Genomic DNA, 144,179 nt, shown 5'->3' with positions numbered 1-144,179 from the left:
GTACCTTTATACAGAATAGTAACTTATAAATTATATTGTCAACTTGGAATATGCCTTAGGGTTTAAGAGCCATAAGTGTAAAGACTCAGCACAGAAAAACAGTAAAAATAAGGACAGGTATGAAAGAAATTTTAATTAGCCCAGAATCATATTTTCCCACAAGAGACTGACAGCAAGATCATAGAGAACACAACCAGTCAAAACTCCTGAATGGCTGGCAGGACACAATCTGGATTGCAGCTCAACATTTAAGATGAGGGCTTAAAAAAAAAAAAAACACTCATGATGCCAAGATTTGGGTCTCAAAATGTCATCCCCTGTGAAATGGAAACTAGACCTTTCATGCAGGAATGGCTGACTTGATATCTGGAGCATAAAATGTACAAAATGAGTCTGGAATTTTTTCATGCCAGGAAGCAAGGAAGCTATCGCACATTAAGACCTAGAAGTTAGCCGGGCATGGTGGCGCATGCTTGTAATCCCAGCATTCAGGAGGCTGAGACCAGAGGATCACAGTTCGCAGACAGCCTCAGCTACTTTCTAAGCCCTTCGCAACTCAGTGAGACCTTGTTTCAAAAATAAAAAAAGACTAAAAGATAGGGCTGAGGGTGTAGCTCAGAAGTACAATACCCCTGGGTTCCATCCTCAGTACACAAAAAATAAAAAGACCTAGAAGCCAGTCAAGAGGGACTCCAACCAATCAAAGACGCTTTATTTATGCATGGGGAAATCACCGTGCCAGTTATTTATCTATGGCTCTCATTTCCAGGTCTACTCTTTGAACCTCTGCATGTGATGCTACCTAGAACTGTGCAAAGCACATTTCACAGATACCACTGCCCACTGGTTTCTTGCTGAGTTCTTCCAATAGGAGATACCAGAAGAGATAAGGGAGTTTCTTTAAAGATTTCCAACACGCTACCTTCCCTTTGTGCTCCCAGGTTCAGGGAATCTGACCTATTTCTTTGCATCCCCTCTTCTGAAAATGAGTCCCGATCTCTAACTCACAGGTTAATGGGGGAAGAAATCTACTCATGTTCTGGCTATTTAAATTGTCTTGGCTCTCTCTAATGATGGTGTTATCTTATGGCTATTAATTATATTAACTATTAACTTAATTGTTCTTAGTTATAAAACAAGTATAAAGAATTTTCTGCAACATTTGTTTCTGTATTATATATTTTCATCAGACATGACAATCCTGGAAAACTGTCTGCATTTAGACATCATACAAGGCTTCATTTTTATAATTGCACACTTCAAAGACATTAGCAAGAACCACATTATTCATCCCAAAACACTTTGTCCTAAATGGCTGGCCGCTTGCTTTTTTCAACTCCTCGATGGGGTGAATATTTTTAAAGTAGCAAAACTATTTCAAGTGGTTTTAATACTAGCTTATTTTGTGAGCTACACTCCCGGTTCCTTTTTTATTTATTGTTTTAGAACAAGGTCTAACTGGATTCAAACCTGCAATCCTCCTGTCTCTGCCTCCCAAGTACTGACTGAGATTATAGGCATGCACCACCATGCCTGGCTTAATATTAATTTTTAAACAAACTGGGAGATACCTTGAAAGCTCATTAAATTACACTGCTGTCTACAGAGGGGAGATGTTGGGTAGCATCTTCAAACTCAGGACTAAATTGCTGTGTTTCTTCTAGATGATTAAAAAAGACATTAAGATATGAAATGGTGTTGAGAAGTTGGAGGGAAAAGGTCCAGAGATTATGAGCTGTCTGTGACTTTTAGTTCATTTCTCCAGGTCAAAAGTCACAGGTTTAGAATTTTTGAAAACCATCAGCTGCTTTCTTTCTTCACTGAAAAAGTCCTAAATGGATCCATTCTGGGACTTTCCTCTGGCTCAGATGTCACCATGAATAGAATGTCACCCAAGCCCCATGACTTCTCTACTAGAGAATACACTTGAAAAAAAAATGGCTCCCAGTAGGCTGCCTGATCCATTTCTCTGACAGTCTCCATGGGCCTCTGGCCTCTGTGATTACCTGACTCGCCACATTAATCAGTGGTGACACCACGCCACTCCAGCCGCACATCCACATGGGTTTGTGCACCTGAACCACAGTATCAAGACAGGGAAGAGAGAAGACCTGGCACAAAACACTTCTGCAGCCTCTGCTCTCTTTTCATAGATGAATTAAACAAGACAGAATGGTCTGAGTTCATTACACTGTTCATAAAACTCTTTGATGTCTCCCCAGTTTGATTCCAAGCAAAATTCTAATTCCTGACAGTGGACAGGGAGGCCCTATCCATCTGGTCTCCAATGAGTTTTGGTTGCTTCTTTTTGTTCCTCAAAGAGACAAGCTCTATCCCAGCAAGGAGCCCTGATATGTTCTCCTCCCTCTGTCTAAAAATCTCTTCCACAGTTCTTTGCAGGATGGCTTTTTCTCATACATTAAGTCCCTAAAAAAAAAAATCCATGTCCTCAGAAATTATCACCTAGCCATCTTATCAAAAGAGGCCCTGGCCTGGCACACTGCCTTAAACTTGCAGTTCCACCTACTTCAGAAGGATTAGGCAGGAAGATCACTTGAACCCAAGAGTTCAAGTCCAGCGTAGACAATACGGTGAGATCCCATCTTAAGACAAAGAAAATAATGGTCCCACACCATTTCCATCACAGCTTTGTGTACTCTTCCGAATACTAATCATGGATTGTAACTATATATTTAAAAAATTAAAATCTTCCCTGCTAGATGGTAAGCTCTGTGAGAACAAGAACCATGACCAGCTAGCCTAGAGGTCAATAGACAATTTTTCTATAAAGGACGAGATAGTAAATATTTTAGGCTCTGCAGGTTACACAGTCTCTGCTAACAACCACTCAACTCTGCTGCCATGGTATAGAAATAGAGAACACTCATAAGCTAATGAGAGTGTCTGTTCCAATAAAACTTTATAAGATCACATGGTAGGCCAGATTTGGTATACGTGCCATGGCTTTCTGATAGCTGTTTTACCCCCACTGTTATATCCTTCATGTAACACCTATCACATAAACACAGTTCACTGGGTGAGAAAATGAGTGAGTAAGTGAGTGAATGAATGAATGAATGAATGAATTCACTGGATGAGGAAGGAAGGGAGGGAAGGAAGGAGGGAGGGAGGGAGGGAGAAAGGAAGGAAAGGAAAGGAAAGGAAAGGAGGAAAGGAAAAGAATAACCCTACCATCAGCTTAATGTTTAAAGGAGTTTCGACATCAGGGTTCGACATCTTGCACTCAAAGTCCTTCCCCTAGTTGATGATTTCATTCCATTCTCTTTTTCACTGTTTCCCGACCTGACTTTCATTTACTGCTTGACAAGAGGCGCTCTCCTTGAGCGTCACTAAATCTAATCTGGGCGGTTTTCTTTAGCTGCTGAGTGATGCCTGTGATTCATCTCTCGTCGACGTGGATGGGACGTGGACATTTTTGCTCTTATCAGCGCTACTGCAGTGTATTCAGCAGTTGGCTGCATAATGTGTTTTTCCAGTGAGAAGAAAGAAATAAGGAAGGATTGTGAATTCTGTATATGAAAATCAGTACACTCTTTTTGGATAGCACAGTCCTTCTAGGGGGTGTGTGTCTGTCTGTCTGTCTGTCTGTCTCTCTCTCTCTCTCTCTCTCTCTCTCTCTCTCCCTTTCTCCCTTGGGGACTGTCTTGTGATTTCTAAGATTTGATATTGCTTCAAATTAGACCTATTCCATGATGCCCAACTACCCACACAGGCTCCCAATGATACCCCATGTGTCTCTGACCCTACTTTAGCCCCATTCCAGGGGAGGCTTACATAGAACTGTTTTGGAGGAACAGTGGTAGTTCTCTGAGGTAGACAGTTTGAGATGGCTCCCAGTGACCCCCACTTCCCAGTATCCACACTATTGTGTGACCCCCTCCCACGAGTGTGGCCTGGACTTCATGAATTGCTCTTAATGAATAGAAAGTGGAAAAGTGTTGAAGGTCACTTTGAGATGGGGTTACGAAAGGTTATGAGTTCTGCCTTGCTAGCACTCTCTCTGCTTGGTCCACATGGTCTGATAGTGCCTGCTGCTGCCAGGTTAGGAGCTGCATTTCTTCATGCAGCAAGAAATCAAGAGAAGCTTCTGCTGAATAACAAAAAGAAACCAAGCCCCCATCCAATAGCACAGAAAGAGCTCGATCCTGCCAACACCCAGGCGAGTGAGCCAGAAGCCCTGCGGTGACACCAGTGCTGGCAGACACCTTGACGCAGCCTCTCGAGAGACCCAGAGCCAGAGCATCTGCCAAGTCACACCCAGACTCCCAGCCCACAGAAACCGCAATATAACAAGTGCTTTGTTGGTTCTTTAAAAATATTTTCCAAGCTTCTAGTCTGTGTTTCTACCAATATAATAGACTTTACAATCATTTGTTCCTTCCTTCACTCAAATGAATGTTGGCTGAACCTATAAAAACAGAATCTAGTAGCCACTGAATTTCAGTAAGTTTGTACATTTGCTCTAGTATTATTTCTCTACGAGGGAGACCTCTTGCTATACACACATGTTCTGCTATAGGTGTTGTTGTTTTAAGTTCTGCTATAGGGGTCATTTGTTACCCAGCAATAGATAACTACTACATTCTCTCTACTAAGATGCCATCCAGGCATACTTGTAGAGGGTGTTGGTGCCTCCCCTGTATTGCAAGGGAGTAGAACTGCCTCTTCTCCCCATTGGCACCCAAAGGATTCTCTAGTTGGGGGAAGGATGAACACTCCCTCCCATCTTCATATAGTTAAGACACTTTCTCCATCACTACAAATCTTCTTCCTGCCTATATTTCTTCCACAACACCTCTAAATTACACTGAAGGCTAAACTTTTTTGAAAAAAAAAATAATGCTAGAAAGACTTGCTGGTGACTTCTGTTTTGTGCCTTTCTATATCCCTCCTAAGAGGCAGTGCCATTCAGGGCTGCCTACCTGCATTAACTGGGGAGGGGAATTTAATGTGTTCATGTGATGTGCTTGATGTTATCCAAACGTAGGAACACTTTGCATCTTAGATTTCTATTGTTATTATAATATTGCTTTTCAAACAAATAAATAAGCCAACCACAGTCCTCTCAGCTACATTTCTGACTCTTGAAGTCAACATTGCATAAACTTATCAAAATAAAAACCTTATTTCTCATTATTATGAAGGAGGAATGGGGGCGAAGAATGCCAGACCCGCAAGGTCCCCCTCAAAAGATTTCTATGGTCAAATAAGTCTGGGAAATACAGCATTCTCTACTGTCTCTCTTGGAGAATTATTGTACCTATAAGCAGAAAACAAATAGAAGACATTTTTTTTTCCCCACAGTACTGGGGATGGAATCCAGGGGCATTCCGCCTCTAAGCTACATTCTCAGCCCTATCTTTTAGTCTTTTTTTTTTAAACAGGGTCACACTGGGTTGCAAAGGGCTTCACTAAGTAGCTGAGGCTGCCCTTGATCCGTCATCCTCCAGTCTCCGTCTCCCAAATGCTGAGATTACAAGCATGTGCCACCACACCTGGAATTAGAAGGCTCTTATAAGACCTCCCATCACAAAATTTTGGGTACCCTAAAATTTCTAAGACACATTTAAACACAAAGTGCCCTCTTTCTACCCACTGGCCTCCTGTGAAAAGCACTTTTAGAAATAATCCAATGCCTGAGTCACCGAATGTAGTGTACTCTCAACCTTCCATGTCTTCCCTAGAATGCACGCTGGTCTTGAGAGGTCCTTCTCCTGATAGTGAACCACTCATTGCAAGTTAAAGCTCCTCTGTGACCCTGACCACACCCTGATAGAGCCACCTCCTCCAGCCCACTTCTGGGTCATGGTTGCATTCCATATATGTAGTGGGACTGAATCCAGAAGCGCTCTACCACTGAGATACAGTCCCAGTCCTTTTCATTTATTATGAGACAGGAATTTTTTTTTTTTTTTTTTTTTTTTTTGCGGGTCTGGGGATGGAACCCAGGGGCATTCAACCTCCAAGCTACACCCTCTGCCCTATTTTTTTTTAATTCTTTATTATGAAACTAGGTCTCACTGAGTTGCAGAGGGCCTCACAAAGTAGCTGAGGCTGTCCACGAACCGCGATCCTCAGGTCTCAGCCTCCCAAATGCTGGGATTACAAGCGTGCGCCACCACGCCCGGCATGAGACAGGATCTTATTAAGTGGCTGAGGCTGGCCTCAAACCTGCCATCCGTCTATCTCAGCCTCCCAAGTAGCTGGGATTACAATGTGCACCACTGCTCCCGGCTCCTCATACTGTATTAAAGCAAATATTCCCATGCCTCCTCCCTTCATAGGTAGCTGCTAACTCCACACGGAGCTGTGCTGTGTCCTGGCCCTTATCCTAGCATCCGGCAGTCTTACATGGCCGGAGAATTTTATTCAGCTGATCTCACTTGGTCCCACGCCCACCTGTGATCACCTCCATCTTCTGTGGGCGGGCTGAAACGAGGGAATGGTAGACCGAAGATCTTGAAGCCAGTTTATTGATTTCTATGATTTGTATCATGCCACCAAATTATTTTCTTATTAGGTAGATACACAGCAAGGGTTCAGGCGAGAAATGAAAAAATGACTTATAATCAGCTGGAAGCCAGGCATGGTGGTACAGACCTATAATTCCAATACTTGGGAGGCTGAGACAGGAGGATAGCAGGTCCGAGGCCAGCCTCACCAACTTAGTGAGACTCTCAACAACATAGCAAGACCTTATTTTGAAATGAAAAATAAAAAAGGTTGGAGGTGTGGCTTGGAGGCCAAATGCCTCTGGGCTCAATCCCTAGTAACGCACACACACAAATGGAGGGCCTTGAAGGAAAATCAGCATAGAAACCATAACAGAGAGACTTCCCTTGGAGACTACAAGCATGGGATTGCAGTGTGACTTCTGAAAGGCGACAGCTACTTTTTAGAGTTTTCTACCTTTGAGTTAATCCCAAACAAAAAAGGAGCCGGCATGACTGGCTCTGAGCGTGGCCTCGGTCACGCACCACAGGGCAAATCCCTCTAATGCTGTGTGACTCGGGGCTGGGGATTTGTTCGCCAGCCTCCGCCCTCTTTGTCCGTCTTCCTCTCCCTTGTCAGAGCCATCTGACAGCCATAGCCACGGAGACACTCTTCTTTCTCTTCGGATTTGCTTCCTTCTTGCTTCACGGGCCCCACTGAGCCGGCACTGGCTGTTGCTTCCATCCGGCCCATCAGTCTCGCTCTAAAATTGGTTTTATTTCTTGTATTTGTCTTATCTGAGGTTCTCATTACTTGGATTTCTCTTGCTCATGCTTAAGAGTTTATCATATTTCCCACTCAGCCGCCTGCACCTCCCATCATCCATCTTCCCTGTTCTCTCCCACCCCTGGTCTCTCGTGGAGTTTACCCTTCACGGATGTCTTGTTACTGATATGTGTCATTTACTTTGGATCTTTTTAGCAAGGCGCAATTCTTCTTCTTGTTTTATGTGGCATTCTTTTTTGTCTTCTCTCAACAACTCATTTTCCTTTCTCCCCGTTTTTCCAGTTCTCACTCCCGGTGTTTGATTGGGGACAGGTTTGCTGAATACCTTTCCCAAAATTGTGTATCTGCTTTTCCCTGAGTTACTGTATGCAGGAACAGGGAGGCTAACCACACTCATTAAACTGGAGGAGTAGAGCTGGGCGTGTTGGTGTACCTCTGTGATACCAGTATTTGGGAGGCTAAGAAAGGAGGATCACAGGTTCAAGACTAGACTCAGAATTTATTGCAACTCTCAGAAACCTCATGAGACCTTGTTTCAAAACAAAAAATAAAAAGGGCTGGGGGTGTAGCTCAAAAGTAGAATGCTCCTGGGTTCAATCCCCAATAACACACACACACACACACACACACACACACACACACACACAAACTTAGGAGTAAATTTCACAGAAAGAATCCTGGACCCAGTTCTTATTGCAAACACTAAGGGTTTGTTGCAATAAAAGAAGGTCAGCATTTTGAGGCACAACCTTCTTACCCACAGTGGGGTCATCCACCCCTGTGGTAGGTGTTAGTAAGAAATGCATTTTTGAGTCAGGAGAAACACCAAAACCCTTCTATGCCCAAAGCCCTCAGGTCTCTTATCCTTCAACTCTGAAGAGGTTCCTTAAGAGTTTGGAGTAGGGAAGGTCTGATTAAAGTCATGAAGAATGCAGACCTGGAACCTTCAGGAAGGAACTAGATCCTTGAGGAATAGGACTGTTCAACCCACATCTAAGAACAGAGCTCTGCCCCTGGGGTTCTGGCATGGTCTGGGCAGAAAGCCCTGGTCCCTAGTCTCCCTGAGCATGGCACCAATCTCGTGCCCTAGCATGTAAGTTAGGGTCTCAGGTTCTGGTCTGGTTTGGAACACTGTCTCCACTGGTTACTGCTTACTCCTCTTGCTGAGTTCCAGGCTTCTCACAAATAAAACACCAATAACAATTAACTATGGGGGGAAATGAAATCATTGTCATGAAGCAAAGTGTCCAGATTTCTTTACTAAGCCAGTTTTCTTTACTAGGCATGTGGGGAGGAAGTGCTGTCCATCAACAACATAATAACAGCTTCGATAATAATAACACTTACTGACATCCATTGACTGTGCACTAAACATCAGTGTTCTAAACAGTGCGCCTGTATTAACTCACGTTATCCCCACAAGAACCCTACGAGGATGATACTCTTCCTATCTTCACTGTATTGATGAGGAAACTGAGCAAGTGTAACAGTGCACCCAGGTAGCCAGCAGGTTTATAGTGGCACCAGGGAGCGAGGCAGCTGTCTGCATAGAGAGCTGTTGTTCTTAGTCACTCTGTGTTGCAGGAACATTCTCACTGCTATTATCCAAATACCCGACCAGCACCACTCAGAGGAAGAAAGATTCACTGGGGCTCATGGTTTCAGAGGCTTCAGCCCACAGGCTCAGCTCTGGAGCATAAAAGGGGCAGCAGTGGCAGTGTGCACCAAGGGGCACTGCTCTCACATCACAGAGGCAGGAAGAGAGAGAGAAAGGGGAAAGGGGAAGGGGCATAATAGAGTCTCCAAGGCCACCTCCCCAGTCACCTACCAGCCGCACCCGACCTGCCTACCTACAACCCAATGAATCCATTCAAATTATTGATGAGAAAACTCATGACTCAATTATTCCACCTGTGAGCGTTGTTGCATTGCCGGCACAGGAGCTTTTCCAGGGGACATTGCGTATGCACACTTTAACACTTGGCTAGCTATCTTTGCTTTCTCTCCAGCCAGGGGAGAGGCCCCCTGCTCGGTGAGGCCCCCAGATAACGGGGCGCTGGAAAGCTGCCACTTTTGTCTCTTTGCATTATGCGCTCAAACATTCTGCCATTGTCAGAACTTCTCTCCCCCTCACAGGCACATTTGCAACAATTAGGAGGAGCTTATTATTAAACTCTTATTAACTCATTATGAGAATTTTATTTAAAAAAAAAACTACACTGCTTAAATTAGCCACGTCAACCGTTATTTCTTACTAGTCTCTGACTCCCATTTGCTGGCTGAAATAACGAGTCACGTGGTCGAGATGGCATATAAATGGCACCGAATGGCTGCAATTTCCCCCAGTGTGAGGGGTTAATAGCATTCAGTTATAAACAGGCTTGAGCTGATGAAGTCAAATCACGCTGTATATGGTTTAAGCTTCTGCACAGCTTCTTTTGAGCATTTATTTGTTCTCAGTAAACATTTTTCAATACACAAATTCCCAAGTCCTACAGACAGAGTTCTCCAAAACAGAATAGTTCCCGTATCAATTACGATTTTTCTTATTGCAAGTGACAGAAACTCAACTGGACCAACCTGGGCCAAAAGCAGGGAGAGGGAAAGTGATATTATGTCTGCAAGGAGCAACCAGGAGCCTCCTGTGCGGTTCAGCCGCTGTTGGGAGCAGAAGAGCCACACGGTTGTTTCTTAAAAAGTTAAGCAAACACTTAGATACAAAGCAGGCCTCCTCCCTCTGCTTGTGTCCCCAGGAACTTTGAGAGCCCATGTGTCCATACAAAGTCGTACCCAGATATCCATGACATAATTATAATCATAGTCAAAGCTGAAAGAAATAAATATCCAACAACAGATGAGTGGATTAAACAATACAATATTATTCAGTGGGAAAAAATAATGAACTATTGATGCATAGAACAATGTGAATAGATATGGAAATTATTATGCTGAGTAAAAGAAGCCAAATCAAAAAGGAAAGAGTTTGTATTGGTTGATTCCTTTTATATGAAATTCTGGAAAATAAAAGCGACTTAATAATAACAGAAGGCAAATCAGTGGTTGCTGGAGTTGGAGGTGTGGGAAGGATTATAAATGAGCTTGAGGAAATGTTGGAATGCTATGGATCCCTTCATTACCTTGGTTGAGATCTGATGAATATATAGTCTTCAAATTGTACGTGTAAAATATGCATAATTTATTACATGAAAATTACAACTCATTAAAGCTAAAAGGATAGGGGAGGAGATATTGTATTATGGAATCAATATGCTTGTGTCAGAAAGCAGAATCAGGGATGAGTAGAAACAAGAATTCTTAAAGCAGCAAGGGACTCTGTGCCTTGATTCTCTTCTGGTGCCTGGGCACCTCTGCAAGGTGGCTTCGCTCCAGTCCACTGCCCACAGTGGAGGACGTGGTGACTGGAAGCCCTGCAAAACATCCTAAGGGCTCAATAATCAAAAAATTAAGTCTTTCCCCTCCCAGCTCCAGCTGGAAAACATCCCAAAGATGAATTCTCTGTGGCCAACTACCATCGTGTGCTCTCCTTCAGGGAAATCACAGGGTCAGGGAAAGGAGAAATACGGTTGGCCCGATTTAAGACATTGCTGATGCCTCCGGTTAGGATTGGGGTCTATTTCCCAGACAGAGGCCCAGACATGGTCACAGAAGGGAATCATTGTAAGCCAAGAAGGTACTCTAATTTTTGTCTACCCTCTTTAAAATGGGTGACAGTGTGTGCATTTAAACGTGATTTTTAATGGTTGTATTTGCACACACTTATATGAATGAAGAAGAGACATATTCACTTGAAACTACTGATTTTTTGTGTAAGGCTGGGAGGAAGCTTTTGTGTTATCACTTAGGAGTGATCCAGGGAGGCTCTTTCCATGTGAGGTCCTAAGTCAGAGATGACAAATCAACAGCCTCTGTGTCTTTGCTCCTTTGCTCCTATACCCAAGGCAGACATCTAATAAATCAAAATGCTCTTTCCCACTGAACCCAGACCTGGTCTCAGAGTCACCTTCAGCCAAGTCTTTCCTACATCTGAAACCAATAAACCTAGCTGCCATCCTTCTCATAAGTAGCCTCTCCGTTTACCTTGGGTAGAGCTGTCATGGCTCCCATTCTTCCTTGAGCCCTCTTCTCATTTCTTAGTACCCCGTACTCACTTGTCAGTTTCCTGCCTATTTAAGAACCCCAGGGTATGGCTCCTCCAAGATATGACCGCCTACGAGCACTGTGACTTTGAACTAGTCACATGAAGTCTCTGTGCCAATGTCTTTACATGGACACTGGAAATAGTCAAAGTGCCTACCCATAGTGTTGATGTGGTAATGATTAATAAATATATATATATATATATATATATACACACACACACACACAGTTATGCATTGCTTAATGATGGGGATACATTCTGAGAACTGTATCATTAGACAATGTCATCACTGTGTGAACATCACAGGATGCTCAAAAACCTAGATGGCATAACCCACTGCACATCTTTTGACTATGTGGTATATGCTAGATGTAAAATATTAAGTCTGGTATTTGACACAAAGCTCTTATCTGTGTTAAATTCTATTCTTACACTGGATTACTCTGAGTCTCTCTTTCTGCCTCAATCAAAACTTAAATTGTCCTTTGTTCCATCCTTCATGAATCTGATAAATTTAACAGACAGCACTATTAAGGATGGTATAACCCAGATGGAAAGGCCAGGAAACTCTCTGGAGAAATGATGGTGGAAGTCCAGTTTGAAGAGCTTAAGGCTAATATCCCAGCCGAGAGCAGACACATCTTTTCAGGAAGAACCACACATCCTTCACACAGCTTTCTCCTTCTGATCCAGGTCCCCTGCCCATCCCCACAGTGCTGCCTACGGTTGAGGCATGACTTCCCCTTCAGTCTGCCATTACACAAGCCCATCATCTCATCAACACACTCAAAGTCACCTAATAGGCATTTCATAATCCTGTCAAGCCAACAATGCAGATTCACCAACACGGAGGACATTCCACACCTAAACTACAACCTCCTACAAGCACATCTCAGGTTGCAGCTACACTCCTGGGAGGGGACCAGATGAAGGTGTGATATCAGAGAAGGGCAGAGCTTCTGAGGGACCCCTGAGAATGTAGCCTGCCCCCTGTGAAGGATGGAGATGAAAGGGAAGGCCTCAAACCCTTGAACCCAGGCCACCAAACTCCCCTGCCTCTAAAAAATGGACAAGCTGTTTCTCAGGACACAGATGCAGAGACCCAGGACCTCCCCTAAGATGACCTTGAGAGCCTGGTGGCATAAAAGTCTCTGATGAGCAGAGAACAAGAACAGGGCCTCGCAGAGCTAAGATAGAAAGCAAGAGGTGTGACGGCAGCTGCAGAAATGACCAGAACTGCTTATAGTCCATGAAGACCACCATGCCAGCTACAGACTATTCCACCAAGAACATCAGTTATAACCACTCAGACCTTGTTTCCCCATATCCCAGGGCACTTAAATTCCTTCTGGTCCACAGAGAGGCTGATTGGGGCACTCCTCCTGTCTTCTTGTCTGATGATCTTCAATAAAGTGTGCCCTTTCTCTCTCCCCGCCCCTCTCTCTCCCTCTCCCTCTCCCTCCCTCCTTCTCTCTCTGTCCCACCTTTATGCATATCTACTAGTTTTATATACAAAGACCAGCCAGCCCTTCCCTCCCTGTGCAATAACACCTTTCATCTGTTTTCTTTTACCCTACCCCTCCTCGTTTTCTAATCCATTCCACATGGCTGGCTAACATAACACATTTTATTAATTTTCTCTTTGCTAGGAGACATATTTTACAAGCACATTGTTAATTCTCCTTGGGGCCCGCGGGTTATTTATCAATGTAAAGAGGGTATATTCACTTCCTCTGGCTGCAGTAACAAATTTTCACAACCTTGGTAGCTTAAAGTCATACATGTTTACCTTTTTATACTTCTGGAAGTCAGCCATCTGAAATCAGCTTTTTCTGGTACCAAGTCAAGCTATCGGTAGGGCCATGGTCCCTCCAGTAGCTCTACAGATGGAGAGTTCATGCAGTTATCTTTTCTAGCTTCTGAAGCTACATTTCTTACAGTTCTTGCCTTCTGGATCCTCGGTCCATCTTCAAAGCCAGAACTTTAGTGCCTTCAAATCTCTCTCAGCCAAAGCTGCCACATCACCTTTGCTCATCTCTGTAGTAAAATCACTCTTTTCAGTCTCCCTCTGCACTTCGACTGCATTTAGGGCACAGGGAGAGAATCCAGGATAATCTCTCTATCTCAAGATCCTTAACTAAATCGCATTTTCAAAGTTCCTTTTGCTGTAGAAGGTAACACTCATAGGTCCCAAGGACTTGGGCCTGAATATCTTTGGGGATCATATTTAGCCTTCTGCACAGGGATTTATAAACCTTTCTCTGAACCTCTAGAGAAAGATTTATTTACTGATTGATTTTCTATAAAACGACTGTAATCTGGAAGAGAGAAGCTGCCCAATGCTTCTCCAGCTCTGATTAAAAGGTCTCCTGGAGCCGGGCGTGGTGGCGCACACTTGTAATCCCAGCGTTTGGGAGGCTGAGGCAGGAGGACCGCGCAGGTTCAAAGGCAGCCTCGGCTACTTAGTGAGGCTCTCAGCAACTTAGTGAGACCCTGTTTCCAAATAAAATATAAAATAGGTCTGGGAGTATAGCCCGGAGGTAGAAAAGCCCCTGGGTTCCACCCCCAGTACCACACACACACACACAAAAGGTCTGGTTCAAGACCCATAGAATTGACAGATTTGTACTTGAAGAGCTCAGGCATTCTGTCTATCAAAAGTCACACTGTAAGTGGAGGGCTGGAATGAGAATCTAGATCCCTCCACTCAGGTTCTCTGTATTCTTTCAATCTTTAACTGGTAATCTTGAACCATGGCTACAATTAAAATCACTTGGGGAGTTTGTAAACAATGTCTATGCCTACAACCACTTTGGACCAATTAAGGCAGATACTCTGGGAATGTTCTCTGAGCGTCCATATTTTTTAATCATTCCTGCAATTTTAAACTGTGACTAGAACTCAGGACCATTTGCTCTGAGCTATAATGTTTAACTATGGGTTGAAGGAACAGAGGAGGAAGAAGACAGCCAATGAAGAAAGGAAGGAAGAGAAGGAGGAGGAAGATAGTAAAGGGAAAAAATAAGAAGGAAAAACTGACTAAGATGTCAGTGGCACACAAGACCATTTTGCTCATAAAAAAGAACAAGGTACAAAATTCTCAAAACTTACAAAATGCACCAAATGGAGAAAAAGAGTGATTTGCATTACAAAAAGATTTTCACTTTTGTATAAAGATTCCCTCCTGGGGTCTTTTAACAGATATCCTTTTTGTTCATCAAGTGCATATCTGGAGACCATTAATTGCTTGAAAGAGAGTCTTGGGTGATGGTGGTAGGGGTACCCGTGCAGAGGTTTTAAACATTAAAATGTTTGATGCCACTGCGGGTTGATGATTAGCAGAAATGAAAATCAAGAACATCTCAAATTATAGCATGGAAATGAGGAAGCGTGTCTTAATCATCCAGATTTGAAACGTGTCTCTCCTCAGCATTGCTAGCTGCACCTGTAAGCTCGTGACTATTAAAGAAATTAGCAGGGAAGTCGGGAAAGTGGAATTAACACCCGACCAAAGGGCCTCCAATAGCTACCTTTCAGCCCTAAAAGTCCCTACCCTCTATGTAAGGAGATGTTTTCCCATAAGTATCCTGATAACAGAATGGTCCATCCTGGTTCTTGGTGGTGAAAGGAGTGAGGGAGGGCAGGAATAGGGAAATGCACACTTCCAAACAACTGAACCGAAAGAGATTGGACATGTTTCCTGTCAAAGATGAATTAATGCCTCACACCATTAAAATTCTTGTCACTTTGTCAAGCATTCATAACCTCTGATTTCACCCTAGAGCAGTTTGAGGGGAAGAAAGAAGCCAAGACAAGGAGAGGAATGGCCAGAGACAAAGTAATGTTCACATCCTTCTTAGAGGTGCAAGATCTTGCAAATAAAAATACAGGCTGTCCAGTTAAACTTGAATTTTGGATAACCAAGGACTCATTTTTAGTGTAAGAATGTTCTCAATCTTGCATTGGATAAAGTTATATTGAAAAATGATGCACTGTTTAGTTAGATGTGTGACTATCTTACATCTAATCTAGCAACACTAGTCCTGCTCGACCCCGTACTTTGTTCCTCGGTCCCTGGATAAAGGCCCATTCTGAGTTTCCCTTCATTTGATTATGGCAGGCCACTGTGGAGAAGTCATGGTGGATCCTTTAGGACATGTCCTAACACGAGCAGGAGGCACTTGCCAATATTTGCAGCGATTCTTTTGTGTAGCATACAAGGGGCAAAAGCAAGGTATGAACTTCCATATCCTTGGTCCAAAGCCCTGCCCATGTCTTTAATCGTTTCACTCCGCTTGCTTGTATTAAATACCCACCCTAATTTGGTGCTGTTTGAGGAACTGCAGATTTAGCAATGAATAAAACAGACCAAAATCCCAGCGCCCATGGAACCCAGATTCTAACTCAGAGACAAAGACAGCCAATATTTTAGGTAAATAACTTATATGTCAGAAAGTACAAGCATTATGGGAGAAAGATGAGAGAGAGAGAGGGAGGGGGGAGAATGGGTGACTAATGGGAAAGGCTACCCTTTCAGAGGCTTCCCCTACAGGGATGGACCACCCGATACCTGCAAGCCAGCTAGGAAGCTGGTCATGTGGAAGCTCAGCCCACAGGTGCCTCCCCCTAGGACTTGGACTCCGAACAGAGCCTATGAGGACAGCTACCCCAGGACACATGTGTGGCTAAGCCCAACTTGGCAGCATTTTCAGGATGACAAGTGTCCAAGGTAACGCCACAGCAGGGACTGTGGACGGCTGGTCCCGCGGCCAAGTGCCAGCCAGGCCTGCTTCCTCGACTTCCTACTTATTGTCTAAGCTGTGAGCCCCTCTCTGCTTAATTCCCCTGGCCTTTCTTCTATCATGTGTACACCTAGGAGGAACTCAGACCAGAATACTTCTGCTGATGCGGGGAGGGATCAAGTAAATTATATGCATTGTGGTTTTAGAGGATTCTCTATTCTCAAAAGTTCAGCTTTATTAACACAGTCCAAAGAAACATTATAAACCACCTAAGCTTTCTCCCCCAGCACACTGCCTCCAGGAGACAACAGAGATGATGAAACAAGTGCCATTGATTATTATTATTTGTTCTCCAAGAGGGGTAGCAGGGATAAAGACAAATGTGTCCCCAGCTATACTTGTTTGGACACAAATAAGCAGAAACCAGACAGGTAACCAGGAAACCAGTTAGGCTATTTCAAGCTTCTCGTCCCTCAGTAATGAATTATCTTATGCGACCTGATGATGTCATAATTTTATGAATACCCCCAACCTCGAACAACCAAGATTTTATATTATTTCCCTCCTCTGCCAAATACACAAAGAAAGCAAGGCACCAAAACAGGATCTGTGCAGTGGGAAAGAGAGCTGATTTCCTTCCCATCATGGGACCTCTCAGCAGGTAAATATTGATTACATTTTCCTGGTGCCTCGAGCTATTATTTCTGATACGACTGTGTGCTTCCAGATATGAATTTTCCCCTTTGCTTCCATGGGGAGATCAGAGCGAGGAGGAAGTTTTCCCTAAAGGAGCTTGGCAGAAAGGCACCTTCTAATTGCTAGCATTTAATTCACATCTCCAATACCAGTGTCCTTGTGAAATGACACAAAGCATCCATCCTGAAGATAACTCTACACTGTGTACCACCTGCAGTATGGGATCCGACACCACATCGGGCCTGACCCAGAAGGCAGAGGAAGGCTGCAGAAGAACATGCCAGAGTCCCAGGGCTGTTGGTGAATTATTGATGGAGCTTCCAGGACCTGCTGGATGGCGGAGGTGGTAGGGGCAAGAAGATGGAAGGCACATTGTACTGGAACTGGCAGGGGCTGGTGATTAAGCCTTCAGATATAGACATGGTGTCGACACTATTGCCAGCATGTTGGCAGATGCCTACTGTCTTATCCTGCCTTAAGCAGAAATGTGTTTGAGGCGAAATGTAGGCAGAGTCCTCCGGTGTCCTCTCCTCACACCAGCTCTGTGGTCATGAGTGGGAGGAAAGGATGGATGTTCAGAATGCTTATCAGGAGAAGCCCCAGCTGCAGGGCCTGCATGCCCACCAGGCTCCAGTGTTCACAGAGAACTGAACAGAATCAGGAGTCCAATGGAAGTGCTAGCCCTGCCTCCAATTGGGCTCCTCTTAGCACCACGGAGCATACACCTCAGAACAAGTCCTCAACTATGGGGCTGCATGAACCCAGTGTTTATCCACTAGCTCCACCTGCCATGGGTGTCCTCCAGGGACGTTAACTCCAGGTTGCCCGTTGCAACCCGAGCCTCTGCTCCTGCAGCCAGAAAAGAAAAGCCCTCAAAAAGACTGTTGCAGATAGTTGAAGAAAACAACCTTTGACCTGTAAAGAAGGGTGCCTGAGAGACATGCGTGGAGCAGAGAGAGCATCTCTTCCATCCCTATCAGTGTACTTGGTGGACATTTTATTATTACCATTACTGGTAATGGTATTGGTACCTTGTAAATATACATCAGAGAGAAGATCAGAGTGATAGAGTCATACATGCACACAGCACTTGAGCTATTTTTCTCATTAGGTCTCCCCTTTCATGTACCCTCCCCATATCCCCTTTCAGTATTCTACTAATAACTCTCCTCAATTATCTGAAGTCCTCTTTGTTTCTTAATTTCTCTCTAGTTTCCACATATGAGTGAAAATATATGACCCTTCCCTTTCTGTGACTGGCTAAACTCAATTAGCATAATGTTCTCGAGTTCCATCCATTTGCCTGAAAATGACATGACTTTAATCTTTTTATGGCTGAGTAAAATTCCATTGTGTGTACATACCACAATTTTATAAGTCACTCATATATTGACAGACACCTAGGCTGGTTCCATAATTTTCCAATCCTGAATTGTGCTAGTATTAATACAAAGGTGCACGTGCCTCAAGCAATCAGGGAAATGCAAATCAAGAGGACACTGGGATCTCATCTACTGGGAGCTATCCAGGTAGAACGTCAATCATCAAGAATATAAACAAGCCAGGCGTGGTGGCACGCGCTTGTAATCCCAGCATTTGGGGAGCTGAGAGAGGAGGATCGTGGTTCGAGGACAGCCTCAGCTACTTAGTGAGGCCCTTTGCAACTCAGTGAGACCCTGTTTCAAAATAAAGAATAAAAAAAAATAGGGCTGGGGTGTAGCTCGGAGGTAGAATGCCCCTGGGTTCCATTCCCAGTATCTCAAAAAAGAGAATATAAATAATAATAAATGCTGGTGAGGATGTGGGGAAATAGGAACCCTTATACACTGTTGGTGGGACTGAAAATCAGTACAGCTGCTTTGGAAATCAAAATACTAGAAGTGAGGCCACCACATGACCTACTATACCACTCCTGGGGACCTTCCCAAAGTGAATCTTCTGTTCCCCATGCGTGTGTTGACTTCCATGTTGTAGGTTCACGTGCCCCAAAGAACCCTAACTAGAGAGAAAGCTTATGCAAGATACTTAGCTTTCTGGCCCAGTCTTCCCATCAGACACATGAGAAAGTAGGGCCTCCCTAACTGTCTTGCAGGATTTTGATGAATGTGATGATGGTACTCCATTTCCTGCCTTGCCAAAAGTTATTCAGTGATGGAAGACTAAGGCCAAAATCCTCTGTGTGGTTCACAGGGCCTCCCAGGGTCTCATCCTCCCTTCACCCACACCCCTCTCTTGCTGCCCCCTTTTTGACTCCCCTGCCTTGCCCTCACACCCATTCCATATGCTCCATCTTCAAAGGCCATCCCTTCCTCTTGAGAGTCCCCTTATCCCTTCCCACCACGAAGCTTTGCGCATGTGAGCTTCTCTGCCTGGGATGCTTGCTGTCTCCACCAGCACCCGTATCACCACCCCTGTGGCTCACCTTGCTGACTCACAGCCTAATGGAGTCCTCGGTGCAAATGTCACACCTTCATGGAAGCCTGGCTGGATGGTGCGATCCTGAGCTCACAAGCCCCACACACCCTCTACGCATCAGTACAACGTCACCAGAGTACAAGGGAGCAAATCCATCAGATGCCTAAATAATGGACCCAACATGGACCTGACATCTCATGTAAGAATGTGTGCTAAGCAAATACTTCAGATGCATATAAAAAAGATCAAAGGTATTTATTTCAGCATGGCTATATAGAAGGACAGGAGGGAGGGAAAGTAAAAGAGACCAGGAAAGTATGGAAAGAAATTAATAGCTAGCACTAGATAATTGGTTAAATATGCTGTGGAATACTATTCAGCCCGGGGAAATAATGATGATGTATGTTATATTACTACTTTTGAAAAATGGGTCACAACATAGTATTTGGTACTATACTTCTCTGTAAGTATGTTCAGTGGTATTGAATGATTAGGGGGACGTCATTGCTTGAGTTTTATGTAATCTAAGTTTTCTACATCAAATTTAATACAAGGGTTCAATTTGGAGGAAAAACAATAATGTTGGCACACCCATCCATCCTAACAAATTGCTCTTTCAGTATTCTGCATTTTCCCCTTGATTGCAAGAAAAGAAATTACATAACTGGGATTGATCACAGGGAAGCCGAGCTACCCAAGTCAGGGAAAATTAGATGCTGGTTCTACTTTTCTGCTCCTTGACCTATATCTTTGCAGTGATTCCTTCTCCATCACCCTCCCTCCCCACACACACTTCCCTGCAATTCCAAGTCCCACTGAGGTCAAATCGAAAAGGGAGCAGAGAAAATCAAACCTCAAGCTGAGAGGTACTCTACCCTGCATGCTCATTGGTGATCCCCCAAGGTTATAGTTAATCCCGGGCCCCTTAGCTCCCTCACATCTGGTCCCTGGTCAGGACTAGCCTAAAGAGTTAACTTTTTTAAAACAGATCCCAGGACAGTCAGAACCAAAAGGAGATAAGCATATGTTTGTGAAGCAAAAATTGTCCTATATGGAACAGAGTCAAAATAAATCAATAAATGCAGTTTCAGACATGCACTACAGAAACTGTTAATTACTGGTATTACCATTGATAACTATTCATTTGAGACTTTTGTGCAGTAAAGGCAATTGCTGAGTCCTGTTATATAACCAAAATCAAGAGAATTTACAAAGAAAGGAGAGGGAAAAAAATGTTCTCAGCTGAAATTCAGACAAAAGGACTGAAGGGAAATGAGACAAGTGATTGCTGTGGGGATTTACTGCGACGAATCGGCTCTGAAAAGATACCGACCTGCCCAGTTTCATCCAACCATCACCCATCATCACACAGTTGAATTCTTTGCATATCAATTTAAGCGAAAGAGTCCAAATAGAGACCCATTTAAGAGACTTCTCCACAATCAAAAGGTTTCCTCCTTATCAAAAGGGATTTGGTTCTTAGTTAAGTCCTTTGAAAAAAATATACTACATATATATGTCCACAGAGCTTAATAGTTAAGAGAGAGGACTCTGGAATGCCCAGGACCTGAGTTCAAGATCTATTTCTGAGCATCTTCCTTCACAGGTAGCATGAACACAATATGACCTCACAGGGACATGCAAATCTAAATCTGTGTAAGGCACTCCATCAGTCAGTGTCTGACTGGGGAAAGGAACCCATTTGCACGTTTAGAATAGCAGCATTTGAATGCTGGGAATTAGTTGCACTGGTGACAAAGGACCGAGATGCTGAACCGGACACTAAGGCAACCCCATTTTAATGCAGTACTTTGAAAAGTCTGGATTTATGCAGAGAAAAATTCCATGATAAAAGACGTCAAAATTCTACGCAAAGAATCCAAACCTGTATTTGCACGAGTTAGCACCAGTTGCTTCATCCTGGCCCTGCTAGAGGTTGACAAGTAGAAGGAATCCACCACAACTCCCAGAGTGAGGGAGCACGTACATTCACTATGCCATACAACCGTCACTCCTATCTAGTTCCAAAGCATGTTCACCACTCCAAGAGAGAAAATCCCATACTCCTTAAGCAGTGGCTCCCTATCCTTCCTCCAGTCACTGATTTCTGTCCCTATGAATTTTTCTGTTCTGCCCAGTTAATATAAATTGAATCATACAACATATGACCTGCCTGTGGCTTAGCACATTTAGCATAATGAACATTACGGTAGCATAATGAACATGGTATGTCTTTGTTCTCGCTGGTGCCAGAACCTCATTAATTTAATTTTTATGGCTGAATAGTACTGCATTGGGTGAGTATAGAACATTTTTTACACCCATTCATCATTCAATGGACATTAGAGTCGCTTCCCGTCTGGGCTAATGCTGCTCTGAATATTCTTAAACATGCTTTTGTTTGAACAGCTGTTTTCTATTCTTTTTATTAGAAACCTAGAAGTGGGACTGCTTGGTTATCTGATAGTTAAACCTATGTTTAAGTCTTTGAGGAATTACCTAATATAGCTTTAACAGCTACGAGGGCAATAGAGTATTCTCTCTCCAGAAAGGTCTAGAAAAGCATGGTGGAGTTTTAACAGCCCCTCTTTGCTCACATGTTCATCCCTGAGCCAATCACTGTGGGCAGGAAGATGGGACGCCCTTATCGATAAGGATATGTGAGGGGTTTCATGACCCAACCAACTGAGAAACCAAGAAAAGTGGGGTTTGTTTTGTGGGTTTTTTATTTTAAATTTTGTTTCACTTTACATAGATAATGGCTATTTTAAATACACTTTCGTTAGTGCATTTCAATTATACATCATAAGGAGGTATAGAGTGTTAGGGGTGTACATGCACACAGCATGTGTGCTTCCCTCCAAGTCCCACCCTACACCTCCCCCTTCTCCATACATGCCAATGAGATTGGTATTGATAATTTCAAATGTGGAGATAACATTTTTTAACTGTTGCCTTCATCACGTCTCCTTTCCCTCTTCTCCCTCACCTAACCCTCCCATTGATCCACTGAAGTCTCTACTCCTTTATCTAAAATTTCTTTTGTTACCCAATTTGTCTCTAGTTTCCACATAGGAGAAAAAAAAACATACAACGGCTCACTTTCTGGGGCAGGCTAATCTCACTTAACATAATATTCTCGAGTTCTGTCCATTTTCCTGAAAATTTATATAATTTTGTTCTCCATTACAGTGGAGTAAAATTTGATTATGTGTATCTACTACTGTTTTGCAATATATTCATCTGTTGATAGACACCTAGGCTGGTTCTATAATTTGGCTACTGTGGATTGTGCTGCTATAAACATGGAGATACTATAATATAGTATACGCTATAGTATTCTGACTTTACTTCCCTTGGAAAGATACCTAGGAGTGGCATATCTGGGTCCTATGGTGGTTCTATTCCCAATCTTCTGAGAAACCTCAGCACTGGCCTCCATCAAGGACATACTAATTTGCAATCCTACCAACATTGTACAGTGGTGCCTGTTTTCCCATATCATTGCCATTATTTATTGTTGTTTGTATTTTTGTCCTACAGAACATCAAAGTGGTGATAACAGAAGAGAAAGAGATTCTGACTGATAAAAACAAGAAGCAGCCACCTCACCAAGGAGGCAATAAAATAACTGCTTTTGACCACATCATAGGAATGCATAATGGACCTCTGTTGAGCGTTTAATATATTGACAGTACTGTGCAGACATAATATATGTTAACAGAGTTGTCTGGCTAGAGAGGTACACGAGTTCTTACGTATCTCTCCATTGCACAAATGAGAAAAGTAAGGCTCAGAGAATGTAAGTAACCTGCCTGAGGTCACACTATCCGAAAGCCCCCAGGTCTCCAGGGCTGCGTAGCCTAGCCTTTCCCCTACAGCGTGCTGGTGTTTCACTCAGTCACAGGCATCAGACATGAAGCAATCTGGAAGACTGCTTGGTGGAGGGTGAATGCCTTAATATTCACCACACAGCACCAACATGTGCATGCTCACCTGCGCACCAGATGCGCTCATGCACAGTTCCCAGAGGCATAAGCTGAGTGCATCTTTCTCCCTCCCTCCCCCTCTCTCTCTCCCTCCTCCCTCCCTCCCTCTCTCTCTCTCTCTCTCTCTCTCTCTCTCTCTCTCTCACACACACACACACACACACACACACACACACCACACCACTTAAAAAGCAACGGGCATTCTTCCTTTCTCTCATTGCAATTGCAATCAAAGACTGTCCCTTATAAGCCAGTGGACCTCTGAAAGCTATCAGTACTCTGGAAACAGACTTGGGTACCGTCTCCATCACACAGTGGGGCTCATGTTTTCCTCAAAGAGTATAGAAATTAAACGTCATTCCCAAACATTTTCAGGGCCATCAGAAGTGAAACTTCAGTTGTTGAGTCCTATTATACTTCTCTTGAATATCAAAAAACAAATCCTAAAGCATTTAATTTGGTTCAATACCCCAAGGATTGTTTTTCAGAAATGGCAGGGAGCAGATGTTCCCATACTCAGGGTGAGAACTCAGTCCTGTTGCTAACACGGTGCCCTGTCTCCCTCCTCTGTCTGAGCGTGGAACAGGAAGAAAACCTCACAGTGGCAATCTCTTAATAGAACTGTATCTTTTGCACATTACATCTCAGGGGATCATTGTCATTTGTCTCCTGAAAATGACAAACTGGCTTCTCTGGGCTCCCTGGTTGCTTAGGGAGAGATGTTACTGCACAGCCTGTCTCCAATGCTGTTTTATAATTATATAGCAGAAATATAATGTTAATAGAGTTGTCTGGCTAAAGAGGTGCATGAGTTCTCACGTATCCACATCAGTACCCCAGTGGCTCAACAAGACACCAGCTACTTCTGCATTCTGATGATTTTTTTTGCATACATGCATAAAAGGAAAACTCAAATTTGATCACAAACACACATGAGACTACCATAGTTTTGAGGATAAAAATAAATGAGGCTGTTTTTTTTTCTCCACAAGGGCTTTATAGCTCTGCACCTACATAATTTTTATGTGCTCTTTAGATTTTTCTGAAATATCCTTCCCCCAATCTCTGCTTATCCAGATACATCCTCCAGTGGCCTTCTGAGACCACTTCAGCTCACAATGATTTCACCCTCCAGTGGAATTTGACTGTACCTTCCATTTGGCAATTAATCATAAGTTTCTTTGTGTAGCTTGCATTTGGCATTTAATCATGAGTTTCTTTGTGATGGTGTCTGTATTCTTCAGCTGAGCTGTTTTAACTCTTCAGGGTTTGTTTGTTTGTTTTTGTTTTTGTTTTGGTCAGAGTTTTGGCCCTAGTTTTAACCTAAGCCTGACTTGGAAGAAAATGCACTTAAGATTAAAATAAACATGATTATATGGGTTGAGAATTCTCCCTTGCTACCCTGCCCTTCCCTCAAACCATCACTCACTCCACCTAGCTGAAGATTATGGACCTCTATGGATGCTCCCAACAATGGATATTATGCTCCCAACATTAACTATGGATGTCAGAGCTCTTGAGGATACTGGGAATTATTCCATGTGCTCTGAAGAGTAAAGCCAAGCAAGAAAGGGATGACGATCAATTGGTAAGAGACATTAATAGCCTTGCCTGACTGAGACAAGCCATAGAAACAAAGTTCTGGGATATGGACAACTTACCATAGAGTGGTCCTGGGAGTCTTCCGTGGCCCTGAAAGCTCTGCTGCAGGGAACAGCTTGCCATCTCTGGGGCTTCTGGGAAAGCTGTCCATGGTCCTGAAAGTGCCATGGCCGTGGACAACTTACCATCTATCATTGTCTTGACCCTTACCTCCCTGACTGGAGCTACCATTGATTTTATTCACATGGTCTAACCTCTCACTTAGCCCAACCGTAACAAAAATTTCTTTGGAACAATCCATTCCCCCGATTGGCCATCTTGGGAAGCAGCAGAAGCAGCAGTATATAAAAGGATGCACTCTGGGTGGAAACTACCTGGGTTGGAAGCCCACACGCACCACGTAAAGAAAGCTACTTGGTGCCATCTGTCAAGTGGGGATAGTAGTACTATGTCCTGAAGCCTAACATAGTCCCTGGAAATGTTGTAAGTTTCCAATCAATTTAGCTTTTTATTCAAGTATTTATGTCTTAAATCCTTAACTGTATATAAGGTATTTAAAAAGAGGGACTATTATTCTTAATTATACCCTCTAGTGGCCACAGAATAAAAGGAAGGGCAAAAGCTTTGCAGTAATTATGCTGAGTTCAAATCTGGGCTCTGCAATGTACTCGTTGCATATTAAGCAATTTACTTAACGCTTCTGAGCACCTCTTCCTCATTTACAAAGCTGATCAAATAATATATAAAACCTGGATTAAAACGGATGTATAGTAAAATGTTATCTCTGTATTTCTGGCTATGAATTTATGAAGAACACACAAAGCTGTTACTGTTTGTGTTCGTATATCACCAAGAACCTGTGAGAGTCAGGGGAGCATATTACCGACAAGCAGTATGGAGTCGGTCCTTCATCCCAGGAGGCCCATTTCTCTGATAAGGCTTGATGACATTTCACTGATCAGCCACTTGAGGTGACAAAGGTCCTATTCACCAACTCCAATCCTTTACACAGAAAGACTCTCTGTGTAAAGAAATTCTGATTTTACCCCTGCACACATTAGTCTAGCTATGCAATCTGGTAACGGGTCAAAATGGAACTCAAGAGAGGCTATAAATTATTGTGTCTAGAAAAAAAAAATCATGCTTCTAATTGTGTATCTGGTTCTATCATTGTATCCAATGTCCAGGATGAAGTACTGAGTCAGATTTCTGTTCGCTAACATAGCTTCGGAGAAATCTGGAGTCTGTTAAAAATACATTTGTAGATTATAACTCCTGGCATCCCTCCCATGCAAATAAGCCCCTTCTGAGACACCTCCTCTAGCAGACAGTCTTTTGGAAGTGGAAGGAAAGACTGTCCACTGGACTTCATGATTCCAACTGGGTCCTAATTAGGACCAGATGGAAAGTGGAGAGTAAAATTAGGATAAGTCATCTCTGCTTGGCAGTCTATGTGACAAGAGCAAAACTTCGAAGAAGGGCCTGTTTGGGCACGTAGTATTATCTGCCTGTCTGGGGCAGCCCTTTCAATTTATTAAGCACTACCTAAAGAATTAACTTCTCTCATGTTTTATTTTTTTATTTTTTGTGGTACTGGGGTTCCTTGGAAACCCTTCTACCTCCGGGCTACACTCCCAGACTCATTTTTTATATTTTTTTTTATTTGGAAACAGGGTCTCCTAAGCCAGTGAGGCTGGCTTTGAACCTGCGTGATCCTCCTGTCTCCACCTCCCAAGCACAGGGATTACAAGCGTGCGCCACCACGCCCGGCAGCTTCCCTCAGGTTTTAAATGTGCATTCCTTGGATAGGGCTCCTGCTGGTCACTCTGCTCCCCTGAAAAGATCAGTCTATGGGAAACATGGCATCTATCTCTGCAGCAGTCTGCTCTGTCGGAATAGGAACTAAAATTTCAGGTTTCAAGACACCAATGGGTTAGTGTGGCCCTTTGGGGTCTTTTAACCCAAAATACGTGCTGATCAATTCACCTTCAAGAAAAGGTCCAAAATAAGTTCCCAGGAGACTAAATTGATCATGCAATCTACCAAAGTGACAACAAAAATTACTAATTCTACGTTACAGTGAAATGGAGAGATATAGGACCTAATAAATGGAGGAACACAGACCTGGATTTGGACAGACCCAGGTCCACACACCATCACTACCACACCTAAACTCGGCCAAGGGACACACTTCTCTCTAGCTCTGTCTCCTCCCCTATAAAATGGAAATCGTAATAATGGCATCCACCTTACAGAATTATAATGGACATTAAATTATTTAATCCAAATAAAGTGCTTATTACAGAGCTAGTAAATGGTATGTATCTACTAAGCTGTTGACATAAATTTTTTGAGTGCATAATATTTAATGTTACCACATGATGAAGTAGGCATTATCTCTCTCATCCACTTTGATGACAAGAAAACTAAGACTTAAAAAGTAAAAAGAGCCGGGCATGGTGGCGCACACTTGTCATCCCCGCGCTTGGGAGGCGGAGACAGGAGGATCGCACAGGTTTGAAGCCAGCCACGCTGGCTTAAGAGACCCTGTTTCCAAATAATAAGTATAAAATAGGTCTGGGAGTATAGCCCAGAGGTAGAAGGGCTTCCAGAAACCCCAGTACCACCAAAAAAAAAAAAAAGTAAAAAGAATTTTGAGTTCTATGGACATGGAGTTATAAAACGATGATTAAAACTTAGGTCACGCTAGGTGTGGTGGTATGTGCTCGTAATTCCTGTCCTTGAGAGGCTGAGACAGGAGGATTGCAGGTTCAAGACCAGCCTCAACAACTTAGAAAGATTCTCAACAACCTAGTGAGACACTGTTTTGAAACTAAAAGTTAGGAAGGGCTGGGGGTGTAGCTTAGAGGCAGAGCGCCTCTAAGATCAACCCTTAATACCAAATAAACAAATAAATCCTTCTGTCATTCTGAGTCAGTATCAGCTAATTTAATCAAATATTAATACCAAAAGTCCAAGCCCTCTGTAATCCCTTGCCCCACTTATACAACCTTCACTGGGGAATAGATCTGGCCAAACCAATGATCCAAAGGAAGAGATTCCTTGACCTCTAACTTACAAACAAAACCAGCTATGAAAACATTATCAAAGTCCCACCCCATACAGCTAACTGAAACACTTTAGCATGCCAGTGCAGATTTCAATTCATTCAACAAAATATCTCCATGTTCTGAAAATTAAAAACATAAAACTGCATATTTTCATAAAGTCAATTTCCCAGGGCATAGGGTTTATGGACTGTTGACTCTGTATCCCCTTTATTGGACGACTCCAAAGAACGGGAAAAGAACTGAGCTTAACTGAATACTTGCTAAGTGTCGGGTGTGGTGCCAGGTGTTTACACACCTTATCAGATCATGCCCCAACTAGCACTAAGAAAAAGAAATTATGAGTCCAACTTCACTGAGAGGAACCTGAGAGTCAGGTAAGTTTAAATTATTTGCCTAAGGTCACTCAAAGGGAAAGTAAGCACCAAAATCTGAGTTTGGCTAAATCCAGAGCCACCTCAAAAGTACCATTCACAAGGGCTATGATGGGATTTGCACCCCAGGAATGTTCCCAGAGCTCCTCCTAGGATGGCACTCTCGACTTCCTGGAGACAGCACTTCTTGAGCAAAATAAAAATGGCGTTGATGCCACCACAGAGAGGAGCTGGGTGGACGCAAAGGCTCAGAAACAAGTCCTTTCCCAGAAACATGCTTTCCTTCATGTCTCCTGACTCTAGTTAACAATTCAGGATCAAGTGGAAGCTTCATTTTATCCTTATTAACACCGTGCTCTTCTTTGCAACTCCCATGTCCTCACCATTTCTGATCCTTGCTTGAGTGTAAAGTCCCTTTCCCTGTGATCTTCATGCCCTTAGAAATTACAACACGCTGAACATGAGGTTTAATTATGGAAAACGGATGTGCTGTATGAAAAGTTTTGCCTGAGGATTTGCCAACACAAAGGACAGACAGATCCCACTTGGAGGGAGAATATCTTTTGCTAGATGATGGGGTTTTAGCAAAATTGCAGTTAAATTATACCGTGGTGGGGAAAGATACATCAGCACTTTTTTAATAGACCTGTTTTCTTATGATTTACTACTTAGCTCTGAAAATTTGTTCTCGGGTAAAATCTGGCTTGCAAAATATTGTTTTTACATTATACATTCTTTACGGGCACTACTAAGTTCTTGCTAGCAGTCAGTGAACGAAAACACTTCTCATTTTTAATTAAAATAACTTTTAATATAATGCTGAGGTAACCTCTTCTATATTAGAAATTTACAAGAACATTTCAAAGAAAAAAAAGATTAAATGATTGATCATGCAGGATTCCATCTCCACCTAAGATGTAGAAAGCTGAAAGGATCTTCGCTACCCTCTAATAAAAAAAATGTCAATAAACATCAAAAGTATAACTTTTCTCGGACATATCCTGTATATCAGAAATAGCCACACTATCCAATAAGAAAGTCAATAGCTACAGATGGCTATAAGCCCTGGCAACGTGTTGAGTATGACTGAGGACGTGGGTTTTTAACTTTGTATCATAACTCAGCACATTTATACTTTAATTTATGTAGCCCATACAACTAGAGATTACCATATACTGAAGAGTACAGCTATTGTTCAATGTCCCTAGTGAACATATATGCAAATATGCTAAAAATGTTTGCAGTAAAATCTGGAAATATATAATAAAGATAAAATATCATGATAAACCAGGTTTACTCTGGGAATACAAGATTGCTTCATCATTAAAAAAAAATCAGTCAATGCATCTCAGCATATAGGCAGACCACAGAAAATAATCTAGACAAGCCTATATTTATGAAAGCCTATTTCTTTCCTTTTTGTGTGTGGTACTAGGGATGTAACTCAGGGGCATTCTACCACTGAGCTACACCCCCTGCCCTATGGGTCTCACTAAGTTGCGGAGGGCCTCACTAAGTAGCTGAGGCTGTTCTTGAACCGTTATCCTCCAGTCTCAGCCTCCCGAATGCTGGGATTACAAGCGTGCACCACCACGTCCAGTCTATTTCTTTCTTATACATATGAAATATAAGAAAATTCGGTGCAAAAAAATTCCCTAAGACAATCTCTCAACAATCTAAAAATTAAAACAAAAACTTCCTGGCCCTGAAAAGAACATCTTCAAAGCAAATAAACAAAAACCTACAGGTAACATCACACTTAACCTCTTAAGGTCAGGAACAAGCCAAAGGCATCTATTTTCATTAGTCTAAATTAACATTTTCCTAGAGGTTCTTGCCAAAGCAACACATCAAGAAAAAGAAATAAGAATACAAATTCTTCCACAGAATTAAGAAGCTCTAACCAGCTCGCTCTCTGGTAGCCAACATGCCTTTGACACAAAATCACATCCTACAAGTCAAATGGACCCTTAATCTCTATTACCCCTAACGATTATTGCTTGGTTTTATATCCTCTTTGTCTTCCACTTAGAGATTCGAGCAACCATACATCTGTCAGTCAATTATGCATAAAAAGTACTTTGCATACTTTTATTTGTTGAGTTTTCATGTCATATTCTAGTTTAAGTTTCGAGTTTGATGACAAGTTGGTTCTTTCTCAGACATGTGAGGAAGAATCGTTTCCTGTGTCCTGCCTGGTTCCTGGTCATTGATGGCAATGTTTGGAATTCCTTGGCTTGCTGAAGTATCACCACAGTCTCTGTGTGCGCCTTCACCTGGAGTTCTCCCTTATGTACACCTCTGGGCCTAAATGTTCCCTTTTCAGAAGGACTCCATTCCTATTGGAGAAGGGCCCACTCTAATGACCTCTTCTTAACTATATCTGCAATGACTCTATTTTCAAATAAAGTCACACTCTGGGGTACTGGCTATTTAGACTTCAGCATACAAATTTAGGAAGAAGGGGATGTCACGCTTCACTCCATCATAATTAGCAATTCCTTCTTCTGTGCCTCAGTTTATTCATCTGCCAAATTGGACTATTATATGGCCACAAGGGTTAAAAAATAATATAAGCAAGGCACCTAGCACAGGGATCCGCAGACTACCACCTGAAGGCCAAATGCAGATCCCCAACTGTTTTCATACAGCCAGCAAGCAAAGAATTATTTCAGTATTTTTAATGGCTTAAAACAGCTCTGTGTGAAGGTACACACCTGTAATCCCAGTATGTGGGAGGCTGAGACCGGAGAACTGCAGGTTCGTAGGCAGCCTCAGCAACTCAGTGAGACTCTCTGTTTCAAAATAAATAAAATAAAATAGGGCGGGGGTGTGAAATGCCCCTAGGTTCAATCCTCAGCACCATCAAAAAATAAAGGCCCAAAAAAAATCAAAAGACAAATATTCCATGGCACACAAAAAATAAAATTTCAGCGTCCACCTGCAAAATTTAATTTGAACCTGGCCATGCCCATTCATTCTCATCCTACCTAGGGCAGAGGTGAGGGCTGCAGTGGCCACAGAAACCCTATGGACCACTGAGTCTAAAATCCCTACTGCCTGGACCTTGAGAGAAAATGCTTGTCAACCACTGAGCTAGCAGACTACCTGGTGTGTCCTGGTGACTCTCTCTCCTGTCGCTGGAGGAATGGACGTGTGTCGTGCAGTGCTTTTCAGAACACGGAGAATCTGCAGCCTCTGGTGAAGGATGTGCCATCTACAGCCAGCTCCCAGGGTCCTGAGGGTCCCAGTGCCCCCCCAGACCTCCCCCCTGGGTTGGCTGGCTTCCCCCGCCACCGCACCCACAGCTGCTTTCCTGGTGCCATCAAATCCAGGCCAGTGAGCTCGCTTCTCTCCAGCCTGTCTCAGCAATTTCAGTTCACCCCATCCCCAGGCCCCTGCACAAGCTCCCAGCAGCTCCAGCGAGCCCAAAGGTGGGCATGCCCAAGCCTTCAATTATTCACATCTGAGAAACTCCCCGGGCTTTCTCTCCCCTCCAACCACAGCAGCGATGGCCATCCCCAAAACAACACTCCCCTCCTCTGAAGCTTCTCTGCCTCTTTCTGACAAATTGCAGGGAAATCTGCATCTTAGAAAAGGAACCCTGTGCATTTTTCTCCTATTTTTCACTGGCCACACACACAAAAAAAATAAGTGGAGCCCCATTTTGCTGAGCTGGTGCATCTGGGATACCAGGAATCCTGGGGCAGAGGAAGGCGGAGGTGACCGAGGCAGCCGTGTGGGGGATATTTGTAACAAGGGTGGGGGGGTATTCTGTGCTGAGTTAGCAAATCTGTCAAACATAGAGATAAATTCGCAGTTCAGATGGGGAGAAGAAACACCACTTCTTGCCACAATTTGAAGAGTGAAGAGTTTCGTTGCCAGCGAGACCACAGTTGTTTGGGCTCAACATGTTCGTGGCTTTGTACTGGATTGCATTCCATGTCCTCTTATTTTTCCCCCTTTCAAAATTGTAGGATTTAGGAATAAAACCAAGTTATAGGCAGATTAAAGCCTTTAACTCTTAATTAAAGGGTTTTTTTTTCAGCCACATGCAATCAGCCGCAGAGTTTTTCATCCAGACCTCCCAGTTGCCACTGAGAAATTCCAAAAATAAGTCAGTCGCATGCAGAGTCCCTCTGAGGTCAAACCATTGTCCCCAAGGAGGACACAGCTGTTGTTATTGCTGTCGTCATGCCAACGTGACTCCAGTCAGGCTGGGATGGGGACATCTCCCTAATGGCACCCTAAGGGGAGGAAACTCTCTCTAAAGTTTTCCCAAGTGACTCCATGTTCTAGAAATCAATTAATTGCTCATGCACATCCCCTCCCTCCCCCCCTCTCTCTCTGCAAGTCCATTTTTTCATAGTCCTTACTGTCCTTCTCTTTTTCCATATCTCACTCAACAGCAACTCTACCTCAAGAGCTGAGGCTAAAACCGTTGCCTCTGAACCCCCCCCCCTTCTCTCACACCCCACACCCATCCATCAGCAGGTCCGGCCAGCTCTATCCAGGACTGGGCACATAATCTGTAGGGCCCAATACAATTTTTTTTTCTTACAGTTACCAAGAGTTTCAAGACAATGAGCTAGGCATGGTGGCACATGCCTATAATTCCAGCACTTGGGAGGCTGGGACAGGAGGATCACAGGTTGGAGGGCAGCATGAGCAACTTAGTGAGGTCCCTCAGCAACTCCTGTTTCAAAATAAAATTGGTTTGGGAGTATAGATCAGAGGTAGAATGATAACCTCCAGTTCCAAATGATAATTATTATTATTTCAAGATGATAATGACAGAATATCAAACCAGCATGGGGCCCTTCTGAGTGAGGGGCTTTGTGTTACAGCACAGATCACATGCCCACAAAGCCTGCCTTGGTTCTACCTGCAAGAAAATATCTAAGACCTGACCACCCATCACCACCATCTTTACTACTAAGGGCCGGAACTGAGCTGCCAACTGGTCACTGCAGAGTCTCCTAACTGGACTCCCGGCTTCTGCCTTAACCACGCCAGTCTACATGCAGCTATGCAACCAGAGAAAGACAGGTGCCATTCCCCTTCCAAGCCCTCACTGGCTCTCCATGCCTGCTGGAGGAGAAGCCAGAGTCCTCGCACTGGCCCACAACACCCCGGGACCTCTCCACATTCACTCCGGACTCACCTCTTACACATTTTGCTGCCATCATAGACCTCTGCCTGTCCTCAAACGAGCCAGGTGTGCTCCCCTACAGTGGCATTTTGCCTCCTATTCCTGGAAGTGAGTTTCTGTCCCTTGAGCACGCCATACCTGCTCTCCCTCAGAGCTTCTAAGTCTCACTCACTCGACAAATACTTTTGCGTATCATATAGGTCAACGTTCCTACTTCTGTAGTCCAAAAAACTGACCACACAACTTAGAAAGTGGAAACACAAATTTGCTCACAGTGTTTTGAAGATCTGGGGAGGTTTGGTCCATGTGAGGCTGGGGTCCACAGGGCTCAGGGACCCATCTTACACAGCCACCCTCTAGCTTCCTAGTAAATCTATTAAAGTGGATTTATGTACCGATGAGATTAAAACCTTTGTGGCTTTGTGATTATATCAACTCTAGACATTAATACGTGAGCTCTTGAGGGAAGAGTGTATATCTCACTATAACAAGCACCGATGACCTGCCAGACACACATATTTGTATCCAGTATCTCTCTGAGCATTACTGAGGCGGAGCATCTTCCCATGCACTTAGCACTCATTTAATAGCTATTTTTCTGAAAATTGTCTCTTTGCCTCATGTTTCAAACACCTACATAGAACTTACTCTGTGTCAGGGACTTCTCTAGCTGCCCTGTAAAAGAGGCACTGTTGTTATCTCAATTTTATAAATGAGGAAACTGCCTAAGTATCTTACTCAAAGTCATACCCCTCTTGGGTAGTTGATCTTCATCTTATTTATTTATGGAAACTCTTTATATATAATGGGTATTATCCATGTGAGTGCCGCATATGCCTCTCTATAATAAAGCAAAGACTCACCAGATTGCCCCCGGCTATCCTTCTAACATGCTTCCTATCTAGAGAACTACTCATAGAACTAGCAAGAACATCCTACCCGACCTTACAGACTAGCTCTCTATTGCTCTGCATCAAATTATGCCCCCTCCTCAAAATGAGAAACTCAAAAGCCACAAATATCCTAGAAGTCAAGGATTTGGTAGCAGCTGAGCTGGGGGATCTGGATCCAGGTCTTCCGTGAAGTTGCTGTCAAGCTGTCAGTCAGCCAGGGTTGTGACCATCTCAAACTCGGGTGGGCTTGAAAACCCACTTCCAAGCTTACTCATGTAGTTCTTGACAAGTTTCAGTTTTTCACTGGCTTTTGATCAAACACTATAATTTTCTCCTATACAAGCAGCTAGATTCTCCCCGAGTGAGTGATCCAGGAGGACAGGAGCGAGAGAGCACTCAGGATGGAGGCCATGATGTTTTATTACCCAACGTCAGAAATGGCATCCCATCACTTCCGCCATTTGCCAGGCATCACCCAGGCCAACCCTGATACAGCGGGCGGGGAGAGGGATTTTCCTTCAGGTGCAAATAGCAGGAATTTGGGATTGTTGAGAACCATCGTGGGACCCAGCTGCCATACCATGTATCCATTTTTATTCTCCACCATTTGCTGGCTGTAGAAATACAGTCACGTGCCACATAATGCTCTTTCAATAAATGATGGACCACATATAAGACATGAGTATAATATAGCCTACATGTGTAGTAATCTGGGTTTGTATGCGTACACTTCATGATGTTTGCACAATAATGAAATCAACTAGTGACACCTCTCTCAGAACTCGTCCTGTTGTTAAACAATGGGTGAATGTAACAAACAAACTAAATGGCACTTTGGAAAAGGAAAAGCTCAGAGCCCTAAACTTCAGAGACAGATTACCCAAACTAAAGAGTTTATAAAGCCTTCCACTATATATAAGCCCAAGATTCACACTGTAATAGAAACCCTCATGTAACCTTAAGCAAGAAGGTTTATTTAAAGGATGTTGGATAATTTATGGAGTCTCCATCAAGGGAAGGTTACAGATGTGAAGGCTACATAGTCGAGCACAATGTCAAAAATGTATCCCTAAAGTTGATCTAGTGGATACATCATAGCTTACCTGTCCAACTGCCACCAACAGTGGACAACGACGTTCCTGCTAAAATCTAGAACTACAACCAGCATGATAAAGTGGTTGATTCAGAATGGACTCCACAGGGTCCGGAGAACCAGAGGACTCTCTGATTCAAAGTCCGAGGGAGGAGCATTTGACCGGCGCCATCATTAGCTGAGTGATGCCGCGGGCCTGTGCCCTCGCTACTAGGGACACTGAGACAGAAGGTGTCCAGCATTTTCGGTTTAGATGCAAGAGGCAGACTTTCCTCTTCGTTGGGAAGACACCCTCAAACACAAAGGGCTTCAGAAAAACCATGGTGAAGATTCACTACGTCGGCAAGAGTTGGTCAGCTGCAAAACACCCATGTCTAACGAGTGTGGAAGAGATCCAAGATGCCCCACATGTAGGAAGCTGATGCCCACTTTTTACTAATGAGAAAATCAAGGCTGGAAAAGGTGAAATGAATTGCTTCATGTGACATTAGAACATGAATGTCAAGAGGGGATGCTCGCCTTTTGCTCCAGACCCCCTTTTAATATAAACACTACCAAGCACATTTTTTGTGTATGCTAGGAATTGAACCAAGGGGCATTCAACTCCTAAACTACATCCCCAGCACCCCCTTTTTTTTAATCATTTTGAAACAAGGTCTCACTAAGTTACTGAGGCTGGCCTCAATTCTGCGATCTTCCTGTCTCAGCCTCCCAAGGACACACTTAATCTCTTTGATAGTATGGTCCCTGTGGGGATTTGATGAAAGCTATAGAATCAAACATCTTCAATGAATAAAGTATATTGTATGATTTACATTGTATGAATCATATAGAGGTCTATTTATAGAAATATTTGCAATATGGCAATATATATGTGATGTGCATTATTTTTAACTAACACATTAGGAACTACAGCTAGGAGTGGAGCCACCAGCTGCTGTGGTCTCAAAGGAGTGACAAGCCAAAGGGACATCTGAAGACTCTGCGGTCTGAAAACAGCAGTGATCCCCAACGCTGAAAGGTACAGGGGCTCTTACTTACAGTGTGGTGTGTTGCCCATACTCGGAGTTAAAGGAATACTGAACATGAAGAAAAGCTAAACATGAAGAAATGCTATAAAGAGGTCAATGCAAAAAAATCTCTCCCCAAGTCGGTTAATCATCTATATTCTATGCACAGACCCACAGGGACCGAGGTGGTCGCCCAGGTCAGGAACTGTGCGCTATACAATGACTGTTCCAACTTGCCAAGCCTTCTGGTTGCAGGACGGGAAAGCAGAGCACACGAGGCAGCCAGTGAATCCAGTGTAACCGATTAGGAATGGGGAGTCTGCAGGTCAGGGCTCTCCCGGGCGCCGTGTGTTGGGGGCGGAGGCACGTGTGGATGCGCACATGTGTGTGCAAGTATGAGTATATGTGTGTCTCCCAGTTTAAGATGGTCCTGTATTTGCAGACACAGCAGAAGGGGCATGCTCAGTTACTAAATGGAAAGAGCACATCACAGACCAACATGTAACAAGAACAGCTAACATATACTGAGCCCTTGCTAGCACACTGGCAGATAACATTCCATTGAATCCTGGCACCAACCCTGCGATGTGGCTATTTTTTATTATTTCATTTTAGTGGTAAGTAAGGCAAAACATGGGGGGATTAAATAACTCGCTACTAAGTGGTAGAGTTGGTAGAAAAGTCAGGCTGTCTGGCTCCACTCCAGAGCTTGGGCTCCTGTCTGTTCTGCTGATCCAGTTGTTATCATTAAATGCCTAGATTCTGCATGTACGTATGTGCCTATGGATACATGCACGTTTAGAGAATACTGCAGAATTACATATGCCAAACCACCAACTGTCTTTACCTCAGACGGGGAGGGGGACCATCTCCTTTTTAAAATCCCACAGAGGCTGAATCCCTTTGTAAATAGATGAGCTAAAGCCTCACTTATCAACCTGGGTGGATCCCACTACAGTGTTAAGCAAAACAGAATATGTAAAGTCGGATACGGTGTTACAATCTGCAAAGCAAAATGATGTATCTTTTAGATACCACAAATAGAAGTATAACAATGTAACAATGTTTGTGGAACTAACAAATACTGAACTTGGGTAAGAGAAAACAGATCCAGAAAAAGAATGCAGGAAAGTTTAATTATATCTTGTTTCATTCCTTAAGCAGCATGGTGGGCACCAGCTGCCCCTTACCTGATCATGCCCACTGTTGTGTTTGAACTGTCCCATAATAATTTCAGTAGAGAGAGGAATTGCTAATATGAAATGCCAACAGTGCTCATTCAGTTATATTGTTTAAATTTTTACAACGTTACTTTCGAAATTTAAAAAAGAACAAAGAATGTGTAAAAGGACAGGATGGTGGTTATCTTTGGGAAGGAGAGAGAGAATAGCTCTTGGGAGGAGCACAGGAGGCTTCTGGGGACCAGCAATGTTCTATTTCATTAGCTGGCATGATGATTTCATACATTTTTTTTCTATGAAATTTGACGATCCATACCTGAATGAATATTTTTCCTTTTAGAATGTGTGTGATGTATCAAAAATGTTAAAGCCGGATGTGATGGTGCACGCTTGTAATCCCAGCATTTGGGAGGCTGAGACAAGAAGGATCGCGGTTCGCAGACAGCCTCAGCTACTACTTAGTGAGGCCCTTTGCAACTCAGTGAGACCCTGTTTCAAAATAAAGAATTAAAAAATAAGGCTGGGGGTGTCGCTCAGAGGTAGAATGGCCCTGGATTCCATCTCTAGTACCGCAAAAAAATTAAGCGCATTAATATTTTACCTTATGACTATGCAAATAGTGGAGGGCACCTACAGTTTCTTATTTCCCAGCTAGTACCATGCCATCATGAGACCCCAGGCCACTCAGCAGCTTGCAATCCCCTCCCTGGGCTGCAGGTACCAGGCAAAGCTACAGTACTAAGTTCAGGCTCTCTCAACACAGATGTCTGGGCATACCTCAGCAAGTTCAGGCTCTCTCAACACAGATGTCTGGGCACACCTCAGCCCCTAGGATCCTCAGTGGGGTGGCTTCTGTCAAATGGCTGTCTGCATCACAGGAGCCCAGAAAAACACTGCCATATGGCAAAGCTCTTAAGTGGGACCCTGGGACACAGAGAAAGAAAAATGAGATTCCAAATGTCACTTAAGATCACATCCATCCTTTTTTAAGAAGCCACAGCAAGATAGCTTTCTGTTTCCTTTGGTAACAATGTCCACCAACTTCTCTTTAGGAATGGAGAGGACTTCTAAAGATCAAGACATCACTGGGATTCTGAGCCAGGCTGACTGATTGGAAGACCAGCCCTACCTTTAGGGTCAGTTTGGGCACACCCTACCTTGTCATCTGTAAACTAATGGGGATGACACCCTACCCGAAGAGGATTCCTGCAGTGGCACAGGAAAGGTAGGTCCAAGAGGCCACAGAGCCAACTCCCTCTTTTCTCTGCAAGGAAACAGAGGCCCAAAGAGAAGAGGCAACTTTCTCAACATCACTAATCTGGTATCCTGAGACCCATCTCCTGAATCCTAGCCCAACATCTGCCACTAGTGTGTGAGGGCACTTAAGAAAGACAAGGAGAGAAAACGGGCACCTATGGCTACAGGGATGAGAGAAGGGAACAGGTGCAAGGGTGGGGACACACATTTCCCTCTTTGGTCAGACGGCTGAGCACTGGGCCTTGGAGAAAAGATGACCAAATGTGAGCAAAGAGAAGGAAGATGAAGTGGTCAAACCCCTAGCTGTCAGGGCAGCCTGCTCCACTCTGGTCACAGCCACAACCAACAGGAACACCCTGGGTCTGCAGATGGAGGAGAAAGAAATCCAGTGCCAAGAACTAGCTGGGGCCGAGCAAGGGACTGAGCTCAGGACTCCACAGACCGTGAGGGTAGACTTGAGGAGGAGAGCCCTGGAGTGACCTCAGAAGCCTCACACCCCTCAACATCCCTCCCTTGAACCAACCCTCCCAGACCTCCAGAAGCCAGCCCTGGCCCCTGCGCCAGCCAGGCCGGCCTCCTGGCAGACACGCAGATGGCTCTGACTTAACTACTGCCAAAATTACCTTTCCAGGAAAATGCTTCCACCTTCTGAAAGGACACAGAAAATACTGCACACAGAAAAGGGTTGCAAAGTTGTCTTAAAGCAAATGATCCTTTCTGCCAATGAACAAACATGTTTAGCATCTAATGATCTGGCTGTTGAGTATGTTATTGTAGTTGTTATTGTTTGATGGTACTGAAGATTGAACTCAGGACTCAGAAGCATATTTCCTCTGAGCTGCACCCAGAGCCCAATTGTGTGTGTGTGTGTGTGTGTGTGTGTGTGTGTGTGTGTTTATTGGTGCATTATAGTCACACATCATAATGTAAATCATGTTGACAGTGACGTGCATGCACACAGCACTCCACACTGATCTCCACAGTGGCTAAACTAGTTTGTGATTCCACCAACAGTGGAGTTTCTATTTCCCCATAGTCTCACCAACATTTGTTTTTTAACTACTTGAAATGTTTTTTAACTTCTTGATGATGCCATTCTGATTAAGGTTGGAGGAAATCTCAGTGGAGTTTTGATTTGCATCTCCCCTGATTGCTTTTTTTTTTTAAACAGGGTCTCACTAAGTTTCAGACCGTCTCCAGAGGTTGCTGAGGCTAGCCACAAACCCATGATCTTCCTGTCTCAGCTGCCCAAGTACTGAGATTAAAAGTGTGCGCCTTCACACCCACTGTGTCTGGGTTTCTTAAAAGGTATTTGAACAGAACCTACTGGTACCTCAAAATGTATTTTTAAGTGGATGCATATGTATAAAAACTAAAGTAGACCTGCTCTACTGTTGTTACTTAGCTGTTTTGTGGGTGGATTTTTTTTTTTTTTGTACTGGGGATTCAAACTAGGATGTATTCTACCTCTGAACCACACTCCCAGTCCTATTATTTATTTGTTATTTTGAAACAGAAACTCATTAAGTTTCTAGGGTCTTGCTAATTTTCTAAAACTAGACTCAAATCTGTGATGCTCCTGTCTCAGCCTCCCACACAATGGAACCTCAGGTGTGCGCCACGACACTCGACCACACTTTCTTTTTTTGGAACATTGTTGGGAAGGTTGGTTTCAGAACCTCAGTTCTTACCCCAACCCTGTCACTTCCTGTGAGCACCTCGTCAGTTTGAAAAACAAAACGTTAATCTGAACCAGGCTGTCTGTGCAGGAAGAGGCTTGGGTCTCAGCTCTCCTCTGGGTCTCAAAGCTGCCGTGTTTGAACACTTGTGACCAGAGCCATCCCAAGTCTAAATAAAAATAGCCCTTATTTTACAAAGCTTTCTTCCCAACTAAATGTCAGCACTACAAACTCAACTTTGTTTATAAAGTGAGCCTTGGATTCTCCTGGCTTTTTTTATAGTCAGTGTGCCAGCTATACATGGCTGTGTAACGGCCCCTAAACAGAGGAGTTGATTCATAATAGAAATGATTTCTTTCACTCACCACTCTGCGAGTTCACAATTTGGACTGGCCCGTGCTGGCCTGACTGATCTCTAGTGAGATTCACGCACGCATCTGTGACCAGCCAATGGTGGGGTAGGCTAGTGGTTGGCTGGCTGTGTCTAGGGCAATGAGTATCTCTAACAACATGTCTTCCATCCTCTATGATACTAGCCCCGGCTTGTTCACATGGTGGTGGAGGGTTCCATAAACATCAAGAACAAAAACTACAAGGACTTTTGAGGTCTAAGCCCAGAACTCTCACTAGTGGTTAATTCACATGAACATCCCTGATTAAAGGGATAGACGAATAGTCTTCATTTTTTGATGAGAGGCCCAGGATGGCCAGAGGTGCAGTCTACTACAAAGATGCAGGGGCACCTGTCAGAAGAGGTGGGACACAGAACACGTTATTAACTGCCAGTCGGTCAAATGATTCACCTGTTATCCATGGACTTGTGCCCACAGGGCTGGGAGATGAGGGGATTGAACTCCCGAGTGTACCCCTTGCCTTCCGTATCTGATGCTTCGGACCCCTTAGCCTGGTCTCCAGGTGGATTTACAATCCACGTAGCCTTTAGGAGACCAACCTGTTTCCCAACACATTCCATTGATTTTCCTGAAGGTGACACCATGCAGTACCTCTGACCTTCTCTGACTACAAGAAGCAAGTGCTCAGAGGCCATGGGGAAAGGAACTTGAAACAAGCGAGGCGTTTCTCTGACATCTCAAGCCATATGTGGAAAACCCACGTGAGTATCGTGTTTGACGCAACCACATCTGTGTTTACTGTAATAAAAGTTAATTTTGTGTCCCTTTCCAGCAGGGATAAATGATGCCCCAGGAAGTCGGATCTCATTCCTCTGGTGACTTGCCACGCTCACTGCAAGCTGGCCTCAGCCCCTCCACTCTAGGGAAACTTCAACCTGCAAGTCACGGTGCAATGAACCGATCCTAAGATTTCTGGGCTAAAACTCTGGCTCTTGTTCACAGACCCAATGACCTTGGACAAATTCCTTCTCCTTCTCTTTCTTTCTCTCTCTCTCTCTCTCTCTCTCTCTCTCTTCTCTCTTCTCTCTTCTCTCCTTTCTTCTTCTTCTTCTTCTTCTTCTTCTTCTTCTTCTTCTTCTTCTTCTTCTTCTTCCTCTCTCTCTCTCTCTCCCTCATCCTCTCCCTCTCCCTCTCCCTCTCCCTCTCCCCCTCTCTCTCCTCTCTCCTCTCTTTGTGGTACCAGGGGTTGAACTCGGGGACATTCTACCTCTGAACTATACCTCCAGCACATTTTATTTTTTATATTTAAACAAGGTCTTATTAAGTTGTTGAGGGTCTTGCTAAACTGCTGAGGCTGACCTTGAACCTGTGATCCTCCTGTCTCAGCCTCCCAAGTACTGGGATTACAAACTGAGCCTCCGTTTTTCTCTAACGCAGAGTAGGTGTCCTGCATGAATGAAGACAGCACTGAGGAAGCTCATAAAGAGTATTTAAGAAATGCTCTTTCCCCGCTCTTCATACCCTCCAGGGTACTCCAGTGTTCTCAGCAAGCACTGATGTCTGTCACCAGGACATGCCTCACTGCGGAATTAATGTACCAAAGAGATCAGAGGCCCCCAACCCCTGCCACCAAGGGCCCTTCTCCCCTCCACTTTGACTCAGCTCAGAATAATTAAACTCAGATTGAACCAGTTGGGGTCTCTCTTTGAATCTGGCAGCTCAGAGAAAAAGATTAAAACCTTAAACCCTACAGCTGCAGTTTAGTAAAAAACCAGATCCTGCCTGGTTAATTAACTTTAATCCCCAACCCTAAGCACTCGCTGTATGTCTGTGTGTCTGCTTTTCTCCTCCTCCTCCTCCACTTCCTCCTTTAACAACTACTACTACTACTACTACTACTACTACTACTACTACTACTATTACTACTATTTCTTCTTCTTTTTCCCTTAAAAACACACACTTTAATCCAATTATTTATGATTTAAAAACTATTTTCACTGTTATGTGCAAACTGTTGTCTTTTGTTTGTTTTATTTTGTTTTGTTTTGTTTGTTTTGTTTTGGCGAGTCTGAGGATGGAACCCAGGGGCATTCAACCTCTGAGCTACACTCCCTACCCTATTTGTGTGTGTGTGTGTGTGTGTGTGTGTGTGTGTGTGTGTGTGGTACTGGGGTTCCTGGAAGCCCTTCTACCTCCGGGCTACACTCCCAGACCTATTTTATATTTTTGAAACAGGGTATCCTACGCCAGCACAGCTGGCTTCGAACCTACACGATCCTCCTGTCTCCGCCTCCCAAGCGCGGGGATTACAAGTGTGCGCCACCACGCCCGGCTCCCTGCCCTATTTTTTTATTTTGAAACAGGGTCTCACTAAGTTGCAGAGGTCCTCACTAAGTACCTGAGACTGTCCGCAAACTGCAATCCTCCTGTCTCAGCCTCCCAAATGCCAGTATTACAAGCGTGCGCCACCACACCTGGCAGTCTGCGCCACCACGCCCAGCCAAATTAATTTTAATTAAATAGAATGAAAGGATCACAAATGAAGTATAATCCTCCTCTTGTTTCTGACTTCCTCACTCTTCTCCATAAAGGCAACAAAAAATACTAAATTCTTACAAAATTTGCCATAAATACTGTATTTGATGAATAAACAGAATAGGTATCTACATGGTCTCGGGTTAGTATAGGTGTAGGTGTGGTATATGTATAGATACACAGATAAATTTAAAGGTAGATACCTAGATATAGACCCATTTTTATACTAATGAAAGCATAGTATTATGGAGTTCTCTTTTTTCTTTTCTTTCTTTTTTTTCTTTTCTTCTCCCCCCCCCCCACCATGGTACTAGGAATTGAGCCCAGAGGCATCACACCTGTGAGCTATACCCCAAATCCTTTTTATTTTTATTTTTTTTCTTTGGAGACAGGGTCTCACTAGGTTGCTGGGAGTCTCACTATATTGTTGAGACTGTCCTCCAGCCTGTGATCCTCTTGTCTTGGCCTCCCAAGTACTGGGATTGCAGGCATGAACCAACACACCTGGCTTTTTCATAATATACTCCAAAAGTTATTTCATTTCAACATACATAGCTCTGTTTCATAATTTTAATAAATACATTGATGTTATATCATCATTCCATTATTTTAATGAGCCATAGTTTTTACCAGTTTCTTATACTAGACAAATGGGTTCTGCTTCATATTTCCCATGTGGATGGGTCTCAGTGTAAAGGTGTTCTTTTACACTTCATATTTCGTTGTACAATGGCTGCTCAATGCCCACCAACATGGGTCCTCGTGTCACTCATAGATTCAGTAAGCATTAGATAGAGACCCTGACACCCCACAGCGCTCATGGCTCCCACTTCCGGTCTGGTTCTGGCTCAAACAGCACACGTTGGTTCATCCCAAAACTTAAGCGGGTTCAGATGCTACCTAAAGAAATACCTCTAGCGGACGGTGGATTAAAATGTGGCTCATTCCCCCATCTTTTTCCTGCTACCCCTTAAAGGGAGTCAAACCAGCTGCCATAGCCTGAGACATGCCTACCTACTGCCACTAGTGACCAGCCAAGACACCTCACATGTGCTTTCCGGGAGCACTGAGGTTCTGAGCTGTCAGAGAAACTGTTCCAGAGCCCAAGGTGAGTTCATCACCCCCTGGTCCTCAAAGTTCTGCCCAACAAATGAACACACACACGACCTGGGGTCTCAAATTCACACACATTTCTCCCTAGACATAGGGTGTATGTTATTATTGATCTAGTTTTTCTCCTGAGTACCCCCCACATCTACTAGGTAGCATAAAATATACATGCACAAAAATAAATGTAGTCCCAGTGCGTGGAACAATTTAACCCCATTGCTAATGTTTGGGGAATGCTCAGTCTCTCCAAGTACTCAGCCTCCACCCAGAAGACCCCTGTGTGTCTCTGCCTGGCCAGCAGCCTCCTGCTTCCTCAGAGGTAATGTCAACCTTGGCCATGGCTGTAGGGTCATGCGGGAAAAGCCCTGGATATACACTTCGGGTGTTGAGACATGGGTCACCAGATATCTCCATCCAAAGCTCTGTATTGAAAGGACTTTGAGAAGGTGATAAAGTCTAGAGTTCATCCCTTAACGAGTACGGAGGCAACTTCAGAAGAGTGGAATAAGCTCTTACACCAGGGCCAGTCCATGCTTCTCCCAGATCTGCTTGGTCCCTCTTGGATCCTGGTCCTGGGTTCCTTGCTACATGGCAGGTTGGGGTAGGCTGCAAAATTAGCCCAATTTCTTCACTTTTTCCTGTGTCCCAGGCCTGTGCTATGAAGCTTTGTAATCACGTCCTACTACTAAAGGTAGAGTGTTTGCGCCACCCCATGGCTCTGAGCTCTGTCATGTGACTTGCTTTGGCCAAAGGAATATTAGTGAATGGGACACAGAAGCTTGAGAAACATTGGTACAACCAAGCTTGCTCTTTCTTATTCCTCTCTGCCGGCTGACATGAGAACATGCCCAAGGTATCCCACTGGAGGATAGGAGATGTGTGGAGAAGAGCGAGGGGGTTCCAGTTGCCCAAATCAAGACCAGCCTAGATCTTCTAACAGCCAGCTGACCCTCGTCAAGGATAACTAAGGTCAGAGGTCTTTAAGCATCCCCAGTGTCGGTGAGATGTAGGTTACACATGAACCCAATAACACAGGTTGACTGAAAAAACTCTGCCACTGCCCAGTGGCCTCAGGGATGGTCCAATTATCTGAGCAGACCATACCTCCAACTGGTAGCAAGTGTACAGCAACAAATCCCTTATACTCTGAAAAGTACAGAAATTCATTCCTGGAAGAATTCACACAAATTCATTCTGCAGGTGTGCTTTCCTATTCTAGCCAGGAGGACAGATCAATAAAAGTAGGACATAAAATCCACTAAACATAAATCTCATTAGTTAAGAATTTCAGGTACTGAAATATGATCCCCCAAAGAAAGAGATAAAGATGTTCCAATGTTAGTAACACTCATTATCTAGTCTCTACGGAAACCCACATTATTGTTAATTAATTCCTAGTAGTTGAAGCTCTGGTGAATCAGGTCAAAATGGAAGATCAAGATGTCCTTGCAGGTGGGTACAAAGACAGTCACTGTAGCATTATTTGTGGTACAATTCACACAAAGATGATTGGAAACAACCTCGATGTCCATCAGTAGGGGATGGTTAAACTAATTATAGCTCATCCAACCAGTGGGACTCTCTGCTTCTCTTAGAAAGAATCAGGATCACGACAGGACTGCACTGATATGAAGCTGTCCTAAAGATGTATATATATAAATGCAAAATGCAAGATATAGAACAATATGAACGATATGTTACTATTAGGGATCTTAATGGAACATCTAAATCCATGGTTAGGTAGGAACACTAATTCATGACTTCTGTTTATTTCCATGTTGGGGGACACCACTTACTGTAACACATCTACCCCTTCTCACTCACAATGCCATGTTCTGCAGAAGCAACATAAGCAATAAACCTGACACTTTGATTCCTGCAGCTCCAGGATTGGGAAAGGAAAACTGCCAAGGTCTTCATGCCCATCAAATGCCAACATCCATGCATGTGTGTGAGTGCACGGAGTTCTCTAGAGAGACCCTCAAACATGATACCTGTGGTCTTCTCACAAAAGAAAAGAAGAAGTCTAGAGCTCAGAGTTGGAAACGCACTTGATGCTTGCAATGCCTTAAATGTGCAGCTACTACTTGTTCACCAAATAAATACTTTAGTGGTCAACTGAGGATTATTTTTCGGCCAACACTATGACAAGTCCATTTCACAAACTTGCACAGAAAATTCTGAATTGTAGCAACCCATCTTTTTTTTTTTTTTTGGTACTAGGGGTGGAACCCAGGGGCTTTTCTACCTCCGGGCTATACTTCCAGACCTACTTTATACTTCACCTATACTTCCAGACCTACTTTATACTTTATATTTCACCAAGTTGCTGAAAGCCTCACTAAGTAGCTGAGGCTGGCTTCGAACCTGTGCGATCCTCCTGTCTCAGCCTCCTACACACTGGGATTACACATGTGTGCCACCAGGCCTGGCTATTTCTTATTTCTATTCTTGATGATGACAGCTGATGAACAGGTGAACGTTAATAAAAACACAACAAGTTAAATCTCTGCTCCACTTTGCTTGAGAAAGATCAAAATCAGCGAATTAAACTCCCATTGAGGAATTTCCCTAGCAGGAGGGAGAGGGAAACTTATCAAACATTTCTGAGACTCCAAAACTCACTTTTTTGGGGTGGTACAGGAGATGGAACCCTGGGGAATTCGACCTCCACGCTACATCCCCAGCCATATTTTTTATTCTTTATTTTGAAACAGGGTCTCACTGAGTTGCGGAGGGCCTAAGTAGCTGAGACTGGCCGTGAATTGCGATCCTCCCGTCTCAGCCTCCCGAATGCATCTGTAGCTACTCAGAAGCTGAGGGAGGAGGACCACTTGAACCTAGAAGTTCAAAACTAGCCTGAGCAACATAGTGAGACCCTGCCTCAAAAAAAGAAACTGCAGCTCCTGGAACCAAATACATTTCTCCAAATGTCTTTGTATTTTCTTTTGTTGTTGTTGTTGTTGTTACTGGGTTTGAACCCAGGGGCATTCTACCTCTGAGCTATACCCCCAGCCTTTTTTAATCTTTATATTTTATCTTGAAACAGGGTCTTACCAAGTGGCCGAGAGTCCAAGTTTCTGGGGCTGGACTCCACCCTGTGATCCTCCTGGCTCAGCCTCCCAAGTACTGGGATTACAGACCTGCACCAACATGCCTGGTTTGTGTCCATATTTTCTAAGAAACTCCTGGTTAGCATGAATCCTTTGAGCAGCACAGGCAGTGCCTGGTCCTGCTACAGCTGCTCTGAGACCATGCACCACATCTTTCCATTTCTCCCACAAAGACAGTTCAAAAGACATTATCTGTCAGGTGTGGTGGTACGCACTTGTAATCCCAGTACTTGGGAGGCTGAGATAAGGGGATCGCGTAGGTTCGAAGCCAGCCTCAGCTACTTAGTGAGGCTCTCAGCAACTTAGTGAGACCCTGTTTCCAAATAAAATATATAATAGGTCTGGGAGTATAGCTCAGAGGTAGAAGACCCCTGGGTTCCATCCCTAGTACTACAAAAAACATAACATCAACCAAAGCTGCCAAGCTGGCCACCCCATGAGAGAGGAAAGTAAGGCAGCTTGACGCAGACCCTGCTCCTTCTAACCTTGTCTCCAAGTGTTGCCTCACTGCCCACTGCACCTGCCAACCTGTCGATCCTCAAACACAGCGGGAGATGTTGTGCACAGAGACTGTGCACTCTGGGTTCTCTCTTCCTTTGAGATCCTTGTGAAGGTCACATAACCCGATGACGCTTTTTAAACTGAGCTGAATTGCACACCACGTACAACAAACCATCTGAACACATACCGCCCACTTGTATTTAACACACCTACAGGTGCACAGCCGTCATCTCTGTCTAGTTCCAAAAGACTTTCCCCACCCCAAAAGCAGACCCTGCAGCCATCAGTCACTTCCCATCACCCACTGATGGCTCCTTTGTAAAAGGAAATATAAAGAAGGCACCTTATGAAACAGATTAAACTAAGGTGGTAGAAAGTTTCAGATACAAGGTCAGAGAGCTTGACCTACAATTCCCTTAACACACATCATGACGTTGTTTATGGCTTCACTAGGTTAGGTCTTAAAAAGTAACACTTTACTGCCATACTTGCATACCCATGTTCATAGCTGCACCGTTCACAAGAGCCAAATTATGGAAGCAGCCCAGGTGTCCATCAGCAGAGGAGCGGATCACTAAACTATGGCACATACGCGCCATGGACTCTTACCCAACAGTAAAGAAGAACAAAATTATGTCATTTGCAGGCAAGTGGATGGAACTCAAGGATAGTATGCTGAGAAAGATTAGTCAGTCCTAAAAAAATGGATGTCTATTTTCCCTCATATGTGGAAGCTAGAGAGAAATTAGAAAAGAAAGGTGACATCAGGCAGAAGAACAGAGACTCTGCTGGAGTGATAGAGGGGCTCGGGAAGAGAGTAGGGGGGACGTGTGTACACAACATTACCAGCCAATCCCAACCTCATGACGAGACAGAGGGAGGAAAGAGGCAGGACTCGGAGGAAAGCGCTCCAAGAGCCGTGTGCATGTGTGTCCCCGTCACACTATACACCAGAAGAATGCAGAATTAGAATGCACCCAATAAAAAATAAATAAATTTAAATTTTTAACTGAAAAAATATTAATGATCTTAACATTTTGTTCATCCAGCTATTATTAGGAGCCAACTTTGTATTGCTGGATATGCCAAAAAAAATAAAAAAAACACCTGTGGAGGGCTATTGGCGCTTGTGCTACGTTTCAAACTGGATACAGCTGTCTGTTTCCACTGTAAAACCTTTGCAAGTTGATGAAAGTACATTAAAAATAAAGATTTCCATCAGAGGGAAAAAAAGAAGAAGGAAGAAAGAATAGCAGCCCTATCCTCTTCCCAGATTCATTTGTCTCCGCTTGAATTATTATCATCTTATACACTGTATAATTTTACTTATTTTATTTATTGTCTGCTTCTTTCCCTACCTTATTTAGAAGGTAAATACTCCTAAAGATGAAATAATGTGACTGTGTGCTGCTGGGGATTAAACCCCAGGCATTCAGTCTCTGAGCTACACCCCAAGCCCTATTCTTTTTTGTTTTTATTTGGAAACAGAGTCTTGCTGAGTTGCTGAGGCAGTCTTTGAACCTATAAACATGCGAATCTCCTATTTCAGCCTCCCAGGTACTGAGATTACGGGTGAGTGTCACAATACCCAACTAGTTTAACTTTTATATCCCTGGTGCCTAAAGTAGTGCCTGGCACCTACATGATGTCAACATGCTTTAAAAAAAAAAATGTTTTGTGGAGTTTGTTTTTGCCTGGTTTTTGCTTAGTGAAGTCATGCTAGTTCCTAAGGACGACCACGTCTCTCATTTACTTAAAGCCTGTATGCTTCCAAATCTGACCTGAAACATAGCTGGAAATTTACCAGTAAGTTCTGCAGGCTCTAGTTCTAAGAATATGCCTTTTATTTTTTTAAGAAAATCAAGACCAGAGAATACCTCTCGTGCACATTGCCAAAGGCTTTTTCCTTAATTAAGCATCCACACCTGTTTCAACCTACAGGCAACTTCAGAAACAACACGAGAGGCCATCGTGCTGGATTTTATTCCAGATAGATTCCCTCTCTCCATCAGCACCCACTGTCTTCTTCCGGGTTCATAGCCCACTTTGCTTTGCTTTGCTTTGGTTTTTGTGTTGGTAAAGGAGATTTAAACCTGGGGTGTTCTCCCTTCAAGCTACAACCCCAACTGTTTTCATGTTTATTTATATTTTATTTTGAAAGAGGGCCTCACTAAATTGCTGAGGCTGGCCTCAAACCTGTGATCCTCCTGTCTCCGTCTCCCAAGTACCAGAATCACACGTGTGAGCTATCGTACTGTGCCACATAACCCTAGTGTGGCTCCCCTTCTGGTCCAGCACCAGAAAACCCCCACTCGTCACCTGTTTGAGTTGTGCCCCTTTGTAGATGTCAAAGCCAAGGTCCAGAGGTTGAGGATTGTACGTCCAAGGCCAATCTTAGCAACTTAGACCCACAGCAATTCAGTGAGACCTGGTTTCAAAATAAAAAATAAGATAGGGCTGCGGATATGTCTCAGAGGTAGAACGCCCTGGGTTAAATCCCCAACCTTATAATAAAGGAGGGGGGAGGAAAAAGGAAAAGTAAAAACGGTAGCATGGCCCAAACCAACAACTAGAAGCTACAAAATCCGTGACTCAATCCCTAAAACAATCAGCTCTTCACAGGCGGCCGCCCTCCGAAGATTACCTAGCAAACAGCAAGTGCCTGACACGTGTTTGCTAAACTGACTGAATGAATGCCTTTGCTGTCTTATTTCTGGATAAAAAAAAAAAAAATACCACACCAAACCAACTTTGTCAGGCCCAGAGGCGTGCACTCTCCCTGGGACGAGCCCGCAGAAGCATTTAGCATAGGTCTTACCTCACCTGCTAGATGCCAGAATCGCCCAGGCGCCTCTAATTTCATGGTACCAACTGGCTGAGGCTCTTTGGCTCGGACAGAAATGACCAACAGGCTAAGTTCAGTTGTTCCAGTGCGAACAGCCTCTCCGGAACTCTTCGGCCAGCAGGAACCAGTGGCCCCAGGAGCGCCCATCGCTGTATGGCTCCCGCCAGCCTCGAGCAGCTCCCTGCTGCCTGCATTACTAACCCTGGCTTCACCTGCTCCCAGGGCTTATATAGGGGGAAAGAGGTGGGCTCGCGCATGCGCAGTGTCCTGGCGCCTGAGCCTCAGACTTCTTGCTTGATTATGGGAAGGTGAGCAGTTTCTTGAGGTGAGAGCCGCGGTAGTGGTGGGATCCTTTGGGATGGGCCAGTGGCCGCAACCGAAAAGTCTCCCAGCAGCCAGGAGCCTGTCTCAGACAGCTCTGGGAGTGTTGGAGGGCGGGGTGACTAGGCTTTGGTTTTCAATAGCTGGCCATCTTTGCCCAGGTTCAACAACAGCCCATCTCACAATCCCTGATCATGGAAGTCGTCATTCTGTTCGTGCCCGAGCAGGACTCGCCCCCTCCCCACGACCACCTGATTTTAGACCTCGGATGTGCCCTGGTTGACCTGGTTCCAAGTGTTGAACTGCCGCGCACGGCGGTACACACCTGTAATTGAAGTCGTTGGGAGGCTGAAACGGGAGGATCACTGGCTCAAGGCCAGCCTCAGCGACGTAGTGAGGTCCTTAGCAACTTAAGGAAACCCTGTTTCAAAATTAAAATAAAATAGGACTGAAAATGTAGCTCAGAGGTAGAATGCTCCACCACACACACACACTATTTTACTGCTAGGCAACCCCAAAACTGGTAGTGTACTATTCTATAGGGAGGGAATATGTGAATCAGAAGCTAATGAGGACTTTTGCGGAAATATCTTTTAAGATTTAGATACGTGATCCCTTGGTCCTCATCTCCCAAACCTTCCCCTAGCCCCTGGCTGACTCCTCCTCATTGTCCTCAGCTCACTCAAATAAGTGGGGGGCCTACTGAGGAACCCAAGGGCATTCACATTCCCAGCCTTTCTTTTTTTTCTTTCTTTCTTTTTTTTTTTTTTAACAGGTTCTCTCTGGGTCTGCAGAGTGTCTCACTAAATTGCTGGGGCTGGTCCTGAACCTGCGGACCTTCTGTTTCAGTCTTCCAAGTACTGGGATTACAGGTGAATGGCATCCACCTGGCTATGATATCTCTTACAGGCCTCTTTCCTGGTCACCTGGTTGATGTGAACCCCCTGCCTGCCTCACGCAGCTATCCCATTATTGTGCTTTCTTTTCAAAATACTTAAATATATAAACATATGTGTACAGATATACATATATGTTTGACCGCTTCCTCATTTGTTGTTTTTGCCCCTTTCTAGCTGGAGTTTAAATGATCAGCTACTTACCCGGTGCCTAGAATACTCTAGTAATTTATATTCTGCTCGTTGCAGACTCTACTAACATTCATGGGAAGAATGATTGGCCAGACTTGGTGGGGTAAGTGGTCCTCGTCTCAGCCCAGGGCCTCAGAGAAGGAACGACCAGTTACTCCAACTTCCTCTGAGCTGAGACTATGGGCCGCAACTCCACGAGCACTCCCATTTCTCCAGTCAGGAAGCCAGGAGTCGGAAAACAACATGCCCAACAGAGCTCAGCTTGGAAGAGGCAAAACTGAGATTCAAACACAGGTCTTTCCTAGGCTGAAGCTACTGCTGTCAAATCCTCTGCTGCTCCTGTGGCCCAGCTGAGCATAAGGCCAATGCCAGCAGCTAGAATGACCACAGCTAAGCAAGAGACGGTGTCTGCTTTATGCTAGGTACTGCTTTGAGTGCTTTAAGAAGAGCAGATGAGCCGGGCATGGTGGCGCACGCTTGTAATCCCAGTACTTGGGAGGCTGAGCCAAGGAGGATCCTGCAGGCTTGAAGCCAGCCTCAGCTACTTAGTGAGGCTCTCAGCAACTTAGTGAGACTTTGTTTCCAAACAAAATATAAAAAAAAATAGGTCTGGGAGTATAGCCTGGAGGTAGAAGGCCCCTGGGTTCCATCCCCAGTACCACAAAAATGGGCCGATCCCAGTTCATAAAAGAGGGATTCTTCAGCCCCCAGCATCCACCTACCAGCAGCAGTGTTGGGCGGAACCTAGCCGATCACAATGGGCAGCACCAGGCACATCGTGGGCACCGTGCCCCTCTCTTCTCCCTCCCCTCCGTAGGAAAGAGGCTTCCAGATTGAACATGCAATGACCCCACGAGGATATGGCGCCACTTACTTGATAAATAGCCAGCAGAGGCCTTCAAGGAGAACAGAGGGGGTGTTGAGGGTAGAGGGTGGAATTCTTATAGTCATCAAGAATAGCAAGAGCCCAGATGGGCGCATATCAAATGCACATGATTCGGCCACTCTCCTGCCCACTGAGCCAAATATCCATAATTTAAAAATAGTAAAATATAAATGTTCCCTGCTGGCTTTCCACTCCTCGGCTGGGGAGGGAAGGGTCACCTCTTGCCTGGCACGGCAGGAGCCATCTGAGCGCTGGTGGGCATCTCAACGTCCTTGGAATGGCTCCAGATGAGCACCTGCTCTCTGGCTTCTAAAACTGAGCACTGCAGGGCTGAGCTGAGGGGCTGAGGGTTGGGGACAGGGATGAAAGGGATAAGAAAGTGGCGGTGCAAGGGGACAGAGGCTGTGGTCACAAATGTCAGACAAGGGCAGGTCAGACACCCTCAAGAAGGTACACGGGGCCAGAGTTAGTGGCTCCCACCTGTAATCCCAGTGCTTGGGAAGCTGAGATAGGAGGATGTCAGGTTTGAAACATAGGGACACTCAGAAACATAGGGAGAAGATCAGCAACCTACCAAGACCTGTTTCAAAACAAAACAACATGCCAGGCGTGGTGGCGCACGCTTGTAATCCCCACGTTTGGGAAGCAGAGACAGGAGGATCGCGCTGGTTCGAAGTCAGCCTCGCTGGTTTAAGAGACCCTGTTTCCAAATTAAAAAATAAAATATAAAAAATAGGTCTGGGAGTGTAACTCGGAGGTAGAAGGGTTTCCAGGAACCCCAGTACCACAAAAAAAAAAAACCCTAAAACAACAGTAATAAAAGAAAGTAAAGACGGCTGGGAATGTAACTCAGAGGTAGAATGCCCCTGGGTTAAATCCCAAGTCCTACACACACACACACACACACACACACACACACACACACGGATGTCCTGTATGCATGCATTGGGGGTGAGGTCTGAAATATTATTGTTCTCCATGCCATAGAAATAAAAATATCCCCCATCACTTTCTCTCACACCAAGTTATTAACTTCCTGGCTCAGCTATTCACCACAGCCCTCCTTGGTTCCTTTCTAGGGCAACACATCTTAAACTGTCCCAGCCTCTGCAGACCACACTGCAGGGACGCCCCACCATCCAGGACCAGGGAGGAAGTGCCGCACTTCAGCTGACTGGGTTGCCTACACAAAAGCAGTGCGGCACTCAGGGCTGAATTGTTCTGAGCTGTTCTCTTCCTCTGGGGTCCAAGGAGCACTTCAGGATTTTTCAGAACCTAATTTGGGACATCAAGGGGTAGAGGTAATTTGGAACAGATCCAGTAACCACCTCAGAAAGAAGTGTTGATCCTTTTAATAGAGTCCAAGGGAAGCTAGGTTCATCAGTCATTTTCCATGAAAGGGAATAAATGTAGCCACGGGCGTGGTGGCACACTCCAGTAGTCTCAATATGGGAGAGGCTGAGACAGGAGGATCATGGGTTCGAGGCCAGCTTCAGTAACTTAGTGAGGTTCTCGGCAACTTAGTGAGACCCTGTTTCCAAATGAAAAATTAAAAGGGCTGGTGGGTGTAGCTCAGAGGTAGAATGCCCCTGGAATTCAATCCTCAGCATCACACGCACACAATAAAAAGGAAAAAGAAAAAAGAAAAAATTCATATTATAACTTTTTAAAATTCTAACATTTAAATTTATAACATTTTAAAACTCTCCATTAACTTTTTAAAAGGCATGCAGAGGAAAATAACTTAAGGAGAATAAATGCACCAAGAATTCTAACTAGGATTATCTGTTAGCAATGAGTTTTTACTCTCCCCTTTATGTATTTGTTTTTTTTTCTAATATTTGTAAAAATAAGCCAGTATTTACCCTTACAAATTGTTATGAAGATTGATTTTGCTTTAAAACCCAGTTACTTAAATAAAAAAAAGAAGAAGAAATAGGGCAGAAAAAAATTTTCTTAAATAAAATCCAATTACTTGAACTTTCCACATTAGACATATTCAACAAATATTTATAAAGAACCTGGTAGGACGTGTATCCAGGTTAGCAAACTCCAGTCCACAGGCCACAGCCCTTTCTCATAAAGAAAGTTATTTTTAATTTTTTTTTATTGGTGCATTGTAGTCTTACATCTTAATGGAGTACAAGATGGTGGAGGCATACACGCACACATACCCGGTCGGCTCCTACACAGTTCTCACCCCTTCCCCTCCCCCACCTCCTCCTCATGTTTGGCTTACTGATTGCCTTTGATACGTCTGTAATGTACATCCTGTACATCAGGGAATCTCCCTCTCAACTAGGTCACCGTATTTGCTTTATTGGAACACAGCCACATTCCTTTGCCTATTTTTTACCCATGATTTCTGTTTTCACAAATAAGGGCAGAATTGAATAGTTACAACACAGACCGAAAGGCCCATAAAAACTTAACCGCTTACCATCTGCCCTTTACCAGCTAAGTTTTACTGGCCCCTGTGTTATACAGGAGGCTCTAAGTTCGGTAATAGGGTTGAACAGTGAACAAAAACAAAAAGATGCGTCCCCGGGGCTCTTAGAGTTTGTAGCGTTTTTTTGCCTAAATGTCTTGGGTTTCCACGTGTCTAAAAATAACCACTTTGTGGTTACAAGAAATACGAGATGGTCTGTGGTGTTCACGGTTTACTCTGTGGTTACAGTAGGTCTTGATGAGACAGAGAAGGAGGAACCCGGCTCTTTTTTCCTTAGGCACAATGGAAGTCGTATGAACCAGCATCTCTCCCCCTCCCTGACATGGGATCTGACACGTGGCAAAACACTCAGTAAACCTTGGCTGCTATTTCCTGCATCACATACGTGTCTCCACATGGACTCGCTATCCCTCGAACAGGATTCAAACTCAGCTCAGGTTTAAGCACCCAGTATCTCCTAACACCGAGTCAGGGAAACTCACGAGTCTGAGCTGGGTGTGGCAGTGCACACCTGTAATCTAAGTACTTGGGAAACTAAGACAGAAAGATCACAAGTTGGAGACCAGCCTTAGCAACTTAGTGAGACTCAGCAACTTAGCTAGACCTTGTTTCAAAATAAAAAATTAAAAGGGTTGGCGTTGTAGTCTGAAGGTAGAACACCCCTGGGTTCAACCCCTGGCACCAAAACAAACAAAAAAATAAATAAATTTTTAAAAAATAACTCGTGGGTTTGGAGAATTTAAGGCACTTCTCTTTCTTTCATCTGAAATAGCTTATTTTAGATCATTGAATGTCAGCTATGTGCCACTGAAGGCGCATAATTCCTTCTAATACTCAGGCATCCTCTCACTTGGGATCAGGAGATGGTAATAAAGAAATGAGAAATGAGTTTTCAGATCTAGTTTGGTAAATAAGACTCCTTGTTTCCCAACAACACACTACACACACCCTTTCCCTTCCGCTGCCCCCCACCCATCTCCTTGGAAACATCATAATGGGCTTAACAAAAGCCTGGGGGGGTCTTAGGAGATGTGCTGTTCACTCTGCCGTGGGAATGTGTTCGAGTATCCTGTTAAAGAAGTCTGCAGCGGATTGGCCGTAGTGTTGATGTGCCAGGCAGGAAGAACAGGTGGGAGAGAGGCTAGGCCCAAAGGCTCCTAGGCAAAGAAAACTCTGGGTAAAAGCACTCGCTGGGAGCCTGGAGTCTGTTCAGCATTCAATAGAATCTTTCCACATCTGTCTCCCTTATTACGAAAATGATAGGAACCTTCAATTTTCTCTGTGATTTAAAATAATGATAAATGATCAGGTAGAGTTTGGGGATTTTTTTAAAGCACATTTCTAAACAAAACTTCTGCTCAATTTAATCATGCTTGCTTCTGGGAAACAGTCATCAAACAGGCTATTGGCAATTCCCATTCTCTCCCTCCACACAAAAGCATCCTTTGTCCGCAGTAATATCCATCCCGGGATGAGTCATTCAAAATTGGGAGGAATGCTCTGCATTCCAAAGATAAACAAAACAATAATAATAATAATAACAAACCTAATTAAGTCCAGAAAAGGAGATGAGAAATGAGTCAGAAAAATGTTCAAACTGGAAGGAGTAACAAAAGGAGAAAAGAGAAAAAGACATACTCATCAGAACTGTGTAGATATATTTAGTGGGAGCGACTCCCCCAGCACAGGACTCGCTGTCCTTTGGGGACCTCTTTTTATTTATTATTTTTCATCATCTTTTGAATTTAGTGTGTCTACTATGCTGGATTCCTCTCACATAAAATAGTCTCCAATAAGATCCAATGCCCCAAGATTTTTTCTTTACCTTTTTTTTTATTTTGTATTTTGGAGTCATTTATGGTTTATGGAATAAGGAAAAGGAGATGGAATTCTTATGAGCTTTGGAGACTAAGGTTCAACTAGGCTTAAAGAGCATAGATCTTGGGTTTGTTTTTGTTTTGTTTTGTTTGTTTGTTTGGTGGTACTGGGGTTCCTGGAAACCCTTCTACCTCCGGGCTACACTCCCAGACCTATTTTTATATTTTTATTTGGAAACAGGCTCTCTTAAGCCAGCGCGGCTGGCTTCGAACCTGCGCGATCCTCCTGTCTCCACCTCCCAAGCGCGGGGATTACAAGTGTGCACCCCCACGCCCAGCAGATCTTGGGTTTGGACAGCCTGGGTTTAAATCTGGCTCATCAAAGCTGGGCCGTGGCAATGCACACCTATAATCCCAGCACAAGGGAGGCTGAAACAAGAGGATTGTAGGCTCGAGGCTAGCCTCAGCAACTTAACAAGGCCCTTAGGAACTTTATGAGACCCTGATTTAAAATGAAAAATAAAATACGCCTTGGGGTGTAGCTCAGAGGTAGAATGCTTCTAGGCTCATATCCCAGTGTCAAAACAAGTCAAAACTGGATCAAACAATAAATGCCCTTGAGTGAGAAGCCTAACTTCCAGGAGCTCAGCTTCCTTGTTCACATGTGGTGGGAGTCTGTGTCCCCACAGTTTATATTGTGTGGATTAAATGAGATAATACATGTCAGGCACTCACAGGGCACCTACAAAACAGCGAATGCACGTAGCTGTTAGCTGCTATTATTATTTCTATCATCATTATTATTATTTACAACCAGCCCAGCCCTAGGGTTAATGCTTAAATCACATCTCAGTGGTTGGCCAGCCTCTGAAAATCTCCAAGGATGGAAAGCGCAGCACCTGCATCTATGTACATCGCTGGCTCTTAGAAAGTTCTTTCAGGAGTCAGCTGGAATTTTTCCCACCGTGGCTTCTGCTCCTTGGTCTCAGTTCTATCCCTTTAGCGCCTTCAAGGACAGGGATAATCCCTCTCGTACTTTGTACTAGTGAAGGTTTGATTTTATTGCCAAGTGGTGAAAACCAACTCTAGCAATTTTTAGCATTGATGAAAATTAACCAGAAAGACCTTGGGGCAGCTGATTAAAGCCAGAGGAAAAAGGAGGAATAAGAAGAGGAATCAGCCTCAGGGAATGCAGGAGCCAGGCAGGTTCAGGACCTATCTTATCAGAAGGTTCATTAAACCTTCTGTTGCTAGCCCAACTATTAACAAACTTTACTGACAACTCCAAGATTCTGATTGGCTCAGACTGAGTCAGGTGTCTGACCAATCAGCTCTGGTCAAGAGGCAGAGATGCCTACTGAAGATCATGGTACCAGATGCCACCTGTATACCGGGGAATCAGAGAGTATCCCATAGAAGGGAAATTCTGAGCAAGCTCCTGGCCATACTCAGGAGGCACAAGCCATGTGAATGAATTTTGACATGATTCTTTGGGAGACAAAACTAATCCTCAATTATTTCAACCACTAAAACTGAACTATGTAATGTAAAGTGGGGGCAGGGCTGAGAGCTAGGAGGTGGAGCCTGCAATTCCGGGGACCTCCCGCCCCGGAAGAGAGAGTTCAGAGCAGAGTTCGGAGAGGGAAGGAGGTATTCTCCCGCCGGCCACCGGCCCCCGCGGCCACGCGGGGGCTGGGGGTTGACCCCCCACGAATAAAGCCTCTCGTAATTTATTATGGATCTCAGCGTGTCTCTATGCTAGTGGGGCACCCCGCATTTTTCTACAATTTTACATTTTGGTGCCGAAATTCGTACTGGACTTTTGGGACCTGACTTGGACCTGCGCTTACTGGACTCGGACTTTCCATCCCCTCTCTGCGCGCCGCCCGCCCGCCCGGCCCGCGGACTTCTGCAAACTGCTGAAAAAAGGTACACGGCTCCGCTGGGATGGGCCGGCATGCCCGCCCGCCCGCCCGCGGCACGCCGAGCCGCCTCTGGGCGCTCACGCCGCCCGCCCCGGCCGCGCCCCAGCCCAAGCTGTGCGGCGGCCCGAGCCGCGCCACGGCTGCACCCCGGCTGCGCTCGGTCCGAGCTGCCCGGCGAGCACGCCCGCGGCCCCGAGCGTCCGCGGACCCCACCGCACTGTGCCACTTGGCGCGCCTTGGCTTTCTCTGCGCCTGGCGCCGCGCCCACCGCGCCCGCAGACCCAGGATGGGGCCGCACTGCCGGCCTGCGCGCTCCCATCACCGGGGCAGGCCCGCGGCCCCGCGGACCTCTCTCCCACCGGCCCGCCAACTCCAGCCTGTGCTGCACATTCCTTCTCTGCGCCTGGAGTGCTTAAACCCGCCCGCCCCTGCCTGCCACGCGGCGCAGGCCCCTGCGCCGGCTCTCTGCTGATTGCGCCCTTCACCCTCTGCCCGCCCACCCCGCTGCCCGGACCCGGCCATTTCGGTAAGCACCCACAGGGCATCACTGTGGGGGAAAGCCCACCATCTTTGGTCCACGTGTAATCACTGAGGTGCCGCCATGTTTCTTTAACCCCTCCCCCCTCACGGCCTCGCTGGAGGTTCGCCATGTTTCCATATTTGACCCCTCCCACGTCATGGCCTCACTGGAGGCCCCGCCATCTTTATTCCCGCCCACTTTCCATTCCTAACCAATCCTAGGAATCGGAGGCCATTTTTAAAAAACTTTTCGCAGCCATCTTCAGGCCAGATCTCCACAGCAGCCTCTCTCAGCGGTAAGCTTCCTCTTAAGGAACTAAGTGGGTTCTGCCTAACTCGGAGGGTTCTGACTGACTGACTGCTGTAAAATCCGGTACCGGTGTCCTCCAGTTCTCCGACCGTCCAGGACGGTTGCGAGGTGTGAAAGAGACAAGAGACGTCTGTTCTCGGTCACACCTACTCTGTACCGAACTAGGCAGGGCCCTGGGACGCTGGAGTTTCCTGCCTTTGTTCTCGCTCGCCCACTTACAACTCATGGGAGGAAGTCAGCCATCTAAGATTGAGATCGATTCTCAATCCCCGCTGGGCCGTGTGTTATCTAATCTGCAGGCTCTGGGATTCTCAGGGGAACTGTCCCCAGAGAGACTTATTTCTCTTTGTACTAAGATCTGGCCGACATATAACTTAGCCAATGACATTCGATGGCCTGCCGTGGGCACGCTAGACTCTAGGACGCTGATGGCTCTCAGTGAATATTGCACGCGTTCAGCAAAATGGTGTGACCTCGAATATTTACAGCCCTTCTGGCGGCTGCATTTTTTGTTTTCTCCCTCTACCGGCTCTACTGCTGCCCAGGGCATGCAGGCTGGAGTATCCCGCCAGTCACAGCCGACATCTTGGACACCACGTGGCAACTCACAGGCGCCACCTGGTGGCCATTCTGGGTCACAGGCTTACAATTCTGCAGACCCACAGCAGCCATCTTGCAATAAAACATGGGGGCCGGGGTCTGACCCAGCTGGGTTACAAGCCCCATCTTCCTCTCTCCTGGCCCCACTTCGCGAAGTGGCTGGAGCAGAAGGGGTGATACGGGTCCATGTTCCTTTTTCCCTTCCTGACCTCACTCAACTAGAAAAGAGATTGGGGTCCTTTTCTTCCAATCCTTCTGGTTTTATCAAGGAATTCCAGCATATTGTGCAGGCATATGATCTAACTTGGCGGGATTTGCATGTCATTCTAACCTCTTCTCTAACTCCAGACGAACGTGATCGGATCCTGAAGGCAGCCAGAGAGAGGGCTGACCAGAGTCATTTAACAGATCCAGGGCTTCCTATTGGTACGGCTGCAATTCCATCTGAGGAGCCCCACTGGAATTATAATGTAAAGGAGGGAATAGAAATGAGAAATTATATGATACAATGTCTTCTTGATGGTATGCGAGATGCTTCCCATAAGGCGGTTAATTATGATAAGCTCAGGGAAATCACCCAGGGTCCAAATGAAAACCCAGCAGTTTTTCTTAATCGGTTGCAAGAGGCCCTTACGCGCTATACCCGTCTAGATCCATCCTCTGAGGCAGGCTCGATCATATTGGCCACCCATTTCATTGGGCAAGCGGCTCCTGATATAAGAAAAAAGCTAAAGAAAGTTGAGGATGGCCCACAGACTCCTATTCGAGACTTGATGAACATGGCATTTAAAGTCTTTAATTCCAGAGAGGAACAGGCCGAAGCAGAGCGCACTCTCCATCTTCGTCAGATGGCGGACTTACAGTCCCAGGCCCTGATTGCAGCCCTGAGGCCGGAGGAGAAAGGCCAGCTCTCTGGGTGGCAAGCGCCACCCAGGAGAGGACGACAGTAAAGACAACCACCTCCAGGAGCCTGCTTCAGGTGTGGAGTATATGGCCATTGAAAGGCGAATGTCCTTTAAAAAGCGGTGGACCTCAGGTACCTCACTACAGGGGGTCTACCCTTCTGGACAAGGACCCGCCGCTGGCCCTATCTGGTCTGACCAAGGACTGACAGCTCCTGGAATTCCTCGTCCTCCTTCCTCCATCTTCCTTGCTGGCCCAGGGTAACTGCAGGTACAGGGTAAGCCAGTTTCCTCTTTGGTGGCCTGCTCGATCTTTCAGGCCTTAGTTTCCTTCTCAAGTCTCGGTTCAGGATGATGAGGCAAGCCCTCCAGCCTCTGCCCACAGCTTAGGCCATATCTAAAAGGGCTCTGTTACAACAGCTCCAGGGACAAATTCTCTTGCACGGTGTTGGGACCCTCTAAACTTTGTTTCTCTCGACATAACTCTCTTTGATGTTTATATTTTAGCAGGTCTACTTGTTTACATACTATGGTGCTCTCCCTCCTCGGATGCCAAATTGCCTAAGTATTAAACTTCTAAAATGGGTAACTGATGCTCCTAATACAGTAACAGGTGTTTGTTTGACCAGACAAATCCATACTCACTCAATGCTGAAAAGAGTGGTGTGGGTCTGCTTCGGGAGTTGCTGCTATTAATAACTCTGATCTAATAAAAAACTGCTAAAGGGGCGATAGACGTTCTCCTCAGGAAAATGTTGCTACTTAAGTTAGTAGATCTAGTGACTGCCTTGTGTCTAAAAGGGCTTCTGCCCAGCCTGGGTTCCGTTCTCACAATTTTCTTTTTCTTTAATAGCACCTTGCCTGTTAGTCTCCTCAAAGCAAACCGGCCACCGAGCTCTCCAGGGTAACCTCCAACTCCAACAGCCACCTGCTCCCTTCCGGCGGCTCAAATTCCGACCTCTCCCGACCTGGGGCCTTTGACTGGGGCCCTTGATTGACGTCGCCCAATATCAGCATGAAGCCGCTAGATGAGCAAAAACCACGCCCTTCTGCAACCCCTTAGTCAAAGCCCTTCTGCACCCCTGAGTCAAAGAGGTCGGAATGTAAAGTGGGGGCAGGGCTGAGAGCTAGGAGGTGGAGCCTGCAATTCCGGGGACCTCCCGCCCCGGAAGAGAGAGTTCAGAGCAGAGTTCGGAGAGGGAAGGAGGTATTCTCCCGCCGGCCACCGGCCCCCGCGGCCACGCGGGGGCTGGGGGTTGACCCCCCACGAATAAAGCCTCTCGTAATTTATTATGGATCTCAGCGTGTCTCTATGCTAGTGGGGCACCCCGCATTTTTCTACAATTTTACATGTAAAAGTCATTGCATAGTTGTTTATTTGGATTTCTCACTAGAAAGTTGAGATTTATGAAGACAGAAGACCATGCCTGTCTCATTCACAAACATATCCCAGCATTTGGTCAGGAACAATCACAACAGGTACTCACATAATGGCTGAATGAAGTGATTGCTTGACTTATTCATTTATTATTCTTGAGAACATTCCGGTTACTTACTGCCAAGTGGGACTCTGTCCCCCTAAGTCAATTCCCATTCATGGTGACAAACGCTAGTGTCGGTGTCATATCTCATCTGCGTGAAATAGGAAGGAAAGAAAAATAACTCAGAAGTCTTATGTTTGCACCCCTGAAAGGATTTTATTTGCCCTTCTGCTCTGGTCCCCTATTCCTGCATAACACACTACATATCACCGTGGCTTAAGACAACAAGTCAAGTTACTGACTGGAGTTGGCTCATGAGTCTACATATTGGGCAGGGCTTGGGGAGACGATTCTTCTCTGTCCCGCAGAGCATCTGCTGGAATCGCTTGGCTGGGGCCTGGAGAATCTACTTCCAAATGGCTGACAAGTTGATGCTGGCTGCTAGCTGGAAGCTCAGCTGAAAATGTGGAACAGGGACTCAATTCCGCTCCACAGGTACCTCTCCCAGGGTGCTTAGACCTGCACACAGCATGGCAGCGGTCCCAGGAGTGAGCATCCCCAGCCAGAGCGGGCTTATGACCCGCTTAGAAGTCCATGACATGCTTATGACCAGCCTCAGAACTCCTTTAGCATCGCTTGCATGTTACGTGCTTTTGGTCAAGGCAATCACAGAGGACCGCCAAGTCAAGGGGAAGGGACATGGACCTCATCGTGTGGCAAGGCCACATTGAAGGAAGAGCACGGGAGATGCTCTTGCAGCCCTGCTTGGAAACTGCAATCAGCCACCCCATCTCTCCCCCTGCGTCACAACCAGATTGAACTGCAGCCTTGCAATGTTTAAACACCGTTGACTGGTCTTCAACTCAATTGCGGCTTCTCGCTGAGCATGGGATGGAGGGCTGGAAGTACACAGATAAATGAGAAGGTTCCCTTCTGCTAGGGAGTTCACAGATGGGCGGGAAAGAAGCAAAATGGAAATCCAATTTGGAGAGTGATTCAGCCAAGGTACGTACAAAGTGGCATTGGCAGGGGAAGAAATGGTTGGTTTTTGTCTGCGATGAAAATTAAATCCTACTTTATCTCAGTATTTTTTAAGTGGACATGAGTTCTGTCACACTGCCAGGTTACCATTTTCAGAGTGAGATGTATTCCTTTAGATGAGTGTGTGGGGCCCACGTTGTCCCGTGTGAGAACCACACCAGCTACAAGCAAAAAGAACGGAATTGCCTGGAGAACAAAGGAAGGACAGTGGAGCTGATGGCTTGACTTAGAGGTGATCCTGGGAGTCTTCAGATTTTTCCAGGTGACAAAAAACCCAGAAATCAAATGACTATTATTATTAATTATTATTATTAACTTTTCAATAGATTCAAGTCTTCAGAACAATTTTATATTTACAGAAATTTTGAGAAAACAGAGAATTCCCATATGTCTTCTTTCCACTTTCCCCTATAATTAACATCATAGATACAGGCATTTATTATAATCAGCCAACCAATATTGACATATAATTACTAACCCAAGATTATGGTTTATTCATATTTCTTTAATTTTGCCGGGCGTGGTGGCGCACGTTTGTAATCCCCACGCTTGGGAGGCTGAGACAGGAGGATCGCACGGGTTCGAAGCCAGCCTCAGCTACTTAGTGAGGCTTTCAGCAACTTAGTGAGACCCTGTTTCCAAATAAAATATTAAAAAAAAAGTCTGGGAGTATAGCCTGGAGGTAGAAAGCCTCTGGGTTCCACCCCCAGTACCACAAAAAAAAAAAAAATCATATTTCTTTACTTTTTACCTGGAGCACCCTCTTTGGTTTCAGGATTCTCCCCAGGGTTGCCATCCTCTTTGGCTCCTCTTGGCTGCAATAGTTTTCCAGACTTTCCTGGGACTTGGTGACCTTGACAGTCTTGAGGAGTACTGGTCACACATGCTTTGCAGGTTTCTCTCCATCGAGATGTGTCTGAGATGTTTCTCATGATTAGATCGTGAATCTGTGGGAAGAAGACGCACCGATGAACTGCCATTTTATCACATCCTATATCAAGGGCTCATGGACTCAACATGATTCATCACTATTGATTGCAACCTTGATCCTGTGGATGAGTTAGCACCTGTCGGGTTTTTCCATTGCACGGTTAATTTTATTTTCTTCTCTTTCACACTGCACTCTTTGGAAGGTGATCACTTGGAGCAGCTCACACTTAGGAGATGGTAGCTTCGCTCCTCCTCAAGGGCAGAACATCTCTGTAAGCTATCTGGAATTCACCGGGTGTGGTGGTGCACTCCTGCAATCCCAGTACTTGGGAGGCTGAGACAGGAAGATTGCAGGTTTGAAGCCAGTCTCAGCAACTTAGCAAGACCCTCAGAAGCTTAGTGAGATACTGTTTCAAAAAAAAAATTACAAAGGGCTGGAGGTTTTGCTCTGAGGCAGAATGTCCTTGAACTCAAACCCCCGTGCCACAAGTAAGTAAGCAAATAAATAAACTACAATTCTACATTGAAGAATTAGCTCTTTTCCATACAATATACACCCCATTATTTATTTACATCAGTGTAGACTCATAAATATGTGTAATAGTTTGTACTTAGAAGGCCCCCTCCGGATCGCTGGGCATGGTAGAGCAGGCTTGTAATCCCCACGCTTGGGAGGCGGAGACAGGAGGATCGCGCAGGTTCAAAGCCAGCCGCGCTGGCTTAAGAGACCCTGTTTCCAAATAAAAATATAAAAAATAGGTCTGGGAGTGTAGCTCGGAAGTAGAAGGGCTTCCAGGAACCCCAGTACCACACACACAAAAAAAGAAGGCCCCCTCCAGCCATCATGGAAACAAGGTAACAATTTTGGAAACAGAGCTTGGTTGCTAAGGAAAGGTCCCTGGGGGTGTGGCCTGGGGTTGTATAAGAGCCCTTCCCTCCCCGAACCCACCCACCCAGCCCCACACAGCTCACTTGCATGCTCTCTCTCTCCCTCCCTCCCTCTCCCCCTCTCCCCCTCTCCCCCTCTCCCCCTCTCCCCCTCTCCCCCTCTCCCCCTCTCCCTCTCCCTCTCCCTCTCCCTCTCTCTCTCTCTCTCTGCTTCCGGCCTCCAGGATGTGTGAGCAGAGCCTTGTGTTTCCCCTCTCTCTGCTTCTCACTGTCCTGATCTCTACACTCACCCTCACAAGCACTGAACTTTGAAATCTCCAAACACTACGAGCAAAGAAATCTTCCTTCCTCTAAGTTGTGTGGTCCATTGTCTTGGACCATGGCGGTGAGAATGTTGACCAAGGCGATATGTGTTTTATACTTTAGGTTATAACCCACTACTATTTAAAATTATCGCTCAAAGGGGTCCAGATTTGACGAATGGGGATTCTTTTCATCCCTATCTTTGGCATATCCCCATCATTTAGAGGTTGGATAATAATGACTTTTTTTGCATATGTTCGGCAAGCACTAGAATAGAAAAACTACATTGTTAAATGCATTTCTAATTTACTTATTCAAATAACTCTATGGTACACATGCTCTTACTTGCAGATAAGGAAGCTGGGATACAGAAGGATCCTGTAAATTGAACAAGATTACAGAGCTATTCAAAGGTATAATGGGGTGTGAATCCAGGCTGGCTGGCTCCAGGCTCCCCTCACTTTTAACAACTCCAGTGTTGAAAGGAATGCCGCCTCGTGTAATCTCCAACCTGCTGAAATACGAATCTCCATTTTGCATATATTGGTATAGAAAAGGGACAGCAGAGCCCAGCCAAAGAACCTCCAAAGCCCCAGAGTGGTGGCGGCAGCCACTTTCCTGAGCCCTTTAGCTTCTGTCCTTCACCCTGGCACCCAGACCAGGAGGAAAGGCTGGCCAGAGAAAAGTGCTCACATGGCGGGGTAGCAGACTCTTGTGCTCCCCCTCGCCGGAAGTTACAGAGAGACGGGATGGAGAGTAGGGATGGATGGTGGGGCTGACATTTCTGAAATCTGATGGGGGCCTATTTTGAGGCTTGAGTGGGTCTTTCTAGAGTTCCTTAAATTAGCTCGCATGAGCTCACGCCACCCACTGAGGAGCAAGCCCTCAGCACAGCACACTCCCTCCAAACCCCATCACCCAGCTCTCTCCATCCTTACACATGCCAAGACGGCTTCCTGGGAGTCTGCCGAGAATTGCTAATCATCTCTACACTCGTCTGGGTAAAATCCTGAGCAGAAAAAATCAGACATCCAAATCTCCTTTGGAAGGCCCACAGTAACCAGAGATTTGATCCAGAGACAGTACCCGGTATCCCTAGGCAGCCATATGCCCAGGACCTAGAAGCCCAGGTAGGCTGCTCCCTGCTCCCCCATGAAGCACAGCCTGAAATTAGAATGTAGACCATCGGCTCCTCCCTCTCCCCAGGTTGGGGCCCAAGGTCTTGCCTCCCCCAAATCACACCCCGTCCTCCCCATGCGCTCAGCCGGCTCCCCGTTGGTGAGAAGACAGCCGCATCTTGCACAATGAAATTCAATTTTAGCAATTTCTCCGCGGCCTCCAAGAAGGGGGGGAGTTCTCGGTATGAGAGCAGCTTTTCTTTATCGGCTTCTGCTTTGGGAAGATGACAACGCCGTCCTTTAGATTTCTTAAGGAAATAGAACAGACCCAAAGTAGGCTGTGGCGCCCAGCTGGGGTCTAAGACCTTGTTCATAATGCCTGAAGAACTTCAAACACGCCCAAGGACAATACCTCCTGTAATACGCTCATTGACATCCAAAGAGCCCAAGGAAACTAGGCCATGGGTATAATGAGAGGCAAAAATACTGATAAATGGAAGGGGAGACGTGCCCAAGTGGCCCTGAGAGCTTTCGCTTCCTACTTTAAGAACCAAATTGGATGGGAACGGTGGCTCAGAAGACATCAAAACTGCCTCACCACTCTGGCAGGAGCTAACTTTGTTTTCTAACTTTAAAGACATTGCAGCTTCTATAATTTGTCTCCAATGAAGCAATACCATTATTTTTTTTTTTTAGTACTGGTTTATTGCTAACTCACCGTGTGGACACGGTTACTCACCCTGTTGGAGAACACTCAGTTTACTCATCCGTAAAATGGGCACACCATGTGTCCTTATAGAGAGAATTCTAGCTGGAAGGTTTCCTCCTGAGGAGCTTGGACAAGGTGTATTGAGATTCCCGGGGCCCTCTGAGACAAGGCAGAGGTCCGTCCCTGTCCCCCAAAAGCCAGAGCTGCGTGGATACCAGAGAAAGAGAAATTCCCATGGACATTCAATGAAAAATAGCATAGATCTCTCTCTCTCTCTCTCTCTCTCTCTCTCTCTCTCTCTCTCTCTCTCTCACACACACACACACACACACACACCTGTAATCCTCAGGGCTACTGGCACCTCACAAGGTTCCCATCTCTTCCTGACTAACAGCTTCCAGAGATAGGCCTTAAGTCATTTAAAGGCAAGAGGTTATATGTTCACACTTCCCACTACATGATGTCAAGCCATTGGTCAAGGTTAAAGAGTACCCGAAGCCAGTGTGGTGGTGTACACCTGTGATCCCAGTACTTGGGAGGCTGAGACAGGAGGATCACAGGTTTGAGACCAGCCTCAGAAACTCAGTGAGACTGTCAGCAACTGAGCAAGACCCTGTTTCAAAACAAAATAAATCAAAAGGGCTGGGGGTGTGGTTCAGAGGTAGACTCTCCCTGGATTCCCTAGTAACACACACACACACTATTTTGACTCTATAACCTTCCCTTTGGACTATGTTCTATTAGCATAATGGGGCAGAACAACCCAAGGAAAGGGAAGGAGAACTAATCCAAAGGAATTATTTTCTAACGGAAGCAGTTACGTTTCAAGATCTCGTTGGTCATGTATTCATTCATTCATTCATCCATCCATTCATTCATTCAATAAGCACCAACCTCTAAATACCCAAACATGCACTTGAACTTAGTCAAGTACCTTCTCATAGACACTGAGAGTGCATCAGTGAGGAAGATACCCACAGACTGGAGAAGGAGAGGAAGAAACGGGGACACGTCACCAGAGGCTGTGGGATGGGGGCCAAGCACAAGGCAGTGGGGAGCACCGGACACAGGAGCTTCCTCTGCCCTGAGGCACTCAGGGCAGACTTCCTGGAGGAGGCAGCAGGAGTGAGGACATCAGGGTGAGTGGGAGCAGGCTGGGTGCGGTGGTGGGGTACGCGGGGTCAGGAGGGAGAATGGCAGGTGCGAAGGTGGGCGACGTGGAGGTGTCAGGGAGCGGGTTACATTTTGTAGTGGGCGTAGCAGGAGGGAAGGACAGGAAGAAACATTGGACCACCAAAGCCAATTTGGATTTTTTTTGGGGGGGCACTGGGGACTGGACCCAGGGGTGTTCTATCTCTAAGCTATATTCCCAAACCTTTTTATTATTTATTTAGAAACAGGGCCTTGCTAAGTTGCTGAGGCTGGCCTCAAACCTGTGATCCTCTTGTCTCAGCCTCTGTCCAGAGCTGGAGTTACAGGTGCGCACCACCGTGCTCCACTGGATATTATTATTATTATTATTATTATTATTATCATTATTATTATTATTATTATTATTATTATAAGTAAGTGAGATCAGCGAAGCACTGAAAGAGAAGGGAATGTGTTTTCTCTATGTGCCCAAACTAGGGAGTATTGGGGATACCAGGGGGACCCCAGATAATGGAGGAGAAACCTCAGCAAAGCTAGATGGAAGGCTAGGAGAGGAAGAAGGCTGAGGTTGATTAATGGAGGAGCTACATCCGAATATGTGTAAAAGTATAAATGTAACATGGTCAGCCTGGACACTCATTGTTGGGAGGGGGAAAGGGGAAGCGAGGGGGGGAAGAGGGCACCAAGCACTGTGTGAATGTGTGCCATTTTCAATATGTTCCACATAAATAAAAATAAAAACAATTAAAATTATTGTAAAAATAAGTCCACAAACAACCATTAACTGGTATTAAGAGGAGATGTGTAGGTTCGGTTCGGATTTGCATTTTAGGAAGAGCTCTGTGGCTGGGATGCAGAACCTCGGGCGGGAAATGGGCTTCTAGAGAGCTCAGGTGTCAAGGAACACCATGTGTGGGGCGCTTTCTCGCACATTCCAGGTGAGAGAGGAATGGCGACGACCCGTCCTGCAGATGGAGAAGCTGAAGCTCTGCAGTGGGCTTCTCAGCTTCGGCCTCTCTGCCATTTTGGTCCAGATCTTTCTTTTTTTTTTTGGGGGGGGGTATTGGGAGCGTACTGTGGATGGAACCCAGGGGCATTCTACCTCCCAACTACACCCTATTTTTTACTCTTTATTTTGAAACAGGGTCTCACTGAGTTGCAGAGGGCCTCACTCAGTAGCTGAGGCTGCCCACGAACCGCGATCCTCCTGTCTCAGCCTCCCAAATGCTGGGATGACAAGCGTGTGCCACCACGTCGGCTTGGTCCAGATCTTTTTTTGCTGGGGTTGAAGGGGGTGTCCTGTGCATTCTTAGGATGCCGAGACCAAGCAACATCCTGGGCCCCTGCCCACTCCATGCCAGTAGGTTGCTCCTACCAAATATGACAGCCAAAAGTGTTTCCAGATGCTTCAAAGGTCCTCTGGGAGGGCACAGCCCACTCCACCTTAGACCATTGTTCTAGGAAGCCAACATGCAGCTCTCACAAGCAAGGACATTCACCGGGACTTCTGCCCCCATGGCCGATGCTTTGTCCATTCCACCAGACACACAAACACCCCGGCCCCTGGCCTCACCTCCTGTGGCCCTGGCCCAGATGTTGCACATGTCAATTTGTTTCAAAATGACGGAGGTTTTCACTGGGAGAAACATCTTAAGAACAGATGTCCCTGTCCTGTTCAGTTTTCTCCCACATTAAAGTAAGGATGACTTTTTTTTTTCCCTCTCCTTAGCTAAAAAATTGTTGCCACACTGAAAGCAACAGAGATTTCTCTCATCACATGTGCAATTCTATATATTTCCTTTCAAACCAGCGGAGAGCTGGCGCTAAAGACAACGACAGTCAGTACAGCACCGAGTCCATTCACCCCTGTCCCGGGTATTGCTATGCATTCGGTGATTTAGAGTTTCTTCCCAAAATGTGCATTTTTTTCAAAAATAGCCAATCATACCTCTTATGGATCTGCACCCCGAAGCTTGCTCTGTGATTAAATCTGCAGATGTGCTAAAAGAGAAAAGAGGGGAATTTCACACAGTACTTACTCACATGCACCCGATCCCAGTGAAGCCAATTTCCTCCGTTCCCTCTTTACGGGAAAGTGTGGCGGCCATGGAGATTGTCCTCCCTCTCTCAAATTACCCTGCCAGACAAAGGCAGTTTTTTAAAAGAGTCCTGAGCATGTAATTTTATTACCTTAGCACCAATTTTAATATAATTCATGTAATTTCTTCTGCAGGAGAAAAGTTATTTTCCTAAATACCTGGTAAAATGAGAGCTGATGGATTTTTGACTCCCGCCAACTCTTGCTGTAGAATTTTCTACTCAGAGAAGGAACATGGAGAGGCACTCTGCTCAGACAGCCTCCTCTAGAAGCTGAGAAAGGCTTGCAAGCACCTGTCAAGTTTGGCTACATCTAAAGGTCTAATGCCTGTATCTCAGCAGCAACCAGACTGAGTTCAAAAACAGCCACCTTCTAAAGAAGGCATGAGCGACAAACTTGGTCAGAGCTGCTCACACTACTCTTGGTGCTCGGGGTTGGATAACTGGTTTCAGGGCATCCTGTGCAGGGCCAGATGTTTAGTAGCTACTCTGGTTTCTAATCATTCTGGGCCAGCGTCACGCTTCGCTGCTCCTATTGTGACGAATGAAAATGTCTCTGGTTATTAACCCCTGTGAGAAACAGTGACTTTGACAGTTGGGTTCCGGGCTCTCCCTCATCTATTCCCAAGACCTGTCTTCAGTATCAAGGCCAAGGAAGCTGCGTTCCATGTTCAAAACAAGTTCACAGTCAAGAGATGTTAAGGGGCCACGCCAGGGAATCTCAAAGGTAAATCTACCAGGTGTCTTGCGCCTCTGTATCCTGTTGTTTCCCTGCAGCACCCAAAGGTCCAACTGCATGGCAGAAAGCTAGGCTTAACTGTCCCTCTTTGTGACTGGTCCCACAGTGTGGTACCCCGCGGTAGGCTGTGGTACCGTGTGATATGCTGTGGTACACTGCTTTAATCACTTCCGGTTCCTTCCACCTGGAAGACTCCTTTCCCCTCGTGCCCAAATGCTACTAAGGGCTCAATTCTGATGTCATCTCTTCCCGGCCTCCCCAAAGTCCCCCTTGTTTGCAGGCACTCTCTGGACTTTGTTTCCTTAAAGACATTTATTTATCGGTATCAGAAATTAGGAAGCCCCTCCACAGAGTAGGAGCTCCCTCTGGCAGGGACCGGGCCTGTTGTGTCCACCATCATATCTCCTGCATCTGCCCAGAGCCCAGCCCATCCAGGGAGCTCAGTAAAAAACTACTGAGCCAGGCATGGTGATGCATGCCTGGAATCTCAATACTTAGGAGGCTGAGATAGCCTCTGTAACTTAGCAAGACTATTTCAATTTTAAAAGGGGAGGATAGGGGTGTGACTTGGAGGTAGGAATGTGCCTGGATTCAATCCCCAAGACCAAAAACAAAAGGAACCATTGGATGAGGGAAGGAGGACCAGGAGGCCCTTTGGTGCAGGCACTCTGCTCTCTAGCCTTCCACCCTCTCTCTCACCCCCCTACCCAAGACCTAGGGGCTCATAAAAAAACAGAGAAAAAAAAAGTATGTGTTACAATCACCAGACACACAGCCTAAGAATGAACTGGAATTAGACATGACAGTTACATCGCAAGCAAACCAGGGCTGGGAGCTCCTGTTAGAACCAGAGAGAGCTGCCTGCGGTTCCCAGTCATGAAAGGAAGGGGGAACCAACCCCCAGCTTCTTTGTGGATCACAATGGGTGCAGGGGAGGGCTGCTGACTGTTACACACACACACACACACACACACACACACTCTAGAAACCTCCTCAGTCTTTCAGTCCTACCTATTACCTTTCTGCATAGCAAGAAGAAATATACAAATAGAAAAATCCCAACCATGTCTGCATGTCTGCCCTAAGAGGCTAAAACATATACTCTGATTAATCCTTTTAGGCTCCGGCAGCCCCTCTGCTGAGCCCCCTCCCCAACAGACAGAGAAATCAAGTTTGCTCAACCCCATCCAACTGCAGCTGACCCTCGAAGCCAGCCAGTCTTACAAATAAGAACTCTGGGCTGGGCGTGGTGGTGCACGCTTGTGATCCCCGCGCTTGGGAGGCAGAGACAGGAGGATCGCGCAGGTTCGAAGCCAGCCGCGCGCGCTGGCTTAGGAGACCCTGTTTCCAAATAAAAATGTAAAAATAGGTCTGGGAGTGTAGCCCGGAGGTAGAAGGGCTTCCAGGAACCCCAGTACCACCAAAAAAAAAAGAACTCTGGGCGCCCCCACCCCAATCCCATGATAGATGTCAGGGGCCGATGACTGCCAGCCACTGGTCCACACGAGGCCCACAGATGCATCTCGATTGACCTGCAGTATTATTTTTTATTTGAATTAGCTTTCAACATTTTGAAGTGATGTGATTTTACATTTAAAAAAAAATCTATACATCTGACTTTTCTTAGAAGATCAGATGACCTGACATGGAGCCCACATTTTCCCAGTGCGAAACTGCAAGGGGCCTGGGAAATGGCTGTCCACTGTTGATGGAACAGGAGCTTGTGATTTCTTCCCAGTGCCATTTAGCCCTCTTTTCTGCAACCTGTTATACACACACACACACACACACACACACACACACACACACACGAAATTAATAGACTCCCAAGTCTTTCACTGAATGCCTGAGATAAAGGTCTTTGCTAGACACCAGTCCTCGGTCAAACAGGAAGGTCCAAAATTCTAAATTTCCCCTTCACCGTCTTTCTGCAGCCTCCTCCCAGGGAGTGAGAAATGGAGGAGACACGTCCCCTTCCTGCAGAAGCAGCTTTTACTGAGATGAAAGATGGATCTCGGGAGAATAGGGACACATGGAGGGAAAATGGGCAGAACATGATTTTAAAGTCACTTAATGTCGCGTCGATTGCTAACCGCTCGCTGAAGCCCACTTCTTCTTCCCAGCACACCGCTAGCCTACAGTGACTGATTATCAGAAAATATCACTTTTATGTGTCACCAGTGACTCTCAGGAGTCTAGAGTGTCTAGGAATTTATTAGGTGAAGAAAAACACATGAATTACTAAGCTAGGAATAAGTACCAGATGCGTCCCGCTCACGCCATTGTTAAATGGCGGATGCAATCCTGAAATCGGCCAGACATGGCTCCAAAGGCTGAAAGCACGCTACCTTTGCAGCCCCTAGCAAAACCCGTGGCCTCGGTTTCCTCATCTGTAAAATGGACGCAGTCGTGCACTTACTTGAAATGGTTATTGGGAAAAATAAATAACATGCTTAAGCACAATATCCGGCACGTCATAGATTTCCACCGATGTTCCCATTTTCATTTTTAAATATGACCTCTACTCCAGGGAGAGTCCCGGGGTCTCTGTTTTGGACAGACAGATACAGAATTCCTTGAATACATGTCAAAGCAACAGCCAACAACAATGCACATTGAGATGAGTGTAAGCCGGGGGCTGGGTGCACACCTGTAAGCCCGGTGCTTGGGAGGCTGAGACAGGAGGATCGCGGGCTCAAGGCCAGCCTCGGGAACTTAGCAAGGCCCTCAGTAACTGACTGGACAGCCATTTTTTTTCGCACTGGGAAAATATGGGCTCCATGTAAAGTCATCTGACCTTCGAAGAAAAGTAAGATGTATAGATTTTTATGTAAAACTGCCTCAATAATAAATAAATAAATAAATTGGGCCGGGCACGGTGGCGCACGCTTGTAACCCCAGCATTTGGGAGGCTGAGACAGGAGGATCGCAGTTTGCGGACAGCCTCAGCTACTTAGTGAGGCCCTTTGCAACTCAGTGAGATCCTGTTTCAAAGAGATAATTAAACATAGGGCTCAGAGGTAGAATGCCTCTGGATTCCATCCCCAGTACCACAAAAAGATAAATAAATAAAAATTAATTAATTAATTAATTAAGACTGGGAGTATAGCTCAGAGGCAGAATGGTCCCTGGATTAAATCCTTTATACCACACATACAATAAAAGCGATGCCCATGGACAGAACATAGAGGACCATAAGCTCCAGGAGGGTGCAGCTGAGAAAGCGGAGGAGGGATTTTCAGACGCGCAGGTCGGCCCCGCCCTGTGCCTCCCTGTTGCACCATCCCCTGCGTCACCAGCTGCAGAGCTCGGCCACCTGCTAGCAAGCGTCGGGAGGGAAATGCCACATCCCAGTTCCAGAACTGGAGCCTAAAACACTACAGGCTCAAGGCAAAAACATATGGTGCGAAAGGAGAAAAACAAAAGGGTTTGAATGTCTCCAAGAAGCAGGGCTAATCAGATGGAGGAGAGGCAGCCACTGCCATGAAGTGATTGGGGAACGCGCAATCACCCTTAAGAGAAGAGTTAAGTAGAGGGCTCCCAGGGTACCAGAAGCCCCGAGAAGCCCTGGCACAGAAAGAGCGTCTGGCCCGGCCTCCGGGGCAGGGCTGCCTCGAATGGCAAGGGGTGGGCGGGAAGAGCTGTTGCTCCTGAAGACCGTGCCCCATGGAGGTGCTGCCTCCTCCCAGCCAAACTCCGCTGGTGGCTTGGGTCCTAGGGGAAAGCAGTGGAGGCACTGCACTGCCCTCACAGGCAGCAGCCTGGGTCTTTTTATTTTCTGCTTTCTGATGCTTTGACATCTGAGCCTGGAAGACCTGGAGGAGGGCCCCTCCCAGACATAGCCTGTTCGCAGGAATTGCAGACAGCTTGCCTGTGGGTGCGCCTTTCATTTGCAGACCCAACAGTTCAGAGCCCACGCCCTCAACCTCCTTTCGTAAGGGGCTGCCATCCTCCTGCCCTAAATTCCTACAAGGGGACGTGCTAAAAAACTCAGCCCCTGCACCCCAGAGCTGCTGAAGTTCCTCAAACTAGCCAGTCCTAATCCCGCTGATCCTGCCTCATCCATCCTCCGCCATGGAGACCACAAAGACAGCCCTTGCACAGGTTTCCCTCCCTTCCTCTGCCTCTTCATCAGCCCCAGCCCCTCACCGAGGGGCTCCCGTGGCCTGGCACGTCCCCTTCTTGGGATCTCTGCAGAAGGACACTAAGATTTTAGTGGCGGTCCTCTGACCTGTTGACCTTTGCTATCCTTAAATAATAATAAAACTTATATTTTAAGATATAGCTGCTGGAGCCAGGCATGGTGGCAAAGGCTTGTAATCCCCACACTGGGGAGGCGGAGACAGGAGGATCGTACAGGTTCGAAGCCAGCCTCGCTGGTTTAAGAGACCCTGTTTCCAAATTTTATATATATATAGGTCTGGGAGTGTAGCCAGGAGGTAGAAGGGTTTCCAGGAACCCCAGTACCACAAAAAAAAAATGTATCTGCTGGGTATGGAGGTGCATGCCTGTAATCCCAGGACTTGAGAGCCTGAGACAGGAGCATCACAGGTTCGAGCCTAGCCTAGCAACTTAGTGAGACCCTGTTTCGATATAAGAAATAAAATAGGACTGGGGTATAGCACAGAGTTGTTGAATGCCCCTGGGCTTAACCCCCAGTACCAACGTAAATAAATAAATAAATAATACATACATGCATACATGCATACATGCATACATACAATATAGCCTAGCCAACTCATTGAGATCTTCAGTCTCCTGGCCTCAGAGTTTCCTCCCATGCAAGGGTATCCACCAGTTGAAACCAGCTGCCTTGAGACAGAGGCGCATAACATTAGTTATAACAGAGGCACTGGCAGTGGCTGTGGGGAAGGGTCTTCTCCCTACAGCCCATCTGTACGCCCTTGTGGCCACTGCCCTTGCCGCTCATCCCCTGCCCCCTGTGATCACAGCAAACATTTACTTTTCTCCTTGTAAGACAGCCCACCTACCCATCTAGCATGACACCTCCCAAATTCACTAGATTCCATCTCTCACACACACACACACACACACACACTCTGGGCAGGGGACGTAGCTCAGTGGTAAAGCAGTTGCCGAGCCATTGTGAGGTCCTTCTCAGCAGTGCAAAACACACACACATACAAACAAATCCCATTTCCTCACATTTGCACGGTTCCAATCATAGGGAAGCTTCAGGATAGGTACATTCATAAAAACGAGAAGCAGACTGGTGGTTTTCAGGGTGCTAGGGGGAGAGGGATGGAGGTGCCTGTCTAATGGGCGTGGCTTTGGGGGAAATGAAAGTGTCTGGAATTAAATACGATGATCACGTAGCACTACGCACACACTAATGGAACAAATTGCTCACTTGAAAGAGGTTAATAGTTCATTTGAAAGCCAGGCCTGGTGGCAGATGCTGCACTCGTAATCCCAGCATTCGGGAGGCTGAGACAGGAGGATCGCGGTTCATGGACAGCCTCAGCTACTTAGTGAGGCCCTCTGCAACTCAGTGAGATGCTGGTTCAAAATAAAGAATAAAAAACAGGGCTGGGAGTGTAGCTCAAAGGTAGAATACCCCTGGGTTCCATCCCCAGTACCACAAAAAAAATTAATTTGATGTTATATCAATTTTACTTCAATTCTAATTTTCTTTAAAGGAGCCATCTCTGTGTATCCTCATATCCTTCTCTCCTGGTCAGACTCCCTCTCCCCTTGGGGATTCCATCTTTTCCTTTTCTTGTTACTATTTTTCTTCATTCATTTTCTCCTTCTCACCACTTTTGGGTGCACTTGCATGTGTAGCTAGCTTTCATAAGGTTTATTTCACCTAAAAGATGAAACCAAAGACTTAATTGCCAAACTTTCCCCCAAGAAGGAAAACAAAGGCCCCAATAGAGAGAGATGTGGGTCGCCGTCTTACAGCAGCCCTCACCAAAAATACAGCAACTGCCATTTCATCTGCAGGCCTCTGTTCTCTCTTCAACGCCTGTAATGATAGAGGAAAGATCATCATTATTAATAGACTCAGCCCACCCCATGCCCACTCTGGGTCTATCCTTGGCCTCTAATCTGAACCATGATGGGAACTGCGTCTCTCCTGCTTGCCCTCTTTTCTCCACTTCATGCTTGAGCCAGAAGACATCTTAACAGAACTAAAATTTACTATGTTAATCGCCAGCTCTCAAACATCAGATGGTGCCCCACCACTCAGAATAAAGTGCCAATCCATAGAGAAGACGCCATTGCAAGATGAAGCCGACCCTGTCCTGGCTCTAGCCCACCCCTGCAGGACACAGCACTGTCTTCTACCTGCCTCCAAGTGTTCATGTCATTGCTTAACCATCTTCTGAAATACCTGTCCATGCTCCCCTTTCTCAACTCCCCAGCTCTGTCTCACCCTTCCAGGTCCACTCCTGTCCCCCAAGGGGGGACATCTCTGCTGACCATCACGCTCACAGGTTATCACAGGTTATCACCTTTTCTTTGTTAGGCTGAGTGGGGCTGGTGTTCATGGTCAGTGTTAGGAATATCTCAGGCAGGCGAGGAATGTCTTCAGGACTAGAGATCTTTCCCTGATTAGCTCTATCTTGCCCACAATCGCTGGTGCAGGTGCCCACAGCCATTGGTTCACTGACACGAATTGGATCGAAAGTTCTCAAGGACACCAGGAAGATATTTGAAAGACAAGTCCTGGGCTTCCTGTGCCTTGTCACTCCTGTAAAAATGAGATCTGCCGTAGAGAACTTGATAACTAATTAAGTATGAGGACATTTCTATGCTCCGGCACAGGCATCCACACACTTCAGCAACACTCCCATGGAACGCAACCATTGTGCCATGTTCTCCGCTCTTAACTCATTAATATTTGACTTCTCTGGCTTTCAGATGTCTTGAATATTTTAATTATCGAATCTTATTACATGCTCAGGGATTTTTAAGAGGAAACACATCATTTTCATAAAAGTTTTATGAATCTGACTCGATCTGTGAATATATTTAAATCCAATCAGTATTAATAACCATTCAGATGTACGGAGCACTTACCTGGTGCCAAGCATTCTCTCATTTAATCCTGACTACGGTCTTAATGAAGTTCAGACAAGTTAAATGTTTGCCCAAGGTCACGTGGAGCCTCACTCCTCTGATGTACTTTGCCAATTTCCAAAGCTGACAGTCTTATTATGTTTTTATTAATAGCTGATACTTGTGGAACCCTTACTACATACAAGGCAATGAGCTTGTTCCTAGTAATGCCAAAAAAATCAATGCTTCTCTTTTTCCAGAGCAGCCTCCAACCACTGGCTGATAAGTGTGATGGATAGATGTCCCAGCTCTCTCAGGACCTCAGTGGAATAGTCCAAGGCTGTGTCCCCCACTGATTACCAGAGTGACCTGTTGGAACTAAGTTTCAGTTACCTGCTGGATACCATACCCTATACAAGCTGCCTTCCTCTCCCCAGGTTACACAGTCATCCTCCTCCTATGGGGTCACCTCCCAAAGAAAGAGCTGGGACTCGAATCTTTTCCTCGAGTTTTATTTCTGGAGTAACCCAGTCCAAAATAATGCTTTACATTAAGACCGGCAAATTGCTTCTGTTAAGGGTCAGAGAGTAAATATTTTCAGCTTGGAGGGCCAGAAACTCCTCTGTCACAACCACTCAACTCGACCATGGTGCTACCAGAGCCACCATAGACTATTTGCAAAGGAGAAATAGAGCTGCGTTCCTGTAAAACCTTATTTATGGACACTGACATTTGGATTTCATATAATTTTCACATATCTTGAAATAGTATTGTTCTTTTGATTTTTCTCAACCACTTAAAAATATAAAAATGAGTCTTAGCTTGCCGGTGGGGATTTGCCAGCCTCTGCTTCACAAGATCCTCCTGTCATCCTCCCGTGAGCCATAGGAGACAGGGACCGCCATTGTTTCCACCTGCCAGATGAAGAAAACTGGAGTTTAGGAAGGTTCTGTGGCCTTAAAATAGCACAAAAATCCAAACCAAGAACAGTGGTCCGGCAGGGCCCGGAGCGGATCTGTGGAAGGTCTGCTCCAAAGCGCCCAGTACCCCATCGCTTTAGAAAATGCAAAGATGATCCTCGTGCCAGATGATGCCTCGGTGCCTTCTTCTTTGCACATCTTGGCTCAGCCTGCCGGCTGAGCAGCATGGTCACTCCGTGTTCAGGAGCAGCAGCAGCTGCACCCAGATGCCAGCCAAAAACGGCATGCCGCTACATACCTTGGTAACAGCTGCTGCCCCTTTCCTTTGCTAAGGAGCCAGGCGGCATCACAGCAGGACAGAAGGGCTCGAGAAGATCCCAGGGACAGCCAAGTGGCACCTTGGAGCCAGGATAACTTGAGCAAGCTATTCACCTGCCGTTCTTTTGGCACGAGAGCGACCTGCAGTTCTGCCAAAGTGTTTCTGTACATATATAGAGAGTCACCTGTAAGTGTGATTAAGAACACGGTACATTGCACACCTGAGACCAAACAGAACTTGGCTGAGACCAACTCGAAGCTCAAAGCATTCATGCCAAGTCCCATATTTAGTCGATGAACACATCTGAAGCTCCGCCTGGTGCCATCCAGTCTGCCTGGTGTCATCCAGGTTTGTAAAAGTGGCCTTGATTCTCCACACCTACCTGTACCACCCACACCCTTAGCCTTGTGACCTACAGGGCCCACCCACCTGACCTTGGGCTTTGGCAATGAGATTTAGGAAAGCATGACACAGCCCAAGGCACTTTGAAAAAAGGAAAACATTTGTGCATCTCTCTCTATCTACCTCCCACTCTCACTCTCGCTCTCTTGATCTCCTTGATCTCTCCCTCCCTCTCTCTCCCTCTCTCTCTCTTTCTTCCCCTTTCCCTCTTTGTCTCCATCTGTCACACACATACACCCCTTTTCTGCCATTGCCATGAGGACGTTGGTCTTCAGGAGGACAAGTGTCACATGGGTCCAAACCCAGCTGAGCAGTCACCAGCAGAAACCAGCCTAAGTTCATCAAGCCAATATTCAGACAGCTGAAGTAGCCCAGCCAAGCAGAACAGAGCTAACTCCCCAAGTTGCAGGCAACTGGATACCATGAGCAAGTGCATCTGAGGCCAACAACCCAGGAGCCCGCAGACCAGGGGCCAGACAAGGTGTCTTGGTAATCACTCGGTTCAGTGATGTTTGGGGTAAGACATTGGAGTAGCAATAAATAATCAATAAATACAACATAAGTAAAGACTTTGGGATGAAGTTAAAAGAAGTTCAAATGAAGCAAAGGGAAGCCGGGCGTGGTGGCGCACGCTTGTAATCCCCACGCTTGGGAGGCGGAGACAGGAAGATGGCGCAGGTTTGAAGCCAGCTGCGCTGGCTTAAGAGTCCCTGTTTCCAAATTTTAAAAAGTATAAAAATAGGTCTGGGAGTGTATCCCGGAGGTAGAAGGGCTTCCAGAAACCCCAGTACCACCAAAAACAAACAAACAAAAATGAAACAAAGGGAAAAAAACCATCAGGTTTCTAGAATGACCCACAGCCTTTCTCTTTTCTCCTTTCTCTAATCAGCAAAGCCACAAACAGTTCTTTGGTTTCATATTTTGAGAGGAAGAGACTGAAAAGACTTTCTTCCTTTGGATTCCAAGTAAGGATTTCAGGGGAAAGCACCCACTAGATTTGGAAAGTGAGGTGCCAGGATTCGCCTGATTGGAGTCAGGAGACCTCAAAAGGTCACACTGAAACATGCACTTCTGCTACAACCCATATATAGACGGCAGATGCTTCATAGGAAAACATGCTGGGCAGCCTCTCTGAGGTGGATATTCCAAGAGAGTAAAGTTTAAATTGTAGACCTTGGATCTACCCTGCTTTGGTTCAAATCTAACTTTCATTTACTGTCCTACAAATTACTTGACCTCTCTGAGTGCGTCATTCAGCATTCTGACTGCTGTAATCCAAAAAAACTGGCTGCACAACTTAAAAGAAGGAAGATTTATTTGCTCACAGTTTTGGAGATTTCAGGGTTCAGATCATGTCAGGCCAGATCTGTGGAACTCAAGCATGGTTGCAGGAAGTAGACACATGAAGATAACAAGGGCTCTGCTCTTATAGAGGGCAGAAAGAAGAGGGAGCAAACAAGCAAGGGGATTCAAAGACAAACGCATAATCCTAAGGCCACGCCCCAGGATGATCACCTCCTCCAGCCATATCCCACCTGCCTACATTATCACCCAGTACTTAAATTACAGTGGATTAATCTACTTGATAATACAGGCTCACAACTTAATTATATCAACTCTGAACATGAATAATGAGCTCTTCGGGGGACATCTATATCTAAACATAACGCTGGGCGCCAAGTTCCCCCATCTGAAAAGTTACACAAATAATAGTGCCTAGTTCATGCGGCCCTATTAGTATTCTTATGGTGCTCATAGGAGTCAGTATTTGTACAATGCTGAGGACAGAGACTAGCATAGAAGGAGTATTTTTCACACTGGGGTGAACAATGTTCACCAAGGAAATAAGAACCCACTAACAGATAAATGTACAATGTAATATCACTATAAGAAGGAAAGTCTTAAAAGACTGACTAGCATCTGGATGGCAGAGCCTTCCAGAACCAGGCCAGCAAAGAAAGGAAGCTAAGTATTACTCCAGCATAAAAACGATCAGCTGCCTCAAATGTCTCTATTCTGCTTGGTGCCATAATTCTCATACATCATATATTTATGCTTTAAAAGAGAAACTAGAGCAAGCAAGGGTAACCAACTGAGGAAAACGTTGCCAGTTGATGGATGGCTGGATATTTCTCAGAGCTGCAGGAAGCTTTCCAGAGACTCGTAAACATTCACCCAAAGTACAGAACTTCCCGTAGACAGGGCAGACTCTGTTATCTGGCTACCCATTTTCTGCTCCTCCGTTTTCCTTTCCTGCTGTTGCTATCCTTGTTGTTTTAGATATTTTTATTGGTGCGTTGTGGACTCATGTTATAATGTAGTTCAGAGTGATAGGGACACACATGCACACGGTACTGGGTGAGCTTCCTCCCAGCTCCCTCCCCACCCCTTCCCCATCACCATATGTGATACTGAGATTGGCATTGGTATTCTCACCTACATGCATAATATCAATAGAAGTGTTCCCTTCATTAAATCTCCTTCCTCCCCACCGCACCTTCCCTACACCTCCTCCCTCACTTCACTGTTTTTCTTCTTTCATCTGAAGTTTCTCTTGTATTCCTATTCATCTCTAGCTTCCACACATGAGAAAAAACGGATGACCCTTCCTTCACTTTATGGGCCTCATCTCACTTAATATAATATTCTCCAGGCCCATCCATTTTCCTGTAAATGACACCATGTTCATTCTTCTCTATGGCTGAGTAAAAGAATCTCATTGTGTGTATACCCCATAATGTTGTGATCCATTCATCTGTGGATGGACACCTAGGTTGGTTACATAATTTGGTTATTGTGAATTGTGCTGCTATGAACATGGATATGCAGCATCACAATAATATCCTAACTTAAGTTCCTTTGGAAATACACCCTGGAGTAGTATATCTATATAATATGGTGGGTCTATTCTCAGTTTTCTGAGAAATCTCCACACTGATTTCCATAGTGACTGCATTAATTTGCGATCCTACCAATAGTGTATAAGAGTTCCTATTTCCCACATCCTTGCCGGCATTTATTGTTGTTTAAATTCCTAATGATTGCCATTATAATTGCTATTCCCCTTTTTTTTCAATGAAAAAAAACCCTAGATTTAGGCCAACCTGTGTGTTCAGTCTCAAGCGATGGGTCATGAATAGTTTAAGAGAATATCAACAAACCTTTTCTCTAAAATTTTCACCTCTGTAGCAGCCAAGAGCAGCATGAAACACAATTTTTACCATTACAACAAAAAGAACTCTGTTGTAAGGATTTATGGGATCTGGAGAAGCTTTAAATGACTTGATAAGAGGTTACAGACAGCTGAAAGACACTTTCTCCCATTATCCAGCTTCAAATGCAAGAAAGAGTGGTTAGCAAAGCACTAGCTGTTTTGTGACCATGAAGTAAAGACCAAGAGGACTATTCAAACTATCGGCCACAAAAAATGTTGAAACCAGTGAAACGATGCCAGTAACTGCTGAGTTTGGAACTCTCATTACATGGGGAAAATACACTCTGAATAACTGTCCCATGCTCTCATTAGAATTCAGTCCCAATGGACTAAAGATGCTTCTCCATTAAAAGGTAGTTTAAATAAGTTTGGGAAATGCAACATCCTCAATCCCTGTCTTGGAACATCCTGGGCATGTACTAAGAGCTCCTGGACTTTGCATGTTGGGGAAAGAAACTGACTCTCCTTGCCCTAGGACCCAGATACTGATTCCAGGAAAGAGGACTCATGAGTTCATGAGAGTAGAGTATGGTGATTGTTCTGTTTGACCCAGGCAATCAATCTCAGGTACCATGAGAACAAGGTGACTGTTGCATAGCTGCACCTGCTACCAGCATATATCTAAGGGAGAGAGGCAATTATTAGCAAAGGCTGCTGGGTGCACATCCCAAAGTCAGTCCTCTACAGGGAGGAAATTGCAATGGTAAAGATTATAGGACATTTCAAGGCTCTGAGAAGTCCATCATAAAGATACCCAGACAACTTTGCTTAGCTCAATGTTTCCCCAACTCATGGGACCATGACCTCATTTCCTTTTCTTTTAATTTTCCCTCTTCTTAAAAAATAGCTTAACATTCCACAATATGAATTCATGGAATGAGCATCTCTGAAAATATTCGCTTTTGGAAACTCTAATGGAGGACAAATCCGCTTCTTCTCTGTCCCAGGAGAGAGGCATTTTCATACTGGAACTGATGCTAATTTAAGCACAGCCTTCTCCGGAGGGCAGAAATAGTCAAAGATGGCCAGAGATGAAAGAGACCTTAGAAGCTAGCCATTCAAAGTCTTCTTTGTACTCGTGAGGAAATAAAAGGTCCAGAGAGTGGCCTGCTCAGGGGTCAAGGGCTCAGGCTACTGGTAGGACCTATGCTCTCCAGACACCAGGCAACCTCTCTTTATGGTGCAGGCTCAACCCTTAGGGCCTCCCTGTTGGAGAGGATTATCCACCAAGCAGGAGCTTACCTGCAAGGGGAAGAGTCAGAAACTTGATTCTGGATCATCCAAGTGGTGGCTTTTTCCCACTAAGAGTCAGCACAGGTTAAGAGCATCTTGGGAGCAGACTGCCTGGCACCAAATTCAAGTTGTACGCCTGACTGGCTGTGTGAACTTGGAGAAACCACTCTGCCTGTCTGTGACTTGGTTTTCTCATCTGGTATATGGGTATGGTGGGTCTCCAGTTACTAGGCTTGTTGTAATGATTAAATAAGATATTACTCTTTAAGTGCTTAGGATTGCACCTGGTATACAGGATACAAGCTCAAAAACATTAGTTTATCTGGATGTGGTGGTACACACCTATAATCCCAGGGCTAGGGAGGCTAAGACAGGAGGATTGTAGGTTCAAGACCAGCCTCAGTAACTTAGCGAGGCCCTCAGCAACCTACTAAGATTGTTTCAAAGTAAAAAAATCAATAAAAAAGAGCCAGAGGTTTAGCTTGAAGGTAGAATGTCCCTGGGTTCAATCCCTAGTACCAAAAATAAATACTTTTATTGTACAATTCCATTTCTATGAAATATAATAGACAAATCTTTAGAGATAGATTATACATGAGTGATTATTATGGTTTGAATAGAAGATGTCCCCCGTAAAGTTCATGTGTTGGCCATGCAAAAATGTTCAGAGGTAAAATAATTAAACCAGGGATCTAATCTTATCATTGGATAAGTCCATGGAAGTACTGATGATATACTGGGTGGTAACTTAAGTAAATGAGGCATGGCTGAAGGAGGTAGACCACGGGGGATGTGTCCTTAGGGACTATATCTGTCCCTGGTCCCTTCATGTATCAGTCTGCCTGTCCATCTGTCTGTCCGTCTGTCTGTCCATCTCTCTCTCTCTCTCTCTCTCTCTCTCTCTCTCTCTCTTTCTCTCTCTCTCTCTATTTTCTGGCTGCCATGAGATGAGGTGCCGTCCTCAGTACTCACTGTGCCTCCATGATGTCTACTTTGGAGTGAGCTAACTATGGACTGTACCTTTGAAACCATGACCCCAAGTAACCTTTTTTTTCTCTCTGTTGTTCAAGTCATGCATTTTGGTCACAGGAGCAACAACGACAAATAAAGCTGCCTAAAACAGTGTTTGGAAGAGGTTGAGTGAGAAGAAAATGAAGAATAACTGCTAACAGGTATGTGTTTTCTTTTTATGTTAGGGCAATAAAAACGTTCTAAAGTTGAATGGTTATACAATTCTGTGAACTTACTGTAGTAAAACCCATTGAATTGTGTAAATGGGTAAATTGTATGGTATGTAAATTATCAATAACAATTTTATTAATAATAAAAAATAAATATGTGTTTTGATTTAGTGAAAGAATCACACCATAGTTTGCACCTGACCATGGCACTTGATAGGTTCAACAGTTTGGAACTAGAATATACTGGATTTTATTTCTAAGAAGCTTTTTTTCCTTCACATTTATCTCTTCTGAAATTGGTACATCTCACGATATTGATATGCATATCATTAATGCCATTTTTCCAAAAATGGGAGCTGCTGTAAAATCAATGCTTTCTTTGTAATCCACAGCATTCTAGAATTAAGAACTATGATATCAAAAGCATCTATCTGGACAATTATTGATCATTATCATGTGCCAGATTTCAGAGAATATTACTGCTCACACCTTCATCAAGTGAGGAGTCTAGCTTCAAATGTTCATCTCAAACATGGCGGCAAAGACTTGGCTTAATGGCCTTTAAGCTTTCCATTGAGATCCATGAGCCAGCTGAACTTCATTGCTCAGGATGCTGCAACCCGTGCTGTCTAGGGTACAGTCTCACACATCTTTGGTCCGCCCGAGCCCATCCAGAGCCGAAGCAGACATTCTACATGTGCCCAGGGCTTCCCAGTGGTATACATATGCTACTCTGCCTACAGGCTTCCCGCAAGCTGAGGGCTTGCTAGGAACACACAGGGCAGCCAGGATTGCTGGAGTCCTCATCAGTGAAGCTCAGTCTAAACTAGAGTCCTGGTCTGGACAATCCGGAGCACGTTACACAAGGGCTCCCTACGGCTCTCCAGTCAGCGCCACAGGAGCCCGCTGAGTGCTCATTCTCTGGCTTGTCTCCTTCCCCTACTTCTTCACCATCATTCATGGGATCAACTCTTCCAGATAAACAATCTACTATATCTGTAGGCACTAGAGACTTGAGCCAAAGGCCACCCAGAACCCAAACTAAAGAAATGGCACAGACTTCCGGGAAGATGGCGACAGAGGAAAGCGGCACTTACAAGTCCCGCTAACAATCCAACTCTACTACCACAAAACCAGCGCCTTTCAGAGCCAGAAAACACCACCAGCAAAGAAATAAAAATGGTAAGTACAAGGGACAGAGAAAAAGGGCTGGAAAAACAAGACACCGGAAAAAAACCAGCCCGAAGTGCCGACGGATTGGGGGGAGCCGCGGAGCGGAGCGGCCTGAGCAGCCGGAGCAGCCAGAGCCACGTCGCGGAATGGCCGGAGCGGCCGGAGTGGCCAGACCCACAGTGCAGAGCAGCCGGAGCCGCGGTTCAGAGCAGGTGAGCAGAGCGGCCAGAGCAGCCGAGCGGAGCAGCCAGAACAGCCAGAGCAGCCAGAGCCGCAGCGCGGATTGGCTGGAGCGGCGGCGCGGAGTGGCCGGAGCCGCGGAGCAGAGCGGCTGGAGCAGCCAGAGCGGAGCGGCCGGAACAGCTGAGTGGAGCGGTCAGAGCAGCCGAGCAGAGCGGCCAGAGCAGCCGGAGCCGCATCGCGGAACGGCTGGAGCGGCCGGAGTGGCCAGACCTGCGGTGCAGAGCAGCCAGAGCCGCAGTGCAGAGCGGCCGGAGCAGCCGGAGTGGCCAGAGCCGTGGTGCGGAGCAGCCAGAGCCGCGGCGCAGAGCGGCCGGAGCGGCGCGGCCTACATCTCCCCCAGCAGCACCAGGCTCCAGAGAGGAGGAAGACTCAAAACAGAGCTCAAATCCAGAGAGGAGGTACTCTGGCCTCGCAGCCTACGATGCAGAAGTGGCGTCTTACTGCTGGCAGCAGCGGCGAGTTCACCGGACGGCCCTAGACCAACCCACTCAACCAGCCACCAAGCGCCTGAGAGGAGGGGTGGACAGCGAGCTGAGGTGAGCAGGTGCTGAACAGCCAGGCGGCAGTCAGCAGTTTTGTTGGTGCAGGGAACATCTAGAGCTCCCAAGGGCCGGGCACAGCACAACTGACAAGGACTCAGAGCGGAGTTCAAAACCAAAGAAGAAATATGCTGCATCACGGCCGAGGGCGTGGCAGTGGTGCCATATTGCCAGTGGCAGCAGCAGCGAATCCACCGAGTTCACTACAGCTCCATCAGCGCACTCAACAACCATGAGTCAAATTGAGGCCCCTAGGGGAGAAATCCCAGTACTGCACTCCCAGGGACTTGCGCAGATAGTCTCCCTGGGTCGGAGATTTTAGCAGTGTAGCCCAGTGGGGGAGTGGCAGTGGCAGAGATATCATACCATAGTCACAACTCCCCACTGGAGAACGCCCAACTTGGCACCCCCCACGGTCTAAGCAGCCTTGATTGACTCCCTGGGTCTGAGACTTTGTGATACAACCCAGTAAAGGAGTAGTGGTGACTGAGATGCCACAGACTCGAGATCCAGAGCATCTTAAGTGAACTCATAGTGACTCAGGGAAGAACCCAGAGAAGGCACAAACTTCCAAAATCATGGGAAAGAAATAACAATGGAGCAGTGAATGCCAACAACCCCACAACATCAGACTGATAACACAGAAATACAAAGATCTCTAGAAGATCAAATTAGGAAAATAACTTTAGAAATAATAGAGGACTTTTGAAAAGAATTTAGAGAGAGTCAAAAAGAGATAAAGGATGCAATTAATGAAGTAAAGGCCTCAAATCAAAGTATAAACAACAGATTAGACCACATGGAGAATAGAATCTTGCTTCTTGAAGATGATCATTCTAAAAATGAACGCATAGTTTCTAATTTAAAAAAAAACCCGACAGCAGGAATCTGACATTGAAAAATATGGGCTCATTTCAAGAGAGCTAACCTAAGAATAATTGGAATAGAGGAGGGAAAAGAAGGTGAAACCAAAGGGATCAATAATCTCTTCAAGGAAGTAATAGCAGAAAATTTTCCAAACATAGAGCAAGAGGTCGATACACAGGTCCAGGAAACTTATAGAACTCCCTTTAGACAGGATCAGAGAAGAGGATCCCCACGCCACATAATTATCAAAATGACTAATGTGGAAGCCAAGGAGAGAATCTTAAAGGCAACAAAAACAAAAGGCCACGTGACATACAGAGGCAAACCAATTAGAATCACTCCAGACTTCGCAAACCAAGTCATGAGAGCCAGAAGGGCTTGGACTAACATATTCCAAACTCTGAAAGAAAACAACTTCCAGCCAAAAATTTCCTACCCAGCAAAACTATCCATCAAATTAGATGGGGAAATAAGAAGCTTCCATGACAAACAGGAACTGAAGGAATTTATGTCTTCAAAACCAGCGCTAGAGAAAATACTCAAGGAGATTAACTGCAAAGAGGAAATGGGTAATACACGCCAGAACCAAGAAACAAGAATTCCCATCCAGCAGACAACTAAGCAAAGAAGAATAAACAGTATCTCAAACAGAAATAAGATCTTAACATGTTGGGAATTAAAAATTATCTCTCTATAATCACACTGAATGTAAACGGCCTCAACTCCCCAATAAAAAGACATAAAGTGGCAAAATGGATTAAAAGCCAGAATCCATCCATCTGCTGCTTACAAGAAACACACCTTACAAGTAAAGATAGGAACAAACTCAAGGTAAAGGGCTGGAGCAAGGTAATCCATGCTAATGGTACTCGAAGACAAGCAGGAGTAGCAACTATGATATCAGACAAGTTAGACTTCAAACCCAAACTTATTAGAAGAGACAAAGAAGGTCACATTTTACTGGTAAAAGGAATAGTCCAGCAAGAGGAAATAACAATAATCAACATCTCTGCCCCAAACACAGGGGCAGCTACTTTCATAAATCAAACTCTTTGTGACATGAAGTCACACATAAATCCCAACACAATAATACTGGGAGACTTCAACACACCTCTCACAATACTAGACCGATCTTCCAGACAAAGGGTCAGTAAAGATGTCTCAGAACTAAAGAACACCATTAACCAAATGGACCTGTTGGACACATATAGAATATTTCACCCAACTACAGCAGAGTTTACATTTTTCTCAGCTGCTCACGGAACCTTCTCCAAAATAGATCACATCCTGGGACAAAAAATGAGCACTAGCAAATTTAAAAAATGTTACATACTTCCCTGTGTCATTTCAGACCATAATGGAATGAAACTAGAACTCAACTATAAGAAGACCCAGAGAAACAACATAAACATGTGGAGACTAAACACCACACTTCTGAATGAAGAATGGGTCATAGAAGATGTAAGAGGTGAAATCAAGAAATTTCTAGAAACAAATGAAAATAAAGAAACAACATATCAAAACCTCTGGGACACTTTGAAGGCAGTATTAAGAGGAAAATTTATAGCACTGAGTGCTCACATAAGAAAAACAGAAAATCTTCAAATAAATAGCCTTATGACACACCTCAAAGCCCTTGAAAAGCAGGAACAATTGAACCCCAAAGCCAGCAGAAGACGGGAAATTATTAAAATTAGAGCAGAAATTAACTAAATAGAGAATAAAAAAAAATACAGAAAATCAACAAAACCAAAAGCTGTTTTCTTGAAAAAATTAACAAGATTGATAAACCACTAGCCAACCTAACTAAAAAAAAAAGAGAGAATCAACCCAAATTATGAAGATAAGGGATGAAAAAGGAGACATTACTACTGACAGTGTAGAAATCCAGAGGATTATCAGAAACTACTTTGAAAAACTATACTCCAACAAAATGGAAAATCTGGAGGAAATCGACAACTTCCTAGATAAATACAACCTTCCTAAACTGAGTCAAGAAGATATAGAACACTTAAACCAACCAATAACAATCAAAGAGATTGAAATAGCAATAAAGAGCTTACCATCAAAGAAAAGCCCAGGACCAGATGGTTTTTCAAGTGAATTCTATAAAACCTTTACAGAAGAGCTAATCCCAATACTACTCAAACTATTTCGGGAAATAGAAAAAACCGGGACTCTCCCAAATACATTCTATGAAGCCAACATCACACTAATACCCAAACCGAATAAAGACAGTTCAAGGAAGGAAAACTACAGGCCTATATCTCTGATGAACTTGGATGCAAAACTATTAAACAAAATACTAGCAACACGCATTCAAAACCACATCAAGAAAATCATTCACCATGACCAGATAGGGTTCATCCCAGGGATGCAAGGCTGGTTCAATATACGAAAATCAATCCATGTAATTCATCATATAAACAGAATCAAAGACAAAAACCACATGATCATCTCAATAGATGCTGAAAAAGCATTTGATAAAATTCAACATCCATTTATGATAAAAACACTGCAGAGAATTGGAATAGAAGGAACATATCTCAACATTATTAAGGCAATCTACAATAAGCCCACTGCCAACATCATATTAAATGGGGAAAAACTTCAAGAATTCCCCCTAAAAACTGGAACGAGACAAGGATGTCCACTATCACCACTTCTCTTCAATATAGTACTAGAGACTCTAGCCAGAGCAATAAGGCAAGAAAAGGAAATCAAAGGAGTACAAATAGGAAAAGAAGAACTTAAGCTTTCACTATTTGCAGATGACATGATACTATATTTAGAAAACCCAACAAACTCAACCAAAAGGCTTATAGAACTGATCAACAAATTCAGCAAGGTATCTGGATACAAAATCAATCTAAAAAAATCAGAAGCTTTCCTGTACACCAACCATAAATCCACTGAAAAAGAAATTCAGAAAACACTTCCACTCAGGATCTCCCACAAGAAAATAAAATACCTGGGAATAAACTTGACCAAGGAGGTAAAAGATCTCTACAAAGAAAATTATAAAACACTGAAAAAAGAAATCGAAGAAGATCTTAGAAGATGGAAAGACCTTCCATGTTCATGGATTGGCAGAATTAATATCATTAAAATGGCCATCCTCCCAAAAGTGATCTACAGATTTAATGCAATGCCCATTAAACTACCAAGATCATTCCTCACAGACATAGAAAAATCAGTCCTTAAATTTATCTGGAATAACAAAAAGCCCAGAATAGCCAAGGTAGTTCTCAACAACAAAAACCACGCAGGAGGAATCACAATACCTGACTTTAAACTATACTACAAAGCCATTGTAATAAAAACAGCATGGTACTGGCAAAAGAACAGATATATAGACCAATGGAGCAGAATAGAAGACCCAGAAACAAGCCCACACACTTTCAGCCAATTGATTTTTGACAAAGAGGCCAAAAACATACACTGGAAAAAAGATAGCCTCTTCAACAAATGGTGTTGGCAAAACTGGTTAACCATATGCAGAAAATTGGATGTTAATCCCACTTTTTCACCCTGTACAAAAGTCAACTCACGATGGATCAAAGACTTGGAAATTAAACCAGAGACCTTGAAGCTCCTTGAAGAGGGCATAGGTCCAACACTACAACACATAGGCACAGACAAACATTTCCTCAACAAGACCCCAAAGGCACAGCAAATTAAAAGGAGAATCAATACATGGGATTGCATGAAACTGAAGAGCTTCTGTTCAGCAAAGGAAACTATCAAGAACCTCAATCGAGAGCCAACAGAATGGGAGAAGATTTTTGCCACCTACACCACTGATAGAGGACTAATATCTAGAATATACAGAGAACTCAAGAAACTCAACACTAAGAAAACAAAGCATCCAATAACAAAATGGGCAAATGAACTAAATAGACACTTCACAAAAGAAGAAATTCAAATGGCCAATAAATGCATGAAAAAATGCTCAACATCACTGGCAATCAGAGAGATGCAAATCAAAACTACCCTGAGATTTCACCTAACTCCAACTAGAATGACAATCATTCAAAGTACAAACAACAATAGATGCTGGCAAGGATGTGGAGAAGTGGGAACTCTAAGACATTGTTGGTGGGATTGCAAATTAGTGCAACCACTTTGGAAAACAGTATGGAGATTCCTCAGAAGCATGGGAACAAATCTACCATTTGATCCAGCAATACCACTTCTGGGTATCTACCCAAAAGAAAGGAAACCAAACTACCAAACTAATGCATGTGTATCTATGTTCATAGCTGCACAATTCACCATAGCCAAACTATGGAACCAGCCAAGATGTCCATCAACAGATGAATGGATTACAAAACTGTGGGATATGTACACAATGGAATTTTACTCAGCCATCAAGAAAAACTCAATTACATCATTTTCGGGGAAATGGATGGAACTGGAGGACATTATGCTAAATGAGATTAGTCAGTCACAAAAAATAAGAAATCAGATGCTTTCCCTAATATGTGAGAGTTAAGGAGAAATGGGTCATAGGAGGAACACTTGAAAATGGAAATCCTATAGAGGAGCAAACAAGACAACCTAAAGGAGGAGAAAGGAGGGGGGGAGAGGAAAATCTCTAAAATACACAATGTACTTAAACATATCGAAGTCAACCACTAAGCCAAGCAAGGGAAGGAGGGACGGGGAGGGAATGGGGTAGGAATTGGGTAGGGGTTAAATCAGCGATTAGTCATGTTTGTACACACAAGTTTTTTTACCCCAATATGATGTTGGAATATAATGTACCAATAAAAAAATTTAAAAGGAAAAAAAACATATCAAAGTGAATCACTAATCCAAACATGAGAAGGAGGAAGTGGGAGGAAATGGGGAGGGAATTGGGGAAGGATTAAATGAGTGATGTGTGCATGTATGCCTCTACCACCTTGTACTTCATTAAGATGTAAGACTCAAAAAAAATTTTTTGTAGTACCAGGGATGAAATTCAGGGGTATTCTACCTCCAAGCTATACCCCCAGCCTTGTTTTTTATTCTTTATTTTCAAACAGGGGCTCACTGGGTTGCAAAAGGCCTCACTAAGTAGCTGAGGCTGGCTGCAAACACCAATCCTCCTGTCTCAGCCTCCCAAAATGCTGGGATTACAAATGTGTTCCACCACGCCCAGCTTACAAAAACAATTTTAAAAAGTAAAATAATTATAGCTATAAATCAAGTATCAGAAAACAGATTTTTCCAGATAACACTGCTACTGTAAACACAGGTTATAGATTTTTTAAAAAAGATGAATTATTAAAAAGAGATTTAGATTTTAAAAGGCTTGACCAGACAGCAAACCTAGACAGAACCTCATCCCTGAGCATAATCTCCAAAAACCTACAAAAAGAGACAGCACATTTTGCCAACAGGGATCGGCTGGTTGGACTCCACTGCCAAAGCAGCCAGAGGCAGGAAATGTGACAACTGTGTGGACCTCCTCCCCCAAAAGAACCAGGGAGGAGCTTAAAGTAAGACCGAGCTGCTTTGGTGCCCAGTGGCTGCATTGCTGAGCTCTCTTGCTTAGTTGAAAGCTTGCCACATCTCTGTATAAGCAACTTGCTCTTTTGATATGCCCTTGTCAATGCAGCCACCACCTCCTGCCAACACACCCAACAGTCTCATCTATGTTCCTTTCAGTAGGAAAGTGTGTGCAGAGCCATCATCCATTCATAGCTACATTCTCAAGCCACAGTAATTTTCTACTGCTAAAATAATGTCGTATTGACAAACTTCCCCAAAGCTTGATGCCTTAAAACAATAGGCTCTTAGTTCAGCTAAGGTGTCTACATAGTTAGGGTTTTCTGGGTTTGGCTAGATGTCAAGGGCCTTGGCTAGGAAGACAGAGGGATTCAGTTCTGCTTCATATGTCTCTCATCCTTCCCTGGGGACCAGTGGGCTAGCCTGGGAATGTCCTTCTCTTGAGAACAGCAGAGGGTAGGAGCAGACAGGCCAACCATGAATCACTTCTGAGCTTCTTCTCACAGCCTACTTGCTACCGTCTCATTGGCTAAATGGAATCATGTGCCCCCACCATGGGGTCAGAGTGCGAGGTCACCACAAAGTCCCAGGGCAAAGACCATACATGGATCTCAGGAGAAGCGCCGAACTGCTGCCATTTTGCAAAGAGACAAGCATGAAGGTCTAAGGGCAGACTTGGGTCTAATTAGCCAGCATTCCGACAATACAAAGTAGCAGAATATATTTCTCCAAAAGTCCCATTTTGTGACATCTCCCTTAGGTGTTCTGTGTTTAGAAGAACGGAAAGAGAAGTTTCCTGTCAACTTGGAGGTCAAGTAAGAAGGATCGAGATATCCAAGGAAGAAGAGAAGACTTGAATGTCAGTAGGGGCACGACAGTGCCTGGGGTCACCCATGTGAGGAGAGGCTCCTGGGAGAGGTCCCCTGCCTCAGTCGCCGGTAGCCCAGGTCTGCTCAACACCGGCTTCTTGCCGAGTAATCTTCAAGGTGACCCCACACGAGAGCTTCAGGCTCTACGGGAGGGAGAAGGAATGTTTCAAGAAGGCATGCAAAAGGAGAAGGAGACATTCACTTTTGCAAGTGGTTACAAAGCCCAGAGCCAAACCTAAAATTAGGAAATTAAAACTAAATAAGGGAATTCAAGCAGAACCATTTCTATCAAAAGCAGCAAGCATATGGGCCACGCTGTCAAGTGAAGACCATCAAGCTGAAACGTGTAAATGAATCAGGGAGATTAGACAGATAGCTCGGAAGAGGAGGGAGCGTGCCTTTTGAAAGCCCAGACCGCGGCTCCGTCCACCTGCAGGATGACTACCCTCCACTTCCGTCTGGCCCTTTGAGACAATCGCCTGCCTTAGAACATTTGGTGTTGCCCCCTGGAAAAACTTTCTACAAAGGAGACCGGGGGGAAAAAAAGCCCCCCAGGATATTACTCAGTAGAAAGCTCTTTTTGAAAGTGTCTATAACAGCCTGTTGTGTGTTTTAATGAGCTGAAATGTGCGCCTTCATTGGCTAGGATTTGAAAGGGAGCCTTTCCGCCCGCTCCCTCTGGCCGCTACTAGTTCCTGCTTGATTCTGCATATTCATAAAATGCTCGGCAGGACACATCACAGTTCAAACAAGCTTTCAGCTTTGACGACTTCAATAAGCCTGTTCCTCTCGACTCGGCAGTTAATTTACTGAGCTCATAAGATACTCCTCCTGGGCATTGGGAGCTGCGAGTTGGCAGACCAAGGTGTGGGTTTCAAAGGCTGGCACCGGCTTTGGTGGGGGACCAGAGGAAGGGGTCTGCCACTTCTGATTAGCATGGGGATTAAAATCCTTCCCCCATCCTGATTTGCAAACCAGTTTATGTTTTACCTTCCTTCTTCTTCCTCTTTGGGAAGTTCTATTAAACAAGAAGGCAGCTATAAAATACCAACCACCAAAAAAAAAAAAGATGATGAAGAAAAACACCTGCTGGTGATTTATTTGTGAAGACGACGCTTCCTTCCCAGTTCTGACATATCTACTTCCGTCCTATCAGGTCCAAGACCACCTTGACTTTGAAGTTGGTTTCTAGAGTTGGCCTCCTCATCGAGGGCCCTGCCTTCACTGTGGTGCCATGTCCTCTCTGCCATGTGACCGGAGCAACATTTTGAGAGCACAATTTTTAATTCATGTCCCCTCATTTATTCAGTAAATAACATTTCCAGCATCTATCCTGTGCTATGCAAGATGCCAGGCTCCAAGAGTTAATGATGAGATAAACAAAGCCCCTGGTCTCCTACAGTCTAGCAGAGGCGGGCAGGCTGGACATATAATAACACAATAGACACATAGTGATGGCTGTGGGGGTACCGTGAGGTTGAGGTCTGTGGACCCCACAAACGTCACTGAAGGGCTGGGAGGTGAGGAAAGGCTGCCCCGAGGACGTGAGCATTACAGTGGTTTGAAAGACCTTCAGGAGTTAGCTAGAGAATGTTAACAGGATGGGTAGAAGAGCGTTCTAGCAAAGGGACCAAGCTTGAACAAAAAGTCTCTGGTGGGTGGGTGGGAGAAAACCAAACTTTGAGGGTCCAAACCTGTGAGTGTCCTGCTTTATTTTCTCCTAAAAAGGCAAGGGTCCTCCTCACCCTGTCCTCAAGACCCCAATATCTAGTGGCCTTATATTTATGTCCTTCCAATCCTACTCTACCTCTGACACTTCTTTCTTCCTGCCAACATCAAACGCATCTGTGGGGCTGAGAAAAAGAAAGGGACCTGGCCTAGGAGCACCGCCAGGCCTTGTGCTAGCGATGTGCTACACACATATGCCCCTGTCATGCCACAGTCCTACAAAGCAGATGCTGGTGCCATCCCCATTTCACAAGAAAGGAAACCGAGGCTGATGTGGAGACGCAACAAGACAAAGATCCGTGAGAGGCAGAGGCAGGAGTCAAGCCCAGTGTCCTGACACCAGAACCTTCACCAACCGTTACGTTGCTCCCCTCCAACACGGCAGAGGTCAGGAAGAGAAAATGGGTAAGGTCTTTGGGATGAGGGAGACCCAATATGGCTGGCTCCTCTCCGTGTCCAGTCCATTCCTTCACAGGCTCATAGGAGAGTCCAGCACAATTGATTAGCCACGTCTGTACTCGTGTCAGACAGGAAGGGATGACACACAGGCCAGGTGATTTTTTTATCCCTACACCTGCTCAACATATACTCCAGATTTCTGGCTCAGTTCAAGTGTGGGGGCAGAAGTGTGGCTCAGAGCTCCCTCGGCATAAGCCTCTCTCGGCCTTCTCTGGCTGCCCGGGCCTTCTGTGTTCATAGCTCCTGTTCCAAAGCTCCTAACTCCCCTGTGGGTATGGTCAAAGGCTTACACCCAGGTCAGCAGACCCTCCCTGCTATGTTTCTTTTTTTTTTTTTTCTTTTTTTGCAGTACTGGGGATGGAACCAGGGCCATTCTACCTCTGAGCTACATGCCCAGCCCTATTTTTTAGTCCTTTTTTTTTATTTTTGAAACAGGGTCTCACTGAGTTGCAAAGTGCCTCGCTAAGGAGCTGAGGCTGTCCGCAAACCGCGATCCTCCAGTCTCCGCCTCCTGAATGCTGGGATTACAAGTGTGTGCCATCAACCCTGGCCGCGCTATGTTATTTTCCACAGGCTTTTCCTCCCTAACCTCTGAGGGCAATAAACTCATCTCTCCCCACCGTACGGGAAAACCACTCGCAGTTGGCTTCTTCCTCCTTTTCATCAATAAAACTCCAACAGGAAAAGCAGGAACCCGAGATGATGATGACCTCAGACCCCACGAGCAGCCTGCAGCCACCTGGAGGCCTGCCCTGTCCTTGTTGGTGTCCCCGCAGAAGCTTCATTTGCACTTCGAAAACCCAGGGCTGTTTTCCAAGCCATGTGTTATGGCAATGCCTACGGGCCATCCAGAGCTGTTCCCAGATCCCCCGACTACGCCATCTGTGTCAAAAAGAGCAGATAGGAGGCACTGCTCCCTTGCACCACATGGGGTTCCCTGAGCCTGGAGCTTTCTGGATGACACATAAACACGCACGCTCCTCTCGTGCCCCCTTCTTGGCTCCAGTGCTTAGGTTCCGCAGAACTCTTTTGATGACTGGAAATGCATTCAGCTGTGTCTGCCTTTTTCTTTTTTTTTTTTTTAAGGCAGCCTTTAAAAACTATCTCTCTGGGTCTAATTATCTTTTATAGGGAGACTAATGCTTCATTTCTCTGTGTTTTTCAGGCTTAACAGCCCTCTTTCCTCCCCACAATAATCTGGCCACAATAGAGAACACATGAGGATGGGGGGGGGCTTGTATTGCAGGACCCAGGGGTGCCTTCATAATGGATACGGAGAAGCCTGGTCCTGACCAAGCCCTTCCAGAAGCGTTAGCTGTGATGGGAGTCTCAGCAGCCAGACTCATCCCCATCCCTCTTTCTCTGCTCTTCCACGGTGAGGATGAGTCTAAGTTAAGTAAAAAACAGTGCTTTTTCTGCTCTGTTTTCCAGGACACTTGGAGAAGAGTTGAGAGCACAGACCCAAGCTTCCCTTGCTCGATTCTTGCCCTCATCCTACATCATCCACATTGCCCTGGGCAAGATAGGCAACCTCTCTGGTGTGAGTTGACTCCTGAGATTAGTAACAGCGCCTCCTTGTGGGGCTGTTGTGGGGGGGGGGGGTGAGAGGGGCCAATACTTGTGCTTAGAAAAAAGCTATCACACCTGAGCGTGGTGGGCACGCTTGTAATCCCAGGACTTGGGAGGCTGAGGCAGGAGGATCGCAGGTTCAAAGCCAGCCTCAGCTACTAAGGGAGATCCTATTTCAAAATAAAAAATAAAAGGGCTGGAGTGTAGCTCAGAGGTAGAACACCCCTGAGCTCAATCCCCAGCACCAAAAATAAAAATTAGAAAGTAAGGTGTGGGCACATAGCAAGTAGCACATGAGAATTAATGATAAATAAGTTTTTTGTTTTTTGTTTTTTGTTTTGTGTGTGTGTGTGTGTGTGTGTGTGTGTGTGTGTGTGGTACTAGAGATGGAACCCAGGGACTCTCTACCTCCAGGCTACACTCCCAGACCTATTTTATATTTTATTTGGAAACAGGGTCTCTTAAGCCAGCTGAGGCTGGCTTTGAACCTGCATGATCCTCCTGTCTCAGCCTCCCAAGTGCGGGGATTACAAGCGTGTGCCACAACACCCAGCAAGATAAATAAATATTTTGGTTGAAAATCTCTGCCCTGCACTCCCATCCCCCCTCCATCCTGAGAACAGCTGGCTGTGTCTCAGAGCGGCAGATAGTGAGTTGGGACAGACGCTAGGGTGATGGCTGCCAGGGACCCAGTGAGCTGAAGACCTCGCCTTCCCTCTCAATGACAAATGGGCTCCGAGGAAACTCAGGTGTTTTTCTTTTTCTTTGGAAAAAAATGTTTTACGTAATGCCTTAAAAGTTTTAATTAGCTGCCATTATCTTAAAAGGAGATTGTTTCAGATGAAAAACTATGGCTTTTCTTGATAGGGGGTGGGTACTGAGGATGGAACTCAAGCGATATGCCACCTCTGAGATATACCCTCAGCCCCTTTTTTTTTTAAGTTTTTGTTTATTGAAACAGGTTCTTGCTCGGTTACTGAAAATTCACTAAGTTGCTGAGGCTGGTCTGGACCCTGCAATCTTCCTGCCTCAGCCTCCCCAGAACTGGGGTGACAGGCGTGCACCACCACACCTGGCTGGTTCTGTGGCTTCTCTTGAGAAAAGGATTATGAGGTCTACCTGGCTGGGGTCAGCTCCCCACAGCAGTCACAGGGTGGCTGGGGAAGGCTCTCTGCAGTCGCCTGGGCCCTCTCCTGGCCTTCTGTGTGTACTGACCTCACCCTGAGAAGTCCCTGAGATCATCATCCTCAGCCTGTGCTGTGCTTTAGATAAGTGTCCCCCGCCGGGCACGTGTGTTCAAAGCTTGGTGCCCACCCCATGGCCATACTGCAAGGTGGTGGAACCTTCCAGGGTGAACCTTAGTGGGAGATCTTTGGTCATCAGCCCCGGGGGTGTGGCCGTGAAGGAGATGTGGTGACTCTGGTCCCTTCTGCTTCCTCACATTTGCATGAGCCAGGAGGTGCGTAGCTTTGCTCCAGGATGCTCCCCACCATGATGGGGAGCATCATGGCAGGCCCAAAAGCAACAGGGCCAATAATCAGGAACCGAAGCCCACAAGCTATGAGCCAGAATAAACCTCTTTTCTCTGCAACTTGATTTATCTCCGGTTATCTGTTACGGTAGCAGGAATCTGACTAACACATTCTATGTCCTGAGTGTGATTCTTCAGAAAGGAGGTCAAAGCTCACCCCCGGGTGGCTGGATCTGGGCAAGCCACTTTGTGTTTCTGGTATCGATGAAGACTGGGGGAGGCTTTTCTCAAGAATGTTTACGGTAAACTGAGGAGCCACCGTGGTGGTTCCTCAAAGGACCAGGAGTGGAACCACCATAGGACCCAGCTGTATCACTTTCCAGAAGTATTAAAGTCAGAATACTATAGCGCTGCGTGCGTCTCCATGTCTATAGCGGCACAATTCACAATTTCCAAGTTATGCAGCCAACCTAGGTATCTGTTAACAGATAAATGAATAAAGAAGATGTGGTATATATACACCATGGGATTTTACTCAGCCCTGAAGCAAAACAAAATTATGTCACTTGTAGGAAAATGTATGGAACTAGAGAATATTGTGCTAAGTGGGATCAGCCAGTCTCGGGAAGTCAAGGACTATGTGTTTTCTCTCAGATGTGGATGCCAGAGAGAAAATACAAAACACAAGGGATTTCAGATAAATGAGGAGAGAATCCCGGAGCATAGTGGAAGGGGACTTAGAGAGGGAGGTGGGAAAAGGGGAAAGGGGGAACGAGGAGGGAAACAGTTTTCAGAGCCATTAGTCATTCCCGGCTTGGAGAAGCACCTCTCCAATCTCCTTCCCCATCACCACACATCTGTCTTCCCTCTGTGTATCTCTGTGCCTCTTCTTGGTAGGACCTCAGTGTCTTGACTAGAGCCCACCCCATGAAGTATAAACTCAACTTAATTACATCAGCAGGGACTCTTTCCAAGTAAAGTCACATTTTGAGGCTCTGGGGAGGTGGCTATGTAACCCCAAACAGAGGCTACCACTAGGTAACCCAGTTGAAATGTGACTTTTCTCCTGTTCCTCCCTGACAGCATCTAGGAGTCACGCAATCACCAAAGAGTCATTTGGTGTACTTTAGGTCACAAGTGTGGGAGACAAATGAGACACAGACCTCAAAGACTTCACAGTCCTGCAGGTGAATTATTATCTGCCCAGGACTGATTTCAAGTTAAGCATACCTATTTCTGTATCATATGATGGCATCCAAGGACAATCGATAAGATTCAGTGAGCTACACCTGCTTGTAGACACATTTTTTTGTAGAGCAAATAAATGATCCTTAAAGTACTTGGATATTTTTAAAGGTAAAGGAGCAATTGATCTATTATCCAAGATAAAATAAGAGTTGGCAAGGACTGGTGGCTGTGACCTTCCCTTCCTCTGATATTCTGAGCAAAATCCAGGGCAGTAATTATAATAATAGTTATTCAGGGCTAGGAGACTTATGCTCTTTACAATAATCTTATGAGTAGAACACAGCAAAGTGATGGGATGTTTGTGACAGTCTGTGTATGATCACATGGGCATAGTCATATTACACAGTAAGATTACAGTGCTCACCAGGCAAACAAAGTTGCTCTCCTATGCTGGCCTGATGTAGAAGAAAGAAAGAAAAAGAAAGAGAGAGAGAAAGAGAGAGAGAGAAGAGAGAGAGAGAGAGAGAGAGAGAGAGAGAGAGAGAGAGAGAGAGAGAGATGGATGTTGGCCAGGAGCTATGAGAACTGTAAAAAGTTTCTGGGGGCTGACAGCATCCTCTGGTCTACAGCCATAAAGAAACTAAATCCTCACATGCCTGTAATCTCAGCACTTGGGAAGCTAAGAGAGGAGGCAAGTTCAAGGACAGCCTCTGCAACATATTAAGACTCTTACTGACCTTTTGAGACCTTGTTTCAAAACAAAAATAAAAAGAGCTGTAAATTGCCAGGCGTGGTGGCGCACGCTTGTAATCCCCACGCTTGGGAGGCGGAGACAGGAGGATCGCACAGGTTCGAAGCCAGCCGCACTGGCTTAAGAGATCCTGTTTCCAAATAAAAATATAAAAAATAGGTCTGGGAGTGTAGCCCGGAGGTAGAAGGATTTCCAGAAACCCCAGTACCACAAAAAAAAAAGGGCTGTGGATGTAGCTTGGAGGTAAAAGGCCCTTAGGTTCAATCTCCAGTATCACAAAAGAAAGAAAAAGAAAAAGAAACTAAATCCCTATGTCCTACAACTTGAAGTAAATAGATTCTAGCATCAACCTGAGTGATCTTGGAACAGACTTATCCCCAGGTGAGCTTCAGGTAAGACCATAGCCCTGACCAACACTTTGATTTTGCTCTTGTACGATCCTGAGCAGAGGACCCCGTTACATCCTGCCAGACTCCTGACCCACAGTGACATAATAAATGTGTATTGTATTAGCCCTGCTGACGTGAGGTGATTCATTATGCAACGATAGACAATATAGCCAGTGAACAGAAGTCCTCTCCCAAGGGCCTCTCCACCTACAGCCAGACAGATTTTGCAGTCAGGAGCAGACAGTACCCCATCTCCAACCCAGTAGTCATTTTTACTTTGCCAGAAAATAAAAAGCTAACATAGATTCTACATAGGCAAGCTTACTAAAAAAAAATTTGGACTATTACTACCTTTCAGCAATGAGCAGATGTGACGAATGACGAAATAATTCCTAAGATTTATTTGACCTTCTTTTCTTGACAAATCCTCACCGAGAGCATTGGACAATTAATATATTAGAAGACGTAGATTGTCCATACATTAAGCCACTGAACTCATCCAATGTCAGCAGATGTGCTACGATCAAAGTCATCTCATATTGAAATAGGGGAATTTTATAAAAGTAATAGCATGACCCCCAAAGTTGGCACAAGCATCAACTACAGGAACATTTTTTCCCTTCAAAATATAAATGTAAATAGCAAACATTTAAAAACCTCCATTAAAATAAATTAACATTTTATGTCTATGTAAACCAGAAAGAGAGCAATTCACAATAATCCAGTGCTGATGTATGTGTAAGGAAATAATCGCATGTATTCACTGTGACTTGGCATTATAAATATATATGTGGACGGGAATCATTTGGAAAAGAAGTATTTCTCATTAGACATTTAAAAAAAGCACATTCGCATTGGGCTTGAGACTTTGGCTCAAGGGGGGAAATGTCCGTATTTGTAAAGGCTCAAGGATGGCTACCGTAATGTCTTTTAGTAGGAGATAATGCTTGAGAAAACTTCAAGAGGGAAGATAAGAAAGAAAGGAAGCCTATTTCAAGGGAAAATGGCAGGTGAACAAAACATGAGGAAAACCAGGAGCTTCAGACCACAGGCAAGATGACAAGATGATCCAGAATCAGAAAATCCCACCTGCTTTTAAGAAGGCTGACACGCTTTAAAAATCTAACATTCAGCAGCCTCCGGCAGTGCTCTACTCTGTGTGTTTAGCTCCACCCTGCAAACCTGATGTCTCGGTCAACATCCTCACTGTTGTAATCTAGAACTGGCTGACCACATAACTTAGAGGGAGGTTTACCTGCTCACAGTTGTGTTGTTGTTGTTGTTGTTTTGAGATCCTGGAATTTCAGTCCCTGTCAGGCCAGGTTATATCTGCGGCAGAAGGAAGGCAGAGAGAGGGAGAGTGCAAGGGCTCTGCTTTCACATCACAGAGGCCTGAAACAAGAGACAAAAAGTTTTCAAGGGAATGAAAAGACTCAATCACCATTCCTGAGGCCACACTTGTAGGGACTCACCCCTGGCCAAATCCCCCTGCCCAGGTTACCGCCCAGTCAATTCATCAGATTGAATTCACCACTGTTGAGATTACGGCCCTCATAACTTCATCATAGCAACTCTGAACATTAATACATGAGCTCTTCAAGGGACATTCTATATTTAACCATAACAGCTGGCAAGACTTGGGTATAGAACGATGATTTCAAAGATTGTCTATGAGTGTTCTCACTGATAACTCCTTTCGAGTCTCATTATGAATCTTCTATTTGTTTTTATTCTTCACCAGTGAGCTCTTCCCCAACCTAATACCACTTTGGTAGATGGAATGAATTGTGTTCCCAAGACAAAGCCTTTCTGGGTAAGAGTACTGGGACCCTTTTTATCTGCCCCAAGGCTCAAAATGCCACCTTGGTTATTCTTGGGAAAGTAAATCACAAGTCAAATACAAAGGCACATGAAACCCCTGGCGAGGGTTTCCCAGTGTCGGTGCTATCGATATTTGAAATGGATGAAGCTTTGTTTCTAGGTTGTCCTTCTAAATTGTACACCAGCTCTGGCCTCCATCTCTGTCTATTAGTAAGGTCCCTCCCTGCCCAAGCTATGACACCAAAGCTTCGGAAGACATGGCTGAATGTTCTCTGGGGATGGGGCGAAGGTGACCTGTTGAGAACTACTCATCTGGAAGTAATCAAGGCCCGATGTTGAAGAAAATAGGGTATTGATTAAAAGAGGCAAATCTTGGAGAAATAAAACATCTAAAGTTGGAGAAAAAAAGAGTACTGATGTCCTTTGCTTTGGAGAATTTTAAAAGGAAAATTTGCTTTATCTCTTGTGTATGGGTCCTCAAAATAAAAGATAAAGGACAATAGCTACACATGTCTAAGGGGGAAATGCTCAAATCACTTCTGCCATCCATTCCCCTGCAGCTGTATTTGGGACCAAATGTACAGAACACTGACTTGTGATGTCCTCAGCCACATATGGCACCAAGAGATCATCCATAGGGGATGGTCCACATGGACCACGGGGAGTCAGACCCACCCATCAGACTGTTGGCCCTGTCTCCACAGCACTCCTTTGTGACAGAAAAAAGTCATGGCAGTAGAAGGCAGCCCTGGCTTTGGGTCTCCCTGCCTAATTCCCCTTAGGCTGCACAACTTTCAATTTTCTTGGCCAATTCATGGGGTGGAGAGAACATGCTCCTGTTTTTAAGTAAAAAAATAATAATAATAAAACAATACAGCCATATTTGCACCCAACATTTGCGACAAAGTTTATCCCAGTTTCTTGAAGTTTGGATGTGAACTGAAGGTGCTATATATGATTGGAAAGAACTCCCTCTCCTCATAGGCCCCAACCATGCATTGATGAGCTGTTGGGTCTTGGAGGAATTTCTTCCAGGGTCTCCCTGTCTTCTTGAGGAGATTTATGACCTTTGAGGGCCTTCGTAAAGTTTCTGTAGCCACACTCTGCTCATCAGGGAAGGTTTAATCTTACTCTCTGCATCGTTCAAGCTTCCTGGCTGGTCTTTCAAGTCTCACTCAACTTTGTTCTTTATATGTTCCCAGCTACTCACACGTGCACAAAGATTCATGCAATCAATACCTCTGTGACTGCCGTGGGAAGAATGGTTATTCCTAAATAACTCAAAGTAAGGACTAAGATTGAAGCCCATATCCCTAATGTCAAAGGGCCAAAGATCCAGAGATAGCTATAAAATATAAGAAAGACAATGAATCTCCACTGTCAAAGGTAAGCTGCAGTTCACTGCTCCGAATTTTGATGACCGAGTTAAGATTAGTATTTTAGGATTAAATTAGTAAACCACACAATATAGGTAGCTTAACAAGATGCTTAAGTGGTTCATTGTTTTGTAAGAATATAAGCATGATTTTTACATGCTGGGAGAACAGCTTACAGGTCATATAGAAAGGAATGTGATAGAATGTCCCTGGGTTCAATCCCAGTAACATACACACATGCATGCACACACACACGTATGTGTACACACACACACACACACACACACACACACACACACACACAGGAATTAAAATGCCTGGCATCCATGCTCTTACCCCCCATCCTACAGACAGGACAGACATCAATAAATGCTCCTTGAGTTGAAACCCATTTGATGATCCTCACCTAGGATCATTCTTCCATTTTACAGATCAGAAAATCTGGTGCTTTGAAATCAAATGTGTAGCCCAAGGTCCTAAAACACACGAAAATAAAAAAAAAAAGGAATCCTGAACCTTTGATTTTTCTATTATTGTTTCCTATTTCACATCATCCTAAACCTTAATAAAACATGATTCAAAGGTTGCCATATTCGAATTTAAAATACAGTTATCTTTTTGTTCTAAAACAAAGCCAAAGAAAATTGTTAGAAGTGAAATATAGGACTAGCTGACACAGTGAAGGTTTAATTTCCTTTACACTCCATCAGAAAGAATTTCTCAAATGCCTTTCCTGTTTCGTTATAGCATTCTGAACCCAAGTATTATTAGAGAAAATGTCAAAAACGAGGTGGTTTCAGGACCCCTGGTTGAATATGTTGGAGAATTAGAGAATCCCCGATGTGCTATTATCAATTCAGAAAGTAGTATTAAGTCCCCCAAGTAAAGTTATCACCAAGTACTGCAAGTCTCTTTAAGAAAGAGCTTCCTAATCTATCTCTCTGCTGAACTGTTCTAGAGCCCTACCTAAGTGCACAAAAGTAAGCCTCAAATGGAAACTAGCAACTGGGTCCACATTAATGAGAGTTGATACTGAGCTATAAAACATAATTAAACTTTGCCGGTATGCCACTGGCTATTATCACTCGTCTAATTGCCCCTGGAGTCTACAAGTCGAGTCCGGCCTTAAAAAGCTCTTATCTCACACAGGCATTTGTAAGAGGGAAGAAAATGACAGGAACCAGAGGACAGCATGTAAAATTTTAAAGCCGAAGGGTTTTCTTTATGAGACCAGAGCTCAGAGGTACTCTAGGAGAGACGATTAGAGAAGGCTGATGGCCAGTTAAAGCTCACAGAGAATGGAGGGACGAGAGGCCGGGAGTCAAGTTAAGGGCTATGGCCACATTCCTGATGGGAGGTGATAAGGCTTAAGCAGAGGAAGGGCCAAGCTATTGCTTAGGCAGAATTAACAAGATATGGCAGCAGGGGTGGAAGGAGACTGAGCAGTTGACTAGGACCATGGGGGAGGCTGGCTCCATTGATAAAAGTATTTGGCCCCTAGAGCTGCAGCCAGCTGAGGCTCAACGGTGTACCCCTGCCCCTACCGCGTCAATTCAGCCCACATGTCGGAGGGTGAAGCTGCGTCCCTGACTCCTTGGTTCTGTGTTTTCATGGCTGATCCATAGGTTACTTATAGATCCCTGGGGAGGGCTGGGGGGCCCCTCCAGTCTCACCAGAGGTCATCATTGGTTGTGTTTTCCTAAAACCAACTCACCAGAGGTAATGCACGCTGCCTGGGGGAGCAGGCCACAGTCCCCAGATATGGATGTGACGTCATCATCAGACCCTGGGCTCCTCATTCACCAGAAAACTTTAGGTGGGAGTTGGAAAACTCAGGTGGTTGCAAAGATACAGTTAGATGCCTTCCAAAAGAGGCTTAGAGTTAGATATAGGATGGCCCCTAAAGAGCTCATATATTAATATTCAGGGTTGATAGTTTAAGTCATGAAATTGTCGTCTCAGAAGTGAATAAGACCATTGTAGTAGATTTATCTGGGTGCTGGCCTGGGCTGGTAGGGTGTGACTGGAAGAGGTGGGGACTGTGAGGGTGCGGCCTTGAAGACTATATATGAGATTCTCTCTCTCTCTCTCTCTCTCTCTCTCTCTCTCTCTCTCTCTCTCCCTCCCTCCCTCCCTCCCTCCCTCCCTCTCTCCCTCTCTTCTCTCTCTCTCTCCTCTCCCTCTCCCTCTCCTCCCCTCTCTCTCTTTCTCCCTCCCACACCCCACACCTCTCTTTGCGTCCAGCCTCCATGATGTGAGAGCAAAGCCTTTCCCTCTACCTCTCTCCGCTTCTGGCTGCCATGTCTTGAGATCCACGGTTCCCAGCCTCTCGTGGACTGAACCCCAAAATCTCCAAGGGAAACCATGAGCAAAGAAACCTTCCTTTCTCTAAGTGACAAGATCCTCTAGATTAGATTAGGGCGGAGTAGTGAAAAGGCTAAGACAGAGCCAATTACGTTAGCAGAGTCACTGTTTGCTGAGGGTTTGTTCCTACTTGCCCTCCCTGAGCAAAGCTGCTCAGAGGGCAGCTCTGCTCACTCAAGAGCCTGGAAGTGACCACTCTGTACTAACAAGTAAAAAGCTGAGCACACTGGAAAAGCAGCGATTCTTCTTGGGTCCCTGAGAAAGTGAAGAATGATGGGAAATGGCTGCTCCAAGGTGGGAGAAAGGTAGATACAAGGAGAATGGCTCATGAAGTCAGAGATTCACCGAGGGGAGCCAGGACATGCCAGGAAAATATGAATGAGTGAATTGCTAGAGGCTTGGTGTGGACAAATCTGAGAGTTAAAACTTTCAGGGAGCTAGACATGGTGGTAACTGTAATCCCAGTATTCAGGAGACTGAGATAGGAGGATCACAGGTTTGAGGCCAGCCTCAACAATTTAGCAAGCCTCTCATCATCTTTGCAAAAACTTGTTTCCAAATAAAAATAGGGCTGGGGGTGTAGCTTGGAAGTAGAACACCCCTAGGTTCAATCCCACTTCCAGGGAAGCCAGATGTGGTAGCACAGGTCTGGAATCTCTGTACTTGGGAAGTTGAGACAGGAGGACTGCAGGTGTGAGGCCAGCTTCAACAAGTCAGTAAGACCCTATTTCACAATTTTAAAAAGGAGTTTTAAAAGGCCTGGGATGAGCCGGGAGTGGTGGCACGAGCTTGTAATCCCAGCATTTGGGAGGCTGAAATGGGAGGACTGTGGTTTATGGACAGCCTCAAGCTACTCAGTGAGGCCCTTTGCAACTCAGTGAGACCCTGTTTCAAAATAAAAAATAAAAAATAAAAAATTAAGGCTGGGGGTGTAGCTCAGAGGTAGAATGCCCCTGGGTTCCATCCCAGTACCACAAAAGGGGGGGGGGGGACTGGGATATAGCTTGGAGGTAGAATGCCCCTAAGTTCAATACCCAGTACAGAACAAAAGAAAAAAAAACTTCCAGAGAGATCCAATCCCAGAGAACCTTCCCATGCCCATGCTTTTGAAGTTTTATCTCCAGGACTTTGACTAGATTTCACAGTAAATACTGGAGAAAAACAAAAACAACAAAACCTCTCATGCTCAGAGCATCCTCTTCTTCTTAAGATTCTCCCTAAGGAGGAGCTACTTAATGAGAGCCTAACCTTCCTGGGTCTTACCAAAGCCTAAGGAACTCTAGGGAGAAAGACATCCTCCTCCAGCCAGATTTGCCCATTGCTTCTCTCCCAAAGGAGAAAAGGGCACTTTCTCCTGAGGCGCACTTAGGAGGCTCACCCTTCAGAGGTCAGGCTCACTCAAAGCCTGAGACCTGGTCCTAGGACTGTGTTGGGGGAAGAGACACAGTGCAGCACAAAACTGACCAGGTGACAAGTCAGAGCTGGACCTTGTGAGTCACTGCCACAGAATTATGGACCTCCCTCCCACCCGCATCCTAGAAAATTCCTTTCTGCCCACACCCTGTGAGGTCCTGGCTCATCACCATCCAGCCTCGCAGGCCTCTCTTCTCCCCAGGCCTCCTTCCCCTCTCCCTTCTCTTCTTTTCTCCCAAACCCCTCACCCTCCCTTCTGCAAACTTCCAGACATGCAAGATACCATTGCCCTTTAATATACAGTACAAAGAAAACCAGCCTTCTCTTCTTTCTCCATCAATCAGCTCGGCTTTGAGAAGGGATGGGAGGCGGTCCCTGCGTTGCAATCAAAATGCCCATTGGGGTATTTTCTAAGCCATGGGACCATTGAGTCCCCAGGATCAATTATGCCATTCTTCTAGAAAGCAGCAAAGTCTACAGTAGCTTTTGTTTAAAGTAGAAATAACATTCCTTCCTGCTCTGCAGTACCAACGTCAAAGCACTTAGTAAGATCTTTCCCTTTGTCTAGGTTCTCTCCTGCCAACAACCCACCACACCCACTAGAACTACATTATGGCAAAGAAGGAGAACACAAAGATAAAAAGACTCTCTTGGACATCCTCTCTCTGTCCATGATGAAACGGGCTCAGAGAGAGAAAATGACCTGCTCCCAAGGCTCAGACATTTAGTGGCAGAACTGGGACCAGAACCTGGACCCGTGACAGCCGGCTCAGTGTCCCTGCCATCTCTCCAGTGGATTCCACCTTTGACCAATCTTCAGAATCACCTGCAGTTAGTTCAGCAGCAGAGAGTCCCATGCCATGGGTACACACGGGTGATTTAAGTCACAGAAACTCAAACCCAAACAATAAAACAGCTTATGACCTCACATCAAGGGAGTCCACAGAGAGGGCAAGGCTTAGCACCATGGTCAGCTCCTCGGCAGTGGGGCTGAGACCCAGGTGCTTCCAGACTCTTCTCTCTGCTCCCTTCAGTGGGCTTCACCTTTGCTGGGTCATGAATGGCCATGAGCGGGAGCTCTAGAGAAAACATTCTGAACTCAGAGAATCCAGAGAAAAGTAGGCATTCTGACACCATGCTGTTTGGGGAGGGGAAAGGAAACTTTTTCTGGCCTCTTTCAGCAGGTTGTTCTTTGCTTCTTAGTGAACTAACTTAAGTCAAATGCCTGTTCCCCAAGCCATCGCTCTCAGGGAAATGACAGTCCCTTGAAGATAGGCCACAAGCTAAGACAAGGGTTCCAGGATGCCATGCAGGCATAATTCTGTCAAGAAGACAGAAGAGGGCAGCCAGGTATATGACACGTGCCTGTAATCCCTGCTACTTAGGAGGCTGAGACAGGAGGACCACCTGAGTCCACCAGCCTGAGACCAGCCCGAAACACATAGTGAGACCCTGTCTCAATGAGGGAAAGGTCAGAAAGGGAAGAGGGCGGGAGTGGGGGCCGAAGTGGATGCTGGACAGACACCCAAGAGTGGTTGCCTCCATGGATCTAAGACCAGACTTAGGTTACTCCAGCTAGACGCTTCTAAAGAATCATGGTTTATGGACCACGCTCTGAAAACCAAAGCACACGCCATGCATGGTGCACAAATAGGCAGCCATTCCCACCGATGTCTTTGCCTCAAGGCCAGAAGGAGAAATTTCAGAAACAACTACAAGTTGGGTCAAGAATTTTTTATATTATTTATTATTTTGTACACTTTGATTGGTACATGGTAATGTTAATTCATAGTGAGGTTCAAAGCATACAATACACATGTACACACACCCTGGATGTGTTCCCCTCAGGTCTCATCCCGATATACATCTGCCCTCACACATCATAGCGGGATTGGTAGTGACACCTTCATACCCAGGCGCAGCGTAATTTGAATTGTTTCTTCATCAGTTCTCCCTCTCCCCCTCTCAATCTCCCCTTCTCTTCCCACTAATTTGCCAGTCACTCTCTTCTAAAGTCTCTTTTGTGAAGTCTCAGAACCACTACATTATAGAGTTCATGTAAACAACCCTAAGCCACATCTGAGTTTCTTAAAATGGCCTCTTCTCCCGGTTACTGTCTCATAATCTTGGCTCTACTAACAACTAATAGTGCTGTGCACTTACACAAAATTCTCACTGCCAAGCGATAACATGCACAGGGAAGGGGAAGGCCTGGGGCAGGATCCAGAGGAAAACACACCAAGTGTTATGTGTACGTTCCTGTCACTCTGAACCTCATTATGACATATAATTAGAATGCACCAACAAAGGGATATTAGAAAACTATAAAGGTGCTTTCCACTTCTCATTTAAACCCAGAAATAATCACAGAGCGATCCTGGTTTCCTTTATGTGCCATAGTTCTGCCTCTTTTCCCATAAATTACTTCAAATTACTTTTGGCCTTACACATACCCAAAAAATGCAATAATACTGGTTTATTCATCTAATTGTTGGGATCCCCCCTTCTTCATTCTTTCTTTTCTTGTTTTTGTTTTTTCCTGACGGGCTAGTTTCAAATTAAGCATCTTTGAGTCCACTGCTTCTTTCTTCTGCATGGTCAAGTCTGTTGTGGAAACTCTCTCTTGAACTTTCCAGTTCCATTATTGAATTCTTCAACTCAGAATTTTTGTTTGCTTTCATCTCATGGCTTTTATTTCTTTGCTAAACTTCTTATTTTGCTCATGCATTGTTTTTCTAGTTTCATCTAACTCTCTATCTGTGTCTTCTTACATCTCACTGAGCTTTCTAAAGATGATTAATTTGGATTCTTTATCCAGTAATTCACAGATCTCCATTTCTCTGGGGTCAGACACTGGGGCTTTATCAGTTTTGTTCAGCAGTAACAATAAGTAGTTAAGATGATACATTAAGATGAGGTAAGATAATATATTCATTAATTTGTACTGATTATTACACGATGTATGCATATAGCAAATCATCATGTTTTACACCCTAGATATTATTTTTATTTGTCAGTTAAGATTTTAAATTTTTAACAGAAAATAATATCGGGCACTGATGCAAATACCAATTTATTCGTTTTAGATTTACAGGGGGGAAAATCCTTTTAGTCTCCAAGGGCAAGAGGAAAGAAAGACCTTTGTGAGAGTATGAGGTTTAGTGTGTTTTATCAGACATTAAATTCATCCCCAAATTTGGCCAGAGTTCCCACTGCCATCACTTTTAGACAGTGCTTTGAAGTTACCTATTTATTTGTTTGTCTATTTTTGAGACTGAGCGAGGGCAAAGCCATGATCTCTCTCTCTCCTTCTGACCTTTATAACAGCTCTGTTCTCTTCCCAGGTTGTTCTTTCTGATCCTTTCCCATGTTCCCATCATCTAGCCTTTTCCAAAACACCTTAAAATGTTTACTTGGAGCTAGCCGACTTCCTCCAGGAAGCCTTCCTCGAGCTCCAAGGAGGTCAGCTCTAAGGCTTCCAGTGCAGCCGGCATGGGCACCTAACACTCATCACCCTATATAAAAAATTCCTGGGTTTCTGTGCTCTCTTAGGACACTTAAATTTAGGCACAAACTGAGTTGTGTTAGCCAGAGATGTCTGTGTGTTCCCACTGCTTCCTCCGGCTTTTCTCTGCCTCTGTGACACTTATCAATGCCTTGTGCCTCTGTCTCAGCCCCTGGAGAAACTAATGCAACAGACCACAGAGTCCAGGAACACAAACGTGTAGCATGTAGCCTTCATGATCCTTAGAACAGAGTCTGGGCAGCCCTGGATTCAGCCTGGCTCCTGGGTTTCATTTCCATTCTGGGAGCTCTCCTAGGGGATTCAGAAATCTCAGGAAATGCCACATTATTTTCTCTTCTCAGCGCCCCAAAAGACTATTATGGAGGGTACTTTTAAAACAAAAGATATGTTTTCAAAAGACCTGTTTAAATGAGCAATAAATTATACATGTGGACCGAGATGTAGCCACCAGGATTTTCATAGCGACATTCTCTACAATAAACATCAAAACCAACCTAAATGTCCACCAATCGGGAACCAGTGGAATATTGCACATTTTAACCACACAGTGGAATTTTAAGCAGCCATTAAAATTGATGAGATATTTCTAAATTTGTTGACCCAGAAAAGAGGACCATGGCATAATGTTGAGTAAAAAAGCAGGTTAGAGAACAGGCAGGGTGTGATCTCATCTACATAGAAGTAAGTGTGGGTATGAGCATGTGGGGGGGGGTGAGAGTGTGTGCATTTAAGCATGTGTAAGCATGTGTAAGAGAAATTTGTGAGTGTGTATACACATGAGTATGATTGTGTGATACATTGTGTATGTGTGAGTCTGCACGTGTGTGTGTGCATATTTGTATGAGAGAGAGAGAGAGAGAGAGAGAATGAATGTATGCTTATAAATAGCCAGAAGAATATTTGTCAAAAGGTTAACAGTTATTATCTCTGGTTAGTGGGAATATGGAAGGTTTTTTCGTTCATATATATATATATATATATATATATATATATATATCACAGTACTGTGTGGATTTTGATTTTATAATGAGCACATCAAATTTTTTACAGTGAGGGGGCTCTTTTTTTTTTGCCTTTCAAGGAAAGCCTTGAACAGGGGCAGAAGCCACAGAGAACCTACCCCCCACCCCTTGCCTTTGTGTTAGAAAGAGAAAAGGGTCAGGAGCTGACTGACTATAAATGAGCTTAGCTTCTTTTTTTAAACATTTTGAGCCTGCAACCTATAGTCACTCTCTCTGCTCAAAAGACTCTGGAACTCTAGACCCCTTCCTGGGCCCCAGTGGGGGCATTTGCCCCAATTCTCCACTGCCTGCATGCCTCTCTGCCCACACAGAGCAGGGATTTTCAAATGCATCTGGAAAGTTCCGGGAAGACCTGTGGTCAGCTAAGCCATCACCCTGTGAATCATCCAGCAGGGGAAGGGTCATCTTCCACCAGCATGGGGGCTACCCCTCCCCATGCCAAATACCTTGGAAGGGGCTCCTGTGGCAGCCAGAATTCTCTCTGCTGTGATCTAATGAACCTGACTATATAAAGGAAGGCTCACATGCTCACAGTTCTGAAAATGTTGAGGGTTGAGTCCATGTTAGGCCAGGTTCATTGGAAGAGCTCAGAGCATGGTGGTGGAAGGCAGAGGCAGGGAGAGAGCAGAGTTCTGCTCTCCCATCATGGAAGCCAGAGGCAAAGAGGGGCAAGGGGATTCGAGGACTCAAGCACGGTCCCCAAAGCCACTCCCCCAGGGACCCATCTCCTCCAACCACGCTCCACCCATCTATAATACCACCCAGTGAATTCATTACAATAGAGATATGCATGGATGAGACTACAGCCTTCATGACTTAACTGTACCGACTCTGAACATAAATACATGGGCTCTTCAGGGGACATTCTGTATTTAAATCATGATAGCCCCCAGATCCCACCTGTCCTCCTGCCACTCACACGGAAATTATGATTCTTGCCCTATCTGACTTCCCCAGCCCGGGGCCTTTCAGAAGGCCCATCCCTAACTCTTTAACTACCACCAGGAGGCAATGGAATGTAAGAGAAAGACGTAACATAAACAGTATGGAACGATATTTTGGGAGCTAGAACCACTAACATCGAAAACGCACTTTTGGACTTGGTGAAGTTCTGCCAACACTTCTAGCAAATTTGCCCTTAAAATGCTGCTAATTAGCTGGGTGCGGTGGCGCACGCTTGTAATGCCCGTGCTTGGGAGGCGGAGACAGGAGGATCGCGCAGGTTCGGAGCCAGCCTTGCTGGCTTAAGAGACCCTGTTTCCACATAAAAAAGTAAAAAAATCGGTCTGGGAGTGTAGCTCATGAGAGTGTATCCTGGAGGTAGAAGTGCTTCCAGGAACCCCAGTACCACCAAAAAAAAAAAAAAAAATGCTGCTAATTAAGTAAAGCCAGGTTAATGTGAGAGTGGGGAGTGCTTTAAGAAATAATAAATAAGGTCTGAAGAGGTGAACCCTGTTCTGGAAGGCAAGGTCAAAAGTACAGGGTGAGCCGGGCGTGGTGGTGCACGCGTGTAATCCCCGCACTTCGGAGGCTGAGACAGGAAGATCACACAGGTTCGAAGCCAGCCTCAGCTACTTAGTGAGGCTCTCGGCAACTTAGTGAGACTCTGTTTCCAAATAAAATATAAAATAGGTCTGAGAGTATAGCCCGGAGGTAGAAAAGCCCCTGCGTTCCACCCCCAGTACCACAAAAAAAAAAAAATGCAGGGTGAAAAATTAGACTCAGGTGATCCATCCAGCCCTGACTCTGGAAGAACCTGCAAGTCTCCACAGCTAACAGGTGTGTATGAGAGTTGATTTATGAGCAAAAGTTAGCAGCCATCCTCGGTCAACTCCTTTCCTGCATCCCTGCAACCAGAAAGCCAACACGTTCCAAAATACATTCCTAACCCACTGTATCAATCAAGGCTCAAGGGAGAAATAGCCAACGGCAGCTATTGCGATTCATTGCAAGGCACTGGTTGACATGATTCTAGGAACCGCCCGGGCAAGTCCCAAAGCCGGAGAAGGGGACTCCAGCGATGGCAGAGTAGATTTCTTGGGCACAGACTGAAGCTGTGGTCCTCTACCAGACTTTCTTCTTCATCAGGAAGCCTTGGCTCCTCTTAAAGGCTTCCAACTGATTGAGCCAGGCCGACCTCGATTATCATGCTACTCTCCCTTATGAAAAGCCAACTAATTATGGACTTTAATCATAGCTACAAATTGCCTTCACAACAGCGCTGTTATAGTTCAAAAGTAAAATGTCCCTCGGACCTCATGCTCTGGAGGCAGCCGTGTCCATACACAAGTCCCTGGGGGGTGGGCCTGGGAGCCACAAATGTCCCTCACCCCCCATCCTCCATCTTTCTTCTCTCTGCCTCCCACCATCAGAGCCTGAGGACCTACAACCCTAACTCGTATCTGGCAGCTGGTGTAAATGGACTGTCTCTACAGACTGAGACCAGTAGACCCATAAGCAAATAAACCTTTCTTCGGCTGACTTTTGTGTGAGTCAGGAGTTGGATGGCGGCAGTAAGAACGCTGACTGCAGCAAATACCTAGATTACTGTTCAGTTGAGTCACCTGGGGCCTTAGCAGAGCTAATCAATCAAGATCGTCAGGCAGCTCAGACATGGGCACCGCCGGCGTGCCTGAGTCTCTATTGTGGAGATCCTACTGTAATCACATGAGCCGAGCCCAAGGGGGAGTGTGTGTGTGTAAACGCATATATGTACATATGTTTACTCTATCTATATAATTATGAGTGTGTGTACGTGTGTGTACATGTGTGTGTTTCCGGTTTTGCTTGTTTTGTGTCTCTGGAGAACCTGCCTAATACGATTATATAATAACATGGTTCATGTTTGGGGCAGGGGAGGGGTGCCTGCAGAGTCATGAGTTTATTCCCCGTAATTTGTGTATGCAAGGGAGGAAAACATAAAGCAAGTCATGATTAATAGGCGAGCTAAAACAAAGCCAAGAAGCTTTGAACAGAGCCTAGTCTTAAATACAATACTTGTACCAGTTTAAAGGAGGGGAGATTTCAAAGACTCCTGCCAGAAGAGCCTCAGATCAAAGAGCTTGATTGGCGTCTGGGAGATTAAAGTCCATCTGATCCACGATAAAACAATCTCCTAGGAGAGAGATTTACATAAAAACAATTATGGCTCCATTCTCTTTAACGCTATGTTCCTGTAAGGGCCATTTACCCCTTTCCTTTCTTTCATACATTTAATAACTATTTAGTTACATTGAGTATACCATTTTGGGTGAGGAATGCAATGGGGATATGTTCTAGTCCTCTCGAAGAACATATAGGGTTGAGATTTGGGTGGACTAACAAGAAATTACCCAGAAAACGAGAAGCATTTTGATTGAGTGTTTTGAAAATACAGAGAATTGGGTGCAGCGGCACACACCTGTAATCCCAATACTTGGAAGGCTGAGACAGGAGGATCACAGGTTCAAGACTGGCCTCAGCAACTTAGCAAGACCCCCTCGGCACCTTAGCAAGATCTTGTTTCAAATAAAATAGGTCTGGGGTGTAACTCAGAGGTAAAAATGCCCGTGGGTTCAAATCCCCAGTACCATCCCACCTCACCCCTGTACACACACACACACACACACACACACACACACACACACACCATAGAAAGAACATCAGCCTAGTCTTGGGAGTATAGCAGAGACTGTTAATCCTCCCCCGTTATTCCATTTCGTCCCCTACATTTCCCAGCTTCTTCCGTGGTGAGGGTGGTGCTGTGTGACTTGGTCTGACCAACAGGCTGTGAGAGGACGTGATACCTGTCACTTCCCACTCACGGCCATTAAATGCTGTCGTCTTTCCTCTTCCCAACCTTCCTCCTCTTTTCAGAAAGCTCGGAGGCTCCACGCTCCAGGTGCCTTAGCAGCAAGGCAAAGGCAACCTACATGGCTTTTGATGAAAATGGAGAAACCTGACTTTGTTTCGCTATTGAGAAGGCAGGTCTGGTTTACCTTGCAACTTACATAGTTATCCTAGGTCAAGAGATCGGGAAATGCTTCCTGAAAAGAAAGAGTGAAAATAAAAATAAAAATTAAAAAATACAGAATCAGAAGACTGACAGCGGGAGGCAGGCAGAGACGGGGAGATGGGGCTGCAAAGTAGTCCAAGCACGGTCAACAGCATAAAGACAGGTGCTTGTAAACAGAACTTAGGTTAAAAGCCAGTCTCTCTCTCTCTCTCTCTCTCTCTCTCTCTCTCTCTCTCTCTCTCTCTCTCTCTCTCATTAATTTCCCTTGGAGATTTACAAATTTCCTTCTATCTACGCCTTCATATTCAATGGCAGGAATTCCTAACTTTTAATTGAAGCGTCTCAGCTTATTACTCCCCATCCTCCCTTTCAAGCAGCTAATGACCAGTGAGTGAATCCGCAAGGGCCCAGCCTCGCTGCTGTTTAAGCAAACATTTTATTGAAACGCTCTGCAAAGAGACCCGGCTCCGGAACTCTCCTGAAAGTCTGCAGTTTTGTGTGTTTGCATTCCTGAACCCTGCCTCCCACTTTGGCAGCATAAGCCTTTTTCTTTGCTTTCAACTCTGCTGAAAACGGTCTGCTTTAAAGGGCTTAGGGATGCGGGCTGCTTCAACCCATCCTCTCCAGAGCTTGCTTCAGGTAACGCGGGAGAGCAAAGCTCCTTCTAGCAGCACGCCAGCTCTCACTCTAAGCACATCTAGGGAGAAGTCCACAGATTCCTAGTCCACAAATAACCGGTTTAAGTAGCTGGTGGATGGCGTTTTAACCCGGCACCACTGCTAATTAAGTTTCCGATGTCTGTTGTGTTGTTTTTAAATCTTTTTCAGAGCAGTTCCAAGAGTGATAAACGGAAGGGACGGGGGTCAGTTTGCAGCAAGTACCCTGGTAGAAATTAAAGCCCCAGTTCTCAATAAAAATACTTCCAGCCCCAATTACGAGAGCAAAGGACCCATCTCATCGCCTAATGTGCCAATAAAAAAGGGGAAGTCAAGCAGAGAGGCCCTGGGTTGCCATTTCGGAGCTAAGGAACACTGGGATGGATGTTGAGCAGATCTGAAGACGCTGTAAATAGAACTACTTGGAGTTGCATGTGATGGAAGCTATGCGGGCATTCGCATATACTGCATCTGTCTCCACGTCCTGGATCCCTGCCTGACCTCTGTTTCCATTCTGTGAAATGGGCTAAGATCATCCGTCCTGCATAACCCAAGGGTTAATAGATAACATGCTTAGGGACGTGGATGCCACCAGACACTGCAGTTCAAGAAGGCTCGAATGTGCTCACTGAATCCTCACAACAAGTCTTTGAGGTAGGTAAAGTTAACGCCCACACTTTTCAGGTGCAAAAGCTTAACAGAAAAGTCCAGCGTCTCGTCCCAGACCACACAGGGAAGGCAGATGGGATGGCAATGCACGCCATCTGCCTTCAAACCCTGCTTTTAGTCGCCTAGTATGTAGTAAGTGTTCAAGAGATCAGAAGCACAATTTTTTATGCTCTTACGGGTGCGCGGTAGTTATGCATCATGGCGAGACCCATCGTGATCTGGGCATCCCTGGGCACAGCACTTGGTGTGTTTCTCTCCTAGCACATCCAGCCTCCTCTCCTCCCTCCTTGTACACAACAAGGAGCTCGGTTATGGTTCCGAAGGTCAACCGTTAATTGTGTGGAAAGCACAATGAACAACTCATCCGGTCCTCAGCATCACCTGGTGAGATGATCAGGATTCTGCTTTGCAGATACGGAAATGGAGGAGGTCCAAGACTGAGCACTAACCACTGAGTAAGTGCACTGCCTTTGAGGATGGGTGTTCAAAGCTCAACACAAACCTCACAGGACACACGTGTTACCAGAATCCTGCGGGCTGGGCAGAGTCGGCTTCTCTTCTCCCTGAGTGTGAGTTCCCTGGGGGTCAGATAAACTGGTCGACCAACTCCAGATGTCCATTAAATTGTGGCGTGATGCAGCAGGGAGGGGAAAACTTCACCTCCCTCAGCCTGGTGTGCAAAACAGGGAATCTCACCAGACAAATTTTATTTCTTTTTAGCCTCATCTGATTTTTCTTTCTGTTTGCTTTTGTTTTGGTTTGGTTTTTGCAGTACTGGGGATTGAACCCAGAGGCCTTCTACCTTCTAGGTATACCCCAGCCCTACTTTTTATTCTTTATCTTTAAAAAAAAAAGGGGGGTCTTACTACATTGCAGAGGGCCTAAGTAGCTGAGGTTGGCCACAAACCCACAATTCTCCTGTCTCAACCTCCCAAGTACTGGGATTACAAGCCTGTGCCACCGCACCCAGCCTTTATCTGATTTTTGACCAAAATTGACCCAAACCTGTTGGATCTCACCCAGTTCCGCTGTCTTCTGATATGGTCTCTTTGCAAACATGAAGTTCTTCTCTAAAGTATAAACAGTTGCTGGCTTCAGGAACTTGCAAACACGTGTGCTGCCGGGCTCTCCCGGCCCAAAGCAAGTGGTGGGTAACCCCGAGGGAGCGGGAATAATCAAGGCCCCCATGGAAATGTTCTGGAAGGCACCCGAATGGCGCTGCACCTCGCTCTCGCTTGCTTGTTTAGGGGATAACTATGTGCAGAAGAGGTAGGGGAGGCGAGATGTCTCGTCCACCTCCCAGGGCGCTCGGCTGGACCTCAGGATCCAGCTGACGTAGGACCGACAGGTCAACGGGAGAAAAGAATAAAAGTGAACGTAGGTTTTCTATGATGTGAGAGCCCTCGAAGGACAGGACGACCCAGAGAAGCAGCAAAACCTAAACTATTATTTGACCCTAGGCCGAACAAAGTGAGGCCGATGTGGGAAGGCAACTTGGTTGTGTGGGGAGCCTAGAAGAAGGGGGGGAATTGTCTTAACGGGGTTCCCTTGCATAGGACCCTCTCAGCCATGACCCTCTATCGAAGAACGTTTCCTTTTTCCTGGCATAGGGAGGGAGGCGATCACGTGGGAAAGTCCCCCTGTTGTCAGGAAGAAGAGATTGACGTGCCCTCTGGCATCCACTGGCTTTGAAGTGCTCTGAGCAGATGATCTTTAAACCAAAGCAGCATATCTTGGGTCGACATCTTTTGTTTTTTAATCCGGTACTAGGGTTTAAACCCAGGGGCATTAAACCTCTGAGCGAAGCCTTATTTATTTATTTATTTATTTATTTATGGAAACAGAGCCTTGCTAAGTTGCTGAGGCTGTCCTCAAACCTGCAATCCTCCCATCTCAGCCTCCCCAACACTAGGATCACCAGTGTGTGCCCCCACGCCCGGCTTCGGGATGACATAGCCTGCCACCCTTCGGTACCGACTCTGTGCCTGGTATCTCACCATCCCCCAACACTCTCACTGTCGTACTGATTGGGTCTCCCAGGTAAAAGGCAGACGTATACTGCTAATGTAGCATGAGCGAAGAGTGAACAGTCCCTGTTTCAAGCCACCTGGATTCAATTTGGGAATAAGGATCACACATGGGGAGCCCTTACTAGGAACCAACCACCGTGCAATGTTCTTCACGGGGCTGGTTCACTTCATCCTCAGAATACTGCAATGGGGACAGGACTGATTGTTGCCATCTTACACACACGCGCGCTCGCTCGCGCACACACACACATAAAAGTAGGTCTTCAGCGATTCTACTGCCTGTTGTACTGCATTTTAAGCCATGGCCGGTGATCTCTGTTCTTTGATGGTGCTACCGCTCAGTGGAATCAGATCTGTCAGGGATGGCTCAGAGGTTAGAGACTCTAAGCCAGCGCCCACACGTGGGAACTTGAGGTTCGCAGCAGGATGCTGACTCCTAAGCACCTGGCTGCCCCTCTCTGTTCCCGTCAGCCCCTGCACAGCTGCTTAGGGAATGAAGGGAGAAGAATGAAGGGGCTCAGTAACCTCGATTACATTCCTTATAGCCACACACCACTTGTATGACCCTGGGAAGGCTGTTTATCTTTTCTAGGCTCAGTGGCCACATAGATGGGTCAGACATTATCTTTGGCCTCGAGAAGTCAAGATTCTATTTTGCTGTTGTTGTTAAAAAGAACCATCTCAAGTGTTGTGTGCGTGCACCTCGCTATCACTGCGAACTACATTATGATGTGAAACTATAATGCACCAATAAAAATGTTAAGAAAAAAATCCTTGTGCGTAGTAGTTATACCAGGCTTTAAAAAAAAGTTATTCTTTCTGAATGTAAAAGCAACCTGTGTGATATTCGCTGGGAAATGCAGTCCAGTGGCAAAGAGTCAGGGATTGGGAGTCAGAGAAACACGTGGTAGCCCTGAGATTTAGGCTGGGTTGCTGGATCAGCTCAGAGCCTGGCAAGAAGCAGCGCACTGAAGGAAGGCGCTGGAGCTCCAGCTTGCAGATGCCTTGTGCCCACAGGCCACGGGCTGCAGGATTGGTCCCAGGATGCAAGTGTTGAGACGATAGAGCCCTAAAGAGTGCAGCCTGGTGGAAGGTCACTAGGTAAAGGGTGCTCTGCCCTCACGAGTGGATGGAGCTGGACTAGGGGAGTTGGTCAGGTCTGGTAGAAGTGGATTCATTCCCAAGAGAGCAGACTCAGCCCTATTGTTTATTCTTTATTTTAAAACAGGGTCTCACTAAGTTGCAGAGAGCCTCAAAGACTAGTAGTTGAGGCCGGCCGCAAACCCGGACCCTCCTGTCTCAGCCTCCAAAGTACTGGGATTACTAGCATGCACCAACATGCCCCGCTAAACTTTTTTCTTTATAAAGTGCCCAGCTTTACTTCTGGTCTTTTGTTATAGCAACACAAAATGGACTGAGACAGGTGGTTAAAGAGAGTTTAATGAAGAAACCACTTATAAGATTGCGTGGGGAGGATTAAGGAATAATGAAACACACAGGGACTAATAACAGGCAGAGGCTCTTAGCACCTCTGAGCCTAACTGGGCAGGGAGAGGAAGCTCTCACAGCACCTGGGAGGCCTGGTGCCTTGCACAGAGGAACTCCACACTGCCAGCCCACAGCCCCGCGGGGAGGAAGCCCGGAGAGTAAACACCCAGCAATGACTCCAGTCACTGTCAGTGCCTCCCACGGACAAGTCTGAGAAAAGCCGGAGGACAAAGGAATCCATTCAGCACTGTCTACGGAGGTCAGCCCAAGGGCACCACGGAGGGCACAGAAAAAGATGACCCCTCCCGTCGCCCACTGAGCCTCCACTTCTTCCTCCGCAGAGCAAGATTGCTAGATCTTGCTAATTAGGCTGTGGGAATTAGAGAAATAATAGCATGCAAGGGGTTCCAGCCCCAGCACCACAAACAATAATTAGTCACACGTTTAAATAAAAAACATAGATCAGAAGCATTTAAACTGATGAAATTAATTGCTTCCGGTGTGCGAAGGGAGGAACACAGAGGGAAGAGATTCCTCGACTGGAGTCTTCTGAAAGTGGAGCCTGAAGCAGAGTCTGGGGCAGGTCATTTGTTCACTGGGGTGGTGAATGTGAAGACGTGTAGCAAAGATGTAGAGAGAGAAAGAGAGACAGACAGACAGACAGACACACACATACACACACACACACACACACACACACACACACACACACAGAGGGCAGGAAGAAAAGCCAAGAATCCAAGGGTGCCAACTGTGAACAGCTGGGGCTGGGCCTCATTAGAGGGCCCCGAGGAGCCATGCAGAACATGTCTCAACATGGAGCCGCTGAGGGACAGAGAGCAAGGGCTCATTCTTCCTCAGTCCCATCTCTCAGTCTTGAGGATTAGCCTCAGAGCCCAGCCTCTCTGGGCCTTTCATATTGTGCACAGGACCTGAACAAGCTTCCTTACCCCTGGAGGGAGTCTTCAGACCAGGAGGCTTCCAGATGCCCGGGCTTGGCGGAGCAAGTGGTCGGCATGCATGGAAAATGGCCACCAGAGCTTCCAGGGACGCAGTGATTGCTGGGGGTGGGGTGGGGGCATGGCGCGTCAGTCCTGTCTGCAATAGTGGGGAAACTTGGTTTTGGGTTTGTGCATGGTACTGGGGATTGAACCCTGGGGCATTCTACCTCTGAGCTACACCCCTAGACCTATGTTTTTAGTCTTTATTTTGAAGCAGGGTCTCACTTAGTTGCAGAGGGCCTCTCTAGATAGCCAAGGCTGGCTGGCCCAGAATCTGTGATCCTCCTATCTCAGCCTCCCAAGTACTTGCATTACAAGCATGTGCCACCATGCCCCACTAATGGGAAATGTGAACAGCAAGGTTTTACCCTGTTTTCTTAAATATAACAAAATGTCAGGAATTGTTCATTCTACCCAATGATGAACGGATAGCTGCTATACTATTCTTTCTTCTTATCTGTGTGGTTTTTTTTTTTTCCTTAACTTTATTTTTTTTCTTTTGGTGGTACTGGGGTTTCTAGAAGCCCTTCTACCTCCGGGCTACATTCCCAGACCCATTTTTATATTTTTATTTGGAAACAGGGTCTCTTAAGCCAGCAAGGCTGGCTCCACACCAGCGCAATCCTCCTGTCTCTGCCTCCCAAGCGCGGGGATTACAAGCGTGCGCCACCACGCCCGGCTCCTTAACTTTATTAATTACTTTTATAATGTTGTACAGCTGTTGCCTCTCTTTCCAACACTTCTGACCATACTAAAAGGAAGCTAAAGTGGGCATGGTGGCCAAACACCTGTAATCCCAGTACTTGGGAAGCTGAGACAGGAGGATCACGGGTTCATTAATGAGCAGGAATCTCAGCAACCGAGTGAGGCCCGGTTTCAAAAGACAAAAAATAAAAAGGGCTGAGGTGTAGCTTGGAGGCAGAATACCCCTGGGTTCAATCTCTAGTACCATGAGAAAGAGGAGGGGGGCTAAGCAATATCTTCTCACTCACCTTATTATTAATCTCTATTTGTGTGTCTATAAATTAGCTTATTCTGGATGTTTTATGCAAGTGTGACAATACAACATTTGTCCCTTTTACTGACATATTTCACTTCGTGTTTTTGCGCCCATGCATGTGGAAGGGCTTATCAGAGCGTCAGCTCTGCTGTATGAACAGCATCCCCCTGGGGGCTGCACCACCATTGTTTATCCACTCACCTGTCGATGAACACTGGCCTTCTTTCCATCTTTAACGAAGCAGTGAACATCCACATGTAAGTAATTGGGCCCCTGATTCTAATTCTTTGGCATATACCTAAGAATGGAACTGCCAGGTCATATGAAAACCCTGTTTACGTTCTTGAGAAACTCCCATGCTGTTCCACACCATCTGCACCATTTTTCATTCCCAGCAGTAGTGTTTGAGCATTCCAATCTCCTCATCCTTGCCAACACATATTTCCCTTCTTCCTTTCTTTCTTTTTGTGGGGGAGGGTAATAACCATCCCAGGAGCCCATCAGCTATGAAGTGGTACAGCAGTATCTCCTGTCTCACTGTGAATTTGCTTGACACTCCTCTCATGATACCGGAGCACCTTTCCATGTGCCTTCGGCCGACTGTAGAACTTCTTTGAAGAAACACCTACTCCAGCTCGCTCTCTCTCGCTCTCTCAAACTTTTCAAAATGCAAAATCGAAGGGCTTTCGGCCTGCAGTGGAGCCCACTGGAGAAGAGGTCTACTTTTTCTTGATTTTTCTGACAACTGGGTTTCACTCTAGTTCACCTCTCAGCAAATTTCACCCTCGGCTGCCTCGTTCATCCCTTCCGTCAGCAGGTTTGCAGAGAGAGCTTGGGGGGCACTTCTTTAGAAGCAGCAGCAGAAGCGACAGGCAAATCCAACTCTGGGCAAAGGTCCAGAGAGTCGCAGTCGGGGAGGCAGGAGCGAGGGAGAGTCAAGTTGTCATCGGCTGTCTGCTTATCCTTCACTCTGATCTAAGGGGATTTGGGCTTTTTCTTTTGGTTTTACATAGGAAAATGGTCTCTTTCCATGACTTATTCATAGATTAAGAAGTGAAGAAAGTTTTTTTGTTGTTGTTTGTTTGTTTGTTTGTTTGTTTGTTTTTGCAGTACTGGGGATGGAACCCAGAGACATTCTACCTTCGAGCTATACCCCAACCCTATTTTTTATTCTTTATTTTTGAAACAGGGTCTCACTGAGTTGCAAAGAGCCTCACCAAGTAGCTGAGGCTGTACATGAACCACGATCCTCCTGTCTCAACTTCCCAAATTCTGAGATTACAAGCGTGCACCACCACACCTGGCTTGGGAAGGAAGATTTTTTTAAAAGGAAGAGGATAGTCCCTCAAAAAAAAAAAAAAAAAAAAAAAAAGATGTACAGACCCATCAATTTTAGTTTACAGCAAAATTCAAGCACTATGATGTTTATCAGATTTATAGTATGACTGTTTCTCTCCTCTAGGGCTTAAGCCAAACAATTTTTCTCTGTGTTGGCATACCTATTTTCCTACGTGCTAGGAGAATAACAAACCTCATTTAATATTCTCCAATATCCTATTCCCTCGTTGTAAGTTCTTTCTACTCCCCTTCCTCCTCTGCCAATCTCCCAGACATTTTCAACTCTGTGCACTGAAAGAGGTCACAGTGAGCTTGGACGCAGGGATTGACAATGGCAGGGCTGAATCAGCTCCAGGCAGTCAGAGTCTCAGCTTGGCCACTTAGTATTATCATTGTTGTCGGACATGTTCACACTGCTCGTAATCCCAGGAGTCCAGAGGCCGAGGCAGGAGGATCACAAGTTCAAGACCAGACTCAGCAACTCAGTGAGATCCTGCCTCAAAACAAAAAAAAATAAAAGGGCTTGGGGCATATCTCAGTGGTAGAGCACTGGTAGGTTCCATCTCTAGTACCATAAAAATAAAAACTAAATTAAAAAATATATATTAGTATATTATTATATATTAGTATATACTTATCCAGCTCCTGGATCCAACTGGTTCTGAAGCTATACCATGGATCCCTTGAGTTCATCTGGTACGTACATCAATAAATCATACATAGGCACTCTTTTTAATTAAACCAACTTGAACCGAATTTGTCATTTGCAACCAAAAGAACTCCAACTAATAAGGGGGCGAAGAGATAAGTAAGAGCTCAAGTCATGAAGGGCAAGAATGAGAGCTGGCAAGCCAAGAACCCACAAAAGAGCTCAGCACGGTTGGAGTTGAGGATGAGGGCAGATAAACCTAGAGAAGCAGTGAGACACGTGGATGGCAAAGGGCCTCGAGGCAGTTAACAGAGCTGCAGCAGACGTTTTAAACCCTGTATTTCAAAATACAGGGGACTGGAGTTCTGCTAGAGAAGAGACGTTTCTAACTGAAGACGGCGACTCGCATCCTAGACTTTTCTGGGCAGTAAGTTAAATACATGCAGTGCCTCGCTCCTACTGTTGCGGCTGCTTTTGTTGTTTGCTTTTTGTTCTGGCTGCTGTTATCTTTTAAGAAAATCCTCATCCAAAAACCTCCAGGCTCCTCAGAAAGCACCGAGGGGGGATTGTGGAAGACGCAATAACGCCAGAGTCCCCGGGCATCCTGGCACCTGAGTTGCTCAAGGGGAGCACGAAAGGGGAGAACCTGTCCCTCCGGCAAACCCTCTTCTCCAGACTCCAGAAAAACAAACAGCCAATCCAAGAAATGGGCAATTGAACTGAACAGACACGGCTCAAAAGAAGTACAAATGGCCAATAAGCATATGAAATAAAAATGTTCTACATCTTTGGTAATCAGGGAGCTACAAATTCAAACTACCCTGAGGTTCCCAATAACTCCAGCTAGAATGGCATTTATCAAGATTACAAATAATAATGAATGCCGGCAGCTCTTATACACTGCTGGCGGGATTGTAAATTAGTACAACTACTTTGGAAATCAGTATGGAGGCTCATCAAAAGACTAGGCATGGAACCACCATATGACCCAAGTATACCACTCCTTGGTATCTTTCCAGAAGAATTAAACGTATAACACCACGGTGATGCGTGCATATCCAGGTTTCTCTCTACGTACTATAGTGATATGTGCATATCCATGTTTATAGCGGCACAATTCACAATACCAAATTATAAAACCAACCTATTATCAATAGATAAACGGATTTTAAAAATGCAGTGTGTACATACCGTGGAATTTTACTCCGCCATAAAGAGGAACAGGGTTATGTCCTTTGCAACAAAACGGATGGAACTTGAGACCATTGTGCTAAGTGCGATTAACCATTCTCAGAAAGTGAGGGGCCATGTGTTTTCTCTTCTACGTGGAAACCAGAGAGAAAATAATAATCAGAAGGGACTTCAGGTAAATGAGGAGAGAGACCAGCATCGTGGCTGAGGACTGGGGGAAGGAGATGGGGAGGGCAACGAAGGATCAAGCCGAGAAACAGTTCAAAGAATGCCGTGTCCATGTGTGGAGGCATCACTGCCGATCTCACCGACAGGCACGGGGTGCACACCCAGCGCGGCTGTATGCTTGCATCCCTTTGGAACTCACTCTGATGCATAATTACAATGCGCCAATAAAAGTCTGTTTCCTCAAGTCCAAGCCATACTTGAGATATTGGCTCAGACAGAGACAAAGATGTGGCTCTCATTTGTTGAAATTATGAAGACTTGAAGTCTTGCCTTCCAGAGCAACCGAACCCTCAACCCAACAAGGTAACAATCAGAATATACCCAACGTGAAGAATAGAGGCGATCAAGAGACAGAGAAGATGGGAAAGATGGGATCCCAGCCTCTTTCTTAGGAGCCCCCATCCTGGCCTTCGTACAAACAGCAGAGTCCAGAGAACGCGCTCTACACGAAACTCAGTCCCACAGAAACCCGCGTTGCAGCAGCATATCATAGCAAAATGCAGGCATAGACAGGAGGAAGAGCGGGAGCCAGCCAGGGTGGGCACGCTCCCCGATTCCTCCCCCAGCCTCCTCCTCTCCCTCATCCCCTCTCAGTCCTGAACATCGGTCCTCTGTCCTGGACTCGGGCAATATCCTTGGAAAACTCAATATTTACGCATTTGGAATAAAATTGCCGCATCTTGTTAGCATGGATTGCAAAGCGAATACGGATGAGAGCCTGGCAATTTGCTTGGTGGTCCGAGGAGCCCTCTCTCCAGCCGACCCAGTTTCCCAACAGAGGCGCCAGAGCGCCATCTAGTGGGGAAATCAAAAAAGGACATCACTTTCCAAGCTGAGAGCCCCCCTCCAGGAAGATTCCAAAGTCCCCACCTGGGAACATCTTTCCGCCTCCATCCGGAAGGAGAAGAGAGGCAAACACCTTCATCTCAAGTTCCTCTCCAAATTAAGCCAGACCTCATGAAATCCCACCGTGACTACCTACTCCAGAGTCCTAGCAGCTCATCGGGCTCGGTCTCTTAGCTGCAGGGGAGGCTGGAGACTCAGAAATTCCTTCTTTCAATGAACTCAGCGAAAGGAGTGTTAGGGGACAATAGTCAGTGATTTGATTCAGAAGCTAAGGGTTTATTTTTCCCAAATTGAACTTTATAAGACAAGTTTTGTCAGCGCTTGGATTCTGCCCGCTAAAATTGTGGCCTTCCTGGAGTAGACACGCAATGTGTACAGAATTGTAGAAAACCTTCCAGCTTTCCTGGGCCTATCTCATTTGGGCACTGTGTGTTTTCACATAGCGAAAGCAAGATTTGCAAAACATTGCGTAACCCAAACCTTTATCCCTATGCAACACAGCCCAAAACCTGTCCCGTGTGAAATGCACCCTTTCACGGTATCAGCTGGTATAAGCAGCAGGAGCTGGTACTAGCAAATCTGTGGAAGATGGGCACCTACCTCATTGGGTCACTGTGGGACCAAGTAAATTGATTCAGGTGACGAGCTTGGGGCCATGCCTGGCACACAGGAAAGGCTACCATCATTTTTAATGTTTTTTATTTTTGGTTTTGTTTACTTGTTTTTTTGGTGCTGGGGGCTAAAGCCAGGGACATTCTACTTCTGAGATACACTCCCAGCCCTTTTTATTTTTTATTTTGAAACAGTCTCACTAAGTGTCTGAGGCCTCACTAAGTTGCTGAGGCTAGCCTCGAACCTATAATCCTCAGCCTCCCAAGTACTCAGCCTCCCAAGTACTGAGATTATAGGTGTGTGTCATTGTGCCCAGCTATTTTAATATTATTATACAAACTTTAGTCCTAGCTTTCAGGGGTCCCGATCCTTATAGAACATGGATATACAATAATCTTCACCACGATACTTGAAATCTGCAATAGCTGCTCATAAGAAATGACATCATTCATGCCGGGCGTGGTGGCGCACGCTTGTAATCCCCGCACTTGGGAGGCGGAGACAGGAGGATCGCACAGGTTCGAAGCCAGCCGTCCTGGCTTAAGAGACCCTTTTTCCAAATAAAAAAGTATCAAAATAGGTCTGGGAGTGTAGCCCGGAAGTAGAAAAGTTTCCAGGAACCCCAGTACCACCAAAAAATAAAAATAAAAAAAGAAATGACATCATTCCCACCTAATTTTTCTCAACCTGGGGAAGTTATGCTGCCCCCTATAGAAGGGACATTTGGTAATATCTAAAGACATATTTGGTTGTCAAAAGTGGTAAAGGGAGCTATTGGCATGTGGTAGGTAGAGACCAGGGGTGTGGAAAACATCAACACACAACCAAGCTGGGCCTGGTAGAGCATATCTGTAATCCCAGTACTTGAAAGGCGGAGACAGGAGGATTGCAGGTTCAAAGCCAGCCTTGGCAAGTTTGTGAAACTGTTCCAAAAATTAAAAACAAAATAGGGCTGGTGGTATAGTTCAGAAGTAGAACACCCCTGAGCTCAATCCTCAGTACCACCACTAAAAAAAAAAAAAAAAAAAGTACTTCCAAAATCAAGGAAGAAGAGGCACCTTATAGAACCACCAGGGCCACACCCCCAGGGAGCCCTCCTTAGCAACCAAGCCCCACCTCCAACATGGCTGCCTGGTTTCCATGAGGGATGGAGGAACATTCCTAAATCCAAGCCATTACATTTACATATTGTGGATGGCTGCTTTGGGGATGCAGTAGCAGCTTAGAGTAGTTGCAATGGAACCCATCTGCTTGGGGGAAGCTCAAGTGTTTACTATTAGGCCCTTTATAGGAAGTATTTGCCGGTTTCTGCTCTAGATGAACACAGGTGATTGGCTCAGTAGGTGTGAGATGCCCAGTGCCCCAATGCGCTTTGGTCTGCCAGGAAGAAGGTGTGCTTCATGCTAACCGGCTCCCTATCTCCCTTGGAACTTCCTCAACACAAACAAATCTAGATAGCCATCAGGAAATCTTGTTCAGTCTAAATTATCTGTGTTGTGACCTTTCTGCCCACAGATAACACTCTCAGTGTTATCAGTGGCGCATGAGATAGGGACTTTGAGAACAACCCAAACCTTTCTAACTCCCAGTTTTAGACTTCCTTCTGTGGGTGCTGAGCGTCCCAAACAGAGGACATCAGAGAGCAGAGTCACCGATGCCATTGATAATAAGTGTTTTTATTTTTTTTTTTAATTGCATAGTTTGTCAAGCATTCTGCTGATGTGATTATCCAGATATACTTATCTTCTGGAGAGGGAGAGACATGAAATTGCTAAAAGGACTGTGTACCCAGTACCCCATAGACAGAGTCTCCTGAATCTGGCTCTAACCTTATTTATTTCAGAATAAGAATTCTCCTAGTTCAATCCCCAATTCCTTCAAAAAAGGTGTTGATTAAACTGGTTCAAAGGGCTCTAATTAAAAGTAGACTCTGTGACTTACTGTAGACTTACATTGCTCATTGACATAGGCCACATTTCACAGTAAGTCCTCATATTCCAAACTACTTCGTTAGTAAGTGATGTATGAGTTGAGGTATCTTTGCCAGACAGAAAATGTGTTTTTCTACAGTTTTCATTGCTAAGATGGATTGCAAAAAAAATATACCAATCATTCGTTCATTCAATCTTCACTTCTAACAAATTCTTATTGCATCCCTACCATATGCTAAGCATTGACTCGTCTCTAGAAATAGACCAGGGGGTGGAAAATACAGACAAAAACTGCCCTCCTGGTACCAATACCCTACAGGGGTGAGGAAGAAAAAGGGAAACACAAAAGGAATCAGTGAATTTATGGGGAATAGAAAGTACAGTCTGTTGAAAAGTGCCCCCCCAATACAAAAAGATATGTCCATCTGGAACCTGTAAATGTGACCTTATTTGGGGAATAAAAGCATCTTTACAGATGTAATCAACTCAAGGCTCTCCAGATGAGATCATCCTGGATCATGGTGGACTCTGACAAAGGGGTCATTAGAAGAGGGGTGAAGACACAGGTAGGAGGAGGCTATGTGAAGGTAGAGACAGATCTCAGAGTAATTCTCACACACCAAGGAGCATTGAGGATTGTCTGCAGCCACCAGGAGCTGGGGAAAGCCAGGACCAGATGGTTCCCCAAAGCTTCCAAGAGACTGCAGCCCTGTCAACACTGTGATTTTGGACTTCTGGGCTCCAGAACATTGAGACCATACATTTCTACTGTTTTAAGCCAACAGACTTGTGGTCATTTATTATAGCAGCCTAGGACACTAACTGGGATGCAATCTGTGGGGAAAAATAATTAAGATGGCTGGAGGGAGCAAAATGCCAAGAAGCATTTGAGAAAGGGTGCATCTAGGCAAAGTCTTGAAGGTAGAGAAAGGATGCGCCCTGTGGGTGGTGGGAAGAGGAGATGAGAGGCCCAAGTGACCGCTGCAGAGAGGGAGGAAGACCACAGAGAGGGTGGGACATATCGGGCAGAGCTTTGTAAGTAGTTGAAAGGCTTTGGGTTTCTATACGCAATAGGATGACCCATTAGAGGGTTCTCAGCAGAAGGAGTATGTGGTCTGTATCTCACCTAAAAGGATGGTTGTAGGAATAAGGGTAGAAGCCAGGCTCCCAGCAGAGGAAACTGTCATGGTAGTCAAGTGTGAGGCAACCTGGTCTCAGAGCAGGATGGAGAAGAGTGAGAAGTGCTTGGGTCCTGAAGGTATTTTGAAGATAGAGAGAACTTAATTTTCTAATTAACATCTGTCTTTCTTTGGTGATTTAAAGAAGGGTGGAGAGGATGGTGAACAATCAAATATTTGACAAACTTCAGCCTGTGGATGTGTGTGTGTGTGTGTGTGTGTGTGTGTGTGTGTGTGTGTGTGTGTGTGTGGTACTAGGTATCGAACCCAGGGGCATTCTACTTCTGAGCTATACCCCACACCTTTTTTATTGGGGAGGGGTTTGAAACAGGGTCTTGCTAAGTTTCTATTTTAGTCAGCATTCACACTGCTATAATTGAAAACACCTGACCACCACAACTTTAAGGAAGGAAGACTTATATACTCACAGTTCTGGAGATTTCAGGGTTTCAGTCCATGTTAGGCCAGGTGAAGTCTGCTGAGCTCAGGGCATGGTGGCAAGAGGCAGAGAGGAAGGGAGCAGGGCCTTACTCTCACATCATGGAAGCTGGAAACGAGAGAGAGCAAAAGGAGGGGGACCTTAATAATCCCAAGTCCACAACCCCAATAACCTCTCCTCAGCAACCAAGGTCTGCCTCCAGCCTGGCTCCCTACTGTCCATGAGGTATGGGGGACGTTCTGAGTCAAAACGATAATATCTGTTGAAGCTCTCCTCTAACCTGCGATCCTCCTCTCTCAGCCTCCCAAGTACTGGGATTACAGACGTATGTCACCACACCCAGTTTATTGGATTCTTTCAGCCCCTGCTTTTTGGAATAGGGATTGAAAGATCCCCAACTCTTCCTCTCCTACCACCCACACACTCTCCTCTTGAGTTTAATTTCATTTAACAACCATTGCTTATGGATTCCCATAATTGTCCCAATAAGCTAAGAATATTCTGTGTGTGTGTGTGTGTGTGTGTGTGTGTGTGTGTGTGTGTGTAGGAGAATGATTATATGACCAATGTAGAAAGATATCGTTATTAACTAAAAAAAAATAAAATGTACGATCATTTTTATAGGGCTATAGGGGAGCAAAAGATACTATATATTTATATTATGTTTTTCCATGCCAAGATTAGGCCTGTAAGAATGATCAGGAAACTCCAGGGGGAGAAACTTGGTAGATGGCAGACACAGAAGGGACAGAGATCCCCTTTCCAGAGCATACCCCGTGACTCTTTCCTCATGCATCTATTTATTTCCCACACAAAATAATAGGTTGGTATGAAAAATAATCCCACAGTTGTTTCACTGGTGATGTAATGTGTTTAAGACAGCTTTTATAGACAAATAGCACTCTGTGCTTTTAGTCCTAGGACTCATACTGATATTTTTACATTAATTACTTTTTTTTTTTGCAATACTGGGAATAAAACCCAGGGCATTCTACCTCCGAGCTACACCCCCAGCCCTATTTTTTATTCTTTATTTTCAAACAGGGTCTCACTGAGTTGCAAAGGGGCTGACCAAGTAGCTGAGGCTGTCCTCAAACCACAATCCTCCTGTCTCAGCCTCCCAAATGCTGGGATTACAAGTGTGTGCCACCATAACCGGCTTTACATTAATTACTTTTTAAACATTTTCTAATGCATGGTTCTGAACATAAACAGAAGTAGGTAGAAGAGGATAGGTCAAGAATTAGCAAAGTCTTTCTCCAACAGGCTAGGAGGTGAATATTTTAGACTTTCCCTGGCAGATGGATTCTCAAGCAACAGCTCCACACTCAACCAGAGAAACAGGCCCATGAATTGATATGGAAATATTCCGATAAAACTTTATTTAGGAAAACAGGCTCTAGTCTAGGTTTAGCCCTTGGACCACAGTCTGCTGACCCCTGATATAAAGGGGATCGTCTGTGCCTATCCCCGAGTCCCAAATACTCAAGGCCAACACCGAATAATCTTCCACCCCACCAATTTACCTGGAGGAAAGTTGCTGAAATCATATAGTTTCATTTCCAACGTTTTCAAATAAAGACCTGCCTCTCCATGTCACACCTTAAAAACTTAACAATATTAACAATATGATATTGATAGCTTCAAAGTCATTCACTACTTAAGTTTCTAGGTATCTTAGAAATCGAATGCATTTTTAAAGGTTTTTTTTTTTTTAAGGCAAATACAACTAGACTCCACACAGTGCTGGGGGGGATCCTCTTGATTTCTCTCACATGGATTTTATTTATTTGTCTTTTAGCTGTTAAGTTGGATTTTCCTGAAAAAAAATATATATATTTTTAAAAAAAGTCCAAGAGGCCCTGTGCCTCCTCCAAAGTATTTTGGCTACGATCTGAGGAATTGCAGCCAAGTGCATGGTGATGCCAAAATTATGGATTCTGTTAATAATGTTCATGTTAATGACTAGTTAGACAGTCAAATATCACCACACAGGGGTATCAACCACTTCCCTCTCCAAGGCTCCTGGCACTTACAAAAGAAAAATTCATCTGCTTGGTGCCAGGTATCTCACTCCTAGGAATTCTTCCTAATACAATATTCAGAGATCCAGACAAAGATGCCTGATGAAGAATTGCTTGGCCACATTATTTATAACAATGCAATATTTAAAAAAAAAAAAAAACAAGCAAAGCATGCAACAATAAAGAAATGATGGAATTATTTACAACACCAGTTCATTTACCTGCCGGGATGTCACATGATGATTGAAAAACCATAAATTTTGTGTGTTTGGTACCAGGGATGGAACTCGGGGGCATTCTACCTCTGATCTACACCCCCAGCCCTGTTTTATTCTTTTATTTAAAAAAAAAAAAAACAGGGCCTCACAAGTTGCTAAAGCTGACCTCAAACCTGTGATCCTCCTGTCTCAATCACCCCAGTACTGGGGTGATTACAAGCATGTGCTACCACACCCAGCTGGAAATCATATTTTTAAATATTCCTGTTGTCGTAATTCAATGTTCTTGGCAAAATTTTAAGTGAAAAAAAGCAGGATGTAAAACTGCATACAAATATGGCCACATGAATACCTGGATGGAAAGTAATAAAATACTGTCTCATTATCCCTGGACTGGAGAGTAACATGGCTTCTACTTCCATATTTACTAGTTTTTAAATTTTCTAAATCTCCTTTAATATTTATGCATGACTTTTTAAATCTGAACAACAGAAACATGATCAGTTTTTATCGGGATTTCCATCTCTTTCCTTCTGAGTCACCTCTGGTGTGTCTGTCTGTTTCTGTCTCTCTCTCTCTCTCTCTCTCTCTCTCTCTCTCTCTCTCTCTCCTCCCTCCCTCCCTCCCTCCCTCCCTCCCTCCCTCCCTCTCTGACATTAAATCTCCCTATTTTGCTCAGGGACAGAATGGCTGTCATTCTTGGCTCTAAGGTTTAGCAGCATCATGCCTATACAAACCCAAAATAAATGAAGTTAAATCAATGCAATCAGGTGTCTATTCTCCACCACCTGTTTTCTTCACTGGAGCAGGACACCCAGGAAGTGAAACCACACACACAGTCTGCTTGCACTGCATTCTCTCAGAGAACTCAAGCCGGGCGTGGTGGCGCACGCTTGTCATCCCCGCGCTTGGGAGGCAGAGACAGGAGGATCGCGCAGGTTCGAAGCCAGTCGCGCGCGCTGGCTTAGGAGACCCTGTTTCCAAATAAAAATGTAAAAATAGGTCTGGGAGTGTAGCCCGGAGGTAGAAGGGCTTCCAGGAACCCCAGTACCACCAAAAAAAAAAAAAAAAAGAACTCAAAACTGCTGGGCATGGTGACACACACCTGTAATCTCAGTACTTGGGAGACTGAGACAGAAGAATCGTAGGTTCAAGGCTAGCCTCAGCAACTTAGCAAGACTCTCGGCAATTTAGTGAGACCCTCGGCAACTTAACAAGACTCTGTTTCAAAATAATACAAACAGGGCTGGAGCTGTGAGTCATAGGTAGAATGCCCCCCACCCCTGTGTTCAATCCCCAGTAGAGAAAAAAAGAAAAAGGAGAGGAGGAAGGAAGGGAACTGGAAACACACAGGCACACATTAGGGCACTCTTCACATACCTCTTATTTTTTTCTATATATTTTCTCTCTAATGCTTATTATTTGATAAATAACAATTACATATTTTATTTATTACCCCACCTGTCCTCACCCCACTGAAATAGCAAGCTTCATGCAGGCAGGGATGTCTGCCATTTCTACATCCCAGTGCCTGGAATAGCAACCCTCAGTAGACACCTTTGTATGAACTCATAACATATTATTAAGTGAAAAAGCACAGGTGTGATTCAGTAGCAATTTCCAATCCTGTGTGTGTATTTTCATGTGTGTCTGTGTGTGTGCATGCATGTGCAAGTGTGTTTATATGTATACAAGGAAGAGATTCAAATGATAGCCTGCCCCCAGTTCACACCGGGTACCTCCACACTGTAAGATAATGGCTGAATGGGCAATTTTCTTTTCTCTCTTTTATCTGTATTTCTTAACTCTGCTGCAACGAATGACAGCAAGAGAGCCTCGTGAATTGCTTCTGAAGATGTTTCCATAAGAGAATTTGCAGTCGTTTCTCTGGCGGGGTAGACGTGGGCGCCTCATGAGGACTTCCCAACGTCTTCTCCGTGCTCCCAACTGAGCGTTTCAGGTTTGCGACCCCCAGTCCCTCCCGCCACCCTGGATCCTTGTAACCTGGCAAGCGGAGCGTCCTCAGTACCCTCGAGCAGGCATCTGGGGAGAACACGGGTATATTTGCTGAAAGGACAAGAAGCACTTGGGGACAACTGAAGTGCAAGTGCCCATGTGTGTCTGGTGAGAACGAATCCTGCTAAATCTCCAGGCTTCACTGAGACAGTGAATTTTTAGAAACCAACATCCAGGCTGCCAAGGAGACACTCACCTTGACAGTCACTGAACCAGTGCCGGTTGTCAACACCAGGCCTTGGGGGTAGGTGATGAAGGACTGCTCGGTCCAGAAAATGACGACTGACCAGCACCCAGAGACGAGCTGGATGGTAGAAGCCTACGCTGCAGGCCAGGCAGGCCCCTCAGCAGTGAACAGAAGATGTGCCCTAGCAGGGGAATTTGTTTCCAAGATGTTCATTCTGTTTGCCTGCATCTGGAAGCCAATGTACTAAGCCGAGTTTAAAGCCACACCCTGGGGGTCACATGCAATCTGCGGAGGGGTGAGAGGTCTCAAGAGGGGAGACATTGGACTTGTTATGGTTAGCATGACAGCCTGCCAGGTGTGGCGGTGCGTCCCTATAATCCCTGAAATTGGAAGGCTCAAACAGGAATGATCACAGGTTCAAGACCAGCGTCCGTAACATTGCAAGACTGTCGGCAACCTAGCAAGACCCTGCTTCCAAAGAAAAAAATTAGAAGGGCTGAGATGCAGCTCAGAGGTAAAATGCTCTGGATTAAATCCTCGGTACCGAAAGAAAGACAGAAGGAAAGAAAGAAAGAAAGAAAGAAAGAAAGAAAGAAAGAAAGAAAGCATTAGTCTGACAGCTAATAAGAAAAATTTAAAGATGGGGGCTAGTCGGGCATGGTGATACATGCCTGTGATCATGGTACTTGGAAGGCTGAGACAGGAGGATCACAGGTTCAAAACTAGCCACAGCAATTTAGCAAGGTTTTAGCAACTGATACTCTGTTTCCAAATAAAATATTAAACAGATCTGGGGGTGTAGATCAGACATAAAATGCCCCTGGGTTCAATCTCCAGGACCACGCATACACACACACACACACACACACACACACACACACACACACACCAAGAGATCAGAGCTATAATTTACCCTAATCTGGGGAAGTATCTCCTTCTCTTCATGCATTTTAAATAAATAAATAAAATGTAAGTGTTACATATTAGGGGAAAATGGATAAATATTTTAGTAGATGAATACATAAATAAAATAACCAAGCAAGCCAACGTGTCATTTAAAAGAGGAGGAGGCAGGAAGCCTGCCCTTTGCGTCTCTGAAGCGCCACACACGGGCTGTGATTCATGTGAGTGCCGCGTCCCAGCATGCTAAGCTCGAGTTCACATCATGAATAAAGGGTTTGCATCTGTCCTGGAGCGAGGAGACAGAGCCTTCTCCCGCCGCCACCGCATCCATCAACGCCCTTAATCATCCCCCATCGCTGGAGGTTTATCATCTTCCAGTTACTCTATAAGTCACTCTGCTATTAGGAGGGCAAGACGCATTTCATTTTTATGTTGCCTGATCACATCTTTCAGCTGGAAAGCATCGTTGAAGAGCCACAGCATACAAGCTGGGGATCCGCCGCCACTCAGCAGGAGCAGTGGACGGCACGCTCACGGGGGGTCACCGTGCTCAAAGGCCACGCTGAACGCCATCACTCCAGACACCTTGTTCTGCAGGGGTCTTAATTGAAATCTCAAAGACGTCCAACGGAGGCACTGAACATATGTTCACGGCCTGTTTAGCAAAGCCAGCACAGGGCTTGGTATAAATTCTCATGCAGACATAGAGCTGAACTGGGGTGCTCTGGGAGAAGATGGTAGAAGGGAACCGTGGAAGGGGATTGTAGCAGAGTTCTGCGAGAAAAAGGGAGATGTCGTCAAGACTCGCTGGGGCAAAGAGAGTTCAGTTAGACTTCAACTGGGAAATCGCTCTTCCCTGCAACAGGAGAAATATTAATCGCTCACAAAGTAAACACATAAAAGGATGGCTGACATCTTTACTCAACAGGGGAAGGTGAACTATAATCACAGAGAGGCATCACCACCCATCCACTAGAAGGTCTAAAATAAAAAGGACCAGCCTGTTTCTCATGCTGATGAGGGTGCAGAGCAACTGAGAAACACGGGAATGCCAAGGGGAGGGCAGCTCTGGACAGCAGTCTGGCAGTTTCTATACCTATTCACACTAGGAGGCGTGGTGGCACATGCCTGCAATCTCGGTACTTAAGGAGGCTGAGACAGGAAGATCGCAGGTTCACAGCCAGCCTCAGCAACTTAGCAAGACCCTGTTTCCAAGTAAAATTTAAAAAGGGCTGGTGGGGGTGGGGGGTAGAGCTTGGAGGTAGAATGCCCTGGGTTCCATCCCCAGCATCAGCACCAGCATCAGCAAAATGCCAATTAACATATTTTGTGATTCACTCCTAAATACTTCTAAGAGAATAAATGAAAACGTGTGTTCACATTTTTATCAGGTGAAATGAGCCAGGCACAACCAGACAAACACCACACACTCTCACTCATAGATGGACGTTCAAAAGGTTAGTCTCAAGCCGGGCGTGGTGGCGCACGCTTTTAATCCCAGTACTTGGCTACTTGGGAGGCCGAGACAGGAGGATCCGGGTTTACGGCCAGCCTCAGCTACTTAGTGAGGCCCTCCGCAACTTAGTGAGACCCTTTTTCAAAGTAAAGAATAAAAAATAGGGCTGGAGGTATAGCTCAGAGATAGAATACCCCTGGGTTCCATCCCAGTACTGCAAAAAAGAAAAGAAAAAAAAAAAACAGTTGATCTCATGAAAATAGTAGAATAATGACAGCCCGCGTCTGGGAAGGGTGTTAGGGGAAGAGAGAAGAGTTGGTCAAAGGTAGAAAGATACAGTTGCATAAGGAATGAAGTTGTAGTGTCCTAGGTAGAGTGACTATAGTTGACAATCAAATAAGGTTTATTTCTTTTCGTGTGTATGTAGTACTAGGGATTTAATCCCAGGGCATTCTACCTCTGAGCTACAATTCTGGCCCTATTTTTTTATTTATTTTTAGGTATGTATGTATGTATGTATGTATGTATGTATGCATGCATGCATGTGTGCATTTTGTGGTACTAGGAATTGAACCCAGGAGCATTCTATCTCTGAGCTATACCCCTAGTCCTATTTTACTTTTTACTTTGAAACAGGGTCTTGCAAAGCTACTGAGGGCCTCGCTAAATTGCAGAGGCTGGCTTTGAACCAGTGATCCTCCTGTCTCAGCTTCCCATGTACTAGAATGACAAGCATACAACGCCATGCCCAGTTCAATGTGTGGTGTATTTAAAATAGCTGAAAGAGACGATTCTGAATGTTCCCACCACAAAGAAATGATACGTTTGAGGTAATGGATGTATAAATCACTCTGATTTAATCGTTGCACATTATATACATATGTTAAGATATCACACTGGTGAGCCAGGCCTGGTGGTGCACACCTGCAATCCCAGTACTTGGAAAAATGAGACGGGGGCTCACAGGTTCAAGGCCAACCTCAGCAACTTAGCAATACCCTGCTTCAAAAAAAATAGAAAGAGCTGGGCGTGGTGGCACAAGCTTGTACTCTCCGCCATTCAGAAGCAGAAACAGAAGGATAGTGCTGGCTTAAGAGACCCTGTTTTCAAAACTAAAAAAAGTATAAAATAGGTCTGGGAGTATAGCCAGAGGTAGAAGGGCTTCCAGGAACCCCAGTACCACCAAAAAAAAAAAAAAATAGAAAGAAATGGGGGTGTAGTTTGGAGGCAGAATGCCCCCTGAGTTATACCCCCAATACCACAAAAGAAAGATATACCACACGTTACCCCATGAATATGTACAATTATTATGTATTAATTAATTTTTTTGGTGGTACTGGGGTTCCTGGAAGCCCTTCTACCTCCGGGCTACACTCCCAGACCTATTTTATATATTTTTTTTATTTAGAAACAGGGTCTCTTAAGCCAGCGCGGCTGGCTTGGAACCTGGGTGGTCATCCTGTCTCCGCCTCCCAAGCGCGGGGATGACAAGCGTGCGCCACCACACCGGGCTATTAATTAAATTTTTAAAAATAGATATCTGCCGGGCGTGGTGGCGCACGCTTGTCATCCCCGCGCTTGGGAGGCAGAGACAGGAGGATCGCGCAGGTTCGAAGCCAGCCGCACACGCTGGCTTAGGAGACCCTGTTTCCAAATAAAAATGTAAAAATAGGTCTGGGAGTGTAGCCCGGAGGTAGAAGGGCTTCCAGGAACCCCAGTACCACCAAAAATAAATAAATAAATAAATAAATAAATAAATAAAATTTAAAAATAAAAATAGATATCTGCAAAAGTTCTATGAAAGGATGTTGACTGCAGCTTTACTCACTTAAAAATTGGAAACAACCCAGTGTCGACCCATACAAGAATGGATAAACAATCCATGTGTACTCATACCATGGAATACGACTCCGTAATAAAAATAAAGGAACTTCTAATCCATGCAGCAACAAAAATAAATCTGACAGACATAAAATTTTGCAAAAAAAAAGTCCAAGAACATGACAACTATTCTTTAAGGACAGAAATCAGAGTAATATTTGTCTTTGGAGAGGAGCAGACTTAAACATCCATATGGGGGACCTTTCTGGACAATGAAATACGTTCTATATCATAACAGGCATTTGTCATGTGGTCTTCAACATCTGCTAAACTCATTAAACTATACATTTAAATGTCTGCATTTTAATCTCTGTAATTATGCAGCAAATCAAATTTGCAAAGGAACAAGCCCCAGCCAGGTGGCACAAGCCTCTAATCCTAGGACTTGGGAGGCTGAGGCAGGAGGATTGCAGATTCCAGGACAGCCTCCACAAGTAGTGAGACTCTCAGCAAACTGCAAGACCCCAAAACAGAAGACTCGAAACAAAAAATAAAAGATAATCGGGCCGGGCGTGGTGGCGCACGCTTGTCATCCCAGCATTGGGGAGGATCGTGGTTCACAGACAGCCTCAGCTACTTAGTGAGGCCCTCTGCAACTTAGTGAGCCCCTGTTTCCAGATAAAGAATAAAAAATAGGGCAGGGGGTATAGCTTGGAGCTTAAATTCCCCTGGGTTCCATCCCCAAACCTGTAAATAAATAAATAAATAAATAAATAAATAAATAAATAAATAAAACTGGGCTGGGGCTGTAGCTCAGAGGTAGAATGCTGGGTTCAATATCTAGAAAGAAGGAAGGGTGGGAGGGAGGAAGGGAGGGAGGGAGGGAGGGAGAGAGGGAGGGAGAGAGGGAGGGAGGAAGGGAGGGAGGGAGGGAGGGAGGGAGGACCAAGACTCGTAAAAATCTAAGAGGTATGTAGATGAGTAAAATGAAAAACTAAAACCCTTCCTAGGCAAACTCGCAAAGTAAGTTGGAGGGAAGCTACTTCCCTGGGAATACAGATAATAAAATATTCCTTGTTAGAAATCTCAGCTTTGACAAATTGCCAAAGCGGAGGCTTGAGAATTAAAGGTCCAGATACAAGCAGGCTCAAAGCTGCTCCTAGCACAGAACAGAAGGTCCAAGGACAGTGGGGAGGAGCCAGTCAGATCAGTAGAAAGCGTTGTGTGCGGGGAATGCAAACTCCAGGCCAACAAGAGTAAACCCCACTCTCTCTGCCGTATCAGACTAATTGTCTTGGTGATCCCTCTGCGCCCCCTCTCATGCTGCTCGTCAATATTTGACTTGAACTAATTCTATAGCAAACTCTGCTGAGTTCTCGTTCCGTTGGGTCGACTCAGTCATTTCTGGCTAATCTTAATGTTGTCTTCATTAAGTCCTAAGTTAAACAGAACTAAAAGCTAATG

Source organism: Muscardinus avellanarius, assembly GCF_963383645.1.
Source record: "Muscardinus avellanarius genome assembly, chromosome: 10".
NCBI classification, from domain to species: domain Eukaryota; kingdom Metazoa; phylum Chordata; class Mammalia; order Rodentia; family Gliridae; genus Muscardinus; species Muscardinus avellanarius.
This window is presented reverse-complemented; position numbering follows the sequence as displayed.